This window comes from Rhyacophila brunnea, unplaced genomic scaffold (assembly GCF_057557595.1).
Source record: "Rhyacophila brunnea isolate RB1 unplaced genomic scaffold, BYU_Rbru_1.0 scaffold_4, whole genome shotgun sequence".
NCBI classification, from domain to species: domain Eukaryota; kingdom Metazoa; phylum Arthropoda; class Insecta; order Trichoptera; family Rhyacophilidae; genus Rhyacophila; species Rhyacophila brunnea.
Genome location: NW_028233068.1, coordinates 40699866 through 40844044, shown reverse-complemented (window position 1 = coordinate 40844044; position 144179 = coordinate 40699866). Strand labels below are relative to the sequence as shown.

Below are 144179 nucleotides of genomic sequence, written 5' to 3'. Positions count from 1 at the left end.
AAGCTATGGAACGACAAAAACTTACAGTAGAAACAGAACAATGGTTCGGTTCGTGGATTGTATGCGTACGAATGCCTACGAGTACGCGTTCATCGGCTGGCAGGTGTTTAGTACGGCTCCCCATCCGTACGCATACCATACATACATACCGTACATTGTTGTTATAAATATGAAGAAGAAGTACATCTTTTGTAATCCTGACAAACTGGGAAGAAAATGTGTTACAAGCATTAATTTACCATAATATACAATAGGTTTTTAGCTAATTTTATATAGGTTTAACGCATGCATATTTTAAACAATGGCCATTTATTGGTCGGCCTATTAGTATTAGGCAGAATTCACCCAATGAGGTGTCGGCTGATTGGCAATTTACACAAATTGAATTGTGGATTTTCGGTTTTCACTTATAAAGGTGCTTCTATGAGCACAGTGAAAAACTTCACACCTAATTAGCTAAAATAGTTTTCTCTACTTTAAATCTACCATCTCTTTCACACATCAATGGATTTATGAATACAAAGCAACAGAAGGATGTTTAATGTACTGTATTATATTAACACATAATATGAATCATGGGCCCTCATCATGGGCCCTCAAACATCGAGTTTCCTTTTGATAGTTTTTCAATTAAATAAAAAGTCAACAATGTATTACTTTACAGGTGAGCACATTTGGAGAAGCTCCGTCGGGTGAATTTAATGAAGACACAGAATACCTCATTCGACAGGATCAAACAAAAGCGAACAAGTAAGAACACATTTTATTATTACAACGTTTTTCTTAGCTCGTATTCTTATTTGTCCGGTGGTTCTTTGTCCGGTACAAATCTTGCAATCGATTTTTAACTAACTTCCCGACTAGCTAGACATTTGAAACTTTTAGAATATATCAGAACACGATGCCAATGCATTTTTTTAATACTTTTAGCCATCTTTAAGTAGAATTGAATTTATTTTCAGTTAATTCTATTTTGTATAAAAAGTTATTTCGACACCATTATTGGTTGCTAGAGGGTCTGGGGTCCTAGCAACTAAATTATTAATATATACTTGCGTTACTATGGAAATCAATATGACATGTCAAAATGACATTTCAGTATTATTTCTATCAAGTACAAATTTTTTTGATCGTTTAAGCTTGTCAAGTGAAGTTTATATGATTCAACAGAAAATTTAAAAACGTTGTGTATAAAAAGTTCTTTTTATCTTGTAATTATTTAGTTCTAATCTTGAACAAAGTTCTTGCAAAAGTTGAACAAAAACATATAAATATAGTGAGATTGTGGTAAATAACGAAATATAAACATTTAATTTCATTTAACATTTAGTAACCCTTTGTTAACAATTTAGTCTGGGAAATATGAATGAATTGACTAGAATTGAGTGTTTTGAGATTATGGCTGTATCAACGTATTATGAATATATCTTGGGCCGATCACTTTACCAATGAGGAGACTTAATATCGACAAAAATGTGCCTACAGTGGATTTGGGCTAATTTTTAACGACTATTCCTCGTTAAAACAAACGCACTTTACTTTTCAACGGAAATGGTAATTAATCTTTCACTCTGATTGAATTTACAATAACATCAGCCTTTACTACATCTGTTGTTTAGTTGATAGTACCTATTCGAAATTTAAAGAAATATACATATTAGACTGATCGATACCGATTGGTAGTAAAACATATTATATGTTACAGAGTATGGGAACAAATGAAACGACGGTCCTGTCAAATATTGCCGTCAACGGATTGCAGCAAGAAAATTCCTGACTTCTACAAAGACCTCAATCATCCTGCTTTCATTTCCATCAAGTTGGTCAAGGTATTCATGGTATTAAATAATTTGAATTCTAAACATTATCATAGTTGAGTAACTTATATTATCTGACTACATACAAAAACTTTGTAATTTTTTTTTGTTCGCCTACTATAAAGCCTAGTACAGACTACATACATCTGCGCGCAAACAAATGAGGCTATTATTGTGGAGAACTTCTTGTCCACATGTTAAAACTGTGAACTAACAATGCACCCAAATTTATCAATAATTCATTTTACACTTTATTTTTTATCAGGAGTCATGTTAGAATTATTATTAGTACACTTTGGGTTTATTGTGAAGAAGAAAAGAAGTCTCATCTAAAAGGAGAGCCGATACATTATTTAAATACGCCTCTAATAAGCGTTGCCGCCATGACAGGTACGTTACTGAGAAGTTTTCTTGATGTCGGACAAGTGTCAAAGTCATCCTCAGTAATCTCCGTTTTTACTATTTTTTATATTCTTTTTGATTCTGATTCTGCCAGTAGTTTTTCATCGTATGTGTATTCATAAAATATCAAATCCAGCTCTGTTTGTTAGACAGAGCAAAGTCATTTCTGTTCATCAGCTGCCATTTTTTATATAATAAAAACTGATGATTTTTTTTAATTATACGGCCGTTAAAGACATTTTATTTCGCTTTTCTAATTATTCACTGATTAATATGTTTGCAAAAATAAAATATTCTATCTATGATACTAAATGTGCTTAACGGTTGCTTGGGATTATGTCAAAATATGGAGATTACCAACTTTGAAACTAACAGCCTCAAATTATATAATTGTTTCTAATGTTTTGCCCCTATACAAATGCACATAAATAAAAAAAATGTTTGAAACTCAACGAATGGCAAACAATGCTATCAAATTGAATGTAGTTTCTCGAATCTCGTATCATAAAAATTTGCAGTTTTAATTATATCACATCGCACTACTTCAAGAGAATAAACAGAGTGCACTATAAACATTGTCAGTTATACGTATTTGTTTTCATTGAAATAAGACTACAATTATAATTTATGGATGCTTTTGGGTAGTTTTTAAAATTCAATTAAACCCTGCAAAACCAAGCCATAATACATAATAGTCGAAAAATACTCGTCTATCTATAAAATATCTAAAATTATGCAATTAAATCATACATAACTTTGGATATTTTATAAAAAGACTAATATTTTGTTTATTAGACTATAGACTAATATTGTTTGGAAATGCAGATCTTAATGAATTTTCAAAAAATAACCAATAATATGTGTAATATCTGTTCTTAATCCAACGAAAACAAATAAGTATGAATGAAAAGGTGTGCATGATTTTGTCGTATTGCCCAAAATATACCAAAACTATTATCGTTTGGTTTAGACAGGGTTTAATTTATTTTTAAAAACTAACCAATACCATCTCTAAATTGTAGACTTAGTTTAATGAAAACATAATATACCTACATATGACTGACAAAGTTTATTGTGGACTATTTATGTCGAATCTTAACAGCCTATCTCCACTCTTCGCCACCACACTACAGGGTTATCGAACTCGTGGTACGAATTTCACAGTCCTGTCATTTGTTACCTGTTAAATATTTTGCGCATATTTTTTGACATATCGTCATTTCAATCGTCAAGTCTACAATTTAACACAATGGATCGTTTTTCCACTACCAAAATACAAAATCTTCGATGGTCGTACTGCAAAAATTAAGGTCAGAATTCAGTATAAGCCTCGGTTCAGACACGGTGGATTGAACCGCGCGGAGTCAATTTGTACAAGCTCCTCTGCGGACAAGTGTAAACGAATATATAGAAGCTAGTACAAATTGACTCCGTGTGGATGCAAGCCGCGCGGAATCCACCGTGTCTGAACAGAGGCTAAATCATTCCCCAACTGAAAGCTATATTCACTTCCTATATACGGAAGATAAATTAAGAAAAGATAATAATACTTAAAATATTTTAATTTTTTTCTTCTGCGGAGCTGAAAAATGTTGCGTGCCCGAATCTTTAGCAGTAGTGTTGTATCAGATGTTTAAAGACTATTTTTGAATTGGTTCATCTAAGATAAGTAGGTAGGTTTCGCATACTTTAATATTTTCAGAAAATTATCGAGCGCTCCGGTTCATAAACGTTTCTACTTCGAGTGCTAAGTGCATCTAATATTATTGTGTCTCAACAATTTATTGATGCTAAATATATGGAAGAGAAATAGCATCATGTCACAAAAATAACTCAAATAATTTATATTTCAATAATTTACCTTTTGTAAAAATGGTTATGTTTTTTATTTCAGAATGAATTAACAACTACAAGCCAAGCGTCGACTCAAACCATTGTCACTCTGAGTAAGATAATTACGCCGAATGCAATTCAACAGTGTCTCCGATTCATCTACACGGGTACCTTGGACAATGAGTTAATAGAGATGCAGGTAAATTCATGGCTATTTTTTTATTTAACACTCTTCACTTGTCTATGTTACATGGCACTGTGATGACATTTTGAAAAGTATTCATCTGTGAAACTTTTTATAGGGCTTGTTGACACAAATGTTAGTAGTCATTTGACGTGTTGGACTGTAATAATTGAAATGTCAAGAATCAAAAATGTTTGAATTTATCATTGAGAAAAATATTAAACACTACAAACTGAAACAATCATGAAATAATTTCTTTTGCCGGCATGAAACAAAATCATTCCTGAAAACTACAGAATCAGAGGGTGCCATTTAATTTATTTTCATTTAGTTGGCCTTTGTTATACTATTATAGCCTTTATTATGTCATTATACTAGGTACTTTATTAGTGATTTTTTAAATAAATGATGGACACTACTTCCATAGCAAGTTATTGTAAATAACACTTCCTGAGAAATCAAGGAAACATTCATAAGAAACGAGTTGATTCTAAAAGTAACAAGAAAAGTTAAATAAAGGTTCAGAATACGGGTTTCTTTACAATTAGCAGTAAAATCATGCGTGCGTAAGCAACATAAAACAGAAACAAAGGTCACGCTCAAATACAACCACTCACCACAGTCACCGATGGTTACCATGTAATACTGACTAAATTTCTCCTACTGTTTGTATGGTGTGTTTAGATACGCTGCATTCGCTGGGTTGAACATATTCCTATACAAACTATAAGTGTCAACCACTGGTGACTTTGGTTAGCGGTTGTGCTCATGCATAGTATAAATTTAATCTTTTAATTGAATGAGGTACTTACTTCAAAAACGATTAGGTCATTTTATTGTCCTGAATATATCGCACCGTGAGTCTAAAACCAAGGTATCTGCAGATTTTTCAATTTCGAGATTAAATGCAAAACAACTGCAAAAGTCGTGAACTTGATAATATAAAAGTGAAGTAACTGAAAAAACATGCAATATAATGTAGATAGAAACCTAATATTATGGTTTTTTTTAGAAACTCTATTTCTCCTAACAAAACGAAGACTTCAAACCCTAATATATCCAAAATATGTCTTTTGCAGATGCCTTGGTTTTACACTCACGGTGCGATATATGTGTTGCAGATACAGTAACCAGTATGGACGCCAAATAATTAGTTCGCGAGCCTAATAAATAATTATTTTGCACCTAGAGTTGGTTATAGTATCTAGAATGGTTACAGTTACGGCTCGCTAATGAGTATCCGGCTTATGTAACTGTTTGTTTACAATAATAAAATTTATTTAAATAGAAAAAAATATTTATATTTATTTGATTTGTCTGCAAAGTAGACTCCTCTAGCAGACCCTGTATTTATATAACACACTGAAAAATGCTGTAATAACTAAAATAGTTTTATGTGATTTACTTGAAATGACAAAAAACTCGTTCAAAAGAAACGTTTTATGATTATTGGCAATTCAATTTATGGATTTTAGAGATTTTTATTATATGGTCCAAATAAAATATTGATTTGGTGAATTTATTGAATTAATTTTTATGGAGAGTCTTTATGAATACACTAAAATAAAGTTTGCGCCAGAATAAAGCATCAAATCTTCAAATGGTGTTAACAAGCCCACTTATTTACTTCTTTTTATACCTATAATTATTATCCTTCTACTAAATTTGATATGTAATGTCTTCTTTCTGCTTATTTATTGAATAATTATAATTCTAATATCATAAAAATCTTTCTATCATTATTTACTCTTCGCAGGCTGATTATTTGAATTTAATATACCTACTTATTTATTTTTATTTAATTTTTGGAATTTCTTTCAAATTTTATAATTATTTTGCTTGATAAAATTTCAATATTTTAGAGTGTGAACGAAAGTTTTTATAGAGATCCTAATAATGAGTGTTGAAATATGTTGTATCTGGCCTTCTGTTTTCTTGTACAGACAGCACCCATTGGACTTTTACTGGTAAATTTGCATCAACTAATAATGTTCTTAGAAAGATAGATATTAGGTATTTCATTTTACTAGGGGTTGTGAGTTACGAGATTTCATGCTGCCACTTGTCGTACAGATAAATTCGTAATAGTTTTCATTAGGTACCTAACAAACTTCCAGTATATAAAAGGAAAATGATTCAATAAATATTGTATAATGCCTGTATTAATACATAACTGTCATCAATGTCATTAATGCGTTTATCGATTGAGTGAGCACTCAATATCATGAATTTATACACAATATTGTATGGTGGGCTCAATATTAAATTTCGGTGATTTTCACATAAAATAATAATATTACTTTACGTTTATTTTGATATATGTGTTGGAATTTTCTCTTATACCTATCGTCAGCTGAATGCAGAACTATTCTAACTCACATTTGAAATATTTTGCAGAAGATTTTTTTGAAACAGCTTACTTCAGTTATTTATTATTTATATAGACAAGTGTATGCACCGATTTTCTCATCAATAATCCTACTAAAATATGATGCGTACATTTTATCCATAAAGATAATAAATAATTTCAGTAAGTGGTTTCAAAAAACTCTCTCTTGAAAAATTTCAAATGTAACTTAGAATAGTTCTGCATTCAGCTGACGCTATGATTGAATTTGACAACACAGTAAACGTCGATTTTGTGGACCACTATTTAATGGATCAGTAATATAGTCTACATATTTAAATCCAAGGATACCCGCTCGTAAACAGTAGTCCACACATTATAAGCAAGTGATTATACAGCTTTGCGCACGGTAATTGGTTCGGCACAGTGATTTTCTGCACCTGTTTAAACACATGTCAGGCAATGTTCTGATGTGTAAATAGGTTTTTTTTCTGTTTTTATAAAATTTTAAGTTAGTTTCGTTTTTAAGAACATTGTTTATTCATTTAGTTAAATGCATAATATCTTCAATTAAAAGTAGGTAAACTAACTAATTTTCTTAACATTCGCCGTTGAAACTAAAAAAATTTGTAACTCTGTTTTAATCGAAAATTGACTTTGAATGCCATCTAGTGGCCATTATTAATATCTTCTCGTCTTGCAAATGAAACCACTTGAAACCACAATGTTTTAACAAGTAGTGTTTTTGGACAATTTTCTAGTTTCAACGACGATATGTATTCGGAAGACATATTTAATAAAATAAGTAACGGACTTTCGGCATTAACAAATGTTAGAATTGGTCTTGTTAAATCAAGATTTTAATGTGTTATAATTTTTCTCAAATGATGATATAAATTATATTAAAATCTACAGGTTGATATATTAGTCGATATGTAGCTATTTCGGTTGTCACATTATGATCAAGACTGCCTACGTTCTAAGTAAGAGATTTTCTCTTCTTGTTGATAATTTGTGTTCTGTTGGGCACATTAGCAATTTATTGATACTAACTCCCTAGCTGTAATATGTAATTTACGATGAATTCAATCACATATTAGATAATATAAATGATTGAAGATGATCTGTCTAACAATCCACATAACTCAAAACCACACAAAAAATGCGTACCTACCTATAGCATTCAGAATATGACAATAAGTCAACCTTACACAAACGTAATCTGTATTGAAAATAATATAGGTAGGTAGGTAACATAGTGAGAGTCACTAAAGAGTGTTAGTAGTATATTAATGGAAATTTAATGGATCTATTATGAATTTATCGATGAGCGAGTGGCTATTATTTTGAGTGATAAAAATAATGAAAATCAATGTCATTTAGTGTTATATGTGAATGCACAGTTCTGTCATAGATTTTTACAAACATAAAATTATAGAAAATCGTCACACAATAATAACCGAAAGTTAAGAGTACGTCTCATTTGAATGTTTTGTCTCATACATACCATAGCTTATGATAAAATTATAGTATGGTAGATCAATGGTTGGCAAACTAGAGCTTTATGAAGATAGGTATATTATTTTAAAAAATCGTAAATTTTTATGAATACAAAAAACCTATCAATCTATATGAAACATAAGTTTTATAGGTACGTGGTACATCATGTACCGTTAGGTATTTATCAATCTTCTTTATTGTCTAAATTTAATACGATTATGTTTTATAATTATTTTTCTGTCTCTGAAAGCATTATTACTAAACTTACATAAATTAGAATTCTTCTGGCTTTTCTACATTTTTATATACACCTACTTCTAAATTCTTTATTAATTAAAACAGTTTGCCAATCTTTGTACCTACTATAATCATTTCAAATTAATTTTGTTCAGCTTTTCACCAAAAAGTCATCAATCACCTAATAACCATTGTAAATAATCGTTTCTATTTGCTGTTTATTATTTTTAATGTAGCTTTTCTCACCTTTTTTGCAGTCAGTATTTCTGCAATATTAATTATTTTACATATTATTTATATTTATTTATACTATTACATTATGTTTCATAACTTAAAGGATTCTGTCTACAATAGGTACCTGCATATTACGGAATACATAGCCTGAGAATGGTATTTTACTCCATTTTTAGTATAAAATGGATAGGAGAATGTTAATGGCATGGAATGCACTTAGATATTTTGCTCATACAATCGCAATATTTGTTTACAGTCTCCATACCATTGTAATAAAATATTGACAGTTTACATTGGAAATTATGTTCTAATTAATTTGACATGAAGACTTCTAATGTACCTACCTAATATAAGAATTATAATTTTAATCTCCTGATCAATCAATCTATGACTCATTTTTGTGTATAGTAAGCATACAAATAAATTGTATTTTTAAATAAGTACACAGGTCTTAAAATTTTTGAACCAACAATTGGAATATTTTGTTAGTTGTTTTATTAATACAAGGTTTAAGAACTTATACTTAGAGACTTACAGTACCATAAAACATTAGTTGTAAAGTTTAAATAAAAATCATACAAGAACTAAAAAGATTATCTTCCTCTATATTTAACGACATATTCTGCGAATTACCGCCTAACTGCCATACTTCTTAAGATCACAATAATTACTCCTTATTCTTGAATCATCTTAACCGATGAGAACTGTATTAATCTTTGTGATATTACCTTTGTGTTCTAGGAGATTCGTCAGGCGGCAGAATTCCTGGAGTTAACTCAACTGACAGCTCTTCTGACCGCGATACAAGCTAGCCAACAGCTCATGAATGAAGAGGCTATGCAACTATACAGCACCGTAAGAGTTTATACAAAAAAATTATATATTATGACCAATCTACTGTTTACATTATGTACATAATGTAAACAGTAGATTTATTATTAGGCATTATTACAAAAGTTTAAACCTACCTACGGTTACGGTCGAAATAAATGTTTGACCAAAAAAAACCAAGTTTAATTTTATTTCTAAATTCGTAAAAATACCAACTGAGGGGTTGTTAGTCTCGGGTAAACATAGCAAAATTACTGCCCATAATGTAAATTAAATACCTAATGGTTTAAAAAAATGTAATCAAATGATTTTTGATATCGGACGGCGGGGCTTATTTTCGCCGCCTATACTGATGTATTATATAAACGTGTCTATGATTCTATTCATAGTGTTTAATAATTAAGGTGAATTACTTTGTTTTAAATTGAAAGAAAATTGTGACCACATGGTAAATTGGGTTTTTTTTCAAGCCCTTCTAAGAAATCTCACTCAATCATCTGCTTGTTTTATTAAGGTGGTGAACTGAAGTCATTCAGTTACACTTCTTAAGTATCATTTGGAATAAAATGTTACTTCAAAGTAGGTTTAGTTTTTAAATTATTTATTAGAATTAATATGGGCAAATACTTGCTAAGTACAAGCCTAAAAGAAGTTTTTTGGATAAAATTAATGAATATTATTTAGATGAACAATCACCTAAAATATAAATAAACACTATAATAATCAAAGTGAGACGTCAATAGGAGGTTGTCATTTTCTTTTTTTATTTACTGGCAAAGTATGCAATGTTATTTAACGTAGAGTATACATATGTATTAACTTTGCCCACAATTGCCGAGCGGCTAACGCGGAGGCCCATAATATGATCTTCTTAAGTTCGGACATGGTCAAAAAAATTTTTAATTTTTAGATAGCTGCCAATTAAACCTTACTAAAAACTTTAATAAGAAAAACCTCATATTACTCATTTTATTCGAGTAGTTCAATCTCTTTGGAATCAGCCAAATACATTTATTATCACTCTTTTTATGAGAGTATAATCCATAATACATAAAGTATCTGATTAAATAACTTCAAACAATTTCTAAATATCAGGGAATAGATATCATTTGTATAATATGTCTTGGTAGATAATGTATAGCAAGTACCATGTCATTTTGATGGTTTTCAAAATTCCAGAGCATGCGCACGAAACTGCAAGAGCTTTGCATTGAACGAGGTCTCTTCTCAGATGTCACTTTTGAACTGGACGATGGGACACTTCCGGCCCACAAAGCAGTATTGGTGGCGAGGTGCGATCCTATGAAAGCCATGTTTCAAGGAGACTTCCGGGAGAGCACAGCTCGAATCGTAAGATTATAATCTTTTGTATGGTTTATGTTAAAAAATTTACAAGGCGACTCGACTCGCTGTCAAATCATTATTAAAATAATGTTGATAAAAAAGTGCAAAATTTTGAGTTAGGAGATAGGAATTGATAATAATTTATTATATAGTTTGGATGCCGTATGTGGCAGTTTGAATCCGTCTATGGTAAATTCACCTGTGGTTTTTCCAATGAGTGTTTGATCCAGATCATACACCCAATAAATTGGACATTATGACTAAGATCCATTCATTGCAAAATCGTTTAAAATAACCTCCTTTCCAGAAGAGACATAATATTATACATATATATTCTTTTTTTCTTTATTTATTAGAAAATCACATAAATATATTATGACCAGTGGCGGCCGGTGGTCTTCAGAATAGCATTTTCTGGTAGTGCGCAATGGTTTACCTTCTATAAAGAGAAGATCTTCCTCTTTCACCCTGTAACGCATTGGGGCATAGGGCAAGCACAAGTTTGCGCCACTTCCCTCGGTCCATCGCCAACTCTTGCGCCTCCCGCCATGTCAGACCTGCAGCATGTAGGTCGCTTTTGTGGCACCGCTGCAGGGTGAGGGAGGGCCGGCCATGGCGACGGAACCCTTGAGACTGTGCCATAATGGTACGAAGTGTCACACTCTTTGGCGGCATCCGGAATACGTGTCCTAGGCACGTAAGGTCGTAAAGCGTCTTATCATGATTACCTCAATCACCGAAGGCTGCCGTGTTCTCTTACCGACTTCTCAGAAGGTAAATTAAATATGTCTTTGTTTATTTATACTACTATTTCTCAAAAAAGTTTGTGAACAGAATGATTTAATATCAATAAAGAAATATAAATGTCACAGTTTATGGCTTTACGCTCCGAGCGAATAATGCGTCAGCCAAAGAAATAACCGCTGATGTGTTTTTTTATTATTTTAAATGAATTTGAGTGGTTTAGAAATAAACGCGGGAGTTTGTATTTTCGTAACATGTTGGCGATTCATTAAATATGTTAACTGTAAAATTGTTAAAAATTAACTCGCCAACATTGTTATAAAACAGAAACTGGCGTTTTTTTTTCTAGAGTCCTTCGTTTCGTGCGCCGATATAAAAGTGTGTAAAAAATTCTACACAAAACGCCATTACAGGAACATTCGGCCACCGTTTAAGTGTATACAATGACCTCATTATATTCCTGTGCAAACTGAAAATCTGTTTGGATCGCAATCGCTTTGCGCTCATGAACGGAGTATTGTTCATAATACTGCTACATGTTCTACTTCGCGAAGTGAGTGATACACGTATAAATAACAATGAAAAGTTGAGCGATGTCTTCAAAGATGCACGCAGTGCGTAGCATTTGCATGGTATTAGAGATTATGACCCCACCTAGAATCAAACACGGGGCCCCTGAATGAAAGACCAGCGCTTCATGCATTGTACATATTATGTAAACCAATCCTAAGGAATGAAAATGATTTGCTAATAACCTTTTTTTGCTATATTATAATGAATGATTACGACTTTGATAAATCATACTTTGGTGTCCTATTCCATTATGCATTATTGTATGATATTCAAATATTAAATACCTAATTAGATTCTTCCAATTGATTGATTATTCATAGATAAAATAATAATCGAGTGTAATTTCAGATTAGATAGACATAGAGAAGAAAATAAGAAACATGACGTCTATAAAGGATTTTATCGCCCACTAAGCGCTTGGTATAACATTTTCAGATAGCATTCCCAGGAGTTCGCTGGTACACTTTCCACAAACTGATGTGCTACCTCTACACGGATTCTCTGCCTCCAGTGGCAGCATCCCGCTGTGTCAGTCTTTTGGAGTTGGCCAACCGGCTCTGCTTGAATCGTCTCGTTAATCTGGCAGAATCTCGGGCTATTGAAGATCTTGCAAGGATAGCGCACGGTGATGCTGCAGAGGCCGTTGATTTGTGTATTAGGCTTTTGGAACCTGTGAAGGTAAGTTCTGAATAATAAAACTTCATCAAATTCATGTAATGGTCATTCAAATCGCTACTAACTGATAAAGCTTTGGAGATTTTTCAACATAGAATTGATGAACAACTGAAAAGTAACATATCTGAAAATGGGAATGCTAAGCACATTTTTTCAATCATTTCTTTTGTGTACGAGTTGTTACTAAAGCCTTCAATACATACACCATACAATAAAAAAAATCTATATCTGTATGTCGGAGGTAAACTACGGTATGTCCAAATTTGATGAAAAAAACTAAAAACTGAAAACCAAATTAAACAAGTACAACTTACATAAATTTAATTTTTCATGTTAGAACATGATAATAATATGAAAATATAACAGATAATAATATGTAAATAGCAGTAACTCATAATGTCTTTAACCTTTTCTATGCCTCACGATATTACTATAGCAGTATCTGACAGGCCGCAGATTTTTAACGATACACGTTGAATGTTGATAATTTATGGCTTAGTATTTCATAATTATGCAAACAGATGTCACTGTGTGTTTAATTTTTTAGATTATGCAAATCAATTGACAGTGGCTAGTAATTTGAGTTTAAAGTCAGAAGAGATAACTCGCAAAATTTGTATGTGCAACCTGTCAATCACGGCATCATAGAGCGAGAAAACTCGCTGAAGGCATAGAACCGGTTAAAAACAATGAAAATTGTGAAAATATCTTTGAAGATTAATGATAATTGTGTGATATGATAATCGCAACCAAATTGAATGTGTAGGCAGGGCTCGAAATAAATGGAGCGCTGTTCCGGTTCATGAAATCGGTCAAATTATCGCTCTGTCTCATGGTAAAAATAATTTGACCATCTGAGCTAAATAGGCCATACAATAGAAAATCTAACACACTTATTTTTATGAAAAACACATAAAATTTGATAACTATGTAAATATCTGTCGAGCGCTCCGGTTCGTAATCTTTTCCATTTCGAGCACTGTGTGCGGGTAAGTAAAAAAAGCTTTTGGTCATTTTTAAAAAACTAAACAAAATATTTAAAACAAGAAAGACCAGAAAATGTAAAATATGTATTTCAAAGGAAAGTGTAAGTATTTACTTCAAATACTGGATGTTCAATGAGCGAAAAATCACTAATTTGTTAAATTTTCAATATGGACTTATGGACATAGTTTACCTCTACAAATGGATAGTGTGTCAATGCTATTAAATGTGTTCATAGGAATAATTCTTAAACCCACAACAAACTAAGTATTTTATGATGAGCCCTAGATAACAAACACATTACTATTTTATGTTTGTATCGGGAGGTTTAATAAAAAAAAAATATATCATATTTTTTTACGTATATTTTAGCTTCACAATGCTCATTATCTGGCAGAATGGTGTATGAATCATTTATGCATCAATTACAACAAGTTGTGCAAGATGTCGCCTCGCTCTGTCAGACTCTTGCATCCAGAAAATCAGGAGTATCTCAGTGAGAATAGGTGGCCTCCTGTATGGTAAGTACTTATTCTTGTTTGATTGATCTACAACCAAAGCCTTTTTGTACAAATTACATTGATCGTTGGAACACTTGATATTGATAGTATGTAATTATTTTTAATTAAAGATGGAATCAAGATGTTAATATAATGATTCAATACATACATCATTTTAATAGCAATTTAAAGACACACAATAACAAATTATTTATTATTTTCGAACATTGATGATACTCGACCAGTATCCGCTGACAGATAAAATACTTTTCCCAATGCTCTTGTAGTATTAAATGTACCCAGCATAGCATCTCTGGATTTCCATACTTATTCACTGCCCCCCAGATTTTCTACTAACCAATGCCCAAATTTCGTCACTGCAAAGGGGTTCCTACAATCCGATAGTTTGAAACCCCGAAGAATATAATAGGATATCAGGGTCTTGTATTTTTATAAACCTTTGACATGTAACCGGTTGAGGCAGACTTAACAGCTGCTCAGGTGAATTACCGGATATACACCACCAGTCCAGTGACATAGCTATAAATATTGTGTGTGAGACAGCATTTTACTGTGTAGGTTGATATTTTTATATCAGTGGCGAGGGATGGAGGTAGGCTGTTAAGATCCGACATAAATAGTGCACATTAAATTTTGTCAGACTTATTTGTTATCATTGAACAAAGAATACATATTGCAGATGGTGCTGGTTAATTTTTTAAATTCAAGTAAACCCTGCCTTAACTAAATGTCGGATCATAACAGCCTACCTCCACCCTGCACCACTGACTTATATACACCACATATAATTAATTAATAACCTTATTGGATTATCAATCTCTCTTAATCCTTCTAAAAGGGAAAATATAAATTTTAATTACCTATTATTCATTGGTTAGCATAGCAATATTGTTGAACCTGCCGATTGAATTTCTTTTGAAATCATTTAAGAATTTTACTTTGCTAAATACTTTCACCACTAGCCATAGCTATCTTTTATTTACAATCTATATAACGCTTTGTGAACGTTAAAATAATATAGTAATTTATTGAAAACAAAAATCAGAATGTCTGAGCTCTGCATACTTTTGCAATGACATGGTATTGTCATTGTATCTAACATATGTATCTACCTTTCCCCAAGGTATCATCGTGATATATATCATCAGGTCTTTTAGCATTTTGACAAGAAAACTAATGGAGTAGGTATATACTTTAATCATTCAGATTGAGTTTTGATTTATCTTGCTAAGCAGATAATAGGAAAATGTGGAAGGCGTCTTCATACTATGCGTTGTGTTTGTTTCAGGTATCTAAAGGATTATGACTATTACCAGAAGTGCTGTAATGAGCAGAGGAACGAAGTGAAGCCATCTTTAAAGAGACGGCAGGCCAACGAGGCCAACGGTCGAGCCTCCGGATGCCTTTGTTTTGCCAGTTGGTGTTGTTAGTTTGTCAATTTTCATTTTTATTTTACCGCCTATTGTTTCTATTTACTCCATTTAACAGAAATGTAATAGCAGAATATTAGAGGTATTCAAATGATGATTGATTGATTACCAGAAAAACCTTTTTCTATGTACGTATAACCTTTATATATGAGAGATGCTGAGAAAAAAGTTCATGCCATTTCGCATTGAAAATTCGTTTGTAGCAAACTTCGCAAGAAATTCTTTAAGATTAATAATTTGTCACGGCAAATGGAGATCTAAAAAATTCTTTGTATTAACATTACAAGCCTAAAATAAGTTTTGTTGTATTATAATGAACCTCATTATTTTTAGATCAACAAATAATAGTACAAACACAAGTAAGCAAAGCATGACTGCAATAGCCAGTTGTCATTAGGTACGTTTTTCATTCAAAATAATACATTCAATGCTGCCAACGAAGAAAATATTAATTTTGCAACCAGACAAATACCGTGATGGAATCATTATTAACAAAAAAGTTTCTCTTTGATCTTATACTATTTTTAATCTCATGACTGGGTTAGTATGAAATCAGCATAGCAATAAGAAGGTACCAGCTTAAATTTTATTAAGAAGTGTGTATTTTAATCAAAAAATGTAGAAAAATTAATAATATTGACTAAGACCCGTTTCACACAAGACACCTGTGTCGTGCCACGGGTGTGGCGAGATTCCACATTTACACATAACACACGGGACACATGAGTGTCGCGTTCATTTATATGTAAATGCGGAATCTCGCCATACAGGTGTCCCGTGTGAAACGGGTCTAAGGGTCCCTATGTGATAGAATTCGAATTTAGATTCAATTTTTTTTCCTATTGTATCTCCATATAAGTTTAGTATTGAATAATGTTAATGCTACCTACTAATAATAGTGCATTACGTTCTTGTTAATTTATTCACAATTGTTCATTTCTTTATACACATTTTTAATTATTATTTCCTATGTATGTAGTTACTATGTGTAAGTCTGTTTAGACCAGAGTTCCCCAAGCTTCTTTTAAGAATATAAATTTTATCAGCTCGTACACTTAAAACACATACTGTTGAAGCATAGGTTAAATGAGATGTTTTTAATTTACGAGCATAAAGTTGACAACTTTAAAATAAATAAAATGACATATTACATAAATGAACTATTTAATGTGATCTTTGTTCTTTCATGAACAAACATTGCATGACTCTTGATGACTTCAAAACATATAAAATAATTATTAATAGGGTGAAGGAGCGAGGTATTACTGTTTGTACCGATTAAGCTTCCAGGTGCCCTTCAACAGCCTCCATGCCTTCCAGGGTCCACTTTCGGATCACTGGTTTAGACTTAAGAATTTCTACATCATTAATATTTCGAAATCTTATAACATAAATTTAATAATCATGTCCTACGTTTATTATAATAATTCAATTCAATATAAAATTATTTGTAATAACACTTTATTTTCTTTGACTTTCTAAATGATAGGTAAAACACAGCGTTCAGAAGCAAATGAGTCAAATCCTGACGTGTCGACCAGCTTGTTCCAGAGCGCAGCAACTTCTGTCGGGCAGGTGGCCAACGCAGAAGACGAGATCACAGTGCCCCTTTGACATCAGCCACAATGGAGGTATCTCAAATTACTAAAACTTCATTATGCGCCACTGCTTGAAAACACCAACTTAACTTAATATTGATTTTTAATTTATACTACATACATAAAACAAAATAAATTATATCCATATAAAACAAAAACCAATCAGATAATAAATAATAATGTTACCCAGTTTTTTGCATTGAAAAGAACACGAATTGGTATTTATAACGCGGGGTATGGCATTTGAATGCTTTCTAGCTCAGTCGTTCGTACGGCACACAAAGCACTGTTCAGGCGGCCTCCACTGCAGCGCAGGAGGCGTCACCCATTCAGCTATATAAAGCATTGTCCGATTTTCAGTTATCATGTGTTCAGCTTAGTTTAGTATTTAACTCACCTAGTTCAGTACATAAACCTTACTTGACACATGAGAATGGATACACTGTATCCAGTGTCCTATCAGAGTCAAGTGAACTGGTCAATTGAACTGTTATAGGTACATAATTATTATACTCGCCGTACGAATTACAACTAAACCCATGTTGTATTAATAAATATTGTAAACTTTAATAAACCATATTAATTTTGATTATAATCCAAGACTTCTTAATATACAATATATTGAGTGGACGAATAATAATTAATCTACCCAATACTTAGTATGAATTAAATTTAAATGATACTGTATCTTATATTAACTGATATATTCTTCAATTTTCAGATCTTTGAGGTTCATCGTAATCCTGCCGGTGTTGATTTGTTTCATATGCACCATTCTCACAATACTCATTGTATTTCAAATCTACACTTGAAACTTGCACAAGTCAAATTATTACTACATTACTATAATAGCATTATTAACTATTCACTTCCAAAATGAATTTACATTACTGTCAACAATCAGTTCTAATATTCAAGCTTTTAAGGTTTTATAATAAACTTACTAGAATAAGCGATGTTTCGGCATCTGTCTCATTTATTTTTTAACTAGTTACATTACCGTATTACTTGACCATCATAGTAATGACAGAGACATTCAAAAATCAACTAGTGTATCGATCTATATATAAGAGAAAGCAAATAGTGTTTTTATCACGTTCAAGGAATATGATGCATTGTTTTTCTTCTATTTAACTTTTAAAGTGTCTATGGACTAGTCTGTCAAAACAGGTGTATGAAAGCAACAATCAAAGAAAAGTAAAAGGATATTCAGTAAATGTATAAGTGAGATCAAAAAGGTTATTTACCAATTACAAAAATACATATAACATTTAATTTCAATATATTTTCATTAATTTTGTTTATTTTCTACAAACAGAAAAAATAAAGAATATTGGGTACCTACTTTGCTAATTTATTTATCATACTTTCATGCTACGAAAACTCTTATTTAAATAGGTTTAGTAAATAATAATTTTAACCGAGATTGATCTTACACATGACACAATTTATTATACAATACTTCATACCCTGTTATCTCCTCGATATGTTAAGTGATAAAAATGTAACTCATTTCCTTAGTAATTTAATACTTTATTTGAAAGTCTCTGTCATAACTTGGGAGTATTTTTAGAGATAAGTATTCTAAGAATAATTTGGGAACTTAAAATGTGTTAGACAGATAATGTTGTAATACATAGTAAACGTATTTTATGAAATCAAAATGTGATTCAATTTTTGCTTCAATTAATGAGGACTGTCACCCATTTCACATAATTAATAGGTTAGATGTTTAGTCATAGAAAAATCCCATAAAGATCATTCATGAAGTAATTTTTATAATGATTATTATAAAAATAGGTACTTGAATGTCTATTTTTAATTTTAGCTTTCCACATAACCACAATTATACTTCATCAATCGAGACATTTTATAAATAATTATATCTGGAATATTATAATATAGGTTTTAAAGTGGTATGTACGTAATGGAGGAGAAAGGTGCTCTTGAATATACAAAATTTGTCTATTCTTTTAAATTCGAAAAATGTCAATGTAGCTCAAAGAAGAAAAAAATTCGATAGCAGATTTTTCAATAATTTATAAACAACTATTTTATGCTGTGGTGATTCAAAATTCTCGTATCAAGTTTATAAATCGTATTCCATAGAACGCCATGAATAAATAATTCCGATTGCCATAATATAGCTTCACGATAAATGCGCTTGAGAAACCCCAACCATAGCTACTTGATTTTGATTTCTATATTATTAAAATAAACACATTCCTGTGATTCTTTTTTTTTTTAAATACATCATCCCATAAAGTAAAGAATTTGATCAACTCGTCTTATATTCAATTTGTCAATTACAGACGATTAGAAGCCTTAATAAATTAAATACAGTAAAATATGAATAATTTATTTAAATTAGGTAAATATTATGTTAGATATCTGTTGCTTCAACACTTATGTAATAAATATTATTTAATCAATGATTTTTTTTTTCTATTAGGGATATTAATTATTTTGTTGGCTCACCTGTGAATTTTTAAAATTTTTTGGACATTCCATTTTTCCAATCTAGATCGAATTAAAAATTGAAATGAATTCTTAATACTATATTATGACGGCATTAGCTTCATTTTTTTTAATGATCTCTAATTATTTACAAAGTATATAAATAATGTACAGGGTAAAATCGAGTCGCAGAATCACTATAAATTATTATAACCTTTTTTTGTTTTACTTAAACGCAATTTTTTTATTTTATTTATCGAATCAGTTTTCGCAATATTGAAGTTTTATATTTATTGTGATATTTTTTTACTTTGTTTTATCCATGTGATTATTTTAATATGATAAATTAAAAAATGTAGCCACGATTTAAAAAAATACCAGTATATAATATATTATATAAATTATCAGTCGAATCTAAATCTTATAGGTGTCCGATGGATATTAATAATATTAAATTTTATTGAAGTGTTTGTTCAGTGAAATATTCCATGCAAACCTTGATTTTTTTTAAGTAGGAGAATATAAAATAAAAATAGAATAATACATAATAATTTAGGATGCTATCATTTTAACGTCTAAGCATAGATTTCTTTTTTACTATTTACTATAACTAACCTATGAAGACGTCTATATTATTACAACTAACTTTATCTCAAAATTATTAAATCATCTTCAATCACATTACCTATTGACACTAATTAATTACTGCTAAATATACACAGGGTTTTTCAAATAATGTATGAAAGCAAGATATTAAATTTATAATGCATAATTTAGTACTCCTATAGCACTATGTTTATATTATTATTTTGGCACATTTTAATGTGTAATAGGTTATTTTTTAGATTACATTATTGTCTATGGTTTTATATAAATTTATAAAAAGCGTTATTAACAATATGGAGGCGGGTACTTCAAAATGTTCACATTTTAAATATCGACCGTTGCTTTGAAATTGTTCATACAGTAAAATTATTACTAAATCTATTACAAACCTCGACAGAAATCTTCATTATCAGCTGATGATGTTACTATTTTTACAGTGAGGAAACATTTATAATAAATTATGAACAATACTGATGGTAATCGATTGACATTATAAGATACAATAAGTAATATACACTGATATTTATTAATTGAAAGACTAACCCCTCCATAGAATGGTTCTATGAAACCAAAAGAAACCTTTTAACAAAACAAAAAAAATTATTTACCACTAAGGAAAGCATTATATATAATAATCTATATGTGGTATATAGTTATGATTTATTTTAGTCAGTTTTCTGAAATGCGATGCTTTTATTGAAAAGTCTTACGTACTAAGCCTTTTTTTTTAACAATGAAGTGTCAAAGAGAAAAATTAATACCTATTGGTTTCGTAAAAGATCATATAATAATAATAATTAATAAATGGGTAAATATATACAAGATATGATTTGCATACTATCATAATTAAATTATATTATTCTTAAGTCTATTCAAATCGTAATAAATAAATATTCATAATAATAATAATCGATATTGTCACAACTAGTATTACAACCTCATTGTCTATTTTTCCATTTGTATCTCTAGTTTTAGAATTTGTAATGTAGATGTAAGCATTTAACTAAGAAATTAACAACACTCTTAATCTTGAATGATATGAACTCTCAAATTGGACAATCCGTTAATAAACTCAAGATAGTGATGCAAATTACTTAGCCGTCTAAACTTATTGAGAAATTAATTCTTTGGTGCATGTATTTTTATAATAATTATTGCTAATACACACATTATGCCTATAGGACATTTGATATGAAAGAAAAAATGTCAATTTAGCCCAATTCGTTGCCAACTTACCAAGCATACAAATTCTTACCAATAAAAGTATTTTAACGATTGTCACACTTCACTTTCACGATGAAAATATAAAAATATTGAGTGTTTATATTATAATATTCATTTGAGTTAAATATGTTTTTAAATTCACAATAACTTTCAAAAATTACCTTACTTTAATAGCAAAAATGATTTTTTGATTGTTATTCATATTTTAAGAAACACATTTTATTGAAGTGAGTATAGTTTCTATTGTAGTCTTTGATGAATGGGCGGTTTTGAACCGATTAAATAAAATGATTTCAAATCAAACAGCAAACTTGTTACAAACGTTACAGTAACTACATTTCATTGTGATTCATTACACAAACACTTTGTAAAACTGATACTGCAATCAAATCGACAAGTTGTCCTAATGATTTTCTGTAATACATAATATCCTCATGCAATTCAAGTTTCAACGAATTCGGCAAGTCTTCACAAGGAAACATTTATAACAATGTCATTATCATCACACATAAATTTATAATAATTAAAGATTGCATAATATGCATGAGTTTATATATATGAGAGCTGTGAGGTCATTTTATAGATGTAAAAAAATCATTTTCTTTATAGGCGAAGCCAAACAGACATAAAGGATATTTATGAATTTATTATATTAACTGTAAGTAAGTATTTTGAATGTCACAGCTTACCTGATAATCAGTATTAATAATTCAACCTTGCATCACACTTGCGTTTTAAGAATTTTTTAATTTATTTTAATTTGAAAAAAATTAAATTTCAATAATTCTGCATTATTAATTATTGCAACAATTTGCACTAGTAGGTACTCTGTTGAATGAGAGAGATGAATCATTTTCTATCTTGGCTTCGCCTATAATTTCCACTCTATACTCTATTGTCTTTTGACGTCTTATCGATGCATCCATTTTTTATAAAATCTAAGAGAAGTGAATGATTTTTCAAATTTAAAGTTTAATACAGACCGCCATTAAAAATAATACTGTATTAATAATCTAATCTTTTTATATTTAAGAATAGAAATATGTACAAAAATAGAATAGTCGGATAGGGATTGTGAAGGTAATTTTGAAATAGAAAATATTTTATACATTCATTAGTTTTATAATCTCTAAAATTTACATTAAAAATTCATCAATAATAAATTTCTTAAAAAATCAGATCCACTGGCAAACATCAAAAGATTTAAATATGAGTTGATGAAATACTAGCAGAGCAACTGTTGCCGGTTGGTTATACATATTGGTTCAAAAAAAAGTATTCATTGGTATTTAAAAAAAAGAATACAAAACAATATGAAATATACAAGCAGCGTACATACTGCTGAGCAAGTCAGCTAAAAGTATACGATTATAAATTACACATTTTATTGACATTGGATATAATGAAATGTTACAGTTACCTTCATGTTTGAATCCTTTTTATAGATTATGGTGATGTGAAAACTGCTAATTTTAAATTGTCTCTTGAATTCTTTAATTCATAGTAGGTATTCTCACCTACCTACCCAATTTAATGATTTATGTCTATCGTCTTCATGGAAAAAATATAAAAACAGTTTATTTATCTTTTTTTCAAACTAGTTTCAATTTCATATGAAAATAATTATGTGTAGTTAAAAATTTATTAGTAATTCGAATTTTGGAGATTTTAAGGTCATGATATTTTGTAACCTGTTGCATTATCACTAAGGTTATTAAAATTACCTTCACAATCTTAGTATAAAGTGCTATTAAGCTTTAGACTGTTGATTTAGACTGAACCGAATGTAGAGAGGGAGTGTTTGCACCGTCGAAATATGTAAGTCCATCGCATTTACCATTTTATTATATCACAATATTATTATGTGTATAGATTATCCGGTTTTAAATAGAAATGATCAACAGATGCTATCGAGCCTTTGTGAGTTTGTCCCGGGCGGACAAAATGGTTTTAAAATACATGGAACGGAATGTGATTCAAGCTGCGATAGGCAACAAAATATATTTACTTTCTATATTTACCTACAGATTGATAAAATGAGATTTATTATATGTATACTCTTACATAAGTTAACTGATATTTTTCATATCACTATGGTACCTAAATTGAGTTACTGAATTATTTGAGATTTTAGAAATTGCATTATATTCATAAATTTTTAAAATATATATTTTTTCTATCACATTTAAATATAATTTGAAGAAACTTTTGATTTTTAAAATCTACAACTATGTTTTGATTAATGTATGCATATAAATTCGATATCACAATTTTTATTTTCTTTATACCTACCTGTTTTGTAAGGTTGCATATAGGTTAAACATAACTTCTGGTACCCTGGCGGCTCTCGTGGTGCAGTGGGTAAGGCGATGGCCTTCCACCCGAGAGTTATGGGTTCGATCCCGGTGAGGACACAATATTTATGTGTTATTCTCAAAGCCTGGGTGTTTGTGATTGTTCAAAATTACTAACAACCACCTTGTACAAGCAAGGACATGGTTATTAATAATTCTAAAAAAAAAAAACTTCTGGTACCTCCGCTAAAAAGTACCAAATTAAATCATCGTATTGCACTAATAATTAGGTACCTACATACTATAATTGCGTTATTTCTGCAGCTTTAACAGTTGATATTCATGGGGGTTACTGCCAAGAGTTGGTAAGAATCGAAATTATGTAATGGAGTAATTTCAATTTGAAGTTTGACATGCCCTCTAAAATCAGGCATAATTCTAATTTCGGTTATCAGGAATACAGCGGAAAACACATTTTGAAAATAGCCGATAAACTGGATTATTTGTTAGGTCAACCTAACCAAACCTAACCTAATCTAAACTAGCCCAAACTAACAAATAATCCAGTATATCGGGTATTTTCAAAATGTGTTTTCTGCTGTATTCCTGATAACCGAACAGTACCCTAATTTCTTTGTGTTTGTGCATATGTTATATAATATATCAGATCACCATGTTTTTTTTCTAGCAGACATATTTATATACAGACACATAATCCGTTGTTAACTCTAAATATGTAAATTATCGACTTACCAACTTTTGGCAGTAACACCACAATATATTGGCGGGGTATATTTTGTAATTCGATATGCATTCAATCAATTGAAATAGATACAACCCAATGAATATTCTATGCTAATTGAAAATTTTAATGTAGAAAATAAAAAGTGCTCAAATTTCTTGCAAAATAACTTAATATGAAAGAATCACAATCTTTTAAAAAAATTTCGGTGATAAATACATACCTATTTCAATTTTGATGAAACTTTTGGCCTGAATGATTTTTTTATTGTTTAGGCTCTTGATAACCGAGTACTTACATTAGTATATCTGGGATCTCAAATTTTCGATACCTATTTTTTTTTTTTTAAATATGTCGCCATTATCATCTTGTCAAGTCCATTGAATAGAGCCAAACCTATTACGATGATATTACTCAGATATTATAAAATCACTGCGCTCCTGTAATATACTGTAAAGCAGAGACTAAGAATGCATGCGATGGCCGTGTGGCTATCGCATCGGCTTATAATGTCGTGGGTCCCAGGTTCGAATCCGGGGTCTGGCTGCACAAAAAATAAGTGACAGATTTAAATTCACATGTTATTTGTATGTTTGGACCTGTTGAAGCAATCCTAGATCATTAAGATAACGTTTATGATTTGAAGCATTTAAAAGTTCACAATTCATGCGATAACAGGTGTGTTATTGATATTAATTAATTACCTGGTGATGTATCCGTAATAGACGCTCTGTAATGGATGTAATTTAACATGAAAAAAAATATTATTTCAATTTGGTATCAATGCTAATTAATAAATTTTAAGTTTATAGGATATATTATATTACATAATTATAATTTATTTCACATAGATACAATTGTATGTAGTTTTCAATTTATTTTTTTGTTGAAAAATTCCATTGTTATAGGTTATTTTTGTATGGCTATTAAAATATTGTAATAATAGTAATTATATTCCTGGCTAGAAGTGTTTGTTTTTGCTACAAGACATATTGTAAATCATATGTCAGTCATAATAAACATTCATGGTGATAGGTTTCCTACTAGATGTTGGTGTGACTATATACTGCTGAGCAAATGTAATGAACGCAATAAAACGAGGGATGCTACCCACTTTTAGTAAACTGTCTTTTATTCTTTTCTTTCATAATTGTCATATCAATGTAACCAAACACACCACACAGCACTTAATTTACACCGACAGAGCAAGTATCCGAGTAAAATGATGTCCAATCACATTTTAAAAAAAAATTGCATAAAGATATTAGCAGTGGCAAACTTCCTTTCAACTTCTCTCCAACAGGCACCCTTCCCCACTGTACAACACACTTAATATGACATCATTCTCATTCTATTTGCAGTATCATGACTATCGTATTAAGTACATATCGTCTCTGTTCTGGCAGAACACACTAACTGGAGAATACTAGTTTTGAGTAATTTGACTTTGAAGTTGTTAGAATGTTTGAAATGGTCTATCATGTGAGTTTATTAAGAGGACGTTCTACAGAAATGGCCTTGAGAATTGAAAATATGATTTTTTAACATGTGGTCCATAATATCTGGTCTACTAGTTTATATAAAAAGGTCGTGTCAAAGTTGTTTGTGTTAATAAATTTGCTCTGTGACTGATCCGACTCATATTTCACATTTATTTCATCAGGGCTGTCGAAGACATAAATCATAATATATATTTATAATTTTAAATTTTTATTTATAATATATATTATTTAAGTTTTGTGCATCTAATGCCGGGTCCACACTGGCAACAAGTTAATTTGCTGGCAACCTCGTTAGATTTTACGATAATTATTGTAAAATTTCTTAAGCAATTATGGTAAGTATCGTAAAATTTAATGAGGTTGCCAGCAACTTGTTGCCAGTGTGGAAATGGCTTAATATCCACTGTGGTTCACGTAGTGGCATGGACCTGGGGTTAGCTAATTCAACACCCATGATAGAATTTTTTCCAGTTTTGGTTGCATTATATTCCAAAACTCTTCTGTAAAAATCGTTTCCGAGTTTATAAATGGAAATTTCTCGGTGTACATAGTAAACAAACCTACGAATAAAAAAAGACAAAAAGGAACATACTGATTCATCGCAGTAAAATCTGGTAATCAAATTCGCCATTTTGAAAAGCGACGATTTTGCGTAAACAAATATCACGTGGTCTGTACGTGTGCGGCAAACTTCGAATGTGTTTGTAATTTTGTGCAAAGTGCGAATGTAATGTTTTCAAATAATTGATATGGATTAATTATACCATCGTATTATTTTCTCGAAATCATAAACATACTATAATAGTATTTGAGTATCAACCTATGTTCAATTTGAATTGGGTTATAATAATAATATACCCGTATGTTTGCTACAAAATCCACCCAAGTTATCAGTACGTACTTGCACAGGTTTGATTAAAAACCATGATGAAATTAACATTTAAAAAATATGAATGCTTAATATTATTTTGACAGCCCTGTTTTCTGCCGATGATTAGTGATTTTTGCGAAAAGATCGATTTAAATTGACGTAGTTACGACGCCGAGGTCCTTTCCCTTAAGTAATCGTCAAAAGGATGACTTGAAAATAAAGACTGTTTATTTATTAAGTAGGTTTCCAGACGATAAAGTTTGAAATAAGGAACATTTTGGTATAACTAAATCATTATGTAATTTTTTCGAATTGGTGTCTTCTGCCAGAATAGTGGCGATATGAAAACATAAGAAAATTGTATTTTAAAACATGACACGGGGGAAAAAAAATCATTATAAAAGGTCAGCTGCAATCTTAGTTATTTTGACAATATTTGTAGATTTTCATGAGAAATGTTAGCAACTTGCTTAACATAAATATTATTAGGTACATGCTCTGTGTTCAAACACACATTAAAAAACAACATGTGAATTTGTCTTTTCTTTCGACCATGTCCGATCCTAATAGGATCATATGGGCCTCCACAGAGTAGAGGTTTGTATTGACAGATTTTGATTTTTACGAGAAATGGATGTCAGCCACTTGCTCAACCTATTAGGTCCATACCGTGACACACACGAATTGAAAAACAATATGTGTACTTGCCAGACCCAGGATTCGAACCTGGGACCCACGGCGTTATAGTCCAACGCTTAAGCCGCGCGGCCACCGTGGGCGTTTGTCAGTTTCCGTTTGTGGGAATTTGTCAGAAAAAAACATTGTAATGTAGAAAAGTATATTATTCAATAAAAGTTCTATTAAACACTAAACTAACATTAAACATTTAACACAAAACTGATCACTACACTTTCATAATTACAATATCAATATTATAAGACTACCATTGATGACATCACAATAAAATTTTTACTATAAAAGGTGTTAAATAACAAAAACCAATTCAATATTACCATTGTTAGGGTGGTTAATTACATTTGTGTGCATAAAGCATAGCTGGTTGGATTTAACGTCAGTTTCTTCTATCGTTTCTTATTTTCAAACCATAACAATATGCCTGTTTTTATTATCTAGTATTATTGTAAATTTACACAAATGTATGTTTCATCAGTAAGACCACATAATGGATAGAAGAGATAAATTGAAAATTAAATTTAAACAATAAAAACAATGCAATGTCTGTTATTATACAAGCACCATGTGTCATTACTTATGGTACGTTTATACCTGGATACTTGAATTGTGATATTTATGTAGGACAACAAAATAAACTAGACTGCGGCTTGTCTCGCCACTTCTATAGCTCAAATGTAAACACTGAGACTGCGACAAGCTCAAACTTGCAAACATAAATTACAAAAGTTGAGCCACCGTCTACTTTTATATCAAGTCTCGTGACACATTGTTTGGTTCGTTAGTTTGACAGGAGTGTTTATATTGATATTGTTGTAATAATTGTATGAATAAAACATGTGAAAGTAAGTATACAATATATTCATATTGTTTTATTATTATCAATAATTAACTAGTATTAAAAAAACAATATATAGTAATAATCATTAGGACTGGTTTGATCAGCTTCCATGGAATGTCAAATGATACAAAATACACAATCTCACAAATATATTTATAGGTACCAACAAAATAATATTAAAGACAAAATCATTTATAATGATGAAGGCAGAATAAAAATAAATACATTGCTGCAATGTATTTATATGCCACCGGGAATTCACAAAAAAATACAACGATCTCTCATAAGCTTTTGGTCACCGGGCATAAACAAAATGAAGGCGATATCGTCCATTCTACAATTGAGCAGCAGAAAACTAGGGCTCTAAAAAGTGGACCAATATTTGTGCCCAGCCAAATGATTACCATTGTACAAACAAGTAAGAAAACAGGACAACCATACATAGTTAAACCCATGACGACAAATAATTTTTTCAACATGAAAAAACTAGCAGATGAAATCGGTAAAAATTACAACACGGATGAAAATGGAGAAAAAGTTTTGTGGCAGAAGATTAAAGTTATAAAAGTAGACAGAGACTATCCATACATTATTTTTTTTAAAACCAGTTATCATGAAGAATGTAGGAAATTGAATGTTCGACAACAGCAAATAGGTAAACCGTTACCAATGGATGGTCTCAATATATCCAAAGTATATCAAGAGTGGCCAAAAATAACGACAATTAAAAAGAAGGATTTGCTTTCCTCTGCACCGCTAAACATCGTGAATTTTATTATGATTTTTTTGCTTCTCTTCTAAGTGATGTTTAAAAATTAAAAATCTTATGTAAAAAATTTATTTTTCCATTAAATTAAATAATTAAGTATTTTTTTGTTGTTTTGAACTAATAATTGTATTTTTCTTTTTTTTTCAATACATCTTTAAAGATTGTACCATAACTTAATATTTTGAAAACCTTCCTTTACAGTGCCCAACAAATTAGTTGAAATTATTAGAGTGATGGTAGGGAAATTTACATAGAAAGTATTGAGTTGATTCAAATTTTACCATGAAATTGTCAAATGTCCTAATAAAATACAGTCGTAACTCAGAAATATTCAAATATCTCCGTTTGTATATGTTTTAGAGAAAAATGATGAATACAGTTGAAAATAGATCATGTTTTTCCATAAAAATGAGTAATAATTTTTACATTCAGACTTTTCCTGTATTTACAAAGAATATTTGAAACTTCAAATGGCTCTCCTGCAAAATGCCAATTTTTGACTTACTACAGTATTTTACTGGGGGTGCGATGTGAAATAGGCACTATGTCGGTAGGTATATATTATTGTTTTATTTGACAGTTTGAAACCATATTGAGTAGCGACACAACATAAGTGTGGAAATAAGTACAGTAGCAAAATGTATTTATCGCAATTATTGTTACCTTTGAGAGATATATGCAGACTGATTTCAAGAAAGAAGTATATGTGACTTTATGAGACACCATGTAGGTGTATACAGTCTGTGAAATTTAGTGTCAGACACAAAACATAAATATCATGATAGAAGTAGAAGGTATCATATAAAAAAACTAGAGAAAAACCATTTATGTATCACCCCTTTATAATAATAACGCCCTTTCTCCTTTCGACAGTCGATATAATATAAAATTAAACATACCTATTGGTGTAAAACTATTTAGAGTTGTTTTACTGAATCCTTTCTTAGATACTAGAGGTATGTACAGCAATCATTAAATGTTACATTTCATGATCGGATGCAATCGACGTAAAATTTTGCCAGTGTAATTTGACTTTTAGACGACCAATCATAAAAATATAAGTAAAAACATTGTTTATTACATATTTTCAAAATATTTTTTTAATCTATTTTTTAATTTTTAATCAACCGACAAAATAAGCACCATTAAAATTGTACATCAATATCGTATGTATTAATTGAATACTGATACTTATTATATTGAGTATTTAAGGTGAATACTCCACCAGAGGCACCTAGCACAAAAACACGAGGCTTCCAATTTGTGATAGGTATTTTTTTGATAATATACATTTTAAAAGGGTTTAAATCTAAAAATACATAATAAAAATATTCAAATATTTTTTTTAAACATTAAAAACATTACAAAATACGAATTCGTTAAAGGAGTATTACATATTATATTATTATTGTCATATTTATTATTGAAATTTAGTTCATTAAGTTTTCTCTAAAGATTTTTGACTAATTCATAGTTTATTGGATTTGGTATAATTAAAAAGGATTTCAAGTTAGACATTTTCATTTTTTATAAAAAATCAATGTTTTTTTTAAATAATTATAAAAAAATCTTAGATAATGCCCCTAATAGTATTCACCTCTACAAAGAATTTTTGGATAAAATTGTTGGTAACACAAGTGAGATCTGTCTGAAAAATCTAGATTCTGTTAATTTAGTAGATATATCTATCCAGGTGTATTTATTAATCACTGCCACAATGTTGATAACTCGAAATCTTCACCTAACTATTGAAGACTATTGGGTCATTGGACCCGGTAGTTTCCTGTAGAACTTTTGGCAAAACAATGATGCGAGACAAATATCAAACTTTATTAAGCATGCTGCATTTTTCCAACCCCGAAATTCAAATCCCTAATGAGAAGTTACGTAGAATCAAACTTTTCCTGGAACATACATGTAATATTTTCAAGCAGTCATGATTCCTTCCGTGAACGTATGCACCGATGAAAGCGTAGTTATTTGCAAAGAAAATCTCATGTTTAAACAAAATAGGTTTGAAATTAAAATGTTTGTTTGAGTAGACGTATTGACGGATTACATAGTAGATTTTGGAAACGGAACAGAAATTACCAACGAACATAATCTTGGAATGTCAGGAGTAGTTGTTTCCATATTGCTCAGAGATTATGGCAGTAAGGGCCACAACCTTTCGGTAGATAACTAGTATACCAACACAAAGTTATTAGAGCACCCATCTATATAAAAACTTAACTAATGCATGTGGAACAGTTCGGAAAACCAGAAAAAACTAAAAATTGGAGGTTAATTCGAATTAACATCATTGACCTTTACTGGAATGATAAACGTAACATCCACATGCCCACCGCCATCCACGATGATGCTTTCGCGCTCTGACTGGTAAATGAAATAGAACAGGTGAACTTATAAATAAAGCAGGCGAGTCCTGAGCATAATAAATGTATGGGTAGATACAACTGATATGATGTTTGCCAATCTAAACTATGTTAGAAAGAGTGAGTGGTATAAAAAAGTGGCATTCCACATTTTTTATTTATTTTTATCAAATTCTCATACAATATTTAATATTAAAAAGGTTAACTGGAAAAAATATATATAACTAAAATTGACTAAACTAAAAATACTTCTTTAAGAAAGTTAAATAAACATAAATTTAAAATTTTTTTAATGTGTGATATATTTTATAACAGGGACTCAGACATAAGGCTACATTACATGCTTTGCACATAAATCGGGAAAGCTTCATTATTTTTGGATTTCTTTTTGAATTGCCGCAAACATGACATCGCCTCCGAGGCTTATCAGTATTTGGTGTCGGTGGAATGTGTTCCGGCATATGTTGTGTGGTTGTTTTAGGCAATAATCTTTGTGGACTATCGCTGGTTGATGGCCTGGGTGTGTTTTTATGAGCGGTTTTTACGTTATATTTATCTACTAGTTGTTTTATAACATTCAGCTGAAACTCAGCTAAAGACTTTTTATTTCCCGTAATAAATTTATACATGTAAAAAGCATTCAATAAATATAAATCGATCATATGAAATGCCACTTTTTTATACCATTTTAGAGATTTCCGCATAAATGACAAGTTGCTGAGCATCAAGTCGGCTCTATCTACTTTCTCCATATTTTTATTATAGTCTAACACGCATGTTGGTTTCTGAATGGGTTCGCCAGTTCGAAAGTTTATTTTACCTGTTGGGCTGAAAGATTCATTGTGGAGAGTAGTCAGCATGTGCACATCTTTTCTACCATGCCATTTCAGAGCCAATAATGGACCATTTGACACAGCATGAGTCTCTCCCTTTTTCAGATTTTTAAAATTTGGCATTTCTTTACAGTTTTTTCGCACTGTCCCGCAAGCATTGGTTTTTTCACTATGGAGATATTTAAATAACGCTGGACTTGTATACCAATTATTACACCATAGTGTGTGGCCTTTCCCAATATAATCCTTCAGCAGTGTCGTTACAACCGCTCCAGAAATTCCCAAATTTTGTTTATTTTCTATATCACTCCCTTCTCCACAATAAATAATAAAATCGATAATATAACCAGTCATCACGTCACAAAGCACAAACATTTTAATTCCAAAACGATGGCTTTCTGATGGAATAAATTGCTTAAAAATTAGTCTCCCTTTGAATATATGAATACTTTCATCAACACACAAATTTTGGTGTGGAATCATGGAATCTCTAAAAATTTTACGTGTGTGTTCCAAAAGCAATCTTATTTTAACTAATTTATCTGAGGTGGTCACATCGGGTTTGGAAAAATGCAGCATTTGTAAAATCAGCTGATAGCGATCTCTGGCCATTATTTGACCAAAAATGGCAACATGGAGATACGGATCAGCACTCCAATGCTCCTCTAATGTCATATGCTTATTTCTTGTCATAAGCATTGTCGCGGCAAAGAACGAATACAACTCTGGTACCGACGTATCCGCCCAATTGTGCGACCTCGATTTTGGTCCAAGGTCCGTTTCATTGTACATATGGTAAAAATGCGCATTTGTTCGATTCACTATTTCTGACATAATATCATTGTTGAGAAAATGTTCAAAAAAAAGACATTCAGCTGACAATTTGGTCAGGTTGGTCAATGTTCCCTCGGCAGATCGAAGATCATCAAATTCATGAATTATAGGAATGTGAGGTCCTGTTCTCCATGATTTTAAAAATGCAATCGGCTCGTCTGAGTCAGTATATTCCGTGTCATGTTCACTGCCGTTTGGCTCCAATTCCTCCTCTGACATATCATAATCAGAGTCCAATTCTTCGTTTATAACTTTTTCTGTGCCCACATTCTCGTCCGCCATAGTTTCCACACAAATATTTTTAATAATATTAAACAAAATAACCACTGATTTACAGAAGTTTATCTACAGTATGTATAAATAAACAGGTATAGATTTAAATCAGGTACAATACATATTTTAATACAAAAATCAGTGATGTTTGCAAAGTATTCCCTGCTTCATGGACAGTACATTTTCTGGGTATGCGGTACGGTCGGATTTTAAACATCAATGAGTGCTGTCTTATCCTAATATGCTATCTCGGCTTCCAATAATGGAAGATCTGAAACAAAATGAAAACAAATTACTATCTTTTAACCTCTCAATGATACATTCATTTTGAATGAAAATGAAAAGAAAAAATATAAGTATAAAGTAGACAGCGGTGGAGCATCCTTTGACCTCTTCGAAATTACATCAGGAGTCTAGCAAGGCTGTGTACTATCTTGATGGACTTCATAATGCGTAAGACAGCATGCCCCGAAAGTCGGATACGCCTAAATCATTTTGCCGCAACCACAGTATGTGAAGAAAGACTGCGATTTGGAGTACGCAGGTGACACAGTCATATTTGACTTGGTGATCGAACAGTTGGAAGTAATCGTGAATAGATTCACCACAAACTCGAACTGTATAGGTCTTCTATAATTCGTATAAAACTCCTATTTGAAATGGCAAAACTTTGCAGCAAAATATGGGGCCAATGAAATCAATATGGAAAGCACTAATTTAACAGAAGAATTTTATAACTTATACAAGAAACTGCGGGAACAACCAGACAAGTTTTTCGAAAAAGAGTAACATGAGAAAATATTTGATTAAGTATATTCTAATTGATCTAAGTTTTTTTCTATTCCTTTTGAGTCATTTTTTGCGATCCGACTATCGCCTTTTGGCATCTTCAAACACCACCAATGGTGTTCAATCAATAATTTGATTATATATTGGATAATATGTAAGTTAAAGTTTAAAAAAGACTTTTCGGTTCATATGGTGTGAATGTAGGTGTAGAATGTACGCTTCATAACTTTGCACCCCGGCTCTAGGATGGAAATGATGTACCTACTTAATATATTTTATTTTTATGTTTATATTTTTTTATTAAGGAAAACAAACAGTTACATATACTACAAATATGTATAAAATAGACCAGAAAAGGATATTTCAACAAGCTAAGTTTCCATATAAATTATAATAATTATAGTTAATCATATTATAATTTAAATACAGAGAAATTAGATAAAGAGATAAATGAGAAAGAATATTGAATAATTATAGACAAAAAAAACATTTTTTTATGTACCTACCTTTATAACTATAAGTAAGATAAGTATACAATAGTATATGTGCGTTAAGAATTATTGAAATTTAAAGATATTATTTTTACATAATATATATTTATTTAGTACTACATATTATATTAATACAAGTGAATATCATTTGATATAATTTTATGCGACGTAATAAGGCAAAGAGGCGTATCAGTGTAGTAAAAAGTGCAAAGTTATAAAACGTATACCTACTTTACATCACTTCGCACTATCTATGCTTTGTGAAAATAATACCACAAATACACCAGACGCGCGCGGTAAGCTCATGATGGTTTGAGACACCCGCTACTCGCTCGTTTCCCGCGTCGGCGCCCATCCATTCAGTGCGGACACCTCTATGCGCGCAGTATGGGAAGAGCCCGACGCATGTACGATCTTGCCTGCGTCGAGCTAGACGCGCCAAAACAACACGCGCGAACACCCGTCCCCGCGCATTGTCTACGGACACGTCGAAACATGTTCATACGTTTGAGTTGCCCGCGCCCGTCAAACCACCACGGACGAGCACTAAGGTATTATTTGATAGGTTATGAAAGAATATAATGTTTTTATTTTTCATTTTGATGATTTTTTTTTTATGTAAATATTGGTTTTTATGATGTGCCGGCCACATGTGTCCGTCGCGGTGCCAACAACTTAATTTATTCTATTGCGCCGGGCCGGCCATTTCGCCGGTCACCTGTCCTTATGTGTTGACGAGAGCATGGTGCCATTTCGCGGTTGAATTATACCTATTTAGATTTAGATAGTATAATAAATAGAAAAGGCACAAATACGGAATAAAAGTTTTCAAATTGGGTAGTATAATACCTGGATACACATAAACTGGAAATATACGTATACATGCCTTATAATCATTTTTGTAATTCTATTTTTTTAATATTTACATAATTTTTATAACTTACTTATTTAATTTTTATTTTTATATCAATAAAAACACATTTACAATTTAAAAGTAAACTTTTTTTTCATTATGTACATTCTTTACATTAGTGAGCCTATATTTTGTGACTAGGAAGACATATTTTCAGGCCAAGTGGCAGTAATATACAGAAGGGCCATGCTGGTCACCGCGTATCGAAAAATGCACTGCGTGCGTGCCCGCCGGCGCTGTAGAACAACTCTAAGGCAGGTCTTCTTTGCCGGTCACCGGTGACCCCCATGGCGATCAACGTGTTAAAGAATGAGATTGGCGAGACAGTCAGAACTTTTGTGTAGGTATAAACAGTTATTGTAACGAGAGTTTAATTTACGTGGTATTGCTGGCAGTAAATCCATGCCTGTGCACAGGCACTATATATCTAGATGCCCTAATAGTCCTAGACTTACCCTTAAGAAAATGTGAAAGAGTAACTAAATTCTGACAAAAATGATGCAGTGTTGACTTTAGGAGTAACGAGGACACAATAGACTATAAAGCGAGCCTAGCAGCCATGCATCATGCTGAGTGAAGAGGCGGATTGTACCTGGCTCGGACACGTGCTGCGGATGTCAAAAGCGAAATAATGTACAAATATCACATTTCAAAAGAAAAGTACCGGGGTCACAAAAAATCGATACTTTTTACGGTCCTAAATACATTGTCCAAGAGTCCAAAGTCAAAAGTTACCTAAACTATTAATGCAAAATGCTAAGAGCCTGCATAGTTCATACACGTAGAATACTTATTATTCTTGGTCAATATGCTGAATATTCTCAAACAACTTACCTTGTTGCATTTCCTTAATTATTATTAATATAATAATAAGCTCGGAGATAACAAGACATGACCGACGACTAGGTAATTGGGTCATGGAGTTTTGTGGAGTTTGTTGTTCGACAGTTCGACGTTTGTTGTTTCTTGTTTGTTTCATTGTTTGGACCAGTGTTGCCATATTTTCAAAGTGGAATTATAGTACAGAGCCTCCAAAATTATAGTAATTGAGGAAAAAATATAGTACGCGTTGTCATCTGTTAAAAATGTATAGGTTTTTTGTTCCTCAGAAAAAAAATAACGGAGAATTTGATTAACTCCGAGACCCCTTTTATTGAGGTACCTCTTCCGACCAAAAATGCTTACCAAAGAATTCAAGAAATTTCTAACTTTTAAACCAAAATCATGCTTTTCGAGCATTTTTTTCAAGTTCTCCAAATCTTCTTATATTGCGAAATTATAGTGGTACTTTGCACCAATTTATCAAATGGAAATATCGAAATTTTAGTACTTTTTACATATATTTTCCGATATTCAAAATTATAGTATTTTGGGCGTACTATACCTGTTTTATATCGTACATAGTACGGGGACCAAAATTATAGTACAAATACTATAATTTTAGTACGGTTGGCAACACTGGTTTGGACCAGAGTTGCCAACTTTTCAAAGTGGAATAATTATAGTACAGAGCTTCCAATATTATAGTATTTCAAGAAAAAGTATAATACACGTTGTCGTCTGTTGAAAATGTGTTTTTTGAAAGAAAAAAAGTATTATAAAAGTATTCAAAGAGTATTTGAGGAATTTCCATATCCCTTTTCAAGGACTTTTTTTTAACTCTATTGATGAACTTTATTTTTTCGGCTCACCAAATTTCTTCTATTATGAAATTATAGAACTTTGCACCAATTTATCGTACGGAAATTTTTAATGTCGAACTTAATAAAAATACTTTATGCAGTCATCAAATGTTTAAAATAAATATAAAGGATAATAAGTCTTCAAAATTATATAACTAGATTATCTACAACGTTTAAGGAATGTCCAGGATCATGCTTTGAAAATACAATAAAAGCTCAATTTTTACCGACGCTGAGCATGTCCGCCCTTAAGATAAAAATCAGAAAAATACATTTTTTCCGATATTCATAATTATAGTATTTTGGGCGTACTATACCGTTTTTTATATCGTACATAGTACGCGGACCGAAATTATAGTACAAATACTATAATTATAGTACGGTTGGCAACACTGCTTTGGGCTGGGCTGGGACGATTTGCACTTGCGGGTGGTTGTTTACACCATAGATAATGTTTACACCATAGACTATACCATAATATCATCATAGACTATAATATCACTATTATTAAACAAATAGTTGATAAGTGTTGCCATAGACTATATAATAAAATAACAATGTTGTAGACATTTTATTATATTCAATAAAAAACTGATATAAAATGTCTGTTTACTGAAAAAATATTTATTAGTTCACAGTTGATGTATTTTTTAATTTAAAAAAACATTCATTTTTTTCTATTACAACCAGGGGTATAACCAAAGAGATTGGACTCCTCCCACATAGGGAGCACACAAAATGTCAGTGCGTACCTACTCATTTTGTGAACCAAAGTTATATCTCTCTGAAATTAGGTACAGTTTGCTGCAAATGGGTCATACTCGGAGATAAAAACGCCCCAATGAGTATTTTTTTTATCAATACTTCAGCTTAAGAGTGAGCTGAACAGCAACAAGGTCATTCATAGTTCATTCAGAGAGTACCTAATCTCAGCGTTGAAAGGACGTCATTTTAATCCAGTCTAACCTCAAAAACCTCTAACCATCGGGGATTTATTTTAAGAAATGCAATAATTATTAATTACAATTCTCGGTCGAATGAATAATCATTATTATTATTATTATTATAACCTTCAAACATAACATGTATGCGACGTAACCTGATGCCGGCGGAAGGAATACAGGGCTGTCAAAATAATATCAATCTAATGGTACGTTTTAAGGAGTTACAATTTTAAAGTTAAAAATAGCTTATTGTACAGATGGAATAATTACATACTTCCAAACGTCAAACGGCATACAACATTCATCTAAAATAATTATGAAAAGACTAGCTGATGTTATGTTATTTTTGTATTGTTCTTATTTTTTTGCTTATCAAAATATTTCACACATTATCTGATGATGTATATTTTGGATATATCGTAATATGTATCTTGTCTCATTAAAATTGCTATTAAGTTGATATAACATAGGGAAATCTGTAAATCATTAAAATGTTAATTTCGTTATAGTTTTTAATTAAACCGGTGCAATTACATATTAGATTTAAACACTGTTGTACTGTGTGACTTTTATAATATCAGATAGCCTCACGCGAGATGGGCAAGATAAAAAATAAAACTGTAGGATGTCGGCAGAAGAGTAAACAAAACCCAACTCATTGGATAACCGAATGGTAAGCAACTGTATATATTATATTTTTTCGCCAAATTGCACACAATTAAAAACAATTTATCATAAACACAAGTAAGACGTCTTCGACAGCCCTGGGTGATTCGATACTGTCGGCACCGTTGTCTTATTCTCAGCGATCCGCTAGCTTTGAATAAAAAAATAATCTGTGGGTGACCATGTTAATAATCATTTTTTATAAGTATAAATTATTTCTTGCATTGGCTTTACTTACCAACAAAATACAATAAGTATTGTGCCTACCAACTAAAAGTAAAGTTGCGTTACTTGTTTGTAAAAGTGTCAGGCTAAATTTAAACCAATCGGGTAAGTAATAAAAAGTCACTTTCTTTTTATAATAAACTATATTCCACGTTTTTTTTAAATATGCATTAGAATTAAACAATATGTACCTATTTTTTTAATAATTATGTAATAGGTCTTACATATTCAAAATAAATACTATTCATTAATAATGTTTTTTGGATAGCACATGAAATAAAAATGTAGGTAGATATGTATTTCAACATCCTTCGTATATTTAGTTCTCGGACAATTTCAGCTTAAAACGTTATTAATATATTATTAAGTTTATATCGTGGCTATCCATCATATTGGTTACAATTACTTGCACCAAACAGCTGATTAACAAATTGAATTTAGTAACATTTACGTATATTAGAAGATATCATTTTTTGGTCACCCCATTCTTTATTCACTTCGACAGTGTTAATGATTTAAATTTAATTAAGATAACATTATTTACTTTAGACCAAAGCATTGTCGGCGACCTTTGAATATTACCAGTAGAGCAACAATTCCGGACCACATGTAAAAAAATCATATTTTCAATTCTCAAGGGCAATTCTGTAGAGCGTCCCCTTAAACCAATTTATGATAAACTTATTTTCATTATAAAAAGTTCCCGCAATAAAAACTCTATTAGGATTCAGGGTAAGAAAGAATAATGCAAATGGAAGTAAGTATTTTATTTTTAATAACACAAAAAAGACAATATTTTGAAAAATTAAACACAAATCAGTTAATAGCAAATGGGTAAATCTTGGGATAAAAAATATGTTTTATGAATAATATAACATGGGATCGTTTTTGAGATATTGTTTATAAAATTACTTGTTTATATAAACCTATTAGACACAAAATACAGGTAGGTATGTTGAAAATTTGATTATATAGTTAATTACAATATTTGGTCTATTTAACATAATTCAATTCAATTCAATTAATTTATTTTTAACATATTGTGGACATTAAAAATTATAAGTTTAAGACGTTCACAACATGACATTAAGAAACAAAGCAATATAAAACAGAATTACATTAAAAAGAGATATATCAGTATAGAGATAGATAGTAAGTTATTAAACAGTAGAAATGTGTAAATACAAAAAATATTAATTAGGTACAAGGAAGTACACCGGAAGGAAGTAGACCCTATTTTAAGAATTTATAAAACAACGTCCACCTATACTCATCCTCACGTAGGTGGAATATATCAACACCCGAAGCAATTTCGTTGAACATAGTCATCGCCCTCCCAATTAATTGGCATTACCAGCGGCAGGTTGGTTGTGCACCTTGGGAGAATAAAAAACTGATTCTCTCTAGTTATAAAGGACACACAGGTCAACACTCCCCAGAATGGTAGAGTTCTCATTTATACCTCGTATAAGTCGAAAAAAATACGTAGCTGAATAAAGATTTATTCTACATAGCAGACTGCAGTATGTAATCATGCCTAAGAGAAAGTCAGTTGGATAAAGCCACGGGTAGTACCTATCCATACAACCTCGAGTAAAGGAGTCTCAAGAATTTCTTCTGAACCCTCTCCACCATAAGGCCATACTTCAACTGATGCGGTGGCCAAACAATAGACCCACTCTCAGTCTCAAGTCTGCTTCGAACTAAAGAATTAAATAAAAGTTTTAATACCGTAACATCCGAAAAGACCCGGGAAGTACGCATGACGAAGCCCAACATTTTAAGCGCCTTGTTACAAATGGTAACTATATGTCTAATAAATGTCAGTTTACTCTCAAACGTAATGCCAAGATGTCTTACAGATTATATTCGTGACAGAGATCTGCCATGCATCGAGTATTGGAAAAACAACACTTTTGAGGCTCTGGTAAACGACAAAAGATTGCATTTATCAATATTGAATTCTAGTTTGTTACGCCTGCTCCAATCTAATATATTATCTATATCAAGTTGGAGCAGACGACAATCGTCCAAGGTGACAACTTCCAAAAAGAGTTTCAAGTCATCATCGAACAACAAAAATATACCTAGCATTTTTTATTACCAATGCTACGTCATTTATAAAAATTGTGTACAGCAACGGCCCTAAGTTTGAGCCCTGAGGGACACCAGAAAATGTGTAAAAGGTCTATGACTGATAAAGGCCGTACGATACGTATTGTTGACGGTTCCTAAAATAACTCCCGAATAGCTTTAAAAATCGATCCAACAATCCAATAAGTTGGAGTTTTTCCATCAGGATATTATCATGATCGACTTTGTCAAATGCTTTCGAGAAGTCATTGTAAGAACAGACAACCTGGTGGCCTCTATCCAGTGCCGATGACACATAATCGGTAAATACCATCAGGTTAGTTTCCGTTGATCGCCTGCTCTAAATCCATGCTGTTCATTTATTATAAATGACTCAATTTTTGGAGAAATCATGTTGTGCACGATCATCTCAAGAACTTTTGCTGGTGCAGAGAGAACAGCTACTGGCCTATAATTCTCCACTGATGACTCTGTACCACTCTTATGGATTGGAGTAACCTTCGACATCTTCCACATTTCCGGAAGATACCTGTCTCCATTGTAAGATTATATATAATATGCAAGTGGGCCTTTGACAAAATAAACACACCCCTTTAAAAAAATGTAGGGACGTTATCAGGTCCCAAAGAGCGAGTACTTTTTAGTATTTTTAATAAATTTTAACACATCACTCTCATCAACTGGAAAAATATCAATGGACTGGGCACCGCATGATGGCTGTCTCGACGTTGAGGCAACATCCAAATAAGGAATAAGTACTACTTGCGTAGACAGACCTGAAGTGACCAGCAAATGCTTCTGCCACTCCATGTCCGGTCACCTCTTCGCCTTTCCAACTCATCGAATCGGCATACCCACCATCCCTTCTTAATGATTTAATATACCTAATCCCAAAACGATTTGGGATTTTCACAAATGCAATCTTCTACCGTTTCCATATACCTAATATGTTCGATAGGCTATTCGAACAGCTTGCCTCACTCTGAAGCGATAAAGGCTAAACATTTCATAGTCGCGTTGACTATGCTCATCCTTCCAAGCTTTGTGATAGCAATGCTTGATCTGAATGTCCCCAATAATCTACCGAGAAAACCACCTCGGGTATCGCCTTCCACCACAACATGCGACCTCCTTGAAAAACATTCATCAAACACATTATATACAGTATTATAAAAGAATTGTACCGTCTCATTCACATCACAAATCCCGAGCAACTCACTCCAATCCACTTCACTCATTAATGAGTAAAGTAGCTTGAAGTTTCCACCTTCAAACTTCCACCCCCTACACCGATCGGTTTCATGTGAGGGTGGGTATTTCAGTTCGTAGCGGGCGAGTCGACCGAAACCTGAGCACAAAAACCAAAGTAGGGTGATAGTCATCCTCTCGTACAAGAGGGACATGCATCGGGAAACTGAAAAATTGATGTTGCTGAATACCCTATCCAGAAGCCCATTATTAGGTAGTTAGAAATATCATTGTACTGAGAAAATCCAAAAACAGCGCATATAAATTCCAGGTCACTGTTGACCCTTTCACCGTTGCGCGCTGAAGTTAGATTAAAGTCTCCCACCACAACAATACTTCTGTCTCCAATCAAGTTGACACTAGATAGCATATTCTCAACAAAACATTTATACACATCCACGTCACTGGCTGGAGGAAAATATACAACACATACGTAAATAGTGACTCCATCACAGGTTAGTTTCACCCAAAGGTTCTCATTTGGAGTCTCTAAAGCATGGACACGTTCGGCCTTCAACCCCTCCATGCTTCTAACCTCCAAAAGACAGCCTCCACCCTGCCTGTGGCCTGCGCCGGAATCTCGATCCCTCCTAAAGACTAAGTACCTACTCACTTCCAATATATTCGCGATTAAAAACACTGTCATTGAGCCATGTTTTAGTTAACCCTATGACATCATAGTCGTCAGCCAAAACATTTCTCAAAAAATCGACAGCTTTTGTCTTTAAGAGGGGGCTCAAGAGAAGGAGATTGAAATATAATCTAGTATAAAAAGAACCTCGGCGTCGACGGCGTCGTAAGGACGTTAATTTAAATCGATATTTTCGCAAACATAACTAATCATCGGTGATTTTATTTAATAAAAATAAACATTATTATTGTTATTGGCATTGTCGGCCGTCTTAAAAATTATTATTTGATAAACACCGGCAAGTGTCCGCCGATCAGAAAACAGGGCTGTCAAAATAATACATGAATTAATATTTTTAAAATGTTAATTTCATCATAGTTTTTAATCAAACCTGTGCAAATACATACTGATAATTTTGGTGGATATCGTAGCAAACATACTATTGACATATCTACGGGTATTTTATTATTATTACTTAATTCAAATTAAGCATAGATTGATACTCAAATACTATTATAGTACCTATGTTTATGATTTCGAGAAAATAATACGATGGTATAATATAATCCATATCAATTATTTGAAAATATTACATTTGCATGTAGGTACATGTATAATATAGTGAAAAGGTCAGATACCTGTTTAATTTGCAAGATAACATCAAAATAATTTGTACCTATATACTTACCTAAATGAAGAATGACATTCATGAGTGAGCACGGCTCAAAGCTTGGAAAATGTGGTTTTTTCCATTTGAAAATATTTTAATTGTGTATTATTTTATTACACTAGGTTAACTTTATATAACTAATAGAACATACTGTTTTTTCTATGAATAAAAAAGACTGGAAGGAACATGTGTACAAATCACGGCAATCAAGAAAGCCCGGCAAATATGGCCAACAATGCATGATACACAAACATAAAATACACAAAATTACCTATTTAAGTTTACCGTACACGTGCAGACCACGCGATATTTGTTTACGCAAAGTCGTCACTTTCCAAAATGGCGAATTTGATTGCCAGTTTTTATTGCAATGAATCAGTATGTTCATTCCTGTCTTTTTTTATTCGTAGGTTTGTTTACTATGTACACCAAGAAATTTCCATTTATAAAATCGGAAATGAGTTTTGGAATATAATGCAACTAAAACTGGAAAAATTCTATCATGGGTGTTTACTTCTTGAATTAGTTGACCCCAGAAACAACAGGTCCATGCCACTACGTGAACCACAGTGGATATTAGATGCACAAAACTTAAATAAAATATATTGTAAATAAAATTTTAAAAGTACAAAATAATTAATTGCGTCGACAGCCCTGGCGTCATTTTTTATTCGCCCGCCAGTCGGATGTGCGAATAAATAAATAATGTGTGTAGTGACTGCATGTTAATAATTATTTTTAGGCACTCATGATATAAATTATTTCACCCATTGTCTTTACATACAATAATGATACTACCGACCACTTCTTTCACTAGTATAAAAGTGGAGTTGCGCAGGCAATAAAAAGTCACTTTCTTTTTATAATAGGCAGACACTAAATTCTACGTTTTTAAAAATATGCATTAGAATTGAACAATACCTATTATTTTTAATACGTAGGTCCTAAACATTACAAATAAACACTGTTCATTAGTAATGTTTTTTGGATAGCACATGAAATAAAAATGTAGGTAGATATATATTTCAACATCCTTCGTATGTTTAGTTCTCGGACAATTTCAGGTGAAGAAGTTATTAATATATTATTAAGTTTATATCGTGGCTAACACATAATCAAAAAAGTTATCATACCCATCATATCAGATGCAATACTTCCCACCAAGCAACTGATAAACATATTGAATTTAGTAACATTTATTAGAAAGTACTATTTTTGGTCACCCCATAGCTTCACTTCACAAGCTTCACTTGGGGGGAGTTTATTGAGATAAACATTGGCGGCAACCTTTTTATATTAACTAGTAGACCAGTTATTATGGACCACATTTAAAAAAATCATATTTTCAATTCTCAAGGACGATTCTGTAGAGTGTCCCCTTAAGCCAAGTACATTTTGGTAGTAGAACAATAATTGCCTTGGGAAATTATTATTTTCATTGATGTTAAGACAGCTGGTTGGCAGCCGTGTTGTTTCAATTTTGGACACCCATTCTTTAATAAATGAGTAACGTGGCCAATTATCAGGCTTTAGAATCAACGTACTCAGTTTAACAGGGATCCCTAGATGATGCATAGTCCCCTTTTGACTTTAGCCTTGCAATTGTTAATTCGGCGTTACAATTCGCAAGTTTTTTTTTTTTAATATTAAGACATATCCGCAGCAGACGTATCTGGATGAAAGGGGTAGAAGTGATAGTTTTTAGCTACCTCGCTCCCTTTCACTCCTCCGCCTAAGATGCCACGAATAGCCACTGGTCGCTTCTTCTTCACTACTGTAGACCATTTTCCGCCTTCAGTAGATCGTCCGACAATGAAATGTCTATAACGTCATGGTCTGGATCAGTAGTAGGTACTTTCCTGTGTTTCCGAGATCTCGGTCGTAGACTTTTTGCTGATATTATCTAAAACCTTCTGCGACCTGGTTATTCGGGACGTTGTCGTACTAGATAGAATCGCAGTTGTTGTTAATTTCAGTTTGTCATTGACACTCGATTCCTTAATTGGCACATTACCGCTAATTATTACCAATTTATTGGATTTCAACTTGCTCGGTAAAGCGGCGGGCGGCGCATCGCGTGGGGCCGGAGGGAGACACAACAACTGACAAGTACATGTTTAATTTAACCGTTCTTCTAATTTTTCGACCTTTTTTAGTAATAATTCCATAATCACAAACACACGATTTGGTGCAGCAGACACGAGATCTTCACCATTACACTGAACTGCTTTGTTTATAGTCGACATTTCCAAATTTAAATGAATTAAATTCAGTCAATTTTAAATATAAGAGGAGGGCACACAAAAACAGTTGTCTCACGTCGACGGTATATAAAATGAATATATTCATACAAAAAAAATCGAATATTGATGGTATTGAGGACTCTTTAAGACTGAGCTGAACAGGAACAACGTCATTCATAGTTCATTCAGAGACTAATCTCAGCGTTGAAAGGACGTCATTTTAATCCAGTCTAACCTCAAAAACCTCTAACCATCGGGGATTTATTTTAAGAAATGCAATAATTATTAATTACAATTCTCGGTCGAATGAATAATCATTATTATTATTATTATTATTACCTTCAAACATAACATGTATGCGACGTAACCTGATGCCGGCGGAAGGAATACAGGGCTGTCAAAAATTTTAAAGTTAAAAATAGCTTACTGTACAGATGGAATAATTACATACTTCCAAGCGTCAAACGGCATACAACATTCATCTAAAATAATTATGAAAAGACTAGCTGATTATGTTATGTTATTTTTGTATTGTTCTTATTTTTTAGCAAAATATTTCACATATTATCTGATGATGTGTATTTTGGATATATCGTAATATGTATCTGTGGGTCTATTCTATACTTATCGAACACTAAATTGATAAATAGTATCAAACTTAGGGTAGGTTTGTATCAAAATATTAGCACTTATTGTAACAATTACACGAAGCCGGTTTTTATTGTTGCAATAAGTGCGATATTTTAACAGCAGCAAGATAGGTGATGTTAAAATATAGCACTTGTCTTATTGCAACAATAAAAACCGGCTTCGTGTAATTGTTAGAATAAGTGCTAATATTTTGATACAAACCTACCCTAAGTTTGATAATATTTTTCACTTTATCACTTTAGCGGTCGATAAGCATAGAATAGACCCACATGTCTCATTAAAATTGATATTAAGTTGATATAACATAGGAAAATCTGTAAATCATTAAAATGTTAATTTCGTTATAGTTTTTAATTAAACCGGTGCAATTACATATTAGATTTAAACACTGTTGTACTGTGTGACTTTTATAATATCAGATAAAACTGTAGGATGTCAGCAGAAGAGTAAACAAAACCTAGCTCATGGGATAACCGAATGGTAAGCAACTGTATATATTATATTTTCCCGCCAAATTGCACACAATTAAAAACAATTTATCATAAAAACAAGTAAGACGTCTTCGACAGCCCTGGGTGATTGATTCGATAAAGTCGGCAGTTTTTTTTGTCTTGTTCTCTGCGATCGCTAGCTTTGAATAAAAAAAATCTATGGGTGACCACGTTAATAATCATTTTTTATGAGTATAAATTATTTCTTGCATTGGCTTTTATTAATTAATAATTATTGTACCTACCAACTAAAAGTAAAGTTGCGTTACTTGTTTGTAAAAGTGTCAGACTAAATTAATTAAACTAATCGGGTAAGTAAAAAAAAGTCATTAATTGAGTTAGCATTTACTTGGTAGAATTCCATTTTAAAAGAAATGAAAATATAATTAATTATATTTTCATTTCTTTTAATAAAAAGTCACTTTCTTTTATAATAAACAGACATCACTATATTAATTTTTTTTAAATATGCATTAGAATTAAACAATATGTACCTATTTTTTTTTAATAATTATGTAATAGGTCTTACATATTCAAAATAAATACTATTCATTAATAATGTTTTTTGGATAGCACATGAAATAAAAATGTAGGTAGATATGTATTTCAACATCCTTCGTATGTTTAGCTCTCGGACAATTTCAGGTTAAGACGTTATTAATATATTATTATTAAGTTTATATCGTGGCTATCCATCATATTGGTTGCAATGTTTTCCACCAAACACCTGATTAACAAATTGAATTTAGTAACATTTACGTATATTAGAAGATATCATTTTTTGGTCACCCCATATTTTATACACTTTGACAGTGTTATGATTTAAATTAAATAAGAGATCATTATTATTACTTTGGACCAAAGCATTGTCGGCGACCTTTGCATATTACCAGTAGAGCAACAATTCCGGACCACATGTAAAAAAATCATATTTTCAATTCTCAAGGGCAATTCTGTAGAGCGCCCCCTTAAGCCGGGTAATGTGTCCATTAAGAAATGTTTCCCACACAGTAAAGAATATTGAGATGGCACTCAGCTCTCCCGCCTTGACTGCATCAATCCATAATTTCTGAAGAACTTCATTTTTCGGAAATCTGAAATAATTTAATTTATATAACATTACAAAATTGCTACATATACCTACTCCATTACACTACATATAAATACAATTATTTGTTTGGTATTTTTTTAAATATATTTAACTCTGAAATGAAATATAAAATCTATGTAAATAATGAATGTCATTAACTAGCACTAACAGTTTTTACTTTGAAAAACACATCGAATATTTTGGGTTCAAAATAATAAATGAATACGGCCTTGGATTTTTCACAATACGCTGCCTGATTTCCAGGTTGTACTATGTCATTTTCTGTAAAATTGTTAGGAGAGCAATTTGATAGTTCACATTGAAATAATAAATTGTACCACCAATATATAAATCGTTGTCTGATTCCCAGGTTGTACTATGTCATTTTCTGTAAAATTCTTAGGAGAGCAATTTGATAGTTCACATTGAATAAATTGGATACCCTTACTTACTTATTAAAAACGGTGTTCAGCTTTATAAAGGAATAACTTATTTACGAGATTATCGACAAATGCGTACATAATTTTTATATTCTGACTAATGGGTTAAATAGAGTTCTGGAAATAGAACAAAATGACATAAAAGAGTCATTTTTCTTAAAAATGTGAAATAGAACAACCTGGAAATCAGGCAGTGAATAAACAATCATTTGACGTTTGATGTAAAAGTTGTGAATTGTTATTGTAAAAGATCTTTTAGGAAAAACTATCAATGCATACATAATTAATAGTATGCATATTGTTCCGAAATGCTCATAGGTACTCATTTGTATTCTTACATTAATAAACACTTTTTTAGCCGAATAATAACGTAAAATAATACAACACTCATTTGTCACTAAACGTGAAGAAAAATGTAATATTATTTTTATAAATACCTGTGAATAGATACGCCGGCATTTCTCCTGGCTTTGCATCCTATTGCACTGCAAGAGACCATGGATTTTTACTTAAAACATCGACGAAAATATCAGCTCACTTCTTTCAAGATCGAGAGAATAACAATATTATATCCACGATGTTGTTTTACGACACAAACTTGAAGCTAGCAACTCCAGTAATACCAACTGTCTTTCTCCGATTCGTATTTTTTCGTACATAAATGAGGCATGTTCCCTCTCCAGTCTTCAATCTCTTTGGGGTATAACTCAAAAATCTTTTTTAATTATGTCGATTTGACCTCCGGTATTGTGACCATACCAATTTTCATGTACATTGTAAATAGTTGAAGAGTTTCAGAATACATTTTTCGAAAAATTAAAGATTTTGAATTTTTTATCTACCAACAGCTACCAACAGTAGAAACATTGTATAATATTATAGTCTATGGCAACATTCATCAAGTTTCATTAACTGTCAAAATAAAACTAACCTAATTCGCAATGTCATAACAGTGATGGTTCCGTATTATGCGGCAAGCAATTTATTTATATTAAATAATAGTCTTTGAATAACAACATTGAACTGGTTGAGAATGCATTTATGGTGATTTTAAAATGGCGAGTTATTGCAGAACTTTTTCTTGGCTTCGTACATCGAAGAGAGTGAAAAATTTTAGCTGCATCAATAAATCCTTATTCTTTTCCACTGGCAATATCAAAAGGAGTATCGTATTGGGCATTGAAACTTCGTGCGATGATACAGGTTGTGCTGTAGTTGATGATTCCGGCAACATCTTGGGAGATGCGCTGAACTCGCAGCAGTTAGTACATTTGAGGTAAAACATGGGACAATGTTACAGATTTAAGCAATACAAGATTTGTGGAATAACATTAATTATTAGAACAGATTTAAAATACAGTATTTTTTCAGCCGATTGTCGCAATATCAGGTACTATAAAAAATCAAAGACAGAATTCCTTTATGTTCCCTTGCCCTTATTTGATTCATGCGTTGCCAACTGTTCCGGTTTCTTCGGGATCGTTCTAGAATACGTGACCGTGTCCCGGATCCCAGTTAAACCTCAACTAGTATGCATGTACAAGTTTCCAGGAATATATACCATTTATGTTTATTTTATTAACAGGCAGTTCAGAATGATAAATAGTACCTGGCAAAAGCCGGAAAGCTTTGATCGGGAAGAAAAGCTTAAAAAGTGGTTAGGAAACTGAATGAATCTGGAATAAAATTTTAGTACAAGTCTATGGGGAAGCCAGCGGCAAACACATTTTGAAAATAGTCGATATACTGAATTATTTGTTAGGTTGGGTTAGCTTAGGTAAGATTAGGTTAGGTTTTCATTCTTGAATTCATGAATTTTGCCAAAATCGGCTATGACAATTAGCGCGGTTCCCACCTGGCTTCCCCATAACCGACTTCTACCAAAATTTTAAATGCTGTGAATTTGGATGAATATTTTTTTTCTAGGAGAAAGTACCATTTTTGATTTTTTTTGGCCCACGATGGCCGAGTGGCTTATGCGTCGACTTATAATGTCGTGGGTCCTAGGTTCGAATCTTGGGTCTGGCAAATACAGTTATTATTTTTCGATTTCTGTTTGGAGTCAAGAGTATGGACCTAATAGGTTGAGTAAGTGACTGACATCCATTTCTCGTAAAAACAAAAATGTGTTAATACAAACCTCGGATTGGACCTGGTCACAAAAAAGTCGAAAAAAGAATCACTCAAACAAAAAATTTGGAAGACAAGCCAAAAAAATGTTCCCAAATCAAAGATGTTGAATAAAACATTTATTTATAAATACCTATATGAAAAAGGACCCCCACGTCTATTAATTATCACATTGTTTGTTGCATAAAAATATAGTAGGTACTGAAACTAGTTTCAGTGATTTTGATAGAAAAACCGCAGAAGGCATCTGGTAGATGAAGGGTTTCTTTAATATCATTGTCTTAAATCAAATTCTGAAGGAAAAAATCATACCAAATCTACTTTATAATTGTCTCGGGAAATGTTGGGAACCTTAGTTGCGGACACTAAATTGAAAGTGTTATAAATGTATCACGTTACATATAAGGTTCGATAGTTTGGGCAGACAACAAGAAATAGTGTGGTAAATAAGAGAGTGGTGCTGAGTAAAATAAGATGAATCAAGCGCGATCTAAACATTGTCAAAAATAGGAACCATAGACAGTTACATTAGCCCTGCGTACAGAACATTTGATAAAAAAACCACAGAAGGCATCTGGTAGATAAAGGATTTCTTCAACACCTTTAAGAAATTTTTTAATACCAAATTTATTTTATACAATTATCCTGGAATTGTAACTAAAATTTTGGCAACCCTAGTTATGAAGAATGAGACAAATCAAGCACAATCTCAATATTATCAAAAATAGCCACCATAGACAATAGCATTAGCCCTGTGTACAGGAAGAAATAAGATCTGCACATCTGAATTGTTACATAATTTTCAAAAACCTCAGAACCATTCCTATCGTAGCCACAATAATTTTGATATCATGTATAGTTTATTTTCCTAGGTTGTTTTGTTCATGTGTCACATACTAATCTCATTTCTTCCTTCTGATTCTGTGTTTCTAGAAATGGTGGGATAATTCCTCCAATCGCTGAAGATTTACACCGACACTGTATAGAATCAGTTGTTGATTCGGCACTCAATAAAGCAGAAAAAACCATTTCAGATGTAGATGCCATTGCTGTAACTGTTAAGCCAGGTACATATTTTAGTTAAAATCATTTTTATAAATATCACATTTTTGAAAGGGATTACCCATTCCTATTATTATTTCTTTAACCGGCTTACGTGAAAATCATTTTAAATTAACCACGAGGATGCCTCCGTGACCTCGCAATATTACTTGATCCGTATTACGTCACCCAGTCTGCCATAGGGGTGAGAGAAGATGTGAATCCTCACCCTTTAAACTGAAGCGTAGTTTACTCTTACCGTCGCGCAGTAGGCTCTTTGTGCAGTAGGGGGATACTGATAATGAGTGTCCAAAAGAAGGCAAAAACTTCCTCAGTCAAATAGGTATAATACATTTATTCAAGTTGTATAATGACAATGTAAGAGTGTGACAGGTCACTGCCAGTATTGATACTGGATGTAGATCAAGGGTAGTCAACCTGGCCCCTACCGCCCACTAGTGGGCGTTCCAGCTGTCATGGTGGGTGGTAAGGGTTTTAAAAAGATTTTCATTATGATTATTTTCTTTATAAATCACATTACTGTGGAACCGGTGGGCGGTTAGAAAATTTTACTACAGATAGAGACACAAAAGTGGGCGGTAGATATAAAAAGGTTGACTACCCCTGATGTAGATCGTAGCCTACTTGCCTGATACATTGTTTAATTATTATATATTTATTTTAATCAGAAATCATAATAGGTACCTTTTAATAATACTAGGAAACTTTTTGTTGCTTAGAGCATGGCCATCTGCTTTAAGATCAATAATTAGGAGTTATAAGAAATTGTTCACATGAATCATAGACGGATGGATAGCTTAGAGGCAAAAGCACTCACTCGGAGAGTGAAAGACATGAGTTCGAGTTCCACTCAGCCCAACTTTTTTTCTAGATAAATTAAAATTTTACAGATAAAGCATTCATCTTTCGGATGTACATTTTCTTTATGTAGATAATGTTACACGTTATAGAAGTACATTAAAATATATTATGTCATTCGCTATTCCAACTCTTCTATATATACAACGTTTTTAAATTTTCTGTTGAATTATATAAACTTGACTTGGCTAGCTTAAACGATCAAAAGAATTTGTACTTGATAGAAATACTGAATAATGAAATGTCATTTCATATTGATTTCCATAGTAACGCACGTATATATTAATAATTTAGTTGCTAGGACCCCCTAGCAACCAATAATGGTATCGAAATAACTTGTCATACAAAACAGAATTAACTGAAAATGAATTAAATTCTACTTAAAGATGGCTAAAAGTATTAAAAAAATGCATTGGCATCGTGTTCTGATATATTCTAAAAGTTTCAAATGTCTAGCTAGTCGGGAAGTTAGTTAAAAATCGATTTCAAGATTTGTACCGGACAAACAACCACCGGACAAATAAGAATACGAGCTAAGAAAAACGTTGTAAAAAACGTTGTAAAAATAACCAACGCCTATCGTTTGAACTTGAAAAATGAGATTGACGAGACACTAGCATTATACACTGTTTATGTGTGCATGGATTTACTGCTGACAGTACGTATTATCGTGGGCATAACAAAACATTCATGCGTAAACACGTATTATCATGCAAGATTGCTTGCATGGATAAAAATTGTTCAGAAGCTTCTAAATTTCACGCGACAGTTGGACTGTGTGATATCTGCGCCTGCGCAGTAGAATGATAGTGGCGAATTTGCCAAAAAAAAACCAAGTACACTGCGCATAGACTCATTTTGACGTTTATCGATTTTCACGACCTGTCAAATAGCACCATACAATGAAAGCATCACGTCTCGTTTTTGCTTGAAAAATGAGACAGTCAGCACTTTTATGTGTGTACAGTTATTATCGCGTAAAATACACACTATTGGCGCAAGTAAATCCATGAACGTGTACAGGCGTTATTATCACGACAGATTAATTTGTATGCTGTTGCCGGCGGTAAATCCATGTATGTGTGTAGGTGTTAATATCGAGTCTTCGTCACTGTTGTAATTACAGAATTATTGCATTGTCGAATGAAATGAAATTTTTATCATAAGAAAAATCTTGTGCTTTCAGGACTTCCTTTAAGTCTTTCCATAGGATTGAAATATGCCAAACATTTATCAAGAGGATTTTCTAAGCCTATTATTCCAATTCACCACATGGAAGCACACGCACTTACAGCAAGAATGGCGAGTATATTTACTTATTACTTCACGGTTAAAAATCATTTAAGTTCTTCATTAATTTTTAACTCGCATACAGCATTAAATATTCGACTTTATTGTGAGATTGTTAAATTAGATTCAAAATAACTTATTTTTCAAACACCGTGTTCAGGTGTTTAGAAACAGACAAGTGTTCAGCGATCTTTGTGTATATTATGACCCTTTATACAGTATATGTATGGAAAGTAACTTCACAAGCAATATTATTGAGACAAACAACACAAGACATATTATGTCAAATCGAGTCTTAATTTTGTACAATATGCCAACAGCAAAATAAGAAAAACAGTAGAAAACAACACCTACATAATATTATTATATTCACCCTTTTCAATTTTTATGTATCTGAAAGTAGGATTTTGTTGAGTGAGTTTTCACTGTCATATGTGCGTGAGGAGTTTTTTTTATGTCAATTATAAAATTTGTCACTTCCGAAAGATTGTCTACATACAGCATTTCCCAAACTTTTCTCCCCTCCGCCTGATTATTTTTATACCTCTCCTTCGTGACCCACTGGAATTTGTATTGTTCATACAGATTTCATATTTTTTTTATAAAAAAAACCATATAGTAGTCCAAAAAAAATGAAGAAATTGAACAAGCCACTTAGCAACCCAGCATTTCGCTGTCGTCGCCCACTGCTATGTCGCAATCCATCATTTTGGAAATGATTATTCATTATTTAAGTTTTGAGACACTTTTAGCATGAAAATGCAACAGGTAGTCGAAATCCGGTGAGGTAAACTGATTCGAGTCATTCCTTTGAAAGCCGGGACTAAATGTAACTTCTTTAATTAACACTCTTTCACTTCTTTCATATTAACAGACTGTGTACTATTTTTTGATGTTTCAATGTATAATTTTTTTTCTACTTTTGTGAAAGCTATTGTATCTTTCAGGAGCACCAAGCAGATTTCCCGTTTTTAGTTCTGTTAATATCCGGTGGTCATTGTCTTTTAGCCATTGTTAATGATGTGGATGAGTTTAAATTGCTGGGCCAGAGTATTGACGATGCCCCCGGAGAAGCTTTTGATAAGGTAAATGCTGTCCATTGCTTTCCAACTGTAAATATTATTATTCATTTACTTTATAAATGTTAAGATAATTCTAATAGGATTCATTGAATAAATATTTCAGACCGCACGAAGGATGAAGCTGCGTAATCTCAAAATGTTTTCCGAGTTATCAGGAGGACCGGCAATAGAACTGGCCGCAAGTCTTGCAAAAAATCCTGACGCATTTGAATTATCATCATCGATGATGGGTTACAGGTAAGAAATAGTTTTCAATAGCATAATATACATTGTGTGAAGAATGCACGCAGGAGTATTAATTATTTAATTAAAAATGTCAAAAAATATTAAGCAACAATAGCCAAACTCTTGACAACTAACTAGGTTTGAAATAGGTTTATTTCATTTTATAAATGCAGTACTTAAGGGGGGACATGCTCAGTGTAGGTCAAAATGGAGCTTTTACTCTATTTTCAAAGCATGATCCTGGACATTCCTTAAACGTTGTATATAATCTATTTATATAATTTTAATGCCTTATTATCCTTTATATTTATTTTAAACATTTGATGACTGCATAAAGTATTTTTGTTACATAAAATAGTATTCTTTTAAACCTCTCGCTCTAATGTTTTAGAATATAGTCATATTTCAGTACATGCATGTGCAGTGGTGTTAAGATTTTTTACATTTATTAATTTTTCAACAAATTTATAAAACCATTAGTATAATTTATGTCGACATTATTATAGTGAAATATTTACAATAAAAAATTATATTAATAATCTCTGTGATCCCAAATTTGACAAGAATTAGGCATTTTATTATTCAAAAATGTGCAAGATTAACACATTTGAAGATAATTCTAAAGATACTAATTGTAAGCTATGTCTTTGACCATTCAAGTGTGATAGACATCCTACGAATAATGATTGCTTTATAATAATTATTGACCTAAGAATAAGGTAGTGTTTTTTTGAAATACGCCATTTCTTTTGGCATTCCCCAGTGGTTGAGCTACAACATACGGCCGTAGCCATAAATTGACAAACTATAATTGAAGTAGGGAGTAAAATGATGTTAACGAGCTGATACCAGATGGAAGTCTCCCACAGGAGACTACCTCAAAGGGCGGACTGAACCATCAACTTTCCCAGAACACCACAGCCTACGTCCACTCTTCGCGGTTCTCGCAACCCTCGGCCGAGCAGAGCCCGCCTCCTCAAATCCGAATTCAAATTTGTTCGCGCTCCCGCCAAAATGCAGGCACAGTCTGCCGAAAACGACCGCTCGCGCCGCCACTAGAATCCGTCGGTAAAACAGGGAGGTTCGCGACCGAGAGCGGGATGACGCCGAATCTGACCGTTGAACAGCCAGCATCGCTCTGCTTGCCTCGGACGCGAAGCCAAGATACATCTCCCGCCAAAAGGACCGCGTCGGCAGACTTCTCAAGCATCTCCAGGAAACAAAGGACCACATCGGCAGCACGCCAAGCCACAAGCCCCGATCCTCTCTCCCATCGGACGCCGGACAGCGAGCATCGCCTCGGATGCAAAGCCCCAGCAGCCAAGCCTGCGACACCACGTCTGCAGCCCGCCAAATCGCAAATACGATAAAAATAAACCAGCCTTGACAAAATACACCGTGCGTTTCTGTCCCAAACCCCTGCTTCTTTGGCCATGACATTATCACGGTCCGCCATCTCCGCCTAAGAGCGCAAGAAGGCTGGTGATAGCGTGTGTTTGAACATGTACCAATTAAAAAAAAAAAAAAAATTTTTCGGTTAAGTACATGTTCAAACACGCGCGTTAACATCATTTTACTCCCTACTTCAATTATAGTTTGTCAATTTATGGCTATGGCCGTATGTTTGTAGCTTAACCACTGGGGAATGCCAAAAGAAATGGCGTATTTCAAAAAAACACTACCTTATTCTTAGGTCAATAATTATTATAAAGCAATCATTAATCGTAGGATGTCTATCACACTTGAATGGTCAAAGACATAGCTTATAATTAGTATCTTTAGAATTATCTTCAAATGTGTTAATCTTGCCCATTTTTTGAATAATAAAATGCCTAATTCTTGTCAAATTTGGGATCACAGAGATTATTAATATAATTTTTTATTGTAAATATTTCACTATAATAATGTCGACATAAATTATACTAATGGTTTTATAAATGTGTTTAAAAATTAATAAATGTAAAAAATCTTAACACCACTGCACATGCATGTACTGAAATATGACTATATTCTAAAACATTAGAGCGAGACGTTTAAAAGAATACTATTTTATGTAATAAAAATACTTTATGCAGTCATCAAATGTTTAAAATAAATATAAAGGATAATAAGGCTTTAAAACTGTGGGTGGCAAACATTATCTTATATACATATTTGTCTTATTTATCTGGAATGCATGAGAGAAAACATATTTAAATGTGTAGAAGAGAGCGAGCAAACTGACATGAAAATAATGGAACCATTTATTTTAATCTGGTCGTGAAAGAAAACAAATCCTAGGATACTCTCATGATAGTTTGACAAATGATTTTAAAGTCTAAATGTGATTTTAATCAAAATAATTTCTGTTAAATTAAGTCACTTCCAAGAATGTTTTTCTTTATTGATATCATATTCTACATGCATGTAATAGAGATATGGCAAGCGGTTATAACTGCTGTCTACATAATTTTACAGGAGAGCAAAAATAAAGTTTTGAAATCAGTCTGACAAGAGTTAGTTTATAAGATATTTTGAAGTATTTTATATCAAATTAAGCGGAATTAGCATCCCAGCAAAAACCTCAAATCATTTCCTTTAAAAATTGGAAGTTTTATTTATCTCGCATTTTAAGTAGATATATCTTTTTGCCATATCAACTTTTTTCACATTTGGTCAGATGCAGCTATCTTTTAACGTTACTTTGTGACCAATAAAGTTGCAGCTCTAATATTTAGCCACATCAAAGAATGTACAATTTGGAACATATTATGGAAGAAAACTAAAAAAGTGAAGAAACCGTCTGCCATCATAGTACTGAATTAATACCATGTATCTTTATATTTCTAATTGATAAATGCAGTCAATGTTTCTGCTTATTTTTTATTTTTCTTAAATACGAAAACGTTTTTTTTTGCAAAATCACTTCTCACCTAATGCAATTTTTTTTAAAATGACGTATAGCTGGTTTAGCAGTGGTGCTTTATGTTTTGATTTTATGGAATCGATTGTGTCTGTATACATGATCGGTAATGCAATTTCGTGGCTTTTCTCAGTTCAGGTAACGTTTTGGACGCGTTGAATGTTCAATGTGCGAGGCGCATATATGTATAAGAAAGTTTCCAAATAATAATTGTTCCAATTTTTGTTTCAGGGACTGTAACTTCAGCATGGCAGGATTAAAAAACAGTGTGCGCCGAGAGTTAATAAAAAAAGAAATAGAACATAGTGAGAATAAAATATATATGTATTAATTTAATTTTTATATGTTTTGAGTTACCTCAACTCTTCAATCAATGAGAATCAAATAGTATAAATATATTTTGGTTACTCCTATACAGATATAGAGGCAGATGGTGTGATACCTGAAGTATTTGACTTATGTGCTGCATTCCAAAAAGCTATTACTCGTCACCTTTGCCAAAGGACTCAGAGAGCCATGGAGTATGCTGACTTGACTGAGATGATACCAAAAAATAGAAGAACATTGGTAATTCTACTTTTTTAATAACGGTGCAAGGGTTCGTCATTATTTTTGCAGATTTTTGGAGATGTGAATTAACTGTTTTGATTTTGTCAATGCTAATAGTTTACCAGTGGCGAAGAGTGGAGGTAGGCTGTTAAGATCTGTAGATCTCAGGCCTTGTCAGCATTATTTTGACAATGTAAGTCATTTGACTATCGTCCCATCTACAGTCAGCATATTTTACACGCGTGACATTCTTCTGATGGGGTTTGACTGCCTCGGGCTTGGTAATCGAAACGTTCGAAGTTGCAATGATATAGAGGTCAGCAATTTTGCCAATTGAAAACTATATCAACAATGACTCTCACAATTTACCGAATATTCATGTATATAAATAGCGAGTCATAGTTGATGAGTTAGTCTTAGTATCAATTTTAATCTCAGTCCGATCAGTAATCTTTGTGTCAGTCAGATCTCAGTCTCCTTATCGCTCCGCACAGCATCTCATCCACTGAGCTTCGGGCCTTGGACCAGTAACATAAATCTTGTAACTTACTCTTGTACTGACTGTTAACGCTGCAATAAAAACTTGCTCCTCCATTCAACGGACCAACTTCCAATCTGCCTTTCATCTCACCTCCTGGTCACCTCCTACAGCGGTCACGTCCTTCTACAACCAGACCCGCTAAAGATCCAACATAAATAGTACACGCTAAACTTTGTCAGTCAAATGTATTTGTTTTCATTGAACTAAGACTACAGTGTGTAGATAGATAGTGTTTGTTGGTTTTTAAAATTCAATTAAACCCTGCCTAATCCAAACTTGTAGTCAAAAAATATTCATTTATCGATAAGATATATAAAATGTTGCCATTAAACCTGTATAATACATAATTTTAAATATTTTACAGATAGAAGAATATGTTTTATCGATTATGGTTTGGTTTAACCAGGGCTTAATGAATTAAAAAATACTTACCAACACCATCTGTGATAAGTATGTATATTTAATTCAACAAAAACAAATAAATGTGACTGAAAAAGTGTGCACTATTTTATCAGATCACCCATAATATACGTAAACTATTATGGTTTGGTTAGGCAGTTTGTGTGATACTTTAATTGATTTTTAAAATCTAACCGGCACCATCTGCAAATTGTATTTTTAGTTCAATGGAAACAAACAAGTATGACTGACAAAGTTTAGTATCCACTAGAGGTGAGTTAGCAATACTGTCACCACAGTTTGCGTACTCAAGTCTTGGCATGTACTACCCATACTCAGTATGTGTGGCCCAATAAACTTGTTCGAAGTTCAATGAGATCATCACCGCGACTCGCTAGTTGGTACTGTTGGTAGACTTTCAATACTACTGACATTAAATGCGCTTTATTAAATTTGTCTAGCCGTGATATACTCAACTGTCATTGCTCTCCCTTTCTCCCCAGTTGTAAATTTGGTATAGTGAAGGACAGAGATGGTGACATGTTCGTTTTATAGTAATAATATGGAGTTAGTTTTAGTTCCAGTTGAGTATGAGACTTATATCGAGTTGACGTTAGTCTCAAGTCCCGGAATATGCGTTTATCTGGTTTCGTCATGTTGAGTTTCTCGATTTTTTTAGTGTTATAATGTGTAAATAGATAATAATTATATAAACAAGTTGTGTAAAAATTGCTTCTAAAAAGTCAAGTACGCCAAACGCTGTATATAATATCCCAAATACTAGTATTTTGGAACAAGTTTCGATATTAAGTATTTTTTTATACTGGTAGTAAGTATATTTAGTCTTAAAAATCAACCAGTTTTCCCACCTTTAGTATGCACTATTTATATCGAATCTTAACAGTTTACCTCCACCCTTTGCCACTATAGTTTACCTTATACGTACCTATGTTCTTTTTTATTTGGAAAATACCGCGGTCGACCATGAATTGCTTTGACCGTCGACCGACAACCAAGAACTGCTATATATCTATGTACTTTTCTTTTTATTTCTTGTGCATTTATATCAATGTTTATTATAGGTTGTTTCTGGAGGGGTAGCTTGCAATGACTACATAGCAAAGTCTCTAAGTGTGGTCTGCAATGAAATGGGTTACAATTTTTTACGCCCACGGCCAAAACTTTGTACTGATAATGGAATTATGATTGCGTGGAATGGCATAGAAAGGTAATCTTAGAAATTCAATAATATTTGATTAAGGTGACCTCTAATATACAAATAAAATTTAATATTTCTGATGTATATAAACAAAAAACTAGGCTTTTATACGCTTGTTAATTATTTAAACATTTCATATATTTTTTCAGGTTAAGAAAAGGCATTGGAATAGCATCTGATATAAACTGCTTGAATGTCCAATCTAAGTGTGAACTAGGAGAAAACATTTCAAACAATGTCCTATTGAGAGATATTAAATGCAAATGGGTTAAATTTTAAGAGGATACTTCGAAGCCCATATCCCAAATGATTTTTTTACTTATGATTTAGTCTTTTTACTTATGATTATTCAGCTTTATTTTTATCAGGACTATCTTCATCTCCAATTAGTCCAGATAATTGAGGTTCCACTGTGATAGCTAATTGACCGGCTTGAATCCCGGGTCAGGCAAATTCATGCATCTTGTTTTTCAAAACCTATTCACAAGGTCGAGAACATGATACAAATCAGATTGTAGAGCCATTGAAAAAAAAAGTAATTATATTCTTTACTAGAATCGTTTTAATGTTATGATAATCATTTATGGGCATAGGTTTCCTACGAGATGCTGTTGTGAATATGTGTAGCTGATCAAATCTACTGAATGCAATAAAACAAGGGATGCTACCCACTTTTAGTAATTTGTATTTTATTTTCTTCCTCTTGTTAATCCTAATATGGTCTAAATTTATTGCACCGACACTCACAGTACAGGTATCATGATGATATCCAACCAAATTCGAGAAGGAAAATCTAACATAGTCAATGAGAGATATTCAGTACCTAGTAACCACAGAATAAATTGATATGATAGAAGTGTGAAACCCAGTCGCCATATACCAAGACTTTGAAACCAGGTTTGGTTTATGATTTATTAATTTTAATTGACGGTCAGTCCATAAAATGCAAGAAATACAAAGCCCGTTCGATATCCTTAAATTTTACTAATATTTTGTGATGTAGAGGACTATTCGATTCAATATTGAATGTGTTTTACGTTTACGTGACAAACTTTAATGCATATTTTGATACAGACACAGGTGTTTATCCCACATTTCTTCACTCGAGAATAATTGTAGCTTCTTAGAGCCATACCTAGAAGGTAATCCACTTTATTTTTGTTTTCCCTGTTTGTAACTATTTACCACTGACAATGAGAATAATATGTGTGTAGACCATATTGGACTCATAGCCGCGCCGCATGTTTATCAAATAAAACATTAGGGCTGTAAGACAATTTTATATTTTCTGTAATCACCATTCACATACATTAAATTGTATTTATTACATTTCCTGTTACAGTGATAATTAAAAAAAAATATATATATACACAATAGTTTCTCGTAACGAAATGATCGTACCCACAATAAAGTATTTATATGTAATTTTTTATTTATTATTATAACTGCATACACACTTGATGCTTACCTCAGAGTTAATTTAATAATAGTTATTTATATCTATCCTTGTAAAACAATAATATTACTATTAATTACGCCTAACTAATTAATTAAATTATATTTTTCTAAATTGTTCAAAACCATAATCATTCAATTTCATCAATCCTTGAATACATACATACTTATTTTATCTTGTAATTTTGCAGAGATATGAATATATCTTTGCCTAACATGGTATACACAATTTAATACAATAATCCTTGTCAAATTATTATATAATATGAATGAACCAATGATTTTTTATGATTATTAGAAAAAGTTTTTCTCTAAATAATTATAACACTAGTAGCCAAATATAAATGAACACATTGACGTTTTTTAGAAGTGCCATATCAGGCTTCTTATTTACATATAATCTATATGCGACATATACATACTTGACGAAAAAGTGGCACCACTTTTCGGGACTCCGGCATTTGTGACGCTTCTAAAAAATGCCAATGTGTATAGAAACTAATGGAATAGACAGAGAGAGTTGGCTGTTTATTTATCATAGCCAACAACTAACTCAAATGATCGTAATTTTGTAGAAAAATCATAATTTATTAAGGACACTGCCGACTGAAATTATACTAATACTTATTTCAGAATTCAAGAATTAATTAGTTTCAATATAAAATGAATGCCCTTAATTACCTTGTACTTTATAATTTTATATAATTGAGCACTTTTATTAAAATTTAGATTAGATTTAATATTATCTACTTCAATGACTGAGTCAACAAATTTTAAAATTCAAATTTTAACAATATAAATACTGCTAGACTAGAAAACAATCCAATTGAGCATATTATTTATATAATAATATGTAATAGATAATAATATTATGGATGTATTAATTACACAATGATAATATTAAAGATATAAATTAGAGAATATAATATTTGGTATTAAAAATATATTTTAGCCTGTATGTACTAAAATGTTTTCGATTAATTTATATAATTTTTTTATAAAGAATCTGTAAGCTATAATGATAGACGTAGATTCTTGTTTAGTTGAAGCTACTTATTATTTTTTAATAAATAAGTACACAATATTAATATTTAGAATAAAAGTTGGACAAAGAGTTGAAAATTGAATACCATAAATACCCGTAGTAGTAAGAAATGAAAAAACTAAATAAAATACTACCCCATTGAAAGAAAAATTATTTTGTATTAATATGTATTTTTATCTAATTATTTATAAAAATAACTGTAATGTAGTGAAAGAATACGGTGGTCCAACCAGATTAGCATACATTTCTATCTGAAAAATGGATAGTGGTGTTTTTCGCTATTCGCTAAAATATTCGAGCTCATTGGTCTTTTTAGTATTTTTTTCCAAAGTTTACTTATATAAATTACAGTCCCAGCATAATACCGTCCAGTAATATTAAGATAGTTAATATTTTTCTATGATAATGTGTTCGAAGTTTGATATGAGCTGTCTATTTTCAGAAACCGATAAGTACATATTTCAATAATTGTGGAAAAAAGGGGCATTTTTGTATTTCAAGCATAAGTGATTCGTTTTAATGTTAGTTTCTTATTTTCAGATGAGGACAGTTTGCCGATTTATTGCAAAAAGTATTACATATTGCAATAGTCAATTGTTGCAAAAAATATAAGCAAAATAAAATGAATAAATCAGTATTTATTAAATTTGTTCCATTTTAATTAATCGGTTTATATTAAGTCAATAAGTATTTAAACACTTCTTTCTTAGGTGTGCTTTTAGCGAATTTTGGAAGTTATGAACAGACCATTACATATTGTATGAAATTATACATATTGTATATACAATTTTTTGTTCGATGTCGACCATACTATGTGGTCTTTATCGGTTTTTGGAAATAGATGCCCAAAATAACCTATAACATCGCACGTAATATTATATTATAAGAAAATAAAATTTTAAATCACTTATCAATGAAACATAAATAAGTTATTGTTGATGATATGCACACTTAATAATAATTAATGGTAAAACACTTCATTAAATTTGGATTATCCCTTCTTAAATTTAATTAACAATATACTCGTGGTTAAGTAGATCACGATCCAGATGACGGTAGAGATGAATCCCCAATAGACATCAGGAACACCAATGTCCCAGCCTCGCTGGAGAATAGACCGTAAGCTCTCCGTTGATTTTGTGAGCGGAAGAAGAAAACTGACATATTGAAGGATCTTGTGCATTCCCTCTACCGGCCATATGATTCCGCCTAACATGATCATGGGCAGGAATGAGCCCATCGATAGATATGTAGCTGTTCGCTCGGTGTCGCACAGGCATGAAACGACAAAACCTAAAAAACACTCATAATTTAATGTATATTGATGAGAATTCTTCTATTCTTGATACCGACCTTAGAAATCGGGAGGTTCATTTATATATTCTAAAGTACAGAACTAATCTACTAATTGGCAATGCGATGGCAATAACTGAATTCAACCAAATCGCCCAGGACATCACTAATTCCACTTACGTGAGGTGAATTTAGATGGTAGTTATTACATAAATTCTTAAAATAGGGTTTATTTAGCTCATTTGTTCATTCATTTCCATCCTTCCTGATTTTTTAAAAATATTTCACTCAATTGTTTTTTTTTGACAATTGTAATGTTTACCCATGTAAATAAATCAGTTTCATTGAATTGAGTGGTGCTAAATTAGTTGTAAATAGGAAAAATAATCTAACATCATTTTCACTTTTAATTTTTAATTAAGTTCTTTAAAATATAATATGTCTGCACTATGTGTACTCTTCGTCGACCAAAATATAGTACTCTCTGTTCCAGCCTTTGATGAGCTTTGTTTGTGTTTTAGTGGCTGCAGGTAGGACTGTAGTGTATTAGTAATAGTATGGTGACTGAGGCGGCGATGCCACATCGACGTGTTGTTCGTTAAGTGTGTGTGAACCATTCGGCCAGTCATTGTGCGTATTACTGATTTCACCAACACCTAGATAAGGGACATTAAAGACTAAAACAGGCCGTACTTGGTTTCAATGACCATGGGACTAGATATTATGTACATCAGTTCCCCGTTTAGGTAACTCTTGTTAATGGGTGAGTGCGAATTCGTCATTTATGATTGATTTTGAAAAATATTTTTTTTGTCTCGCACTTATTTTGACATGTGCCACGTGTCAGGAATTATCATAATGAGTGAAATCACGCACGTACGATCAGATTACTTGACTGTTATCGATAACTTTTACATAATAAGTGCAGCAGGCCAAGCTGGGTACATTATGAAGTTCTTTTTTGCAACGCAGTTTATTGCAAAGTTATATTACTTTTATTTTATGCATGACATTTAGTTTATTAAGTGTGAAATATTTCACAAGCATTTCTGGAACAAAGTGATGGAAAAATAATTGAGAATTTACCAAAAGTCATCCCGCATAGACCCGTGATGATGGTTAGAACGATAACCCAGGCCATTTGACCGCGGCAGGTTAGGCCAAATACTGCAAAGCTGAAAATCATCACCAGGACGGTTTGCACCACCATCACAATGAACTGTGTTATAACGTGCGAGAAAAGAATCTCAGTCCCTAGAAAATGAAACAAACATATTATTAAATACAGTCCAGCTCGGTTATTACGATCACGGATATAACGAGATCTCGGATGTAAAGAGGAAACATTCGTTGACATTTTAGTTTATGATTTTCTCCATACATTTATTCACTTTTATAACGAGCTCCTTATCAGATAAACCGAGCTAAAATATCGTCAAAAATTTTCTTAAAATTGTTAATGTGTGGATCGTTTAAAACATTTCGACCCTAAGCAATAAAATCCGACGGACAGGATGCCGCCAGGTTCGGATTTATGACACTAGTTAAGTGTCTAAGTACCTACCTAATTGGTGTTTTCGCAAACAAGATTGAAAAAGTATCCACTCATGGTTGAAAAAAAATCCAAGGTTTGTGAAGTAAGTAGGTACCTACCAGCGTTCATTAGAATGAACAACTTCTTTTGTAGTTTATGAATGCCATGCTTGTTTCGGGGAAAAATTCTAATTGTGTATTTTTGTTTGAATTGCGACTTTTTGTGTTATGTGACCGCTCATTTAAAAATACCTATTCTCTGATATAACGCGGAACGCTTATAACGAGCAAATGCAGTCGGTCCCATCTTCCTCGTAATAACCAAGTTCGACTGTAGTAGAATTTCTTGTAGTGTTGATTTGTTGTCTTTTAATAGATTAATACATTTACTTTAAAATTTTGGAAAAATAGTGACTTAATGTAATTTTCAGTGGGTGCCATCTACATCAAAATAGAAAACATAGGTTCCCATATATAGCAGAGATGAAGGGTGGAGGGAGGTTGTTAAGATCTGACATAAAATAGTGCACACTAAACTTTGTCAGTCAAACGTATTTGTTTTCACTGAACTAAGAATATTTGCAGATGGCACTGGTTAGGTTTTAAAATTCATTAAACCCAGCCTGAGTTAAATCGTAATAGTTTACGAATGGTATGGGCGATCCGACAAAAATAGTGCACACTCTTTTAGTCATACTTCTTTGTTTTCATCTACCTATATAGAGAAAGTTTTATTTAACTTATTTGGTAGCAAAGCAGATTAAGTTGCTCTTTTGGACATTTTAATGTGGAAAATATTTTTGACTATTATGTATCAAATCAAATTAAATTAGTCGATGGATGTTCTTACCAGTGATTCCAGATACAAGCGACCTCTCTAGAATGCCTTCGTTCCTTTCTATCAACATGGCAACGGATGTCAAAGCAACTGCCAGGAAGAATATAATCCTGTAAGAGTTCCAAACATAACATTTAATATTTTTGATCTGATTAGCGTAAAAATTATATTTATTGGTAATTATTCAATATATATAACCAAAACATATCGCACCCTCACAACTAAACCGCCACAAGGCCAAATTACGTGTTTTGGAGTTAATTACTACGTTTCATTGTCTATCGTTTATAGTATATGTACCGAAAATTTCATATCTCTAAGACTTAGAGATATGAATTTGATGACTTAGAGTCTAAGTCATCAAATTCAAGTCAAAACTTCATTCAATATCTAAACATATTTCAAAAACACAGTACAAAAATGCGAAAGGTAAAAACTTCAAAGCTGATTTTCTGTTTTATCGTTTTTTGGATTGTGGCAGTTTAGTTGCGATGGTGCGATATATCGTTCAAAACGAAAATTCACACATTTTGGAATCAATACCTTATCTCTGTGTGTTTGTATATTTTGTGTCGGCTCTGTCACAATTCTGTTTGCAATAAATTTATGCTAACTAGAACTAGTAAAGACTGCAAAAAGAGAGCCATGTAGGACAAATTCTAGACGTAAAGAAACATCATTTACTCTCTCCCTTATTAGTGGCGTTACAACAGCAATAATATAACATAAAATGCAGAAATCTTGGATTACAAATATCCAAAATAAATAAAATACAATTCTTACGTCAATATGACTCCCGGGGCAGCAAAGTTGGTGAAGTCAGAAACTCTTGTGCCATAGATAGGTTCATTGAACTGTAACAAAATCGTTGTCGTTGATTACATAGATTATGGAACAAGTATAGATATACCATCATAAATCATCAGGTGTTCGAATTTAGAACTAAGCTCATCACAGTATAAGAAGTATTGAATGATATGTCAAATGTTAGCATGTGGCGCCCTCACTCAGCGAACAACTTATACTGGTGGATCTATACTAATACACTTTATAACTAAACATTTGGTACCAATTTATAATTAAATGTCATTCTACTGATAGTTACTGAAACTGGTACTGATAATTATTAGCAAAACAGATCTCTCAATATTATGATCCTTCTTTTTGAAATTCATCAAAAAAATCTTAGATGAGGCTTTAAGGTTCTGACCCACATCTACCACATGCCAGGACAGTGTTTTAGTTATTTGTATTTTCTATGAATAATGTTACATTCTTAAATCTTGTGTATCATTTTGTATTGATTAAATTAATAATAATTCAATTAATATCGGTTTTTGAACATTTAAAATTATTATGACATGCAATGTATACGTTACACCTAATGTGTGAAATTGCGTATTACACGAAATCGGCAATATTTTGCCTAATTCATGAATAAGACAACAAACGGGCTTGCATTATTCATGAATTAGGCAATTTATCGGCCTAGTGCGTGAATTTGGCAGGGTATGGAATTCTTAAACTGTCAACATGACAGTAGAAAAAGTAAATTTAATATGGATGGTTTTATTAGTTATAATTGGATATAATATAATATTATTATTATTAGGTTATGTTAGGTTAGGTTTTTTAATTCTGAATTCAACTGAATGTTCATTTTGAGGTTAGCTAACAAGTGCCAACAAACTATCAAATCATACTATCACAAACAAACAATCGACCATTGCCTGAGATCCAGCACAAATCAAATCACGAAAATACATTTTAATAAAATTTTTCCGTTCGTAACCGGCAACGTAAATGGATATAAACGTCATTGTAGTTATCGATTGGTATATTTTATATATTATGATCAATGACATTTGATACATTTGGTTAGTTTGATTAGTTGCAAAAAACACCACCGGAGCGCGACCATCTATTTTGAACAATGCATGAGCTTTTAACACATTTGGTTTAGTTGCAAAAAACACCACCGTAGCGCTACTATCTAATTTGCCCAATGCATGAACTAGGCAGAAAAATTACTGCCGAATTCACTCACTCGGCAGATGTTTTGCCTAATTCAAGAATAAAGCAACGAGCTTGCATTTGTCATGAAATGGGCAAAATTTTGCCGATTTTATGTAATACGCAATTTCACACATTCGGCGTAACATAAATATATATATATATAACTAATTCAATTGTTAAAATTCTGCTAATAAAAAAATTAGATTTCTTTTACCTGCATCGGCACTTGGTATGCCTTTTCACTAAAGTCACAAGAAGTAGCGATCTTTTTACTGAACTTGAAGAAAGCTTCTTGGAAGTCACGCAGCAGTAAATATTCAATTTGCTTGTCTATAAGAGAGAAGAAATTAAATGTTTTTATTTTGTGTTATTAAGTTTAGATGAAAAATGGGACATGAAGAGGGGGAGGGGAGAGTTTGATATCAGTCATCACTTACTAGCACATACCTGCATAGTACGGATAGTTAAAATTAAAATAATTGTACGATTTCACTAAAAAAACTTAGGTACCTATTATTCTTTGATATGGGAAAGTAGTACATATGAACGTATAGTACAAATGTCTTGTGTATTAACACGAAAACAATATGTAAGCACCATATCTTCCTGGGTGGGAAGCGTTAGAGCATTGGCGCACCCAGGGGGGGGGGGGGGTCAAGGGGCCCTGGCACCCTCCAAAAATGAAAATTATCAGAATGATTTTAAACATTGAAATTCAAAGCCAATAAAATATACTTTTGAGCTTAGACAAATAAAAACACGGCAAAGAAATGATTCTAGTAATTCTCTAGCACCCTTTTTAGAAAAATTTCTTAGATTTCAATTTCTAACACAAAAATTTCGAAACAAAACTGTCAAAAAATTCTCGGTGTCCACCCGAATTCCGGAGTGGTGTAGGTCATGGCTGGGGAGGGCTGACAGGGCTCTAGCCTGGGGGGCCGGGCTGTGGGGGGGCCGGTGTGTCGGGTTGACCAAATAAGTGAGATAAACACACATCATAAATTAGCTTTAATGATTTTATGAACATTTTCAATTATATAATTGTGCAATATATTTTTTGGGTTCTATTAACTAAGCTATATATGTCAAAGAATATAGATGGTCACTTACTTGTGACATCCATGTGAACATCAACGATGGACCCATCAATATCCTCATCAGTGGAGTGTCGACCGTTGGCGAGACGGTCCTCTAAAGAAGCGGAAAAGTTATGCGGGAAGATCACAACGGCCCACAACTGGCCGGCTTTCGCTGCATTTAGTGCCACCTCTCTACTTTCATATGGTACCTTGAATCAGATGAATAGAGATTTTATAAACTATGATTAATCTTCACTTGGAGCAGAGAAATTTTGCCCAATCTGGCAGTCGATCATCAATCTAAAGAGTTTACATTTGGGGAAAGTTTACCTCCCATGTCCTTCTCCTTGTTATTTGTTATTTTGATTTTATAGCATTATCATTAGCATTTGTTTGTTTTTATTGTTTAATTTCAAAGTCTTTTAATGTTTGAATATGACATTATAATGACTCCACGATGGCCGAACGGTTTGCACTCGACTATATATTAATATACTTATTAATAACGTCAAATTCCATAAATAAATAAATTTTTAGTTGATAGTACCTATATAGAACTCTACTAAGTAAATGTTATCTCAATTATAGGTGTTTCGTTCTACATCGGCACTGTTGTATGCTAAAATTGCTTTGCATCTGTGTTGGTATTATTTGTGTGTATGCATTAAGCCCTGTAATAAAACCTTACTTAGAACATATACTAAAGTAATAGTTTTAAATGCCATTTGAAAAAATCTGGTCTGGAGCCCTATTGGACTGCCTATGTAATAATTTTTTTTTCCACAGAGTGTCAGAATCATGTTGCAACTCGTTTCTCCAAATGTTTGAGGGCCCTATGTATAAAGCCGCATGTAGACCAAGCGAGCGAATGTTTGTTCTTCCCCCACTCCAGCGAAATTCTCACGCTTTTTGTTGAGCGAGCATAAGAATTTCGCTGGAGTTGGGGAAGAAAAAACATTCTCTCGCTTGGTCTATATGTGGCTTTACTTTGTAGTTTGAAGTAGATTTCTTGGCAGTGAGAACAAAATAGTAAAGCGTTATATTTATTTAACTCACCAAGTTGCCCTTTCGTTCCTCGAGATATTTTAAATATTTACAGCTGAGAAGTGTATTGTTGCAGTCTTCAATGTCGATCGAGCACGGTGTGAGCATTTCATTTGGGGGTAGTTCATAATTTACTATTCCTATGTTAAGTCCGATAGGGTCGTGGCCGACGGAGGCACAGAATATAATTATTTGGGAGACGGGCAAGCCAATTATAAACATTATCACTCTGAAATCGAAACATTTGTATTTTGCTTTAGAATATTGAAAAATATTGTAGGTACCTATCACATTAATTAACGAGTTGAAAAGCCTATCCAAGAACTTGCAACAACAATCTAAATATATGTTACTTGTTGTTGATTCAGTCAACACTCAAACAAATGTCTTTTTCACCTTCCAATATATTTTTTGTAACTTAATTTTCCAGTGCGTTTTAAATGTGAATGACAGCAATTTTTTTGATGTCAATCAACAGGAATCAGTCAACAGAAATAACTCAAATATTTTTTTTTGCACCATGCCCGATCCTAATAAGATCATATGGGCCTCTACACTACAGAAATTTGGATTAACAGATTTTTTTTACGAGAAATGGATGTCAGCCACTTGCTCAACCTATTAGGTCTATGGCCCCCACAAGACTGACAGGGCTCTAACCTGGGGGCCCGGCGTGGCGGATTTACCAGATAAGTGAGATAAACACACTTCACAAATTTGCTCTAATAGTAAAAAAAGTCGCCTGCGGCGGTATTTCACTTGGGAAGTTTTTTAAAACACGTAGTATTGCAATGCAATTTTTGATTACTGTGTGTCGGTACTCGACAACTTCAAGTGGATTTATTAAAAATACACTGAATTTACCTGGAACACCATTTGGACAACGCTACTGTAAACCATTACACTATCTTCAATCATAGCAATAGGTAAGGGGGCCCGCCAAAGATCCTGGCCTGGGGGCCCACTTCAGAATGTGGGGGCCATGATTAGGTCCATACTCTGACTCATACACAAATTGAAAAACAATATGTGTACTTGCCAGACCCAGGATTCGAACCTGGGACCCACTACGTTATAGGCCGACGATTAAGCCGCGTATATCATAGAATTAACCAAAAACTTTGTTTTAAAACTATTAGATATTGATTATTAAGTATTTAAAAAAGGAATACTGCTCAGTTAGCAGACCTGTGTGCATTCTTTAAAATTATGTGTATATTATGACCGGATTAATGTAGATTAAGAATATTTCGGTTAAAAACAATGTAATTCATATGCCGTCTAAGAGTGTAATCCTGACAGTATAGAATCCATTGTTGTAACTAAACCTCTCTCATCCTGCATCAATTTTTCAAGAGTGATCTACTCTCGCAGAGACCAAGAACGTGATGCAGCGGTGAATTGAGGGAAATGGTGTGATTTTGTGCTTAGCGTGTTCTCATAGGTTGAATAGGTTGAATTGAATTATAAACAAAAGCATAGATCTTTACCCAACATTTCTCATTAAGGCAAGTAAGTTTTTCCAGACAAGTGCTTTCATGTGGTTTGCTTGCATCGGTTTAATTCTGTCCAAAATGTTTCCAGGGGGATCATCTTCTGGGGGAAGAGCTTCTGTGACTGATACTCTGGAATTAATATATAATTTATATTACAAAAGAAAGTTCTAGTAAATACAAATGTATAGTACATAAGTAAAAATAGTGTTTCTTTAATATAAATACAATTACAACTTTACTCACGGATCAGGGGTGATAATGACTCTTCCTTTACTGCTCATTGATACATTGTCTCCGAATTCTCCAGAAATTTCGCCAATTTCTGCTTCTTCCAAATCAATAGCTGCAGGGTCCTGTAGGAAACGCATAGTAATGATAATTTAACATATGTATACAGTGAAGGTCTAAGATTATCTGGCCCACCTAGATACTGCATTTTGGGCCCTACCCTACCATACAACCAAAACTAATACTGCCAATTTATTTGGAATATATTTTTTTTTCTATAAGTTTATTCTTCTTGTTCTTCCACGGCGCTACATCCCGGGGTGGGATTTGGCCTCCTCCACAACCGCTTTCCACTTACTCCGGTCTCTCGCCACACTTCTCCAGTTACCGGGTCTTCCTATATGAAGCCAGTCCACTTTTACGGCGTCAGCTCATCTCCTTCTTGGACGGCCTCTGGGTCTCTTCAGTTGGGGTAGCCACTTCGTCATGATCCTTGGCGCTCTAAATTCAGGCATTCTCTCCACATGTCCCGCCCATCGTAGTCTTTGGGACTTACAGTATTTTATGATTGTTTGCTGTTCAATCAGCTCTTCAAGCTCTTAAGTTTATTTATTCTATTTATTAATGATAATCATTGGAGAACTGTAACATACACAATTGAACATGGTATATACGTACCTAAAATTATTATTATTATTATTATATATCATGTCTGATCCTAATAAGATCATATGGGCCTCCCACAGAGTGGAGGTTTATATTAACAGATTTTTATTTTTACGAGAAATGGATATCAGCCACTTGCTCAACCTATTAGGTCCATACTCTGGCTCAAACGCAAATTGAAAAACAATATGTGTATTTGCCAGACCTAGGATTCGAACTTGAGACCCACGATATTATAGGCCGACGCTTAAGCCGCGCGTTTTAGATTTCGTCACTGTACAGACCAAGTAGCGTAATCCTCAACTATCAAATGGTTCAGGAAGTGAAAAAAACTGTGGCCATTGGGTTTACTTTATAGGTATACACTGAACTCCCCATTTACACGGTAGATACGTTCCGCGTGATACCGTGTTTAAAAAAAACGTGTAAAAAAAGTATACACTAAAATACTTTAAAAAAATCAAAGGTAACAAAAATTATTTAATATGTTTAAACACATTCTGGCCAAATTGGTATCCAACATGCATTCAGAGTCGATGGCTTTGCACCGTGTTATTTCGAAATCGTGTAAAAAAAAGCCGTGTGAAAAGGGAGTTCAGTGTATTATATTATTATATTACAAATTGAGTGGTTTACTCTGTACGTACCCTGTGGCTTACGTTTAGAGAGGGTTACAGCATTTGGCTAGAATATTTTTTGACAAGTTACAAATGACTTAAAAATAGTTTTGAATTATTTTGATATGAAATATTTTTTTGGGATTTATGATATTTGGCCAGTTCGTGTAAGAGTATGCAATAAGTCCATTACCATCAAAATGTCACTTTGTTGGCCTGTACAGTAACGATTTGTTATAAATTCATTAAACAAGGTAATATATTTTTATTATTGTAAATGGAAAAATATATTAAAAATATTTACAGTTGCTTTTCATAAAACATACTCATACATGTGAACTGGCATTAATAGTATAGCCACTGCGATAGCGTTTTCGGTATTTTACTAGGCTTGGGGGCTTCTTAGTGATTTCCTAACATGTCCCTACGGTAATACGCTACTGCACGTAGGTGCAGAAAACTATATAATTTAGTTTCTTAAACTCTTTAATAGTTATTTTTCAATAAATATATGCAATATAATATTTTGAAACCTAATGTTTTCAATGTCAATATTAATTAGGTACTTACCTACTTATATAAAAACTATGATCAGTAAGACGATATTTAGGGTATAATCATTTGTTCCTCTCTCCCCTTTAGCAACATTTCATCACTCTTCTCTACATGTATTTTTCTAATCACGCATCGTATGGACCCAGTCATTAAAATAAAAAAACAAATTGTGACTAACTGTAATAGCCGGAACTTGGATGTTTTCAGTGACTTCTTGAAGTATGCTAGACCGCCGTCTCTTTCCCATGTTCTGGAGAACCGATAATTTAAGAAAGACTTGTTCCAAGCTGTCTGCTGCATATTTCGTTATAAGGCTTTCAGGAGACTGTTCAGCCAGAAATCTGCCTCCACGCATCAATCCAATCTGTGAATAGAGTATTACTCAATTTTATTTAGTATTATGAAAACTTTTACTGTAAAACTTTTGAGACAATATTTTATTCTAAATATAATATTATCATGTTGTAATAATTTTTAGACTCACCATGTGCGCTTGTCTTGTTTCATCAATATAATGAGTGGTTATGATAACTGTTGTTTTTCCTTCTTTGGTGATTTCTACTAAATGATCCCATATGCTGAAAACAGGAAAAAAATCGAATTATTTCGAAAATCTAACATCATGACATCGCATTTTAATATTTGATTATATTTGTATTGGATGAAAACCCGTTTCAAATTATAAAACTCGATTCAGGGGTATAACAGAAATATTTATAAATTCAGCAAATAATGTAGAATTAAGTAGGTATGCATTTTAAAATAAAAGAGGTTGAAGAAACTGTTCTTCTACCATATGGCAATCGTGGTTTCCATGTTAAAATCACTGAAGTATGTTCCAGTTTGTCATAAGTGCCATTCTTCTATGCGACATCAATGAACTGCTCTTCAAGGTAGGCTTCATCTCTATAGAAGACAGTTTTCTTCAACATCTTTGGGTTTTACTTAATCTTTTCAATAAACTTAGTAATTTCTTGGTGGTGGTAGGTATTCACTACATAGGATAAAAATCATTTAATATGACACATGTTTCACTTATTGTACTGAAGTATTATAGCAAACACATGTTTCACTCCAAATGAATTATTGTAAGCGATGGATAAATTTTATTAAAGGTTTTATTCAATCTATATGTCCTTTTCCTCCAGGTATACTCTAAAGATATTTTTTTGATTATTACCCAAATGGTATATTTGTATGTTTGTAAATTTTACCAGCACATCAATTCGGTTTTACTCTACTAATTACGGTGGTGGGTGTACAAGTTGTAGTGTCACTGTCTGTTTAGTATGTATCTTTATAAATAATAATATTGATAAATAAATGATTGGCACCTCTGACGTAAAACTGGATCCACTCCGACTGTGGGTTCGTCTAAAATGAGGAGTTCTGGTTCGTGAATAAGAGCCGCTGCGAGGGAAACTCTTCGCTGCTGACCGCCTGATAAGATTTTTACATATCTGAAAAATTATACAATATTATGTAAAATCGGAATGAGTGGAAAGTATTTTTGATAAATTAATATGAGTGAGTTAAGGTGAATATTATTTTTTCCATAAATTATAGGTAGGTAGCGGAAGTAAGGAAGTACAGATTCTTCTGGCATTGCGGCCACAACGAAATCACTTTGAAACGGTATTGACGTCATTTGAAAGTAATGATATTAACATCTAAATGAGTCGCCTACACTGCCAGAAGAATCTGACACCATTCTACAATTTTTTTTCCCCCGACCATGTCCGATCCGAATAGGATCATATGCGATCATACGCAGAGTAGAGGTTTGTATTAACAGATTTATTTTTACGAGAAATGGATGTTAGCCACTTGCTCAACCTATTAGATCCATACCCTGACTCACACACATATTGAAAAACAATATGTGTACTTGCCAGACCCAGGATTCGAACCTGGGACCCACGGCATGATAGTCCAACGCTTATGCCGCGCGGCCACCGTGGGCGTTCTACATACAATGCATTTATTTTAAATGTCTAATTTAACATTTCAGTGATCTGTCAAAACAATTTAAACAATACATAATATTATTATGTTAGTATTACATGTCAGGATGTTGGAGGAGGTAACGGACTTAATAATCTATTTAATTATTACTTGTTAGGAGAGGGAAGCTGAAGAAGTTTGACAAGGAAGTCCACTTTTTCATCAACTTGTGCTGTCGTCATGCCGGCTATCCATCCGAAATAGATCATTGTCTCCCTAATGGTGAATTCTCCAAATACTGCGGTTTCCTGTAAATTCAAAAAATGGATGCTTTTATTATTGGTACTAATTCCTAATATTTATGATTAAGTAGATTTTTAATTACTGTTCTAATTTAAGATTATATTACTAATTAATCAGATATATGTATTTATTGAATTAGGATTTATAAAATCTAGAATTTGGTGAACCATGTATTTCATTAAAACTTACTTGAGGCATATATCCAATTCTAGGGCCCGGTACTCCACTGCCTCTTGACCCAGGCTTTCCACCGAGCACCCAGATTTCTCCAGAATTCAAACGCCTTCTCCCAACGATGCAAGCCAACAGTGTTGTTTTACCACACCCAGACGCACCAAGTAATCCATATCTGGAATGATATTAAAGGTATTCTTATAGTCTTAATTCGATAAATTTATTGTACGGTTACAGGGTGTACGCAACAGCATAGAGATATTCAAAATAAACGACAGGTTCGAATCCTGCATCAAAAATTATGCACTGTGTTTTCAATATACATCTGAATCGAATAAGGACCCTACGTGATGGTCAAATGAATAACCAATGCGTCCCTTAGGGGTAGGCAGGTCATGATCTGTTCAGGGTCAGCACACTCTAAGGAGAGACGGTAAGTAAAGGAAGGAAAGAGATTACTTTGAGAGTAGGTAGAAAGGAGATTTGGGTACTGTTCGGTTATACCGGAGGCAGCGGAAAACGCATTTTGAAAATAGCCGATAAACTGGATTATTTGTTAGGTTAACCTAACCAAACCTAACCTAACCTAACCTAACCTAACCTAACCCAACCTAACCGAACCTAAACTAACCCAAACTAACAAATAATCCAGTTTATCGGCTATTTTCAAAATGCGTTTTCCGCTGCCTCCGGTATAATCGAACAGTACCGAGATTTGTTTTCTCAGTGGTCACAAAATGTCATTACCCTAAGTACTACTAGATATACCGTGTCAAGAAACTTGTACGTATGCAGTTCGGCATATCAAACTTCACCGTGAAATGTTGTATCGTAAATATATGGCCGTATTTCAAGTCTAAATAAAACACGGTTCTTGTTGGTTTACACTTTACAGGAAGTCAGCAGCAAAATAGCCGATATACTGGATTATTTGTTAGATTAGGTTAGGTTTTCATTCTTTAATTCATGAATTTTGCCAAAATCAGCTATGAAAATTGAATTAATGTCATATTGGATATAATAACATTGGAGACCGTATAGCATACGGTCATCTCTTTCCGATAAGAAAGCTCACGGCGAACTGTGATACGGTGAAATGTTTTACGTACAATTTACTTGTAAGCTAGATATACACGTCATACGTTTAAAGATTTCTATTACATTTGTCTGTTTAAGATAGCCGAGAAGAAATAATAAAATTCGATACTTAGCTATTGAATTTTTACACAGTTTCAGACTAAAAATGAAAGGGTACAAAATTTTAATTTTGATTATAATGATGCTTTGTCTAGGGTTGTCATTGTGTGAATGTTTTAAAACTTTCATTCTGTTGAGGCCCATATGCTCTACAGAAGAAGCTGGCTACAAAAAATGTAACTGCATACTTGAGCAGTACACTTGCACTTTTCTTGCAGAATATGTGCACGTATGTATGTGATAATATTGCACAAGTGTTTTCATCGTACAAGCAATATATACTGTATGGTTTTGTAGGTATACTTGAACGTCTGTTAGTAGCAGTCGTGTTTTTTTCATTACATTTTTCTATAACATGGTTCAAGTGTAAACGGGCACTTTTCATGTATATTTATGTCATATGGAGACTGTTCCTCATGTATGCTCATTCAAAAAAAATGCGCAAGTATACCACGCTGCATGCATGGTAGGGCCGATGTACCTCCTCTTCCAAGGGCAGAAAACGCACTTGTTTTTTCCTAATATACAGTGGCGCATGGAGATACCAGATTGACTCCAGACCATTGGACTTTTCAGTTTTTGACCGGACACGGTGGTTTTGCCTCCAAGCGCTGACAGCTTGGTCTAATAGAATCTCTGACTTGCTTATGTGGTGAATTGCAGGATGTCGATCACATCATCTGGGAGAGTCCCCATATGTCGGTTGAAAGGGAAGAGCTTCTCAAGTCTGTCCGACCCTCGGTTGGACAGGTCGGCCATTGCGACTTGGTATCTACGTGGGAAAATTTCTCAACCTTTCAAAAGTTTGCAGCATTTCACAGCGAGCAAGAAAGTCTCTTTCATCGAGAATTGACCGTATTACATTATATCAAATTAGGAATCATGCACACTCTAGTGCACGCCAACCAAGGTCTTGGGAAGTTGCTCTCGGGATACTTTCGGCACAACTTTGAAGAGCGCCTAACATTCGTTACGCCACGGTATACACCTGCATAACGGGCGTGGAGACGTGGCGGGTGGTGGAGGGAAAAGCAAGTATACTGCTCAATTATGCAGTTACATTAGTAGCCGGCTTTAGTGTAACGATCATAGAAATCAATTGTATTTGAAAATACAAATGTATAATATTACCTACTATAAAATATTACAAGCCTTACTTACATGCATCCTTTTGAGACTGTCATATTGAGTCCATCTAGAATGACATTTGGATTACGTTTCGGTCCATATGTCTTGTGTGCTCTTCTCACGCAGACGGCTTGTTGTTTTCTGATGGCGATAGTCGACTTTTGGGTTTGCAGAATTCTCCTTCGGTTCTCCACCGGAGCCACTGCCACTGCTATCTCAGGCTCCTGCTCCATTATTGAAGAACTTTGAAGAAACTATCTGGAAAAAAATATATAAATAGATATTGAATAAAAAGAAAATATGAAGCCGGTTGAAACTCGACCCGCATTCAACAGATTTCAGTCAATATGCTTTATGATTTGTGTCATCTGCACTCTACCTTATTCTTTTTTTAGTACGTTTAGTGCTAATCTCGTAAATAAAGAACAGTGATATTTCCATTAAAACACATATATCATCTTTTCATATCAGTGTTGTTATTGTGTCTCAAATATAAATAAGCAATACCTATTCCTAAATTTCTGCTTGGTGATGTGATGAATAATCTCAAAGAATTTCACATGAGAAACGCGTCATGTATATGGAGCGTGGTGAATTAATGTATCTACTGATAAATGAGTATAAGTACCTACACTATTTCTGATTGAGGCCTCCTTTTTTTTGCACACATACGGCTATACCATTTGCAGCGACCCTGACTACAAGTACTCAAACCAGTGCACATGGACTGAACCCATATACGGTTTAGAACCGTGTGCCATACTAAACTTATGATTTCTGTTCATGAAAAAATGTTTTTATTAAGTTTTTAAGTGTAAGTGTATGGTATAAATGGATACGATCAGATTCTTATAATATTATACTTTATGAAAATATATTTCCATGAACAGAAATCATAAGTTTAGTATGGCATACGGTTCTAAACCGTATACGGTTTCAGTCCATGGATGGCCTCTAAGGTAAGTGGCCATGATCCCATACTCTGCCATTGTTACCCACCCATCTGTACAGTCTACTTAAATTATAATTTCCACATGCAGCGCCAACAGACTATTATTAGTGTGTATGGATGGTTTATCAGAATTTTAAAGATTTTATTTGCATGTCTAAATTTATGTATTATGTGAAACTAAGCATTATAGTACTCAAGGCTACTTTACCTACTAGAGGCACCCAGTGGTAAAACATGAAGCATGCAATTTGAGACATTTTAAAGTGTTATAAAAAACATGCCCACAACATAATATGGAGTAATAAGATAAGTAATTAATTTATCTTTGACTTAATAAAGAATATTCTTCTTTTTAATGTTTTTAGGTATGCATTTATTAATTCAATTTAAACACTTTAAAATGTAAATTCTCAACAAAAAAAAATAATAATTTGCAAGCTTCGTATTTGTCTGTAGGTGACTCTGACCATTGGAATATCGTAACGTGGAAACTTGTACGTATGCAGTTCGCTGTATCACACTTCACTGTGAAATGTTGTATCGGAAATATATGGCCGTATATTAAAGACCGTCGGACCTCTTTGGGTCGTATAGTACTGACATAAAATTCATGTCTAAATAAAACACGGTTCTTGTCGGTTTACACTTTACAGAAAGCCAGCAGCAAACAAATTTTGAAAATAGCCGATATACTGGATTATTTGTTAGGTTAGATTAGATTAGATTAGATTATTCTTGAATTTATTCACGAATTATGCCAAAATGAAAATTGAATTAATCTTCATATTGAATCTTATAAAATTGGAGACCGTATAGTATACGGTCATCGATTTCCGATAAGAAAGCTCACGGCGAACTGTGCCACGGTGAAATGTTTTACGTACAACTTACATATAACCATGGAATATGCCCATCTGGATCAGCCTGCTAGGGGTTAACCAAGATTTTACAAAATATTTCAATGGTCTCGCCGAACAAAAAAAATAGGAATTACTGCTACAGGCTGTAGGGTGACAGCATGATTAGATTAGGTACGGTAGGTACTAAATATTAATTTTGTCCACAAAATATTATGAGTGTTTCTTGGTTAGTACATATTTAGTAGGCATAGGGATATTCTAAACACACTTTTTTGTACATACATGTTGGTACTGAAGGTTGAACATTGCATGTGTACATTGTACGTAAAAATAGGTAATTATCTGTGTTAATAATAATTACCCATTACATACAGTGTTTTACTCAATAAATACAATAATTATTATAAGTACAACTTGAGGATTTATTAAACACCACTTTAGCATATAAATGTGTCGCTAAGAATATAATAAAAAGCATATTATCAATTTTATAGGTAGCTAAGTAAAATAGCTAATAGACATGACATCTTATAATATGTTCCATTATAAAATATTATTATCATTCAATTTATAATTAAATACTGTGTCTGGATTTGTTTTTATGACTTCAATAAAATTGATAAATCATTTTCACCTCAAATTGATTATCTATATAATTATATTATATCTACTCTTTAAGATGGGAGTGGATTACTACTTAGTCATGGATTTATGAAACATGAAATTTAATAAAATTGAGTGAAAAATTATTTTTCTTAATTTAGTAATATGTTGGTAAATAGTTGGTAAGTATCTAAACATGTTAAAAATAAAAGTGAATATTTAAAAATTGATAGATTTTAATACATTAAAACTAAGTATTATTCAACAATCTCTCCTGCACCCCGAAAAAATACTATTATCAATCTACATTTACACATTACATTACATATTACATTCTCACATCAATCTACAAACAATGATTAAAAAAAATCTATTAAAATTAAAATAGTTTATATACTCGTATTATTATTAGTATGTACGTAATACGTATTCAACGATTTTAATGATTTTGGATTTGGATTGTTTATTAAAAACATATTACTAATAAAATTAAAATGATCAGTAAAGTAGGTATATTCATTCGTTTTAGATGCCATTAAAAAACCAACAGTACCTTCCATTGCACTTCACCTTGATTTTAGTGAGCAAAAAAATGACAATATTTACTTAACTATTTTTTTATTCAACGAATAATTCACAATATTTGAGAATGTAATATTTTTTATTAAACATACATCGACAATATTTACGTTTTCCATGAAGATAATAATAATAATATAAACTATCTAAACATAGTACCCGCCTGCGAGATATTGTTTGAAAACAATTATGGGACATACCTAGATATCAATTAGAAATACTTAGATTATGATACATATCTTAGCAGGGCAGTATAGGCATCTATAATAAATAATATAATAATTTGCATTTAAAGTATAAAGTAATAAAAACTTGTACGAATGTTTTATTTTAATTCAAAGATAAACTATTATCATCTTATTATTGGGTAGGGTAGGTACATATTATTTTAAGTACATTCAGATGTACCACTAAGATTTCTGAATAATTTATATTTTTAATATAAGTACCTACTTATTTTTACAACTTAAAAAAAACATTGATTTTTATAGAAAATAATATGTATGACGTGAAATCCTTTTGAAATCCATTAAAAAATATCGAACAATACAATTCCAATACTGAAACTTGTTCGGTATTGTTTTTAATAGATAAAACGACGCTGTATTTTTAAAATTGTGTTTTTTGTATAATTTTGTAACTAATCAAAAACCAAAAAATACTGTTTTAGAGGGTTTTGAAGAGAAAAACATTACGCTAATTGCATACATCAGAACTTTATAACCAATTATTATTGCATTAGTTAGGTATTTGTATCTCAGTTTTGAGTTTTGCGAAAACGTCGCTTGGTGTTGCACGCACATCCAGTTGCAAACGTGCTAATGTCTGAATAGTGCGAATCTATTAATTCCCATGCGAAATCAACTTGCTTTGATTTAATGTAGTTGTTCAATAATTGTTGTATGCAGGTATATAATTAGTTCGTCAATCCGCGATTCGAAGGTCCTCTGTTCGAAGAGCAGTCAAGTGGACCGAACCGTGCCAAGGCCGGTTTAAAAACCGAACACGCCATTACCCATTTATTGGTGCGGTTGAATATTGTGATCTACCGAAGCGACGGGTTGATGACTTTTGAAAGAACAAGGAACTGAAGTTATTATCTATCGGGGTTATTATTGTTATACTATAAACACGAGTTGTTATTATGAATGATTATGGTAAGCTATACAAGTTCAAAAGATCATAAGCACCTTAAATACTCCTAATTTTTAAAGATTTGAGAAGTTCTGTATAAATTATGTTGTGCTACGGATCACAAATGTGCCAACGACTTCAAGAAGTTCTATCTATGTATACAAGCGCAAAATCTTACGAAAATGTTTTCCCTCATCTGGTAGGAAAACATGAATAACAGTGGGTATATTATATACACATGGAAGCTGTCGGCGGCTATCGACGGTAGTTTATCATATCATCATAATTACATATAATATGTATAATATATGTAATTGTTACAACAAGTTAGCCTTCTAAACCAGGGGGGGCAAACTTTTTGGATGGAGGGCCAAATTCAAGAATTCAAAATGAGCGGCGGGCCGCAAGTAAAATACCGTTAAAACACTATTTATTATCACGAAAAATAAACATTACAAAAAAAATTATGAGAAGAATGAAACTGTTAACATTTTTTTAAATTCAGGTCAGCGCTCGAAATGGAAAAGTTTACGAACCGGAGCGCTCGACAAATTTTCTGAAAATATTTACATAGTCATCAAATCGTATGTGTATTTTATGAAAATAAGTGTGTCAGATTTTCTATTCTATGGCCTATCTAGCTCAAACGGTCAACATATTTTTTCCACGAGACGGAGCGATAATTTTACAAATTTCACGAGCCGGAACGGCGCTCCGGTGCGTTCCGTTCCATTTCGAGTCCTGATTCAGGTGTTAATTTTGTAGTCGATATTCTCAAAACTGCTTGTAAATGGGCATCGGAGATATTTGATCGTAAAGAATTTTTATTGAGGTTCATGATCAAAAATTTTTGTTCACATATATAGGTTGATCCAAAAATAATGAACATTTTTCTTGCATAATCTTTAAGTTGGTCGAATTTGTCTGAATTAAGGGCATTGAAAAATTTGGAGATTTCTTCACGACGATGCAATTCTCTTAAATCGGTGTCACACTGCAGATCAATAATATCAAGTTATAGCTCTGTCGGTACACTATCAATATCTATTGAAAATGGATCGCGTACTATTGCTAAACTTGTCTCAATTTTTCGGAAGTCACCAAATCTTTGTGAAAAATCGTCATTCAGAGCTTTAATAATTTTACCATATTCTTCAAATTTATATTCTGATATATTCAGCAACTTCAAAGTTGAAAAGTGGTCGACGTTGTTATTCGATATTTGTCGAAGGAATAACTAGAGTTTTAATTGAAGTCCATTCAAACTTTTTACCATATCATGGGCATATATTTTTTTCCTTGCAACGCGGAGTTAAAAGTATTTAAATGTGTCACGATGTTCAACGTAGAAAATAGTGGTTACATAGTGTGAGAGGAGACGTAAGAAAGGCGTACTGAGATAATACATTTACGAAACAACAAATTCTTCAAATTTTAATCTATTGTCAATATTTTTTAAAAAATTATAAAAAAGTTATTCGTAATCAGAAGTACAATTAATGATGGCGGGCCTCAAAAAAATACCCGGCGGGCCACATGCAGCCCGCGGGCCGCAGTTTGCCCACCCCTGTTCTAAACTGTCAAAACTGTCTATCTCGCTACATAATATATACTTCGCAAAGTTAACACAACTATGAGAGGGGCGGCTGTTAAAACATAGCACCTTTTGACAGTTTAGACTTTAGACGGTTAACTTATTGTAACAATTAACCGCTTCAATACATCCTACATATGTATTGATAGCCGCCGATAACCGCCTTGTGTATAGAATAGACCCGCTGATCGATGAAAATTCCATTCAGTTTGAATGATTTTCTGCCGTTTGTGAATCGGGCTGCAAGTTACATAACACGTCGAACACATTACATGCCCACTGGCACTGCCCCCTTTTCAAAAACGCCCCCCCCCCAAAATCCACCTCTTTAAAATGAACAAACAGGAAGATGAAGTGACAAATTTGCGTTCTTTTATGTACCTGTGTATATTATTATTCTAGCTAAGGGACATAGTAAAGAAAGATGCTGTAAAAATAATTAACAAAAGTATACTAACATTCGCATTAAACACAGAAAATAAAGATTAAGTATTATTATAGTAGACACTACAAATTTAACTAAGAACAATTTTATTTCTAATGGCAAGGATGAACCTGCTGTGCTACCAATGTATATTCGACTCGATTTTTGTCAGCAGCATTCTTACCCCCGTTTCAGACGGGACACCGGTGTCGCGCTCGTATATAATAAGGAGGCCTTTGTATTCGAATAAAGGGGCCTTTGTATTATGTTTATGAACGCCCAGAGCTAATGAGTCACCGCATAATTTTGCGATATAAATTAGAATATAAAACTAACTGCGGTCATACAAATGTGTATCGGCGGCTTGAGAATGTAGCGGCCGACGGAAAAGTGCACCGGACACGCTTTCACTCATTAGCTCGGGGCGTTCATAAACATAATACAAAGGCCCTTTTATTCGAATACAAATGCCTCATTATTATATACGAGCGCGACACCGGTGTCCCGTCTGAAACGGGCCTTAAATCAACGCGATTTATTATTAGCAGTCGTTTTTTTAGATTTGGGGCCACAATGAACACACATTACACCTTTTAAGACTTTTGTATTGTTGCCGACGCACATGCGCCTATACCGATAATACTTGAATTAAGTGTGTTTATTTGGAAAATATAGTAATCACTACGAATTTAACTGTATGTCAGCGCGCAAAATTTGAAATTTTACGAACCTGAACGTTCGATAATATTCCGAAAATGTTAATTCTATGTATATTTTATAAAAATAAGTGTGTTAGGTTCTTTGTTATATGGCCTACCTAGCTCAGACGGTCAAATATTTTTTCCACGAGACGGAGCGATAATTTTTCCGATTTCATAAACCAGAACGGCGCTCCGGTCAATTTCCAGCCCTGTTGTACGTAAAACAATACATGAAACGCGTTCAAATAGTTCTTCAAAATTTCCTGTTTTATATTCACTTCTACAGCCCCCTTATTGTTTTCGAGGCTACTACCACCACTTTGGGAAACACTGCTAGATTTACATTTTGAGGCCTAAAATATTTTTCGGGCCAAAAAAAAAAACAACTTCTTAACTTAGGTTATAAAAATAAGTACTTACTTATGTAGGTTTTAATAATAGGTATTCATTTTGATTTTGTGTTTGCACAATCAAATTTTTTTAATTTTTAGCATTTCCGATTATATTGACATTACACCAATTATTAATCAATCGACAGATTAAGGTCAATGGTGTTGCGTAAATAATTTTGAATCCATGACAATATAATATGCAAATGACCACTAGTTTTAGCAATTAGTTGAACTAGAAGGTACACCAGGACTCGAAATGGATCGTAGCGCACCGGAACGCTGTTCCGGTTAATAAAATCCCCAAAATTATCGCACCGTCTCGTGGATATATTAATTTGACCGTCTGAGCTAGATTTGCCATATTATAATGTAAAAATTTAACACTTATTTTTATAAAATAATCATGCAATTAGATAACTATGTTAATATTTTCGTAAAACTATGGAGCCCTTCGGTTCATAAAATATATCAGGTAAACTGAAGGAAATTCGAGTTTTGAATGTTATAGCTCCGAGGGCCTTACGTGCTGTACGTACATAATATTGGTCATCATAATCAAATGACTCGAATGAATGAATACTTGCGAGCCGGAGCGCTCGACAGTTTTCTGAAGATATTTACATAGTAATAAATTTTATGTGTATTTCATAAAAATAGTATATAAAAAAGTGTCAGATTTTCTATTATAATATGGCCTATCTAGCTCAGACGGTCAAATTATTTTTTCCACGAGGCGGAGCGATACTTTTACCGATTTCACAATCAGGAACGGCGCTCCGGTGTACTTCTGTCCATTTCGAGCCCTGTTGCTAATGTATTAATGAGACCAGGCGATAAATAATATCAAAAGTTTTTAGATAACCTCTGATAAAAAGTCTTAAGTTTATTCCTTCAATAAAACTTGCATTGAATATTAAAATTATTATGGACGGGTCAAGGAATGCTTCTTTACAAGGGAGTTGAGTATTGAATAAGGTAAATAATAATTATTGCTCTTAATAAGTGGATGTTAATGATAGCCGTCGATTTTTGACGATCATAGTGATTATTGCAAAAAAATCAAGTAGTTACCTGCTTATTATTTCTAAGCTGTCACTTTGTATGTAATGTCATTCCGGTCATTCTATTGAATGTATTTGATACTCGTCATTAAGTACCAAGATTATTATTATATTATATTTTTGATTTTTATAAAGCAGACTGTTTGGCTCTGAGTTTTTTTTATAAAAAAATAAGGTAAACTTATTTGAAATACAAAGCTAAGATTACATAGTCACGAGTCGTAGTAAAAAATAAAATCAATTTTTAATTACATAATACACTGAAAATATCTACCTCTCTAGGGAGCGCATTCATTGGTCTAGTAACCACTATTATTGGTGATTAATTAGTCTGATACAGACCTACAAACTTATCTGAAGAATGGGTGGGGGAGCCACAGTCAAAAACCCAATCAAGACTTGCAACTGGACAGAATCTGACATCCGAATGACGTTTTCAAAATGTAGTTCGTAGATCTATTTTTGACCGTTTTTCAGATAAGTTTGTAGGACTGTACCTGAAACTGTTTTGATCAGGGAACTCAGAAATAATGGGAACTGAAATACCTAACGGATAAGGAGTAGCAGGCAACCGATCTCGAGAGTGCAAGAATACGTCATACGTGGAATACTGACAACCGCTCTCGGTTTATGCATTGACGCTCATTTAATATTGGTGTATTACAGACACTATTACACTTCTATAATGCGTGGTTCATTTTCGTAGGACACTCACACATTCAAAACCCTGCGTCAAAATGTAGTGTATTGAATATAGCGTATCGGAATTATATTTATTAATATGTTCTGTGGTTTTTATCAAGAATAGTTGACTTCGACGACGGAGGGAATTGACAGAGGCATTAAAAATCGCATTTATCAGAAGATATGGGTTGGACTGTACGATACTTTGACATGTAAGATTGTGACCTAAACGAGGGCATGGCCTCGAAGAAGATAATTATTGAAAGGATATGTCAAAATAAAGACATCAATGATTTTTCTCCGGACATGCTTTAAAATAAGCATATAGAAAATCTCATAAGGACTCTAGATAATGGAACCATGTTATTTAAGAATATTACGCACTACCGAATTATAATGTAAGTGACACTCGTTTTATGTAGAATTCTAGAAGCTTACAGAGCTGTATAAATTATGTGCGAATGAAAAGACATGGTTTTGAGTTAAATAAATTGCTTTTTCTTCATGTTATGTTGTGGGTACCTTAATTTTCTGGTGGCCTGCCACATAAGAAAATATATGCTTGTAGAAACGCTTTATGATACTAGTTCGTCCTATTGAGTCTTTAAAATAATGTTTAAGAACCACTAATTTAATGTAATATTTGACGAATATGGAATATCACTTGGTCACCATATTATGCATTTCATTCTCGTAAATCTATTGACACACCATGCATTTTAATTATTTATAATACATAAATATGAATATACCTAATACCCGTAGGAACCGTAGGTATTTGTACAATTATTCTGAAAAATTACAAACAACAGCAGCGTTAGTTTTTTTTGAAATACCAAGGTCCATAAAATTTCTTATTGCTTCACAAAATAATGTTTTGCGGAAACAAATTGCGAAATAAACTGTTTTCATTTTCAAACTTCCGGGGCAGGTGAATCACACAACCAATCAAAATAGTCGACATTATTCAAAGAATTTATGTTTCGTCATTTTCGAATATTATTATTTAAAAAAAATATAAATTATTTATTCTTATGCACGTATTACTTATTACTATCTACATCTAATGTAACAGTACATTTATTTTACATATTGCCTCATATTGCAGACTCGTCATAGTGTAGAAATGTTATTATAAAATTTGTATATTTTAGATTGTATTTAAAATATATGTACCTACCTACCTACCCATTTTCATTAAACACAAAGTATTTTAGTAGTTTTTAGGTAGTTGTATATAATTAAATTTAGATCCACACTGGATTGTAGAGCCAATTAAAAACATATTATTTTTATTAACTTATTATACTTATATTTTCTTCTTCTTTCTTGTTATACTATAATATTAGGTAGTATTTATTAGTAATTAAGTGTTTTGTATTCCATTGTATTATGTAGTATAGCGGAATAAATAAATCTACCTAAATGTAGTCAGTGTGGATTGTGTTTTATTATATTTAGGTAGATTTATTTATTCCGCCACAATACATAATACAATGGAATACAAAACACATAATTACTAATAAATACTATCTAATATTATAGTATAAAAAGAAAGAAGAAGAAAATATAAGTATAATAAGTTAATAAAAATAATATGTTTTTAATTGGCTCTACAATCCAGTGTGGATCTTCGCCGCCTCAAAAAGAGGTTTCGTATAATTTTTTTAAGTAAGTTAAAATGTACCTAAATATTAAAGTAAAATAATAAAAACAGTAGCAAATAGGTTAAATCCAGCTACGGGATATACCTAATGAAGACCGTAGAGCTATGAGTGGTTACGAGAAAATACAGAGTGCTACGTGTGGTTACGGGTGATATTAGCGGGAACATGATAATTAATACTTACCAGTATAGACGGATGTAAATGAACCTAGAAGAAGTAAACAGAAATGTTAAGAGCAAACACTCTTCGGGTGGGCAGGGATTGTATTGATTGCATACCCAGAAGAATAAACCACTTAAAGATTTTATATTCTACTAGCAACCACTAGGGATCCCGAGCTATTTTCGATACCTATGAATCCCGGGATTGATAAACGTAATCTCGAAACTTTCGGGATTATTTTTTTTTATAAATTTTATGGAAAATAAAATAAAAACGAAAATATATCAGAAAAAAATACTTTTAATAACAAATAACTACATTACAAATAAACCGAGTTTGAATGATGTTTGATTTATACCCATGTCACATAAATTAATAAAAATGAGAAAGATTGGAAAAAACAATGCTTCGCACTATTAACAAAGTAATTCCACCATGATCTCATACGTTTTACGGCAGTTTCAATTATTATTTGGCTAACTAATTAGATTTATGAAGCGGAAAGGCCATAAGTACACCATGATTTGCTTTACTATTTTAAATCTCGCTAACCCATTCATTAAGTCTTTACTATCGGAAACGGCAATCTCATATTAAATTCACATTATTATTTATATTACAATATTATTTACTCCATTAAACTTATATATTTCCAAGATTGAACGTATACAATATTAACAATAAATGTCTTTAAATAGTATAAATTATACTAGATTTATTTTTGACCGATTTTCATCAATGTTATTTGTGAATATAAATTTATTATATTAACAATGGAAAAAATGCCAATCCCGGGACCAGTCCCGGGATCCCGGGATTGTCAAATTGTAATCCCGAAATTCCGGGATCAGAATTTTGGCTCGGGATTGGATTCCCTAGCAACCACCCGCCAGTGAGTGTTTAGCAATGAGTAGGTCTATCTAAGTAGGTACCTTATGTAATAGTGTGCTTAGATGGAATTTCAAAGAAATTAAATATAATTAATATACGTATTTAATCAAAAATAATTTTTATGACGTGACATTTAAACGATGTATTTTTTTACTTCAGGGTTCCCGAAGAAACATTAATCATTTTCGAAAAACAACTTGCTCGGTGACATCAACGATAGGATAGCCTAGAAACTTTAAGCCTGATATTATTTTTCATTCGTTTAATAAATTATTGTTGGATGTTAGAGTATGAACCGTTTGTAGAAATAATTTATTATAATATGCTTAAATTGTATATACCACTGTAGGTAATATTTTCAATAATTTTGGAATCCAATTAATGCACTTATTATTTTTAATCGATTGTTATTTGTTATGACTTATAGTTTACTTATGAGTAAAAAAAGTCGCCTGCAGCGTTATTTTACTTCAATGTTATAATAATATTTGATTGTCCGATACAATTTTTAACTGTATGCCGATACTTGATAACTCCACAATTCGAATGGATTATACATGTATTAAAAATACAAAAAATCGCTAAAAAAACACCTTAATTTTACCGCGTACACCATTCTGGAAAACGCTACTGCAGCGATAGGTAGGGAGGCCCGCCAAACATCCTAGCCTGGGGGCCCGCTTCAGGATGTGGTGGCATGATGTACATAGCCAAATATTAACATAAGTATTGAAATGTCATTATTTAGGTAAGTATAAGCAAAACAAAGTTGTAAAATATTGGAAACTTAAATTTTGTATAAATAGATATATATATATTTATATATTATATATATTTGTTTTTATGTAACTTTTTTGTATATAATTTAATTATTCATTATTCTTCCTCATTTTTCTCATGTAATTTCTTTATATTTATGTTATTGTTAATCTCTATCTTGTTGGGCTTAACTATATTATAATGTATATATGGAAACTTTGCTGGTTGCAATAACTTTACATTATTATAATTATTTAAAATTTTTGTAATCAATATGTAACTGTTTGTTTCCTTAATAAATAAAATAAAATAAATAATAAATAAAGTAAATTACAAAACTTAAATCAAATGGAATTTAAATTCTATTATAATCAAGTAGGTACCCTCAGTCAATAATTAATATTCGATATAAAAATTTTACTATACGTTCTCGTTACAAACGTGTTTACACACAAACACGCAAGTTTGAATATTACATAATAGCAATCCATACCTAAATATCTATTTTTAAATGAGAAATGTCATTGAAAAGTTGTAATATCGCATAATAGGCCTGACCTACATTTTGCTTCTTATGTTAATCTCGCAAAAAAGACATACCTATCCGAGTTTTTCTTAGGCAACGATCTAGATTCATCGACTATTGACCTTGCTGCATGTACTTATTTGAATTGAACTTGTGATGTTGCCCGTAATAAATAATACATTTATATTTAATTATTATTATCGCAAGTTATTTCAAAATTACATATTTCATGATAATTAAGAAGGATTAATTGGCTAAAATGGGAAATAATTATGTTATATTTCCTTATCGTAGGATAGGTATTTCAAACCCGGTAGCCCAGTATTTTTCGATACCGAAATACCGGTTTTAAAAATCATACAATACCAATATATTCAATATTGACAGTGGAAATAAAATGTAGGTATTATTTAACATTAAAAGACTTAATATGACTGTATGTTTTTTCAAATCGGATTACGCGATGTCTAGTTTAATTCCGTCACTATTCATCGGCCTTGGTGACAAGTACTGACACATTCTATAAAATATTAGTATTTTACATATACTTAATATATTTATTAGTAGTGCTTGGTAGTAAACTTCTGTTTTTTTTCAATTATTTTGCGAATATCGGTATTAGGAAATACCGGCATTCAATAAGAAATACCGAAATACCGGTATTTATATTTTATATTCGGTGTTGCAATCCCTAGATATTAGAGACTTAAATGTAACTTTTCAACACTTTTTATATTATGTTCATTTGTTCACGTACAAACTTATCTTGGTCTAGACTAGGCATTAGAAAACCTATACATACCTACGTAATCTACGAGGGTGGGTCAATAATTCCTTAGAAAAAAGCATTAAAACAGGTTTTATTTTTGTATTTTTTTCTTCTTTCTCAACATAATTTCCTTGGAGCTCAATACACTTGGTTAGACGTTTCTCATTTTTTTTTAAACCGTCAGAAAAATAAGTTTTTGGAAGGTCCTCAAAATAAGCAATTTTCCGATCGATGACTTCTTCATTTGAAAAAAACGTTGTCCACTTAGCCATTTTTTTAAGTTTGGGAAAAGGAAAAAGTCACTGGGGGCTTAATCTGGCGAATACGGTGGGTGGTCGACCAATTCGAACTTCAATTCTTCAATTTTAGCCATTGATCGTAAACATGTGTGAACACGGGCATTGTCCTGATGAAAGAGGATTTTTTTCCTGTTTAAATGAGGCCGTTTTTCTTCAATTTTGTTTTTTAGCTGGTCCAATAAAGATGCATAATAATCCCCTGTTATTGTTTTTCCTTTTTCCAAATAGTCAACGAAAATAATTCCACGTGCATCCCAAAATACAGTAGCCATAACCTTACCAGCTGATTTTACGGTTTTCGCCTTCTTTGGACATGGTTCGCCTTTCGCAATCCACTGCTTTGACTGTTCTTTCGTCTCGGGAGTATAGTGGTGTATCCATGTTTCATCTACAGTCACAAAGCGACGAAAAAATTCATCCGGATTGCGTTGCATGAGCGACAACAGGGCTTTAGAGGCCACCACCCTATTGCGTTTATTGTCGACTGTGAGCAAACGCGGCACCCATCTTGCAGAAATATTTTTCATGCCCAATTTGTCATGTAAAATAGAAATGACGCTACCTTTTGAGATCCCTGTAACCTCAATTATCTCAGTCAACTTTAATCTTCGGTCACTTAACACCATATCGTGGATTTTATTGATCATTTCTGGTGTAGTCACCTCTACAGGACGTCCTGAGCGTGGTTCATCCTTTGTTGATGTACGACCACGTTTAAATTCATTTAACCAGTTATAAATAGTTGCAAGTGAAGGAGCAGATATGCCGTGAACTAAATCCAACTCATTTTTTATTTCCTTTGCTGTTAACCCTTTTATATTAAAATGTTTAATAACAACTCTAAACTCAATTTTCTCCATTTTCCATTTTTCCATTTTCCACATTTTTTTAAATGTACGAGAAACACACAACAACCCGACCAATCTGATTGAAACTTCGCAGCATACTGAATCGGTAGTGCCGCTGCATGAAAACAAATCGCTTGCAGTACTAGTCGCGCCACCTGTCGGCTTTTCTAAGGACTTATTGACCCACCCTCGTATTTTTGTAGATAGTTAAATTAAGATTATATTTTTAATAAATAACAATAATTGTGTAGATGTCAAATACGATGATAAGAATATGGGAGATATTGTATACCTACTGCTACACATTTTGACATAGGTACCTACCTACTTGTATAATATATTATGTAATCTCAAAAAACCATTTGTGGAAAATATAAAAATAATATCCAATGTTTAAAATGCAAATGCGACACCCATTTTCATGATTGGTCAATAAAATGCAATTTCATGGGAAATGCGTCACTTAAATTTGAACATACGCCTTCGCCTCAAATAGATTTCATGCCTTGTTCTTATTAATTAGGTCATTCGAGTCATAAAGAATAAAATGTCTCGACTTCGAAAACGCTTTGACTTGTTTCTGTCCTCAGAGCGTTGGCTAATAATGTTGCTCTGGTTCGTTTCTGCTTTCACAGCGTTCACGAAATACTTTATCACTCGCTTATACCTTCAGAGCGTTCACGAAAGACGTTGCGTGAATGGAAACATAGTTTATAGCCTTGACATCCATGAATCACTCATGGTGGATGCGCTGGTGTAATATGACTGTTTCACTGGCAGCCTCTGAGTAGTATGCCTGAAGTCAGTCGTACATGAACGATTCACGTCGAATTTCAACGGGTTTCCTACAAGGTGAGTAAAATTGATGAACCGACACGTCGAAGAAGAATTTAAAAACAGATATTATTTTTATTTCAAGAATACAAAAACGAATAATATTGCAGATGTACCTCCATAATATACATTATTAGGTAAGTATATAAGTATTATTAGAATATAAATATTTATTGCCTGCTACAGAATGCCTTGTGATTAGTACCAAATAACACACCCTTAATAGCACGACACAAATCTGGCTAGCTCACTTGTTAGTGCACGTACCATAGGGTGGTTATTAAATGTTTATAGTTTTTTTTGGAAATGTATACAATGTGAATTAAAGTCTTAAAGAAAGTATTAAAAATTTGTTTATTTATTTATTTTGTTAAAAACACGGTTTTTTTATCATTTCAAACATTACAGGGTTACTACATTTAATTTTTATTAACTCTATATAAAACGGATTATTTATTTAGGAACTTATTTTTTGATATTCAATTGATAATTTTTATTTATTTAGTTATTAACTGGCACGCCATAAAGGAGCGTGGGTTTTATACTATATTCCTAGAGGAGCCGAATCGAACTCAACTATCTTGTTAGAAGAGCGAAATCGAACTACATTACTATCTTATTAGAAGGACAGAATCGAACTGAATCATACTACTTCTATTTCGGGAAAGGACCTATTTTTTAAAGCCTGTCCCCCTTCAGAGGCACCACCTAATTAGCAGTGCGATCGCGCGTATTATTCCTTAACATTTAATTTGTTATAAAATCTTATTCTAATCTATAAACTAGACAAAATTATTCAAAACATAATTACGGAAGAAAGCTACGCAGAAAGTTAAGTATTTAAGAAGTTATTAAAATTTACAAATTATAAAAACATCGCAAAGAAAAAAATGGATAGGGAATTCCCAGCCGATTCGTTCAAATCGTATCGGTATAACAGTACACACATACTATCAAAATAATCTTCCGACTCACGCATATGCAGTATACAGTGATTTATAGGATAAGGCAGTGCAGTACGTGTATTATTTTAAATTATAAAATGAAGCTACTGAATGTAATTATACAAAACAAAACTACTGAGTTTAATAGTAACTCTCTGCGGTAATTATGCTATACATGTTATTATATTTTAATCCTCGCTTACATTTATTTATCTCAATTCTCATTTACTCCGGCATTCATCTCCTTTATAGTATAACAATTTTACATCTTGCTCACATACCAGTATACATATTTATTATTAAGATATTTCTTTATTTAAAACTTACGTGCTAGGTACATAACATATTATTTGAAAACATAATTAAACAATTTAAATATTTTCATAATCTATTGACTCCATTCGTCACCTCGCATACTTGTTTCAATTTACCAAATTCTTCCCACCTAGTGTACACCAGTGCATACACAGGGCGAGGACTTAAACTGAAATAGAAAAATAGATTGACGATTTTCCAAGGGATTTTAGTTACGAGTTTTATAAAGCCGCCGGGGTAAAGATTAGGTGACAATGTTTGGGCCATCAAATATATATATATTATCATAGATATTTAAACGGTATTTTATGTTGGTGTTACTAAGTTATATCTAATCGTTACTTGTGACGCGTAATACTTACATAAAGTCAATAATATGAAAAAGTTGTTAATCGCGTACCACTTTAAATCTTTAGCGTACCTACAGCAAGAGTGTGTGTATTAGGTACAGTATGTCCTCGTGGTCCTCGACTTACGTGAATTCGTACTTACGCGATTTAAAAAAAATGTAATTCGGGCAAAGTGATTAGACTGTGCAACATCTGTATTTAACAGTTTTATTTAAACAACAACAATATGTAATTTTATATACTTATTATGAACAATATATAAACACAAGATCATATTTTTTTATTCCAAGATTTACCTATTTTATGTGTTTTTGTATTGCTATTAAAAATAAAATACTGCCATTTGCACTATTCTTTCTTACCCTCAATCCTTATAAAGTTTTTATTGCGGTAACTTTTCATAATGAAAATACGCTTATCATAAATTGGTTGCAAGCTAAAGTATTGATAAAAAATACTCAATGGGGCGTTTTTATGTCCGAGTACGGCCCACTTCATCTGTAGGCAATTGCTTACAAAACGTGCTCTAGTCTGACATTTACGTGCTCCGTCTGTAGGTACCGTGCAATGTCTTTGATTTTGGGTCATTATACGATTGAAACAATTACAATCGATAAAGTTTGAATCATGGATCATGTAATGGATGTCATGGATCATGTGTAAAAAATTGATACAAATAAAATATACGATAATAATTATCTTGGTTAATTTTTAACCAAGAAAAGAAGAATACTAATAGAAGAAATTGAATTTTTTTCTTAATATGTAGAGAAGATATGCAGCAATAACAAATTCCTATAAGTCTTATATTCATATATAAGAAAGCCTTGAGTTTTATTGAAGAACTGTTAAATGATGATAGTGTTGATACTCATAATTTTATTGCAAGCGCACGCACGGATGGCTCAAAAATGACGTAAAGTCCGTAATAAACTATATAACATCAAAGTAACATGCGAGGCTGCCAGTGCAGATACAGAGGGGTCTAGGACGATTTGGCACCGGACAACTGGACGCCACGGAATTCGAAAATAAATAGACGTTAGGTACTTATAGGTACTTTAAAAAAATATCCAATATTATTATTTATACTTCAATGATTATATTACGATTTACAATGATTTAATCGTGCATATGTTTTGGTTCCAACGAAAAAAGAGTTTTTTATTTTATATAAAGCCTTAGGCATGGTAATTCTCAATCCGCGATAAAGAATACATTATTTTAATAGTAAAATGAATTCAAACTACTAAGTAGTAGATAGAAACTGATTAAAATACCTCGTCTACACGTGTCTACGACAGAGCGGCGTCCAATTGTCCGGAGGCCAGTCGTCCCATTCCCGATACAGAGGGAGCTAGGAATCTTATTAAGTCTATCAAAAATCATAAAAAATGAGGCTTAGAGGAGGATAGTCTTCTTAATTGTATCCAGGTTCATTTTATTTTCATCTATCTTTTGAAACTAACACATATTATTTAATAAAATGCATGATTTTAAGGTTTATTCGACTTATGCGATTTTTACACTTATACAAAAATTAAATTAAATTAAACACGTAAGTTGAGAACTTACTGTACCTATATAGTTTGGGAAACACTATTTAATATTTAAATTATAGTAAGCAAGTTGGTAAGTAGGTAGGATACATAGTTTTTACTATCATTCAATATTTTCAAAACGTTTAACGCAAAAAAGTCTATTACCAGAAGTGAGACGCCTTTTTATCTGTGACCTTGGTCTTCACGATTTTGCAATATACAAAAAGTAATAAATACAGAAAAAATCGACTAAAAGATAAATGATTAAAATTGTCAAAATATATAAAAACCATTAGGTGCTTTATTATTTTTTGTGTTTTTTTAAACATTTATACCACTATTAAACTTTGTTTAACAAAACAGTGTACAATCATTATTCTTGTTTACTATTATTAATCTTTTACGGAAGGCTTTTATAATGAACATAATATAATGGCAGCTCGTTTTTTCATGACACTTACAAATATGTTTTTTTTTGAATTAGGTATCTACCTACTAAAAACATTTTAGTACAAGTGTCTTCGTAAGATCCACGATTATCCAAGAATATAATGATCTAACCAAAATCTTCTACTATTTCATTTGATTAGTTTTTAGCGATAATGTTTTAGAGTATAATACTATTAGTAAGTAAATAGTTGTCCAGGTATTGAAGAATTTGAAGCGTAAAGAACATTAAATTCGAAATCCGTCAAGTACTACTGTCAGTCGATAAGATTTTGAAAGATTTATCAAGCGATAATCTGTTATTAGAGCGATGAGGGCTCCAAATCAATATCTTTACTTCACTATTTCTTTTATTCAAACGAATAATTCACAAGATTTAAGAATATATCATTCTGATTATTGAACATTATATAATTTAGAAAAACACTAACTGAGAGAGTATATCACAACCCATAGAAAAAACTTTTTTGAAAAAAGTAAGCCAACCGGTCAGGAATCAAACCCGGCATCTCCAACGGGTAAACGCCCCAAACTCGTCGCATTCAGCCATTATGCTACGGAAGACATACTAATGACGACAAATATTTAAGCTATTGGCTATTAAATACCTACCACTCAGCGCTCTTCGAAATCATGTTACTTCGGCAATCGATTTTTGTTTATTTCGTTTCCCTCTTTTGTTTATTTCGTTATGTTCGATTCCCGACCGGTTGGCTTAATTTTTTCAAAAAAGTTTTTTCTATGGGTTGTGATATACTCTCTCAGTTAGTGTTTTTCTAAATTATATAATGTTCAATAATCAGAATGATATATTCTTAAATCTTGTGAATTATTCGTTTGAATAAAAGAAATAGTTAATTAAAAATTATTAGCAAGTACAAGAAGTTGCTTAAAAAATATTGGAGAAATTCCTAGACGTCGGTTAGTAATCGTTGTAATAGTAAAAATAACTACCTACTTTGATTTAATAAACAAAAATCGATTGCCGAAGTAACATGATTTCGAAGAGCGCTGAGTGGTAGGTATTTAATAGCCAATAGCTTAAATATTTGTCGTCATTAGTATGTCTTCCGTAGCATAATGGCTGAATGCGACGAGTTTGGGGCGTTTACCCGTTGGAGATGCCGGGTTCGATTCCCGACCGGTTGGCTTACTTTTTTCAAAAAAGTTTTTTCTATGGATTGTGATATACTCTCAGTTAGTGTTTTTCTAAATTATATAATGTTCAATATCTTTACACTTTTCTATAAATTTATATGTTATTTTTTAAATCTCTATTCTTTATGCCTTTGTTGTTGAACCTCTTTTGAATTTAAGGTTTCGCCCCCATAATGGAAGAACACATCATGGATTAAACACTCGTCACTTCAGGGATACAGAGAGGTCATTCCTAAATATTTTATGTATACGTCTAAATGCACTACATCCCAGTTTTGATTATAGGAACAGAAGTTCTTCCATCTACTAATATATGCATTTGCTGCAATGACATTAATATCATTGATTTGCTGTATCTGAGATATGTAATTTTAACTTGTTTTTTTTTCAACAAGTCGATTTAAAAATATAAGAATCAGAAATTTATGTTTTTGTACTTACATACCTACTTATTGCTTTTTTAACGTGCAATATTAAAGTTCTGTCGTTAATTTTTTTTAGTGCCTACTTGTTACAGCATAAAGACGATAACTCTCACAATATATTCAATCGAAATTGATATATATATGTTGTGGTTATAAATATAATAACAATGCATTAACTGTTTGATGGGTGAAAATAATTGTGTTATATGGACACAAGCAAGATGAGTTATTTTTTTATTATTATAATGATTGTACATAAACCAAGAAAAAAACATATAAAAATGTAACGTCCAACGAATTTCTTTCCGGTGTGAAAAAAATACATTTCGTTAATTGTTAGTGAAAGTATTTTATTTAGAAATATAATAATTATGCGTTTTCCTATTGCATTAAAACAGTTGTAAAGCATGACACGTACTTTCGTGAACAAGAAATATGTTAAACTTTGTTGAATTAATTATATAAACGAAGCAACGGTCACATACAAATTGTGTGCAGGTATCTTCGTCGTGGCTCAATATATTAAATGATTACTATATTATTAAATAACACTAAAATGTGTATTTATTCATATTTTAATACTAATTAATGTAAATAATCAATACACATTCATTGGTGGTATTTAGATACTATACCTTTACTTTTTTATTTATTTAATATTGTACCCATAATAAGTTTAATAACCCGACACTATGGCGTTTTAATCTAATTTATTTTTACATATTATCAATGTGATCCATCTTGTAAGCGTGACAAAGTGTCGAACGGTACCAATTTTTGGTTTTTATATGGGATACCAACATTACCAACGTAGAAATTGATTTGTCCCGGCTCATCAAAATTTATATATACATATATATTATAAATATTTGATTCTGTGTTTCCGTCTTTATTATTATTTAATAATTTTTTACTTCTTCCACTCGGTAGTCACAATCAAGTTATGACTTTTTCAATCCTCAATCCTTAGTCCTCCGCTAATATCCTCCAGTCATGGCCCCCGTAAGGGAGGGACTGGCAAGACTCTAACTTGGGGGCGTGAGATTAAGGGTCAACCAGATAAGTGAGATAAACACATATATCATAAATTTTCTCCAATAGTAAAATAAAGTATTCAAGGGTATTACGATTTCAAAATATGTGGTTGAGAAATGAAATTTTTGGTTATTGCCTGTTTTTTTTTTATTTTTGTCTCAATAATTCAAGTGGATGTATTCAAGAATACAAATAATTACAAGATAAAAAGAACTTTTTATATACCACGTTTTTAAATTTTCTGTTGAATCATATAAACTTGACAATTTTATGTATTAATAATTTAGGACAAATAAGGCAATTGTTAACAAATCAGTTTTTTGCTATTTTGCAACAAACAAACAAATATAGAATACTGAAATGTCATTTTGATTTACATAGTAACGCACGTATATATTATCTAATAATTTAGTTGCTATGACCACCCCCTTAGTAACCAATAATAGTGGCTTGGATTACGGATGTCTTCCGAAATAACTTTTCATACAAAACAGAATTAACTGAAAATGAATTCAATTCTACTTAAAGATGGCTAAAAGTATTAAAATAATGCATTGGCATCGTGTTCTGATATATTCTAAAAGTTTCAAATGTCAAGCTAGTCGGGAAGTTAGTTAAAAATCGATTGCAATATTTGTACTGGATAAACAACCACCGTACAAATAAGAATACGAGCTTAGAAACACGTGGTAAAAAATCGCTTACACCATAATTGGAAAACACTACTGTAGAGCGTCACACTGCCTTTTATGCCAGCGCTCCATTGGCAAGCCAAAAGTCCGAGGACAATAAATCCTCCGATATGTCTTTGCTCTGCTACTGATCAACGAACGAATAAAAAAGTCGAGCTGTCAAAAGTCAAAAGTTGCGATTATCGTAATGTCTTCCGATAATCCTATAATTTTGTGTTATTTATATGTAGACTTGTATAAAATAATATAGCAGTGAAAATAACACAAGTTTTACGTTTTATTTTATTAATTCCGTAAATTCAAATCAAAAAATAATTGATAAATCTCTCATTTTTTAATGTGTAAATTAACAAATTAATCAATAAAAATGTTTAAAACAATTACAGGTTTTTTTTCGGTCCGAATGATCGCGTATTAATGTGTAATCGAATTTCCATAGTGATCGACGGACGAAGTCTGGCAACTCGGAGAGTAAAATATCAAACATGTTTGAAATCCAACGAGCCTGGTCTGCGGATTATAAAGTCCGCAGACCTGGGGTGCTCCACGCGAAAAAAAAGTCCGAAGACTGTAAATCGTCTGACTTGCGTGCCAATGGAGCGCCGGCATAACTATAGTGATATGTAGAGATGCCCGCTAAAATTCCTAGCCTGGAGATCTGCTTCAAAATGGGGAGGCCATGCGTCCCTCCAGTCATCTGGTAATAGCTCTAGCGAAATCTCGGTCTTCCCACGGATCTCTTCCCCCATAGGAATCGATAAAGCGCCTCCTTCGTAATGCGGGAGTGTACCTCTCATCTAATATTGTTATACTAATTCTTCATAATTATTACTCTTATCATTAAATTCATAATAATATGTATATTTATTTAAATGTTAAACGTCACATCAATCACACGTATAATTCTGAAAAAAAATCTTATGTGAGGTCGTCCAAAGGTCTTAAATCGGTGTTTTGTTTGCCTGCAATCTTACGGTATGTAATTAAAAACCGGGCCCGCGTCATAATAATAATATTATTCTGATTGGATCAGAAAAAACTCTTCGTCAATAGAATATAATATAATATAATGTTATTGTAGGTAACCCACTATTTTTTTATTACACGAAATATCCGACCGTGTTTAATTAATAATTAGACACACGATTTTTGTATTCACATATTCAATCGTCATAATTATATAGAAAATATTCAACGTAAAATTTAAAACAGTAGCCGAATTTTAAACCTATGGGACATGTAAGGTGTAATTTTGGTTCACAGAAAATTTGAAGGCCACCAATAATAATTTAGCGCAGATAAAAAAAGTGTAATTTAATTGTATAAGTACATACTTTTTTATTATACTATTGATTACAAATTTACGGTTGTTACATTAATCAATAATAGATAAAAAGAAATCACTGCTGTAACTTAATATTTGGCTGTAAAATAGTTTTAAAAAGTTATTTACCGTCTTCGATATTCAGTGGAGCATCTGGGCTTCTACAGAGTGGAGGCTTTTTTTTACGAGTAATAGCGGTTAGCTCAACCCATTGGGTCCTTACAGTGGATGCACAAACAGCATGCATTTTTTTGACCAGTCGCGGGTTGAGCCTGCGACTCGAAGATGCAGGAAGTAAAGAGAATAATTACATTTTTTACAGTAGGTATATTTCAAAGAATTGTAATTTTTTTTTCAGCTTAACTTTTTCTATCCAAATTACCAGTAGATAGAGAAATATGACAGAAGCTTAAAATAATGTTATTGCCACTTGTTTGTCAAATTTAAAAAAAAAATCGAATACACTAATATTTAAAAAAAAAACTATTGAGTGCTCCGATTCATAAAATTTTCTGAATGAAAGAAAATGTAAAATAATTTAATCAATATGAACAATGCATTTTTTTTATTAATTGACGTGTAAACTAGATACCTACATACATTGTCAATACATACTATTATATTGTTTCTATAATCACATTGCTATTTTGTAATATTTGACACCGTGCAAATTATATAATAAATTAATTATTAATAATTATGCCATGTATGGCTTACTTACCTACTATAAAACAAAATCAATAAATCGAAAACGGTGATTCGTAATGATATATAATGATAGACAGTAAAGAATTTTTATGATTTTTAACAGACAGGTTTATTTGTTAACTCCTTAACAATGCTGTCATAAAATATGCATCTTTTTATAGTAGATATTTATTATATCTATTCACACTCTTATAGATATTTTGATAATAAATATTTCGTTGAATAATATTAATATCATTTAATTTTTTTACACTATATTCCTTATTTATTTCCTTATACACAATATTAATATAACTGAGCGACTCGATGTTATTATCTAACATGTACTATTGTGGTTTCGTATAAAACCTCATGTTGAATTCACGGTGTATATTTAAACCAGTGGTGCACAACCTGTTTGAAAGAAAGGCCAATTTATCCATTTTCTACTTTTTCACAGGCCGCAGTGGGTAAAGAAGGTTTGAAAAATAATGATGTATTTCATTATAAACATTTTATTATTTTTAATTTATTAGTTGTTGCATATCAGCTAGTACTCAAATCACCTTCCACTCAGCATAACGTACATAATATGTATTTGCACGATAGAACTTAGTATATAGGAAATTAGAATTTTGTCGTATTAAATGAAAAATTTGGTAATGAAGTAGATAGATAGGTACTAAGTGTTGACATGTTGGGCCACATGCGGCCCACGGACCGTGGTTTGTGCATCACTGATTTAAACGAACCTTGTACTGATGTTATTTTATGGTTAATGTAATTAATATTAATATATATATTGAACCATATAATTATTACTATATATTTTTAGAAATACATATGATTAAGTACTTAACCCTTTATAGGACAACTTTTTTTTTCAAAGATATGTGCTTAATTATTTTTTTTATCTATTCTATATTCATTTTGATGAACAGAAAAAATATTTTTTTTTTTGAAAAATATATAGTTTTTTCGTAATTATCGATTTCTCAGCGGTCAGTTTTCTGACCGGTGTCCATTTATGTAAAAAAAATATTTGTTCTCGGATTTTTTTTTAATAATAAAAACACAGGTTTTTTAGGAAAAAATTATAATTTCATTTATTTCTGTAACAATAATAATTACTTTATTAATTTTATAGAAGTTTCTCAAAATAACAAAAATTTCTAAGGCCTTGTTGGCTTTTTCTTTTGTTCAGATAATTGGTACGGCATAAAACACGGTATGCAAAGGGATACTTTGCAATTTGTTACTGAGTTTCGTATCACTTTCAGCGTAGTGCTGCAATAACCACATCTACGAAGTGTACATTTTTCAGGATAATGATTTGAATTGATATCGTCAGGAAATGGAGGTCGACCAACCCTTTTTCGTGAAGTAAGAGATCCTATCAGCTGATCGGCCAACTTGTTTCTAAAGTGAAGATGTGTAATAGGTTTTTTTTCATTATCCAACACAGCTTAGTATTCTGTAATTCCTTCAAATAATCTCAGGAATGCGTCTTCACCCATATCTTCAAGGTCTTTCGCACTAAAACCTCCGCTTCTCCCATTTTGCATACTCAGACAATAAAAAAAAAATGTTCTTCAGTATAGGCTTCTACTTATACATATAACATTCCATAACTGTTTTATTTCATTCTGAGATATGTATTTCAAAAAATTATTACAGTTTGAATGAAAACAAAAACAATTATTTTTACCTGCGATTTTTTTGGAAATCATTTTTTCAAAGAATGACACATATCATCAAATAACTCGATAGCGACTAATTATTCACAAAAAATAACTAGTAATTATGAAAGTTCACTATATTGTTATATGAAAAGATGTTGTGGCTTAGAAATTATTTTTAGTGTCTATATTATGTAAATCAAGAAGGGTCCAAATTATACAATTTGAGGTTAGATTCTCATAAACTAAACATAGACTTTCATAACACCTACTTAATATCTGAATAAAAACAAGTAAAACAACATTTTCAACAATAAGAATCTGAAAAAAATGTACATCATTATTGTATGATATATAAAAAAAAATATTCAAAAAGTAATAACGCTAATCTATAGTTTCACTTCTAATGGTTTTATAATAAGATGGCAGTACGCACTTGTCTGTTTATATGTTTCTATAATATTTTGGTCGGCTTCAATGACTTTTCAGGGCCAAAGCGATAATCTAAATATTACACTTGCTGTGTGTACGAGTTTACAATTATTAAAACTACGATACTGACTCATGTATAAGTATTTATTGTATTGTGAATAATATTATAAATGCATTGTATATTAAGCCTTAAGCTGTTAATCGAAGTATATTATACTTAATTCTGTATTAAATATTTATATCTTTATAATTACAATGAAAGAGATTAGACAATATTGTTCTACCCTAAGCTTTTCAAAAGTTCTTATTCTACGCTGACCTTTTTTTTATTCAAATCACGTTTTTTTATTTATTTATTTATTTATTTATTTATTTATTTATTTATTTATTTTACTAATGTAAGTCTTCATTTGTGTCGACTACAATAATGCCACTGACGTACATTTAATATAGTAAACGATTCTGCCAAATAAGTGTGATACGATTGCTTGCAGAACCAAAGTGACCTGAAATAGATCAATGCATGCATTATACTTTCAAAATTAACCGCCAAATATTCTTCATACAGCGTAAAGTGTTCAACGGAAGCATGTTACCAGTGATCTATGAAATATATACTTACCTGCAATACAAGAGAGACACACAAAGTAATAGTGAGTAGAGTAATATGGCATTGAAATGTTTATGTTGGCATAACGCAGAAAGATCACGAGATAACACAACGTGTACCTACGCCTTGTGCCAGCAGCCAAATTGGTGATATTAGAAATTTTACTAGGCGAGTAATTAGCCATTGGACAAAAATGCTACAGGGTAATTCTAACCCCCTTTGAATCGAGGATTTGATTATATTACCGGAGTGAAATCAGAGAGTAGAGGAGTGAGACGTGTTTATTCATAGGTGAGTCGTCGATTCTGGGTGATAAAAATGGTAATCAGTTCAGTAATAGGTATATTATCTTTTGTAAGGTAGTCGCAATCTGGCTCACAAGCCAACCGTATTCCAATTATTGGAATACTACTGTACATACCAATAACATAGTATACTCAGCGGAATTACGGTTGCAGGCATGACCTAAAGAGAATCAAGATTGGCGAGTGAAACGGATTGTACTAGGCAGGCGCCTCATATAACTCACTAAGGTACCTTTAGACGTCAGTTCTGTTGTCCGTTTTGAGCGTGAATAGAAAAAAAAGAAGGATTCATTTATATAAAAATAAAAATCTATTTCTTTTCAATTTATCAAGCATCCATGCTATTATTTGAAAAAGAGGATAAGGATAAGTGATTATTTGCCCAATTAAAGCAAAAGTACCATTACCTTGAAAATACATTGGCAAATAGGTGGTTAGTTATGTGTTTTTTCTTCACATTTTTCACATATACTTTTAGCGGAAAACTTTATCTTATACTTCATAGATTCTTTATTGACTTTGAACATCTTTTTGTGCATTGTATATTTTGGAGTTTGTATTATTATTATTTGAGGAAGCTAAGTGATAATTTCAATGTCAATAAGACCTTGTCTTGAATGATACAAAGCGAAAATAACTTTTCAAATATTATTAGAAAAGGTATGTCATCTACGCGCATTATATTTATTTTCCTGTTTTTTTATGTGTCATCATACGATTTTTCGAATACAAAATTAATTTAAAATGTACATATCGTAGATGTAAAAAAAAATCTAAATATACTTACATAGATTTTTGTTGTTTTGTTTTATTGATCTATCGTAAAATCACAATACTTTGAAAAAAATACCTAGTACATTGAAAAATGTAATCTCATAATAATGATGATTTGTCAGTATTTTGAGTGTTTAAAAATATTGTAAGTATTTCAGAGTACCTTACATCCTTATAGATCTAAAGCTCTGACTAGGGCCGTTATAAAACGTTTCGATACTTTTTTGACGGCCCTAATTATGATGACATGTCTTTACCCCTTTATAACTTGCCGTAAGGAAAAAATAGTTTTTTAATAGGAAGTTGTAATCAGTTTGCGTATTTTCAGTTCACATATCTGCATAATTTTGGTATATCTTCAGTAGGCAGTCATTGATATATTTTGATCTATCATTTTAGTATTAGAGCGATCCGAAATCCGCCGTATTCGTCACTGTCCAAGCTAATTATCGTAACCCTCAATTATAAAATTGTTCAGGAAGTGAAAGCAACCATACGGATTGGATTTATTTTAATACTAATCGATTGAATACCAACTTTAAAGCTATGTTAAAATTTTTGCAATGATAGAATGAGTAAATATTTAATTATTAACGTTTTTCATAAAAAAATGAGGATTACGCTACTTGTCTCGGAGCATTTATAAGAATAATGTGCCAAAAATCAATTCAACTGTGAACATTGACAATTTTGTTTGAAATATTATTTTATTACAAATTGAGAATCGTCTTTTATTGGCATATAAAATTATTTGAAAAAAAAACTACAAGTTTCATTATCATTTCTATTTGATTTCTACCAAGTGAAAAAAACTAGTGGCTTGCATTTAGGGGTTACAGTATTTGACTGGAATATTTTTTGTCAAGTTTTGTAAAGCTAGTTTTGAATTATTTTGGTATGAATTAATTTTTTGGATTTATGATATTTGACCACTTCGGTGAAAAAGTGAGGGTTACGGCAATTGGGTTGTAGGTACAGTGACGAATGATCTATAATCCCATATTTATATCGATGGCTGATTTAAACACAGTACCTAACAAATGAATATATTTTTTGATTAGTGTTAGTCACTTTTTTACAATAATAAAGCAGCTCAATTGGTACTGTTTTGAAATCAGACTTCGATATTTTGATTTAATGTTAAAATTAGATTAACCCAAAACTAATAAATGCCAAGAGAATGGGTGACAATGTCTCTGAGATTATAAACATGTTAAACGGCGTATTTTAAGGATCTGTGTAATTTTATTTACAAATGGCTTTTTTACTGTCATTAAAGCGTCCTTGCTATCTCAAGAGCTATTTAAAAAATAAAATAAAAACTCAAGTTATTATTTAGTTTACATAATTTGGTGGACAAGTTTTGTGTGTAAGTAATAAATTATTATCTTTTGCTAAATTTTAAATGCTTGACAGAAATTCGGCGTTTTATTTGCTGTCATTTATAAGAATAAATGACTTTATAGGCTAGGCCCGGGGTTCCAAGCCTTATCTACGCCCCATACTATATAGAAATGTTTGATTCTTGTTTGCACCCCCTATAAAAGTAATATTTCATTTGAAGATGCATTAACGAGATAATATGTAGTACTCATAGGGTACTGCGGATGAAAAAATTAACTAAACAAAGCTTTTAGCTCCGTACATAAAATTAAAATGAAATAAGGTGAATCGAGGTAAGTGTAACTTTGGGGTAAGTGTAGCTTATAAGATTTCTCAGTATCTACTACAAATTGGATGATGCCAATGATGTGATAGCAAAGTCACTGATTTATAAAAATAATCAGAAATGGTGTTGATACCATGTTTTCTGAGGTGACTTTTTGAAGTCGACGAGTGAGATGGTAGCTGTTACTAAACTATTTTTTTAAATATGGAAATCTGCATATTGTGGTTAAGCAAAAAAAAAAAAAATAATGGACATTATATTTCAAGAATAGTATTTCATAATATTAACTTCAGTTTGCCGTACGTCCAGAAATATCATGTCCCTTTGGCTTTTTAGATATTTTGTATATTATAAATGTGATGTATAAATCATATATCAGAGACTTAAATGTCATCTCATATATAAGAATATGTGTAGGTTATAGTTGCATAAATACGCTCTTACTTTTAGACTTGCGGCCCTTCGGAAGTAGGCAATTATTCATATTTTTCATCATAAGATTGAGAGTATATGTTTTTTTAAATAAACATATTAAAAATGATTTATTACGACCCCATCTTGCCGCTTGGGTGTTTTGCACCCTTGTTTGGCGCGTCCCTGTGTACGCTGTTTGATGGAGATACGATGTTGTAATTGTTTTCTAATATTATCACTATTAGGAAATCAACACTAAATAATTATAAGTGAAGTGAACATCTGAGCTAAACTATTGTAACACACCACTTATTTGCACGTATGAGATTCAATAATAGTCATTAGGAATCCACCATGTTATAAATTTTCCAAATGTCTGTTGGAAATTTCATCGAAATAATACTTGTAATTATCATGAACTATCACTATTGCAGTTGAAGCCGTGACAAAGCAAAATATTATGGCAAAATATTTTAATACCAGTATTCAAGATTTGTTGACTCACAGTAAGCAACAAGTAGTTTACCTAATAATGTAATAATTATTATGACATGAAAAATGATACACAAAAAGACGTTCGGTTATTAATATTACAAATATTGTAGGCATTTGGAAAGATAAATAAAACAAGTTTTTTGAAACTAAATCATTGTCGTCTTACTAAGTTTGGTTATTAGTAGGGGTTGCCAAAAATAGTGATTACCAGATATGACGCAAAGATGACGTTAAAGATTTTTATAAGTGGTATGTATGACAAGTGAACGAAAACAAATAGATTTTTAAACGTTTTCTGTAAGAAGAATGGTTATGTACCTAAGTTATGTTATGATAATGTATTTTGTATGTTATTTAGTGAGGTTTTGACAAAATCAATATACATACCTATTATCAAAGTTATTGGGATATTCTAACATTCGTTTAAGCGATGCATTACAAACAGTGTTAATCTATTGTTTATAACACTTTTTAATACAACATCGTATCCCTAATCATAATTATGTCTTTTACATTAATTTATAGATAGACCATGGCCCCACATCCTGAAGCGGGCCCCCAAGCTAGGATCTTTGGCAGCCCCCCCTACCTATCGCTAAAGATAAAGGCAGTGTGGTGCTCTACAGTAGCGTTTTCCAAATGGTGTAGGTACGCGTTAAAATTAATGTGTATATTTAGGGTTTTTTGTGTATTTTAATACATCCATTTGAATTATGGAGTTGTCGAGTATCGATACATAATTAATAATTGTATCATATAACCACGTAATTTAAAATAATAATATTATTGATGGTAAATAGCGCCGCAGGCGACTTTTTTTGCTATTACAGAGAATTTGTGATGTATTTTTATATCACTTATCGGCGATTCGACTCGCCGGGCCCCAGGCTAGAGCCCTGTCAGCCTCTCCTTTCTGGGGGCCATGAGATAGACTGTCCGCATGGGAGGCGAACCTAGATTCTGCGGGTATCGAAGATTGGGTAATCTCCTATCAGGAGCAAGTCTCGGGAACCGTATATGGAAAGCGCTAAACAGACTGAGAACCATGATAGGGTTCATCTGACACCACATGGTGAAGTGGGGGTTCTCTAATGACCAAACTTGCGAGAGCGGTGAAATACAAATCACGAAACACCTATTTTCATGCAAGTCTTGCCCAGTAAGCTGCAATTTCGACGAGATCCTACAAGCCGAGGAAAATGGTGTTGCCATCGCCAAATTCTGGAGCGACAATTATTGTAGCAATTGATGACCCGATTAGAAGATTATTATTTATTTTTAACACAAATAATGTAACAAAAAGTAACCTTATTTAAATTAATATAAAATGTTTTATGTCACCATTATAATAAGTCTAACAAATTTCCTCAAAGATCAATAATTCGCATCTATCCACATTCGTAATATTCAATTTAGTCTTTACTAAAATAATTACGCATTAATTTACTACTCAATTGTAGGTATAGAATTCAAAGTAAGTTTTTATTTCACTCATAAGGAAATGGTAATTTAATTAACAATAATTCGAGCTGGAACATAAATGTACGACTTGGGTATATTTTATCAAACGTAGCAAGCATCGATTTAGTGTAGAATAAATCTCAGTAGGTACCTAATCAAAGTTATTCCAGTTCGGTGGACTACCTCTTCTAACTATCTAATTATAAATCTATGATGCTTTTTATGTTGAACCACTATTATTATTTAAATTATTGTGTTATTTTGATATTTGTAGGTAGGTACCTACTCATTTAAAGAATGCGGTTCCAAACTTTTGCAACAACTGCTCAATTTTTCATCATCAGCCTTTATCAATCCACTGCTAGACGAAGATAAGTCTTTAAGCTTCGTTTGCTTAAGACCTGCGGCTTAGGTGGTGTGAGATCAGAATTTAAATACTTCGTTGATTCAGTGGTTTCTTGATACAACGTATATTTAGGACATTTTCTATCTTTTGGATAACACTGGACCACTATTAACATTTGTTCATAGATTGTCTTTTCTTCGAACTGTGCCCTACTATACCTACTAAGGTATTTAATTGAATATGTTTTTTATGCCTTTCAGTTGTTTTGTGGCGTATTTCTATATATTTGTAGTATGTAGTCTCTTCAAGCCAACCGGATTCCGGCGTCCAGGAAGGCCGCTAAATACTATCTATAGAGTGTATACGGCAGAGCGACGGAATGCTGGTATGACCTGGAACGATGCAAGGAAACTGGCGAGCGACAGGGATTCTTGGAGGCGCCGCGTGGTGTCCATATGCTCTAAATTAAGGGCGGATATGGCTGAAGAAAAATAAGATGTATTTAATGTAAAGATATTTCACCGAATAAGTCAGAATTTTTATAGACAATCAACTAAGATATTATTATAGGTACTTTATAGATAGTTTTGTATATATATATGTAGATACGTAATAAAATGTATCGTCCATAGAAGAGAGAAGGTATCGAGTATTATTTTGTAGTAGTAGGTACCTACCTATATTCACTTAGCACATAGCGAGGATGGCTTGGATTTGTAACACCTGAGCAGACTTGTATTTCGACATTTCAGTACAGGTTAGTTTTATTATTGTGAACATCTGGAAATTATCGAAAGAATGGACATCGAGGGCAACCTTGCAATGTTGTTATTTCAACATCGAACAACAAACTTCACCAGGCGGGTTATTTATGCTTCGTTTTACAATAAAATTATATATAATATACTTTCTGACATTTCTGTTTCGAGCTGAAGTTGCAGAATTTTTATTCGTTAAAATGTCTGAAATTTATTACTCATTTATGCAAGATAAGGTGCTGACAATGGATATTTCCCAGCATTATCTTGCAAGTCTCAGCAGCTACATAACACTATACTGTGGAATCTTGTATTGTCTTAAGCAGGCCTCGGATCATGGGTGACTCAACTTCGCGAAATCAGTAGGTATACCATAATATTATGAAATGCATAATATAAATTCATGAACATGTGATTACTACAACGTATGTATACTACAACGGAATCAATTTTAGACTAATAATTTCGTTGATTAATTCTTTGGTGTGTCTTGAATTTTCTAAAGGAAATATTTAGCAAGGTTATAATAGACTAATTATTATTTGATTATTATATAACTCGGAAAAAACTATTTTCTATCTAAATCTTGAGTAATTAAGAGTAGTTTTGTATAATGTTGTTTTCTCGAGAATCTTGAGATTTCTAGATCACGACATCTATATTTAATTTGTGTTATATGTATTCCATTCAAATTTAAATACATTAACGTTCACAATATTTTTTAAATGTTTATTGCGTATTTAATCATTGAATTGCCATGATTTGATGACACTAAAAACAATAGTATATTATATGTAACTATATTTAATTGACGAGAAGCAAAAAAATAAAATGTTACACAGCATCTACCGTTTAAAAAAAATCGGTTAGGTACATGTTCAAACACGCGCGTTAACATGATCTTACTCCCTACTTCATTTATCGTTTGTCAATTTATGGCTACGGCCGTATGTTGTAGCTTAGCCACTGGGAAATGCCAATATAAATGGCGCATTTGGAAAAAATAATACCTTATTCTTAGGTCAATAATTATTATAAAGCAAACATTATTCATAGAATGTTTATCACAAAGTGAAAGACATAACTTATAATCAGTATCTTTAAAATTATTTTTAAATGTGTAAATCTTGCCCATTTTTTGAATAAGTAAATGCCTAATTCTTGTCAAATTTGGAATCACAGAGATTATCAATATAATTTTTTTATTGTAAATATTTCACTGTAATAATGTCGAAATAAATTTTACTAATGGTTTTATAAATGCTTTTAAAAATTAATAAATATAAAAAATCTTAACACCACTTCACATGGACGTACTGAAATATGACTATATTCTAAAACATTAGAGCGAGAGGTTTCAAATAATAATATTTTATGTAATAAAAATACTTTATGCAGTCATCAAATGTTTAAAATAAATATAAAGGATAATAAGGCTTCAAAATTATATAAATAGATTATCTACAACGTTTAAGGAATGTCCAGCATCATGGTTTGAAAATAGCATAAAAGCTTCACATATATTATTACTGATTAGTGAATACACTGATTACAGTAATATTTCAATACTCTGCCGTATTCGGGCCTCATGGCGTGTTATAGTGTGAAAAAAAAATATTTCAAATCCTATATTTACATTTAGATATTATTAAATAATGAAAATAAGCCTAGCTTGCTCTCACTAACGTATGTACTGATTTCTTACGGGGCAACATTTATGTACAAATGTGTGGGAAATTACTCAACAAAGGTATTAATTAATGTATAATTATTATTAACATTTTTTTTGATTGAACGGGCATTACTATCTAAAAGCATTCACACGTGTTGGTGAGGTTAAATACTATTTCGACATAAGTAAATTAGTTTTATCAAGTTATTAAAAATATTGAGAAAGAGCTATTAATCAATTTCGTTGACCGATGTCATGAAAGGTGTCCGTGGAGATTCTATGCATGGCCGACCGGATTAATAAATTTGTGTTGAAACATATTTTTAGAAGGTAATTATTGTGGATTGACGGTACTTTAATTATATGTAAGTACCTATTTCGAAATATTTAGAAATTTACTTAAGTATAAGTGTTAATAAATATACTCTCAATATTGACAATGCCCAGTAAGATTAGACAATATAAAAGTGATAATATTAAATATAATTAGTAACAATATAGCTGATCTAGTGTAGAGTATATCTACAGAACATCATGCTATTCTATATTCGACCTTCAGCAAACTTTGAATAGGGGCCAAAGGAAAAAATAAATATCTCAGTTATTATAATAGTAAAAATAATAACAAATCGGTAAGTACATATAAAAAAAATATTTTTCTCGAATGATTTGATGCGGGCAAAAAGAATATAGCTCCTACGATTTAGTGACGCAGGTAGTATGGGCTTAATTACATCGTGCGTCATTCGAATATAAGAAAATGGGAGTAATAAAAGTATTATTCAACGATGTATTTTAGTGATTTATTTGTTATATTGAACTCAAAATGAATGACGTAAACTATGGGTACAGGGAGCCAATCTAGTATCTGCAATAATTGATGCCATATCATACTTCAGACATATAATAATTACCCTGGCTACCATACTTATTTCCATGGCCTTCATAAGAGGGAGAGGGGGGGAGGTGCTGACGGGGCTCTAGCTTGGGGGACTTTGCTCTTAGTAGTAAAAACGTCGCCTTCGGCGCTATTAAATTTGACGAATAGATTTTTTTTAATAATTATTTTTAGTGTGTTTCCTGACCAATCAAATGACGAATAATTATCTAATAGGGCGAAGGATCGCATGTTACTTGGCTATCACAAAGGGGCGTCGCGATCAGTGCTTCATGATATGATGCTGAGTGCCAATAATTCAGGTGGATTTATTTAAAAATTAGAACATTAAATTGCCCCCTTACCGATTGGTTGGGGGGGGGGGGCGCTTCAAGATGTGGGGGCCATGCTTATTTCAGTTGCACCTTTAATGAGTATTCCATATACCTATTACAATTTGTAATAACATAATAATGCTATGATATTAAAGTTTACCATCGTTTTTTACAGAAATAATTACAAGATAAAAAGAACTTTTTATATACAACGTTTTTAAATTTTCTGTTGAATCATATAAACTTGACTTGCCTAGCTTAAACGATCAAAATAATTTCTACTTGATAGAAATAATGAAATGTCATTTTGACATTTCATATTGATTTCCATAGGTACGCATGTATATGTTAATAATTTAGTTGCTAGGACCCAAGACCCCTAGCAACCAATAATAGTGTTTTACTTTTTACGGATTTCTTCCGAAATAATTTTTCAGACAAAACAGAATTAACTGAAAATGAATTCAATTCTACTTAAAGATGGCTAAAAGTATTAAAAGAATGCATTGGCATCGTGTTCTGATATATTCTAAAAGTTTCAAATGTCCAGCTAGTCGGGAAGTTAGTTAAAAATCGATTGCAAGATTTGTACTGGATAAACAACCACGGGACAAACAAGAATACGACCTAATAACAACGTTGTAATAAAATACAATATCTCGTAATGTCACTAAACTAGGGAGCAATAATATGTACCTATTTGTATTATTCGAAATTTAAAAAATAAAGTTTATGTGATCATTTATATGATTTTCTCAAATCTTGGATGTTAGTGATATTTTCAATTCTATTACTAATTTCACTACACTACAGTCATTGGACCCATATATATTTATTTATAAATACTAAAAATTAAAAAAAAACTTCTGTGGGTTTATTCTATACACAAGGCGGCTATCGACGGTAGCTTATCATATCTATGTATTGAGCGGTTAATTGTTGCAATAAGTTAACCGCCTAAAGTTTAGACTCTAAACTGTCAAAAAGTGCTATGTTTTAACAGCCTCTCTTCTGGCTGTGTCAACTTTTAGAGCAAGATAGACATTTTTAATAGTTTGTACGGCTAACTTATTGTAACATTTATAATATCTCAATACATAAATATGATAAACTTCCATCGATAGCCGCCTTGTTTATAGAATAGACCCACTGGTCTACAATTTTTCATATAAATTGAGAAAGATGTTTGAGGAGTTTGGAAGGTGATTATATAGCAAAATGACAAACTGAAAAATGTTTCTACGATTTTGATAACACCATAGAATTCCCTATAGAACAAAATGAAGGGTTTAGTAATAGATTGTGACTGTCTCATTCTTTCCTCGAGGTTTCAGGGTCGTGATAATGTGTTAACGTGTATTAGAGGTCTGTCTTGTTGACAACAAAATGAGGGTTATAGCGTTCCTACTGTCAGTTGCGATGGGTAATAGTTAATATATTGGATACGATATTAGATTTTTCTGAAAGTACCCAGTAGCCCACCGTCTCTATTATTATAGACAGGGTTTCTGCAATTTTCGATAGTCTCATTTACTAATCGCGAAAATTATCTCTTATATCTTGTTATCCATATTATCTTGATCTCATTGTGGCCTGTGTCTATCGAGCGTTTGACAATCGCTAACATTTTATATTGATTTAATCAATAAACCCTCTCGTGTTCACTCACACGATTTATTTTACAGTTCGTGTGGTTTGGCCAATGTACTTATTCGAACATCCGCTACAGCTTATCTGATGCATACCCGCCGAATCCAAAAGTTGAGTATATTATTTGCCATCATCGATGTTGAAAACACAGTGTTTCCTCGGTTTTCCTCGTGTTTCCTCGGTATCCTGGAAATAGCATCGGTAGTGTTGATGTATCGCAGATAAGCCTGGCCTTAGAATTTTGTATGGTCATCCTGGTTAACCGGTTTGTTGCTGCTCTTACTGACGTTTTGAATTGGCCTGTTACTTGTTAGGGTTAGAGTATCTGTTAGTATGGATAGAAGATATTTCGACTTCGATTCTCAGATTCGTCATGATGTTGTCATTAATTTCGATATCAAAGTCATTTTTTCGGCAGAGTGGGTGATGCGTGTAGTCAGTGGCGAATTTCTTTCACGCAGATAAGGTAATAGATTCATCATAAATTTTTAAATGGAGCCTAGAAACGGTGCAAACCAGTCATACAATTATTAAATTATACTAAAATCTAATAAAGATTTGGCGAGAGCCGGGCATCGGCTAGTAATAATAAAGGTAATTAATATTCCTTGATTTAATATACAAAAATCGATAGTCAATAATAATGCAATTTGATAAGCATTTCATGTACGACCTACTAGTTTATATTGTTGAAATTAGATAGGAGGCTCGTAGCATAATTGGTTAATGCACAGTAGCGCGATACCAGTGGTTATACGGGTTCAAATCCTGTCGGGCATCGTATTTTTTTTTCAAATATGAATTTTTCTAAAGGGTGTATGTATATCTGAGGTGTTTTCAAGTTATGTATGTTTATAAAGATACGTTATAGAAATTGCGTATAAAATAAACAATTCCTACAACTGACGTAAAAAAACCTATTACATGAACACTCAAATAGATAATTATGATGTAATTTTACACCCACGGTGGCCGCGCGGCTTAAGCGTTGGACTATAACGCCGTGGGTCCCAGGTTCGAATCCTGGGTCTGGCAAGTACACATATTGTTTTTCAATTTGTGTGTCAGGGTATGGACCTAATAGGTTGAGCAAGAGGCTGACATCCATTTCTCGTAAAAACAAGCCTTTACTCTATGGACGCCCATATGATCCTATTAAGACCGGACATGGTCGGAAAAATTATTATACTGTATCACCCTGTCACTAGGGAAGAGATATAACGCTATTTTTAGTTGGTAGTTAGAATTTAGGTATGGTTTTTATTTTATTTTTCATACGGGGCGTCGAAATTAATTAGTACATTGAGCCTCCAAATCTCTAAGCCCGCCACTGTGGGTAGGTGGTGTGGGTTGGTTTTTCCGAAACATCGAGGAAAAAAAGAAGAAGATGATGCGGTGACATCCCGAAAACCTATTACGATAATAAATAACTGCGATAGTCTCAAAACAAAAAAAAAATGGGGTTTTTAAACATCTTCGTTGTTAATGCATAATTTTTGTATGCGTGTTTTAATTACAACGGCAGTAAGAAATTACGTATTTTGTTTTTATTCAAAAAATCATAAAAGAATTATGTACTTATTGATAATAGATTTTAAAATAAATGTAAGGCTGATTTCTTTTATATTATTATTATTAATATTTATTCCAATTAACATACATATATTATAGACAGAATATCGTAAACTTGGAAGCTAATGACTGGCGGTCTCATTTATTCTCTATTGATTATCATTTAATACCCCACTTGTCTTGTCATGATAATTTAATAGACCAATAATTATTATTGTCATGAAAACAAACCACTCAAAGAAGTAGCGGAAATTATTCCTAAGGATGTATCTACATACTGATTTTATCACTGTCTCATATTTTCTTTAAATGAAAATATTCCACAGTTAAGAAAAATTATAATAATTATTATGGCGACGTACTTATTATGATTATCATCATTTGAGGCACAGCGGCTCGTTGTGGTTCTCCAAACCTATAAAACGCTGATTGTTTACCACCTACACCACTACTAATAATTACCGTATATTTGGCGTCACAACACTTTTCCAACGTGATGGTTTCAGAATTTTCTGGTCTGATCAACGCAATTCAATACATTGAACATGACTATGCTTTGGATCATACAAAGTTCATTCATTTCATACAATATGTTCATTTCTCATGCAGTTCAAATCTTAAATTCGATTTTCTCAAAACATACAAAACTGGACACCTTCTTTGCACCAAGACATCAATAGGCTACATTTTTATTTATTTTGTGCATGCGGATAATATTGTATCTGGGCAGTAAATTTTGTACAAAAAACAAGTGCACAAATATTCACATTTTTTGCGTAGATAAATCGGACACGCTAAATTATTATACTACGAAAGATAGTATCTACCTATCTATCAATTCCGTGGATAAATAAAATATTAATGATTGTTTAGTTTATTTAGGCAAGCCAAAAATATGGTAAGTGAATCACATAAGTACTTTTTTCTAGTTTATTTTTTTTGTTTCGAGATTTTTTCGATCATTCTTTATAAGTATACGCGCCCACACATTAGTTCGACTATTATAAGGAACATTGATTATAAATAGTGGTTGTATTTTTCAATGGAGGTAAAATGAACCATAAAAATAGTTTAATCTTGTGTATGCTTATGTGGCGAATCGGAGGATGACAATCACGATATCTGAGTGTACCAACAAAATATTGGTGGACAGGTTGAAAGAGCCACCGACGCCAAATAGTTACATTTTATAAGTTGTGATATTTGATCAGATTCCTATGAAAGAAAATTATATATGAATGTAGTCTTAAACTCGATAAATCCAAAACCAATAAATCGCGCTGACAAGGGGTGACGATGTATGTCGCACTTGTAATGCCACATATTGTAATAATTAATATCTACTCAGTTGCTAATCATTATTGATTACTATTCTGAAATGCGATGGTATTTAGGTACATACCAGTCATATTGAATAAATATACAGGGGCTGAACAAGAGAAGTCAAATTCTCAGGTGTAAGTGTGATGGAAAATTACTGTGAGACATGCATGGTTCCATTTAAGAAGGTACATAATTATTATACATTATTTTATTCATTACATAATGCTTGATAGTTTAGAAAAATAAATATTGTCTTATTGACTGGGTGTTCTGAGTAATAAACTCCGACATTGGACTGTGGTTGTTAAGTAAATAATAAGCAAGTACAGTGCCAACTTACCAATATCCTGTGTGAATATTATATTAGTTATTCAAAATAAAATAATCGAATTTGCGGGGATTTTTCAACGACATCGGAGGGTTCAGACTTTGATTATAAACGTTAAAAAAAACTCTGGGATTCAAATTATTGATTGAGTTTTTTAGAGAGTCGTTTTTTGAGATCGAGTGGCAATAAATTATGTCAGTTGTTTTCAAAATCTTTTGTCTTGTGACGCTCTTCATGTTTAAAGATTTTTCACGGTGCCCTAAAAATACCAATTGGTAGAATTGGTGAGCCTATTGTTATCCGTATAAATTCTCAAATCTTGGAATCAAACTAGACACAGCTTCTCAGTGACATACCTAGGGAAAGTGCGGTCCTTAAGTAAAATAAAAATGCCGGCTCATATTATTTTTACTCGCAATAATTATATGTAAGCATATTAATTTTGATATACCTGTACATAAATGGATCGTTAGCACTGCAGGCGAAATATTAATTGACTCCACAGAATCTATCCTCAAAAGTTGTACTTATTATTCTTATTTGTTTAGTAAAATTTCGTCGCTAAACAATTATCTTCTTGCCACTCGGGAAGTCACTGCAGCTACCATTATTTCTTTGAAATCTTGAATCCATATGAATTTCTTTACATTATTTGCTGAGGTGCTGTCTAAAAACAATTTTACTCCATAATAGGAAGTATTGGATATTATAAATTGGTGTAAGAATAGGATCTATGATTGCGATCAAGCATTAGCGCGTTGTATTAAGTTTGCCACGAATTATTTTCTTATGGCGCCCGAGGGTCCCGCAGCAGCCTGAACAGCTTGAATACTACTGATGTACTCTAAATTATAATTCAACTAATACAAAATTCGCGAGATAGAATCAATACAACTTTGAATCTGCGTCAGCATCTGATACACACTTTGTTGTAAACTATTATTTTTTTTATATTTTTTATGCATGTTTACAAATTGTTGTAGCTGAATGTATAATTTAATTTACATTATAATTATGGAGAATTAACTGAACGCTTTTAAAAAATAAAACCTCGATACGTTATACATACCTGTATATGTTAAAACAAGAAATACACCGTGAATTCTCGGTTAAAAATCATAAATTTTGTTATAAAATAAAACGGTGACTGGTTTGGCTAGGAAAATTAGGTAAATTATGGCGAGCGCCCGGATATTTTAGGCGATCTTTCGCTACGGCGGGTGAGCGGAGCGTGAAGACAATGTAATACTTAATTATTGGCTAAACTGATAATAATTGACAATGACTATACAATTTTTTATTAATAAACATTTTTAGATCTTTAATTTATTAAAGCGTAGGTATCTAAAAACATTGAAAGCAAAAATAAATATTTTTTAAATTCAAATATAAGCTATTACTTAACAAAATGTGTGTTCATTCTATACACATTTTTATTTATTTTAGTTATTGAAAGTTTAATAATATTATATTGTCAAAGCATCAGCACCAGTTTACCAAATTTAAAGTCTTTATGTATACTGAAATTATGTGAAAACTAACTTTGAAGAAAACTTAACCGAAAAAACATGGCAGAGTCTTGCTTATCTTTTTATTTTATAAGTTACGTAAGTGGAGGCTCATAAACACTAAATTCAATACAATTAATAGCTTCACAAATTGACTTTCAATTATTTTATTATTATATATTATGTAGTAGGTATGTACATAGATGACATTTATCTCCGTATTACTTGAAACAATAACCTACGTCCTACACACCATTGTATTGAAATAAAAATAGCCCCCAGTCTCATTTAAGATTGTGAAACAACATTCTGTGAGACAAAATGTTAAAAATAAAACCTAGTATGACGTAGTAAATTAAGTTTGGTATATTATAAATTTCAAGGTGCCACCTTTCGGAATAAAAATAATATTAATGATTATTTTGCAATGTGGCACTATTAAATTTTACAAGAGTCGAAAATTCTAAGATTCCACATATGACTCGTGTTCATTGAAGGATAGATATATTTTTCCTTTTTTATTATACGAAGGCCTCGGTAATTTATTACGAAAGTTATTCCGGTTTACGGTGCGGTACATACGTACTAGCACACCTACAACATTAAGTAATGAATTTCAAAATAAAGATCAGTACAAACTCGATGCATTTTGTGTAAATTTTGACAATGTTTATTTTGTTGTTTCTGTCATTTTGACGGTAGTAGAAATAAATAAATAATGTAACTTTATACTCAATGGTAGAAACAAAATATGGTATTGTATAAACTGAATTTTGCAATTTTGCAATTGCACGTTCAAGGGAGGTAAGCAATGACTAAAGCCATGTACACACTCTCATGTATACTTACTTGTATATTTTGTTTATATTATATGAGCGTGTTTAGAATAATATTGCACAAACGACTTAACCGAAAAAAGTGCATACTTAATAATCATTCATACTTAGGCAATTGAAATTAAATTTGTTTAATCGTCAGTATTTTATAGATTACATGAATCTTTTTCACATATTGTGTAGATTCGCTTGCTTTTAATATATTATTTATAAACAGTATTTTTTTATGTAGGAATAAATAATAGTTTTAACTAGGTATAATGACCATATATAATTTTATTTGTTATTTTAAATAATAATTACAATATAATTTCGAACCAAATATTTACATAGAAGAAAAGAACTGCCGTCGGCAAACTGTTGTTTTCGTGCAATTTTATTGTCTCTATTCAAACATGCAGCTTTATTTTTCTGGTTATTTGCAAAATGTTCGCCAGGTACCTTATCGTTTTATACCTACATGGCGGATATTATTTAACCGCTTCACTGTTAGATTACACACATCTTTAACTCCAAAACTATTATGCTTGTAATAATCTAGAATCCATTGAAATTAGATGTATGTGTCTTTGAGTAGTATATATGAGTACAAATATAAATGTCAATTTGCATTATTTATAAGCACAAAACACGTTAATTATTTACAAATAGAGATAAAAATTAGATGTTAAATAATCGTTTGATATCGAGTCTTCGCAAGCGGTATTATTAATATAAGCGCTAAATAATCTTACGAAGCGTTTTACGTGGGCGAAGTCGCGCGAAACGTTGAGCGGCACGCGCAACTCAAACGTATAACCGTGTGTGAAAATGTTCGTAAACAGTCTTTTTTTGGTTGTACGTTTATACTGTTATACGTTTGAGTTGCGCGCGCCGCTCATCGTTTCGCTGACGTCGCTCGACGAGCCGTTAGGAACTGGTATATTGTTGGTACCTATTAGCGATTGCAACCTCGGACAAATTTTTTAATGCATGGTTTTCGGGATTAGAATCATTAAGGTAATCCGGTCCGCGCCGAATAATGTCTCAAAAAACCTGCAAAATGCATCTTAGACATAAATTGTCGAAAGCCGTTGCTTTATTTTGAGTCTCTGATGATTGACTGGCTCGTCCCGTGCTCTGTCCAAGAAATACGAAGCATTCGGCACTACACTTCGAAGGCATCGATTGCCTTACATTCCTTTGCCCCCGGGTCCATGAATATGGAGAACACTAATTTTTGCGGCTATTGAAATTCTTCGATCCTTGTCATCGTATCTTTCATAATCTGTTCTTATTTCTGCTTCACAATGGCCGGTCGATCCCAGATATACAAAACTCGTCTACTGTTTCTAGATTTAGGAGTAGGTATACTTGCTGTGAGTACAAGGTTAGTCCTATCAATAACCATTAACTCTGTATTATTCCTATTAGGTAATTGGAGACCGTTATTTGAGACTCTCTTACTCTACTCACTGTGGCAGCTCTGTGAGTTCTCTATTATCATTAGCCCTGTAGTGTCATCTACGAATTTTAATAATTATTTATTTTCTGGTCAAATGTCATGTATACAATAATGTATTAATGTCGTCTCTAAAAAGTACTTAAAATTGAATTGAATGAAGGTCTAATAAGTTTCTCGTTTTACTGTTGGAAAAAGTTATTAATATTGATTTACACTTTTATTATTTTGCGTCACACACTTGCATCAGGTCACAGTAAGCGAGAAGATAAAAAATTGTTTTAATACAAAAATAACGCGTTCTTTAAAGACATGAATTTCGTTCAGGAAAAACCAGTTTGATAAAATTTCGGATGTTTGTAGCAAATTAATAATGAATACAGTGGTGCCCCATAAAAAATAATTGTAAATAGTAGATATAACCTGTTTTTAGCGAGTTCTAAATAAATTTATTTTCAGCAGTGCTAAAATATTTCATTACCTACCATGTGGTTGATATTTTGGAGATAATTTTATACAAACAATTTTAATTAACGCGTTTGAAGACTGTTTAGTTAGAATTTGAAGTGTCACTGGTAATATTAATAGTTGTCATAATTTAGTTAGATTTAATAATTGTTTGAAACCATACATTAGGATATCACCAACAGATGAGATTATTCTGAACATAGGTAATATGATAGTTTCAATAAAGTAACTTTTTAATGCTGGATGACATAAAATATACATAATCTGTCATATATTTGCATGCATTGCAAGATTGGCTGTCTTTTTACTACAAACGATGTTTGGATGTCGGCTCTGACATTTTTTTTAAAACGAATGATAGTATATTGTCGGTCGTACAGTCATATTTGCATAATTACATATTTTTAGTTTGTTGTTAGTAAAATTAAAGTTAAAGTAGGAATCACAAAATAGCCTCTACGCCACTGGGTATAAAATAAATGATTTGTGTCGATTATTAAGATTACGTTTAGAAATACAAATTGCTTACGAGCTAAAGTCAAGTTAAAGATTATTGGACCTCCACTGGATGGTATCTACCTATCTAATTCAATACGTATGTTACAGTTCGACAGCCGATGATAGGGATCCAAGTACATCGATATCCGAGTAAGTACATTAATCTACCTAAAAGTTGAATATGGATACTGATTTTGAAGTATTTTTAGTGTTTGAAAAGGTACAATCACTTCAGATCAAAACATTAAAATTATATATGATACCTAATATGAAAATAATAAAAACACATTATACCTACTCACACCGGAGATAGGGTTTCATCAGCGCTCGACAATTTTCCGAAAATATTTACATAGTTATCTAATTTCATATATATTTTATAAAAATATGTATGTTGGATTATATCACAATACCTATATCTAGCTCAGATGGTCAAATTAATTGTTCTACGAAACGGAGCATTAATTTTCGCGATTTCATGAATCGGAACGGCACCCCGGTGCGCTTCGGTCCATTTCGAGCCCTAGATTGCATGGAATGTAATCCAATGTTAGGAATAAAGTGCTTATAACTTTTTTATACAAAGTAGTTAGGTAACTGTTACACGGTTGAATTATTTTTCACGCAAAACTACTACTTATGTATTTTCCTAACCTGTTTTTTACGTGTATATCACTTGTTCACCACCTTATTTTTTCTAACGAATTCTCATGACTATATTTCGATATTCATTTGTCATAATTATGTTTTTACAATATTATTTCTATATCTACGATTTATATGTAAACACAGAAAATAATTAAAAAATGTCGGCATGAATTAAAAAGTTTGCTCGAAGTGTGAAGAAGAAACGGGAAATAGTCGATTAATATTATAATAAAAAATATATAATCTTGATTTTAAACTAAATATTTTTCTTTTAAAAACTATTATAAAAGGATATTTTAATTTGCGTTTTTAAATAATGGAGGTCAAAGATAAACAGCATCTGATATTAAATTTAACCTTGCGTTAAGCGCAGGTAGAAAAATAGTACAATGAAATGGGTGGGTTTAAGGAAAGTTGTAATAAAATCTCATGGAAATTGTAAATTAATAAATATTAATATCATTAATATTACATTATTATTTTCCAAATATTCTAGCATATATTTTTATAGACATGAAAAAATCCACTTTGTCTTGTGGTTCTCCAATGTCCTTACAGTCAGAAGGATGGAAGGTCAACTCGTAATTTATTTTTTTACCCGCAATTGAGCAACATTTTTGTTGTATTATTCTTATTTTTAATAGTATGATTCTCTCAATTTTACTGACAAATAATAGCTTTTAAAAATATTCACTAATAATAAAATAAAACAAGTCTTACATTATAATCTTAAAATGTGTTTTTTCAGCACCAAAATTTTCGCACCTTTGTGTTAATTGTACAAGGAAAACTTTAAAATCCACTTAAAATAACACTAAAAAAAACATTTAAACACTGATACCAATCACACAATAAAATGAATAAAATCATCATAATCTTAATAATAATAATTATTCATCTTTGGTTAAAAGTTAAAGCACAATACTTTTATTACATATAATCAGTTTACTGGCCGAAACATAATATTGTATGAATCAGTTATGTATGTGAGTATCTGGCACAGTTTTGTAATTTTTAAGTACGTATATTTTATTGCAAATATATTACGTAAAATAATACATCTATTTTTCACAAAATGCAGCGTCTCTTATTTTTTAAAAATTACAATAAATATTTTTATTAATAAAAAACAAATTAAAATTATTTATTTTATAACCTAATCTAACCTATTGATCAAAACTATTTATTGTTATTAAACTATGTTGAATCCTAACTATATATTTATATATATATATACATATATATTATATTTAATGTATTCTTAGTGTTATTTATATAAATGAATTTAGTATCAATGAATTTTATTGGATATAAAATATTTTGTATTTCTTCAATTAAGTACCTAAGAATAAAGGGAAGTTCGCGTTAGATTGTTCTTGGTTAATATACTATATATTTCAAAAACGATTAAATTATATTTAAATATATTTAAAATAATTATATTTAAATACAAACTTTTGTTATATTCTAATTATTTATTTTAAAAATTTTATCACTCACATCAACGATATTATATAGGCTTTATATAAGTTTCAGTAACGACGGGTGTATACGTTTTTTAATAGCTATATTATGTATATAAAGCAAACGAATATTATTAAATAAATTGTATTCGGACCGTTATTTCACTGATGTTTGTACACGTTTAAGACATTATGAAATCTTTTTCAATTATAAATTACGTAAAACTCAACCGTTCACTATGAAACCAGCGTTCATACTGATAGATTTGTTCGCTGTGTCGTATCACACCGATGCGAATCGCTATGGAAACTTTGATCACACTATTTTATAAAAGATTTTACCTATGTAATTATCATGGAATTTGTTTATGTTATTTTCCACAAAACGTGTGTGTCAACATCCATCAAGAGTATTATCAATTGTGTTTAATATGATAATAGCAGTGTTATTTATTGGAAGAAAGATGATAATTGTAAAAGTTGAACGAACATAAAAATATCATTGATTAGGTATACCTGTTAGTTAAATGTTTTAAATTTTATTAAATCAGTTCAAAACAATTTCAAGCAATACACTGAGAAAGTAGTAAAATCAATTCAACCCCTTTGAATATATATTGAAATTTTCATATATTTTATAGTTGTACCATTATCATGGAATTATAATTTTATTATATTGGTTTTTTATCATTATAGTTATATTATTAAAATACACCAATCAGACGAAGATTATACAGCGAATATATGACGTAAAGTCATATACATTTATGCTTATACAAATAATTGAAAATTACCACTTTGATAAATTACTGCTAAGACTTAATTTCAACGCATACTGAAGATGAGAGATCCAAAAGTTTTCGAGAAGTGCTAGCGGGAAAAGGGATCTGCGTGAGAACAAAAGTTTGACACGTTTTTATTTTTTTCTGTGCTTACTCCAGAGCCATGCATATATAAAAAAAAAACTCTTCATTATAACATATAATAAATAATAAGACATTGAATGTGAAAAAATACGGAAGTAAGCATGAAAGAAAGATGATTTTAATATTCGCTAACATGATTAAAATTATTATAATGCATTTATAAATTTTTTGAAACGATGGTTGGTTAGAATTAAAGTTTAAATTGCAACGATGTGATAATAGCGCGCACAATAAACTCAGGTGCGTATAAACCACATCCATTAGGATTCTGGATTAGATGCTGTAAAGAAACCCATAAACCTTGACCGATCAGAGATTCAAAGAATAACTTATTCATAACTATCCATCCATCTGGTACAGCATTTGATGAAATAGTAAGTGTTATTTGCTTTACTATTACCATTTCACGTTATAATATGTTTTGATTTATTGTGTCATAATGTATAATAATTATCGGAGACGTCATAATCTGGAATGAATACTGACATCCTTCAACAACTCTCTCTATCATGCCTATCCAGAGAAGACGTTTTTCTGCAGAGTAGCCGGAATTTTGTATGTACCTCAAATAAACGGTTGTCGTCATTCACATCACACAGGTAAGTACATATTATTTAGTTAGTAGTCAGGGCTCGAAATGGACCGGAACGCACCGGAGCACCGTTCCGGTTCATAAAATCTCCAAAATTATCGCTTCGTCTCGTGAAAATATTAATTTGACCGCCTGAGCTAGATATGTCATATAATAAAAAATCTAACAGACTTATTTTTACAAAATACATATACAATTAGATAACAACCTTGATATTTTCATAAAATTATAGAGCGCTCCAGTTCGTAAAATTTTCCATTTCGAGCGCTGAAGTAGTTAGGTATAAACTAAGGCAGTGGTGGCGAACCTATACCATGCGAGGAAATTCTTCTGACACGGGAACTAATTAATAGTAGAACTTTTAAATGCCACCGACGATACGCCGGTAGAATTGCTATCCGTTCCAGTGTGACCGGTATTATCCCAGAAAAGAGAATCGTGACCTAGGTTCTGGATAAATCTCAATCAAGATGCATCATGTCCCGGAATTTTCAATCCCGATTTTTGCACAACAGGTAGGTTAGAATGAAGCACTTGGCGAATTGAGAAAAAAGGTTAAATCTGTTAATGAGTGAAATTATATTTCGGGTAGGAAAACTGCATGGTAGGAAAACTTTTTCAAAATGTGACCATACTAAAGGGGCAACTTCGGTACGAAGATCTAAAAGGGGTCTCTCTTCGACTCTAAATTTTCAAAAAAGTTCTAAATGGAATTTTGAGCGAAAAGTGCTCGGTCAATTCTGCTTAGTTCTTATAAAAAATCCCTTGGCATGTCACCCATTATTACACATATATTTTTTTGTTTTTTTGGCATGCACTAAGAGAATAATAAACAACAATACAATAATCACACATATAATTTTCAACCATGGGTGCCAGGAATAGTTTTCTTGATCTCAATCCAATGATCCAGTTTTTGTTTGTTGTTGATTGGAATATTTTAAGATTTTTTTTCAGTGATAGGAAATTGGTAGAAATATGAAATTGTGGTTATGAAAAAAGTCTATTTTAATATTTCACTTTACTGACTCGTTTTTATTTTATTTAACAAGTTAAAGCATAATGGTTATGTGTGTGTATCATAAACCCGCAATAACGAAAAACATAACTATGTTGGCAGTTCCTATGTAAATATTTAGGTCATTTTGCCATTAAAGTCTTTGAGTTATCGTCACTATTATTATGACGATGTACGATATCAAATATAGAATCAGAGTAAAATATAGTTATTTTTTCCTGAAATAACTGACTTATAAACTGAATACCTATAACAGTTTAAGTTTTAATTTTGTACTGATATATTTAGAGATTATCCATTTTCAGTTTGGATAATATGATCCCAGCTGTCAGAGTATCTCTGCTGGATAGCTAACTATTACTCTTTAGCAACCTGCCATTTTCTACATAATAAAATAAATCTCTTATAACATGAGAATCGAGTAAATAATATAATAATAAATTAGTGAAAACCTGAATAGGTAGTTACTGGGTGCAGGAACTAGGTTACAAATTTTATAGACATGCAGAATTGTCGATGTTTGAGGGACATGAATTGGAAATCGGTAAATTTTATTTGGCACAGGTAGAGGAAGTTGTTAGAAGAAGTCAGTATCCACCTTCGGATTGTTACCTTCCTGATTACGATGATTGTAAGCGAAACCGAGTACTAATTTTCTTACCTACGTATCATTTAAATCTTGATAGGAACCGAGATAATCAATCGTGTTTTAGAATGATTACAAAATATATTTGTAAATGCTAAACCGTTTTGATCAGTATTGCTCAACAATTTAAGTTTAATATGTGTTTCTTTAAGTGTGTTAACTGTTAATTATCGGTGGAAAGACATTGTACCTATTCATTAAGATTAAACATACTATGAACCATTTACTCCACATAGTTTATTAAGCAGGTGCATACTTTTTTAATTAATCTAATATTTTATACGCCCCCTCATATGACCCCCACACCCTGAAGCGGGTCCCCAGGCCAAGATCTTTGGTAGGCCCCCCTACCCATCACTAGGATTAAAGACAGTATGGTGTTCTACAGTAACGGTTTCCAAAATGGTGTTCGAGGTAAAATTAAGAGTATTTAGTGTATTTTTTTTAGCGATTTTTAGTATTTTTTAACACATCCACTTGAATTACTGAATAATTGTCGGGTATCGACACACATAAAAAATTTCATCGCATAACTACATGTTTTAAAACCATAATCAATATAAAATTTGTCAAATTATTGCCGCAGACGACTTTTTTTAGTTCTTCAATTCGTCAATTTGTGATGTGTGTTTATCTCACTTATCTGGTTGACCCACCACGCCGGGCCATTAGTCTAAAGCCCTGTCAGCCCCCCTTGTGAGGGCCATGCCCCCTCACTTGTAATAGTTGCTTTGGAAGCGGAAAAAAATGCTTTCAAAATTATTTAGAATGTTTTCATAAAACACGCGTAAATATAATGATAAGGTTTCTAGTTATAACAAAAAATTCAAACAATTGGTCGATTAACCCTCTGATGTTTAAAACATTTTAAATAAAATTTCTTTGCTAACCGAAATAATCTTTGTATGTAATTAAAAGAAATGCTATTGGCAAACGAAGGCCATTCCGTTAGCACTCTCATTATTATGCCTTGTTTCGCAAATATGCTTCTTAATCTGTAAAACTGTATGTGAATTACGTAAGGATTTCATTACGTTAATTATTGCGAATTGGCGTAATTTTTCCATTGAGTGCCTTAAATATCACGCATTATGAGCATGGCATATTATAACACAAGGCCATTTTAAATTATATAATGAGTACCTATGCCCGTGGAAACTCGATCATGACTGGCAAACTTATCTGAAATTTATACCAAAATTATTACTCAATAAACCCAGTGACGCATCAGATATATATATGACTACCCCTTAAATATCCAAGCGAAACATGGCTATCGTTTTATTAACTAAATATATAGTAAAATAAATGGTGAATAGACTAATTATTATTCGTGGCAGTATATTTTATGTCAACTAAACTTCAGAGCTTTATGTATCATCAATATCATCATTATGGCTCCCATATCCTGAAGCAGGCCCCCAAGCCAGGATCTTTGGCGGCCCCCTACCTATCGCTAAGATTAAAGACGGTGTGATACTCTAAAGTAGCGTTTTCTAAATGATGTTCGAGGTAAAGTTAATAGTATTCATTGTATGTATAGCTATTTTTTGTATTTTTTAATACATCTACTTGAATTATTATAGTTAATTGTCGGGTAAGGAATAAATAGTTGTCAAGTATTGATACACAATAAACAAAAATTGCATCCCAAAATCGCATATTTCAAAATGTTAATACCCTCGAAGTGAAATAGTGTCGCAGGCGACTTTTTTACCATTAGAGCAAATTTGCAATTTGTGTTGACCCCACTTATCTGGTTGACTTGCCACGCCGGGCCACCCCTGAGGTTGGGCCCCCAGGCTAGAGTCTTGTTTCTGCTTCGATTTTGACAACCGAATCTAAAAGTGACGGACGCTTTTGAGCTTCACATGCTTCGTCGCTAGAGCCTTCGGAAGAGTCTGTTATTTATTGTTTTTTGTCTTTTACATATTATCGTTGGAAGTGTTTTAAGAAAATTTGTTTTCATATAGTGTAGCTTTTTAAAAGCATGCCGTGCTCTCAGGTTGTCACAATTCCTGCTCTAAAAGACTCGCTACTGTATATTATCTAGTATTAGATGGTGTCTAAAACTATATATCACGGATTCCCTACCTATGGGTCGCGACCCCATATGAGGTTGCCGACTGAAATATTAAACTACTGATGTTTAACCAAATCGCACCCCACGTACGTAGATGAATTCTCGAAACTGCAAAACGATTCCTCGCTACACAACTTATTTAATGAAAAATATCAGAATCAATTATTCTGGTGATAGAACACTATATAGATAGTTAGTAGGTATCAGTCATATCCAAATGTTACCATGCTTGCCTTTAAGTTATACCACCATTTACTTCTAAGCATATCTGCAAGAGTGGATTTTCAATGCTTTTTCAATTGAAAACCAAAACAAGAAACAGATTAAATGTTGAAAATTATCCGAGGTTAGCATTAATACAAACTGAATCGCGAGTTTTGAAGCTGGTTAATTCAACAATCGCAATAAATATGTCTTAAACAAACATAATTTTGAAAACATAGATATGATTACTATAACATTGCGGTCGATGTGCATGGGCGCGAATCCCGAGAGACGCAGGCTCGATTCCTGCTGGGTGTAGTTTTTTTTTCCCCTATTGGTTATATATTTTTTCAGAAGTGTTATCAAAATTATGTATATTCAATATAAAGAATGTTACATTCCTAAATCTTCTGAATTATTCGTTGAATAAAAAAAGTTAATTAAATATGTCTTGAGTTAAAATTATGTTGAATTATATTATACTGAAAAAACTATTTTCCCCGCATTTTTTTAGTCAATGGCTTTTTACAGAGGTCGCAGGTCACTTGGCTTCTATAAAATGGGGCTACCACTCGAAAAAGGTTGGGAATGTGTGCTAGAGTACGTATTGCTCGATACTTTGAATTGACGAGGAAAAATAAAATGGCACGGCCATTTTATTCGATACGATATCTGAAAGTAAGTGTCCATACTTTCATTACATTACACATGATATGACACCACTAATACTAGTAGGTGATTAGAATTTTCCCGGTTGAAATTATTCATTCACTAAAATATATTATTTATTCTATTAATAATGGTATGACAAATTAAATAGCAATCGACCAATAAACTAATTTGTCGTATGCTTTTTGTATATTTTTATACCTTTTCTTACAAAATGACATAAGTACTAATATTGTGTGGAAATGAACATTAATAATATGGAATAAATAAATAAAAACCAGGAAGGTGTGTTCAAAGATGTTGAATATTCTTCCGGGTGAAGCCTTCAGTGGTTTCCTGGATATAAAAACCACTAAAGCAAGTTTCAGTAAAGTTTAAAGTAAGTACCATTCTGTATGGAAGCCAGAAATAATATGTGTGGGAAATATGGAAGAGTTTGCATGTGAATCAGAGATGACCCCCACAAGGGGGGGGGGGGTCTGAAAAGGCCCTATCCTGGGAGCCCAGGCTCAGGAAGGGCCCGGCGAGGCGAGTCCACCAGATAAGTGTGATAAACACAGATCACAAATTTGTTTTAATTAAAGTCACCTGCTTCCTTCAATAATGTTATTATTAAAAATTATGTGGTTGTACGATAAATAAATATAATTTTTTTAATTGTTTATCGATACTCGACAACTCCATGATTCAAATGGATGTATTAAAATATGCAAAAACAAAACACTAAATATACTTACATATTAATTTTAGCGCGTACACCATTTTGGAAATGCTACTATAGAATGTCACACTGCATTTATCCATAGCGATAGGTAAGGGAAGCCGCCAAAGATCCTAGCCTGGGGCCCAGTTCAGGATGTGGGGGTCATGGAATCAGACGTCTTCCTTTTGCTTAATTTTCATAGTTCCCCGTTCACACTGACTGGTCCAGACAGTACGTATTATCGCGGCCATAACAAAAAAATGCACGTGTAAACATGTATTATCATGCAAGTTGCAAGATTGCATGCACGAATCAAAAAAGTTTGGTAGCTTCTGAATTTTCATGCGACAGTTGGATTTGTTTGATATCTGCGCCTGCGCAGTAAAACGATAGTGACAAACCTGCTGGTAAAAAACGAACTAAGCCGAGCAGACTCATTTTGAGGTTAACTTATTTTCACGACCTGTCAAATAGTACTACAGAATGACAACATTGCGTCTCGTTTACTCTTGAAGAATGAGATTGGCGAGACAGTCAGCACTTTTACATGTAAACAGTCATTATCGTGATAGTTTAAAATACACACTATTTCTGCAAGTAAATCCATGCACGTGTACAGGCGCTATAAGGCTCCATAATATATATATATAATTTCTTGAAAATATTTTAGTATGTATCCTATATTAGTAAAATTGCAGTCGGTCACGTTGTCAAAATCAAAATTGATGATATACTTACGTTAAACTATCATGCGATATCAAAGTTTAATGCTTTTAATATATTAGCAGACGTCGTGCTCACGTCAGCGGTGTATGAGTTGAATGATCTTCTACCTGTAAAATGGGTTTGATTAAATAAATTGCCAGATTTTGGCAAACGGTTATGAGTATGACAAACGATAGATAATAAAAGCAATTGCTTATTGCAAGAAAATTTTCCGACGAAGTTCTTAAAATAATGAACAATATTTCATAAAAACTCAGTAAATACATAGGAAAAAGTTAATTGGGTTTATATAAAAAGCGTCACCAATGAATGACTTTATTACGAACATTTATTGTTTTGTCTGAGACAAATATAATAACAACAGTAATTATAAAACATAATGTATAAAATAAACTAAGCCAATTAATTGTTAATTGTTTACATTGCTTCAACCGAGACTTAATGAAGATTGTTGAATAATATGTATTTAGATCGATGTCATTGATTTTAATTTTTATATATATATCTGGCATTAAATCGCACTTTATTTTAATGTTTGTCTAGATTTTATCGATAAAGTCGATCTGTGTTGCTGATTTTATTATGCTATCTATAAAAATGATTTCAGATTTCAAGTTATGCAGATTTACATTTATATAAAAATCGATGTTATTTAAGATAAATATAAAAAATATTAAAATTATTAATTTGTCAAAAATCGGTACGAGGCAAAATTGAAAACTTAATAAACTAAATTTTAATAATAAATATGATCATAAAATATATTGTAATAATAACGTAACTGTGGGCATAAATAATATTATGTAACAAATTCAGATTTTGTCAGTTTATCTTTGACTTTTAATACAGTTGAAATTATCAAAAATATGTGTCAAATTGCAAGCTTCGTATTTTTCCGCTACGTGCCTCTGGTAGTTATAAATGCGTTTAAAAATTAAGAAATCTAAAAAATCTTAACACCACTGCACATGGGTGTACTGAAATATGACTATATCTATTCTAAAACATTAGATCGAGAGGTTTAAAAGAATACTATTTTATGTAAGAAAAATACTGTATGCAGTCATCAAATGTTTAAAATAAATATAAAAGACAATAAGGCTTCAAAATTGTATAAATAGATTATCTAAAACGTTTAAGGAATGTCCAGGCTTATGCTCTGAAAATACCATAAAATGTCCATTTTGACCTACGTGGCGCATGTGGGCTGTTAAGAACAACAGCTTATCACAATATTTTATCTTATGATATATTATATTGTCAACTATTTCTCTGTTTCTGTAAGCTAGGGTTAAACATCTTCTAATCGTGCCATCCCACAGTAGAGGTCGGCCACATTAGAACGATCTTTGCTCTAGCATCGGCTATTAGTAACAGAAGCTGCATCAATCACGGACGTTTTTTCGGACACTTTAAATATGAGACATTAAGGCTATACCTCAGTTGACGCATGGTCTAAAAAGATCGTGGCTAGGCGATGCGCGGATTGCGGGTCGCGGGTGCAAATGACGCATGCCGAACGAAATATAATTTGTCATATAAATCCAACATGTGTCCATTTAATGTTATTCTTTCGGTGCATGGTTGCAGCATCAGTCCCGTGCGGCTCCGTCTCGGGACGGAATGAGCACTTAAAATCACTTCTTTCAGACACGTTTAAAGTGTCATAGAAAGCGGCCGTGCATATCCACGGTTGTGCATATATGACGGGTGGTGATGGGCACTTTAACGTATAATGTTCTATTAGTAACTACTGATGCGCTTGCCGTACTCGCGGGGGTGCTACCCCTCGATCTGCACGTCCAAGTCAGAGGATCGATCACCTTCCTATTGAGGGGGATCAGCACAACACTCGCCGGTGTCCATCTGACACCACCGCAGAGATCCGAGGACGTTCCTTACAGGAAGACTGTAAGTGACATTGTGTACAAGACCTCATTTGCGGCATGGCAGGCGAGGTGGACCGCCTCCCCCAAGGGACGGCACACTTACCGTTTTTTTCCAGACGTATTCTGCAGGCACCAAACTAGAAGACTCCAACCTTCGCACTGGATTAGCCAGTTCCTTACCGGCCATGGCAACTTCGCCGCCAGACTCCACGAGTTTGGCTTGATAGTAGATGGGCCGGGTTGTACCTGCGGGCATGACCACCAAGATGTTGAACACATCCTCTGAGATTGCCCGCTTATGGAATTCGAACGAGCGGAGCTGTTTGCCAGGGTCCGTCCTCACACGGGCCCAATTGGTCATGGAGATCTGGTAGCAACCGAGGCCAACTTTGCGGCATTTGAGAAATTTGCAGCGTCGTATGGGGAGCGGGATAGTCCCGACTCTTCTGTAGACTCATCCATTTCAATTCGTGACACTCAGTATGCGGTTACACAAAGCGCTTAACGTCAGCGGACAGCAGAGCCAGTCCAAAAACAAACATTTTCTTTCTTAACTTTCTTCTTTAAGCACTACGGTGCATGGTTGCAGCATCAGTCCCGTGCGGCTCCGTCTAGGGACGGAATGAGCACTTAAAATCACTTCTTTCAGACACGTTTAAAGCGTCATAGAAAGCGGCCGTGCATATCCATGGTAGTGCATATATGACGAGTGGTGGTGGGCACTTTAACGTATTCTATTAGTAACAATAGTAATATATTCATTGACATGTATTCTTTTTCAAGTAAATGGGTAACGTTTTTAGTCATTTTTACACGATTTAAGAATTAATACCCCTGTCGCCATCATGAAATAAATTGACGTATTCACACTTCGACGTTTGCTCTCCGAATGCCAGCGAGTCCAAAATTTCGTCGCGCCTATAGTTGAAAACTATTTGCCGTTTCACTGATGTATCGTCTTAATAATTTAGTTCAATTCGTTGAAGAGTTGACAAGCCGGCCGAAACTTCGGGTCAATTCGTCTAGTAAGTATAAATAGGTACTTATCATAGTTTCCAAAAATTATAACGTCCATCGCCATTTCAAAGATTTTTTTCAGTTGCATAGTACTTGCAATATATGTGTTACTTTTGTATTTTAGTATAACACTGAATCAGGTACATCTTGAGAATATCATATATGAGAATACATATTATACTTACTTACAATTTTCTCATGAGACAACTCTGTAAGAGGTAACGTGAAGGATAATTAGTGATAACACGTGATAAATGAAAATTACTCTAAGCCTTTGACACTATTTGAATTGCTTGCTGACATGCAACCAATCCAACTATAGACACGGCCAAGTAACTTGTTCAATACTGTATAATATTTTAATTATTATAATTATTCTAATTTAAGTCACTGAAGTTTGTCTAAGATCAGTGACAATGTTCTATGATTGATGATATGAGGCGGATATTTAACATAGTCTAAAGATACCGTTAGACGAAACAAAGTTCAATAAAATAAATTCAATTTTCATGAAATACCTCTTCATAAAATCTTTGGAATTACACTTGTAATAATAATATTAAGTTTGTTATATCTGAGATATCCTTTAAAAACAATTTTGTTCTTAAAATATCTTATTTATTGGATCCCCTGACATCCTGAAGTGGGCTTCCCTACCTACCGCTAAGTTCATAGGCAGTCTGACGTTTTCCAAACGGTGTTAAAATGAAATACAGTGTATATTTAGCGATTTTTTAACACATCGAATTATAGAGTTGTCGACCATCAACACACAACAACCAAAAAGAGCATAGCACAACCTTATATTTTTTTCTCTTATTTTGTTAACTGTCAATTCATAGTGGAACTGCATAATATTGTTGTTTAATTTAATAAAACGCATTTTTTTGTAGTACTTATTCCACTTTTAATCAATAAATTAGGACCGGATTCCGCCTCAGAAGGACATTATCAACTCGTTGAAAATGTCCCTCTGAGGCGGACGAAACCGGTCCTAATGTAGTGATTAAAAGTGGAACAAGTACTACAAAAAATGCGTTTTATTAAATTATACAACAATACCTTATATTTTGTAATGATAATAACTCCGAAACAAAATAGCGCTAATATTAGAGAAAAATTAAGATGAGTATTTATCTCATTTATCTGGTCGACCTGCTACGCCGGGCCCCTAGGCTAGAGCCTTGTCAGCCCCCCTCCATTGTGGGGGCCATGATGTAGGTATCTACTATAAAAATAAACATAATAAATATCTTTTAATTTATGAATGGCTGTTTTTTATTTTTATTTGGCTGATTTAAGAATATTATCTATTATTAATTTTACTTACATAATATTAGATTTTCTGTAAATACAATGTAGTAGTAATTTTATGTTATATACGGCAACCTAAATCGAAGAAGTTTTTTTTCTTTTTTATCGCCAAAATACTTTTCACGTCAGAGTCCGAAGACGAAACGTTTCGCCACTGCGGCGCACACTTTAGTAACTAGAGGTAAGTTATAAGTGTTAAAAGTTTTAAATTTTATAGCAATAAAAAAAAATTAACATTGTATTATTTTAATACATTACTAATTACTATATTAATTGTACTGTTTCAACCATTGACACTATATATTAACTGCATGAGCATTACATAATAAACACGTTGTACCTATCTAACTATGTAAACACATCGGTGATTGGGCCAATATATAATTGGAAATATATTATCGTAATCATCAACGAGAACATTATATTATTAAATCTTCTCTAATGACCTTTTGCCACTAGAGTTTTTGCATTAATAATATGAAACGTTACAGAATTATTGTCGAGCAACGATTACCCGTAAAAAGGCAGAAGGTAGCATGTCAAGGTGACGATGATGTACTGAACCATACCTTGACAAAAGCACGGGTAATTATTGCTTATACTTTAACCCCACTTATTACTTTTATAGTTTATTATGTAAGTATATATAGATTTTAGCTATAATATTACGAGTGTCTTTATAATGTGCACATAATGTAATGATTCTTGACATCTTAGCCTTACGACTGGAGTGGTGCCTCATGAAGCGTTTAAAATTACTCCCACTGCCTATCGAAAATAAGCTCCCTAAGATAGGCGTCTAAAATAAGGATGCCAAAAATGATATTTCAGATAGCGTCGCCTACTATATCAGTAAATAATATACGTCCTATAGTAATAAAATTTGTAAGTATAACTTTTAAGGCAGTGAAGCCACTGACAGCAGTCCAAATAAAAGCAATGCTTACAGATTGATATTAAAATTTATTCATGCTTGCAATAGGGAAAAATATTAATTTTAATAATTTTCATGCGAATGGCGTCAAGTAAACCTTTTAATTTTCAATTAAGAGGCGATATGAAATCAACATCTCGGTAAAATTAGGTATAATAAAACAGCGCACACTGAAAAAAAATAATTAACAAAATATGCTAAGGATTACTGCAAGCCATGCAAGGATTGGTACACATATTCTAAATATTATAATGTCGTGAATTATATGATATTAGATAGGTTACAGAAGATACTTAGTGATATATCCAAATTATGTTTTCTCAAAAATATTAATTTTTCATCTTAGTTCATGTTCGCTCCTTCGTCAGAGTATATAAACGAAACGGCGCTTCCGATAATCCTTGTCGCTTGCCAGTATTATCGAATCTTCCCAGTCGATGCCAGGATCCCGTATGTCCGCCGTATAAACTTTATGGATTGTATTTATCGGCCTTCTAGGACGACAGAATTTGGCTGACTTGATGAAAAGGCACATGGTTGAAACTCTTTTGATGCATACCTGGCACGTGGCCAAAATACTTCTACTGACTAACTAATTACTACGAACACGGCATTTGAAGCCAGTGCACCTTGAATTATTAACAGGTAAGTATTTTCTGCCAATAATTTTAATAAATACATTTTCAAAGCTTTTTTACATTAATAACACAAGCCAAATTACTTTATGTCGTTACTTATTCTTTAGGTATTTATTTCCTAAAGTTAGAACAGGTTTGGTGGGGTAATTATGAATGGCTGCTATAGCAGATTCCTACGTACCAACTTAATTGAAAAAAAAATGGTTTTTTATGGGTACCGAAATCATTCTAACAAGGAGATTAGTATTTATTCACAGTATATTTATTATAGATCTGGTTTAGTGTTTTCTTTTGTAGTACATTCTCTGTAAGAACGTTTTTGTTTATTTAAATATTACTTTAAATAATAATAGTAACATATAACTATATTGACATGCCACTGCAAACCAATTATAATATTTTATTTATTTTTCTTGTTTTATTAAACAAAGATTCATTTTATTTTTAATGTCGATAGTAGATTTTTTATAACAGTGTTATTTTGCATATTATATTTTATTTCCTAACAGCGTTATATAGATATTATTAATGTTTTTTTACAATGTCATTACATATTATTGAGATTCATATTTGTGAGAGTAAGATGTTTTTCTTTTTGTTCGATTTGACTGTTCATGCTCAAAGGTTAATGTCGAATCTACAAGGTTAGGTAAAGAGTATTCAAATTTGGTTGACTACTCGAAAATTCAGAATATTGATCTATGTGTGCGTAAATTTTAAATGAATATTAATTTTCTAACAGAATTTTCAGGGCTACCTCCTAGAATTAGTCATTATATTATGACGTGGTACCTACTCTTAGATTTGAATACTTATTGAGCAATAGAATATTTCAGTGTAATATTATCTATCACCGATATAGGCATGGTTCAAATATTCGCGAATAACATTCGTTAAATAAGACATACCTAAATTTTACAAACTGGAGCGCTCGATAATGTACCTATAGGCAAGACCCCCACATCTTGTAGCGGGCCCCCAGGCCAGTATCTTTGGCGGGCCCCCCTACCTATCGCTAGGGACTTTTTACAGAATCGTTTTCTAAATGTTGTTTCAGGTAAAATTAAGGGTATTCGGTGTATTTTTAGCGATTTTTTGTATTATTGAATAAATCCATTTGAATCATGGAGTTGTCGAATATTGACACACAATAATGAAAAATTGCATAACACAATTAGACATTTTAAAATGTTAAAACTCTACAAATAAAATAGCGCCGCAGGCGACCTTTTTCCGCATTAGGGAAAAATTGTGATATGTGTCTATCTCAATTATCAGGTCAACCCACCACGCCGGGCCCCCACAGAGCTCGGGCCCCTAGGCTAGAGCCCTGGCAGCCCCCTCTTTGTGGGAGCGATGCCTATAGGTGTACTATAAAATTAATAAGTGTGATATATTGTTTTTTTTTTGTATACCTGCCAAGCTTAGATGGTTAAATGAAATGACTATGTATATTTACATTATTTTTAATATGGTAAGATTAGTATATATATAATATATATATATATATATATATATAAAGATAATTACTTTTTAATAATTCATGAACCGAAACGAAGTATTAAATTTTTCCATAAGTCATATGTAAGCGATTATTTCTAAGATTTAACGAACTGGAGCTGCGGCCCGATGCACTCGGGTCCATTTAGAGTAGACTTTAGAGCCTGCAGACATTATAATAATATTATTTTCTTACGGTAGGTACTTACTATAACTATTTCTGTAGCTGGGAATACTTTTTATAAGAATAAAATATTCACAGATGCCTTCTAAAGGAATATTATAGAGTATATTATGGTATACTTAAGTAATAAAAACGCATTTTTTCATATTGTTATTGGGCGATTTAGGTACTTACGTAATATAATGGAGTACCTAGCTAAATTTGTTATTTTTGAAAATATGTGATAGAGGTATACTTATTTAAATATTTAGATAGAATCAGTGGGTATATGCATTATCTACGTTAATTATATAGAATGTTACATTCTCATATATTGTGAATTATTTGTTCAATAAAAGAAATAGTTTATTATAATTAGATTCATTGGCGAAATTAAGAAACTGAAGATGGCTCTAGTATTACGATCAAGATATATTTATTTTTTGTAATAAAATACACACTTTTCTTAATTCAATTAAAACAAATAAGTATGGCTGACAAAGTTTAATGTGCACTATTTATGTCGAATCTTAACAGCCTCTCCTCCACCCTTCGCCACTGCTATACGGTATGTATACGTTGCAAGGTTGATGTATCAAGAGGCGCGGAATGTGGTGCAGGACTGATGGAAATACAGCGACCTTATGCTCCACCTGTGCACTGAGACCGGAGCTTTATATAGTGAAATAAACTAAAGTAGATATATCCAAAGGTTAGATCTATCTGACGTGAAGTAGTTAGGTATTTATTATCATGTGGGAGTCAAGAGCAAGCAAATTTTCATTACAAAGTAAATTGAACGTCACAATTTCAAGGTGAGTAATAATGCCTTCATTGTGATGGTAAATACTTATTATGTGACCATGTCAATAAGATTCAAAGAGCATTTTTTATATTATTGTGTAGCAAAATGTCTAGGCATATAATTTTCCTACTGAGTAAACAAGTTGACCAGCGGGCAAACAGTAATTTAGTGAAGTAAATGATTTTACCACGTTTTTATTAGCTCGTATTCTTGTTTTTCCAGTACTAATTTTTTCTTGTGTGTCCAGTACATATTTTTTCTTGTTTGTCCAAGATTTGTATTGGACGATTGAAGATTTTTAACTAGCTTTCCGACTAGCTAGACATTTGAAACTTTTAGAATATATCAGAACACGATGCCAATGAATATTTTAATACTTTTAGCCATCTTTAAGCAGAATTGAATTCATTTTCAGTTAATTATGTTTTG

General features: G+C 32.2%; 3 protein-coding genes across 14 annotated transcripts in view; 2 read left to right on the top strand and 1 right to left on the bottom strand.

Moving 5' to 3' along the window:
- The window catches only part of RhoBTB (Rho-related BTB domain containing), a 64535-nt gene extending 45050 nt beyond the window's left edge, over positions 1–19485 (top strand). For 4 of the 11 annotated variants that reach the window (XM_085954962.1, XM_085954967.1, XM_085954958.1 and 1 more), the window contains exons 8-17: positions 665–750; positions 1706–1838; positions 4114–4251; positions 9296–9409; positions 10565–10735; positions 12482–12724; positions 14078–14226; positions 15515–15651; positions 17146–17287; positions 17976–19485. In XM_085954962.1, the coding sequence (XP_085811088.1) occupies positions 665–750; positions 1706–1838; positions 4114–4251; positions 9296–9409; positions 10565–10735; positions 12482–12724; positions 14078–14226; positions 15515–15651; positions 17146–17270 (1296 nt within the window). In that variant the 3' untranslated portion in view covers positions 17271–17287; positions 17976–19485. Of the gene's footprint in view, positions 1–664; positions 751–1705; positions 1839–4113; positions 4252–9295; positions 9410–10564; positions 10736–12481; positions 12725–14077; positions 14231–15514; positions 15652–17145; positions 17288–17975 lie in introns of those variants that run through there. The other 7 variants (XM_085954964.1, XM_085954960.1, XM_085954959.1 and 4 more) reach the window with 4 other exon arrangements.
- A 30279-nt stretch (positions 19486–49764) lies between these two features.
- Positions 49765–61774, top strand: Tcs4 (Threonyl-carbamoyl synthesis 4). Its single transcript, XM_085955027.1, has 9 exons — positions 49765–50112; positions 51900–52033; positions 54073–54188; positions 55124–55261; positions 55362–55495; positions 58617–58690; positions 58804–58952; positions 60957–61102; positions 61243–61774. Exons 1-9 carry the CDS (start codon positions 49892–49894, stop codon positions 61370–61372), a joined length of 1242 nt encoding a protein of 413 aa, XP_085811153.1. The 5' UTR covers positions 49765–49891; the 3' UTR covers positions 61373–61774.
- Positions 61775–63918: 2144 nt separating this feature from the next.
- osy (ABC transporter oskyddad) lies at positions 63919–128182 on the bottom strand. 2 transcript variants are annotated; one of them, XM_085955025.1, is made up of 17 exons: positions 128079–128182; positions 127181–127274; positions 79738–79962; positions 77395–77554; positions 77074–77210; positions 76293–76418; positions 75443–75536; positions 75137–75322; positions 73136–73245; positions 72887–73021; positions 71409–71625; positions 70384–70561; positions 69488–69603; positions 68041–68111; positions 67270–67367; positions 65973–66140; positions 63919–64886 (listed from the first exon to the last, which is right to left on the bottom strand). In XM_085955025.1, exons 3-17 carry the CDS (start codon positions 79935–79937, stop codon positions 64585–64587), a joined length of 2298 nt encoding a protein of 765 aa, XP_085811151.1. In that variant the 5' UTR covers positions 79938–79962; positions 127181–127274; positions 128079–128182; the 3' UTR covers positions 63919–64584. The 2 variants fall into 2 exon arrangements, with proteins under 2 accessions (XP_085811151.1, XP_085811152.1); XM_085955026.1 differs by having other exon boundaries at positions 63925–64886; positions 79738–79958.
- Positions 128183–144179: the final 15997 nt, after the last annotated feature.

Coding starts and splice junctions, on each gene's coding strand:
- osy (XM_085955025.1), bottom strand. CDS start 79,937: ATGGAGCAGGAGCCTGAGATAGCAGTGGCAGTGGCTCCGGTGGAGAAC. Junction 76,419..77,073: donor CAGCTTCCCTCTCCTAACAA/GTAATAATTAAA, acceptor ATAATTTTTCAG/ATATGTAAAAATCTTATCAG. Junction 75,323..75,442: donor AAACAAGACAAGCGCACATG/GTGAGTCTAAAA, acceptor CTCTATTCACAG/ATTGGATTGATGCGTGGAGG.
- Tcs4 (XM_085955027.1), top strand. CDS start 49,892: ATGGCGAGTTATTGCAGAACTTTTTCTTGGCTTCGTACATCGAAGAGA. Junction 52,034..54,072: donor TGCTGTAACTGTTAAGCCAG/GTACATATTTTA, acceptor TTGTGCTTTCAG/GACTTCCTTTAAGTCTTTCC. Junction 58,691..58,803: donor AAAAAAAGAAATAGAACATA/GTGAGAATAAAA, acceptor ACTCCTATACAG/ATATAGAGGCAGATGGTGTG.